This window comes from Anopheles marshallii, chromosome 2 (genome assembly GCF_943734725.1).
Source record: "Anopheles marshallii chromosome 2, idAnoMarsDA_429_01, whole genome shotgun sequence".
Lineage (NCBI taxonomy): Eukaryota > Metazoa > Arthropoda > Insecta > Diptera > Culicidae > Anopheles > Anopheles marshallii.
This window is the reverse complement of record NC_071326.1, coordinates 19,625,358-19,769,063: the sequence shown is the minus strand read 5'-3', so window position 1 is coordinate 19,769,063 and position 143,706 is coordinate 19,625,358. Positions and strand designations below refer to the sequence as shown.

The window sequence follows — 143,706 nt, the reverse complement described above, 5'->3', positions numbered from 1 at the left end:
CAGAAAGGGAGTTGTGAAAATCGGTTAGGCGGGGTGGGGTGTGGTGGGGAGGAAGGGGATGGTGAAAGAAAGTGAGAAAAATTGTTGGTCTTCTCGCCGATGCGGGATGGGGAATCACAATTTTGCCGGTGGGGTATTAAACTCCCTCATCTTCTTGCCTACATTGCGTTTCAAATCCATCTTCTGACACCTGTCACTTAGCGTTCTATTACATTTTGCCGGATGAATTTACGAGAAGCCATTGGTATCTTCTGCATTTGAGGTGTTCGTCGATACGGGTTTGTCTCCTTTTTCCCTTCCCAATGTTTGAGTTTCAGCAAAAAAAAAAAAAAAATAGGTATTACAAGCATGGCACAAAATCCTGAATGATTAGCTCCACCCGTTCATCACTTTCTCACAATGTTGAACTCTGAAGGGGTATAAAATTAAAAAAATATCTTAATTCTCAACCAAATAACTAAAACGTATTATTCATCATTTAACTGATCTATGGAACATTCTAAGTTTCATAGGAAAAGGTCTAGTTTGCAGTTTCTGTGAAGCATTTGATCGGAAAACTTTGCTACCACTTGAGAGCAATAAGTTTTTTCGCACGATCGAAAAAAAACTACGCTGAGTCATCGGAATCAATCAATGTGGTTGTCGGTTTTTTTGCCGATCAATCGAAATCAGCAGCTATCAACGATACCAACAGCATTACCTGAGGTGTAGGAAAAGTTTTAAGTACGCAAAGGAATGGGTAATGGTTTTTGTGAGTTTTATGAGCGGGATGAGGATTGGGCTGGGTTAATAAGTAAAACCAATCTGGACCTAACCAGTTGTCTATCATTTGAAAAGATGTTTCAAAGACTTATTGCATAATATAGCTAGCTTTTAGGTCAAATGAAGTTATACAATTATTTTTTCTTGCTTTAATATTTTTAAAACGAGATCTTCGCCCACTTTAAGTCAGTTCTTCAATTTCTGCTGATCGTTAAATATCAGATTTATCGTTCAACATTGAATGAAAGATGTGTATATTCCTATCATACAGCACGCTTGGTTGTTTGCATTTGGTGTTAAAATTGTTATCGCTGAATGTGATGATCTGATGCACACTCAAAATATGATTGCTCAACTCCAAGTGTCCTCGTAAATTCTTTCCTCTACGTGAAGCTATAAACTCTTCATATCCACCCATGAATCCGAAGAAATCAAGTTGTCTGCACTGCATGTGCAAGATGATCAATATTATTGAACGATGATGTTCCCGACGTTGATAGACACCTTCGGAAGCTTTCTTCCAATCTCCACCAAGTGCTGAGTTAAGGAGTGAGAGCGATAAAAAACAACAACATTTTCTGGCTCTTAGAATGGCTTGCCATGGAATAAAGGTATTTATTTTGGTGCTCTCAAAGGCTTGTAAATTTCGAAATAATCGTATAAAGTGCTTTTCCGGTCAATGTGAGATGGTTTTAGAAGAAAGCAAAAAAATGAAAAGATAACACTTGCCCAAACCCCCCATATCCATTGAACGAAACACATGGCTTTCAGCGGCAATGCATCTTCCCATACAGCACAAAAAATACACCCCCCCTCGGAGGGTGAACTCTCTATCAAACCGTCATTCTCCACGGGACGAAACAGTAGTAGTGGTGCATGCCGCTTTGTGCTCGGGAACCGATCCATCCTCTATTCTGCCTGAAATCCGCTCTAATCCTTATGCGAAAACATCAACATCACAGATTTGCCTTTCCGGCCGATTCGAGTACCCCAACCCCTCACGAAATGGACACACCCAAGTGATCACTTTTTGATGACAAATTGACGATTGACCGAGAGTGTTGATGGTAGAGAGGGGAGGCCGAACGGGGAGGAGGGGAGAATACCGAAAGCGAATCAGTCCCACCAGGACGAAACATTCATTGGCCCCGACATGCGACATTGACAGGGCCCCGGTTCGCTAAGTGTGCCGGAAGCCGTGTCGGAGGTGACGGTAGCGCATACTAAGCTACAGGGCAACATTATTACCCATCGACGTAGCGACATCCTCTCATCAGTGTGCGCGCTGCAGCAGCAACAAGAAGGAAGACCCTCCATTGGGCACGAGCAACAGCACATCCCCCCCCCCCACGCTCCCCCTCCCCCACACACATACACGCGTCCATCAATCCTGCCCAACAGCCCAGCCTGGTGGAGGTTGCCATGGGTTGCCGTGATTTTTCCTCCCCGTCTGTTCCCTCTAGCTTTTTTTTGTGCTTCGCCCCCACACTTCCCCGGTTCCCATCTTCAGTGACACCATCATGCAAAACCGGATGCGAACCGTAGACAGCAGCAAGCAGCAGCCATTTTCTCTAGCTAGGAACTGCGAACCATGCTTTTCCGCGGGAGGGTTGGGTGGACGTGCCACCAAAGCATCAGAGAAGGCGGCCATAGAAGGAGAACCTTTTGCTATGTTTATGATGGATTTCGCTATCAATCGCTTTGCGTCGTGCCTGGGCTGGGTGTGTGCGTGTGTGCGTCATGAACAACATTTAAATGTCGATGGCTGTGTGTGTGTGTGTTTGTGTGGGCTTGTGTGAATGCGATAGTATTTATTTATTGCCATTTCACAACATTGTCGTCGTCGGCAACAGGAATAACAACAATAAAAATAACCTACCCTATACCAGCCTCTCTTTCTCTCTCTGACAAAGGCACACGCATATAGAAATCTCATTTTACCATTCTCTCTCTCTCTTCCTCTCTCTTTCATCCTCCCGCTCTATCTCTTTCTCACGCACACCTTTCTGTGGAGAGGTTTCTCGCCTTATCAATAGCAGTTTATTTGCTGTCGTGTTTCTTCTTCCCTGTCCTTATCTGTCATGCTTTCGTGGACGGGATGATGCGTGTGTGTGTTTGTATGGATTTTTTTTTATTCATTGCTTCTAGTAGTACTGCTATGCTCACTCCCACGGTGTGTCTGTGTGTATGTATTTGCAACCATCCCCACTCGCATCGGGAGGATGGATGGAAAATTGATTTTTAATTACTCCACCCTACACGATCGGTGAGGTTTTTCTGGAGTTGCTCCCCCTCCACCTCCCATCCCCCCGAACAGGGTTGGAAAATGAGAAGGCATGGGCGATGGATTGCAGCTGTTCCACTTGCGCATGGTTGTAGAACACGGCAATGAAAGCGACCATCAACGCGTCGCCTGTGCACACTCAATCACATTTCCACGGATTATCAAAAGGACATTTTCCGTGATTTCAATCCCCCCCCCCCTCCCCCTCCTATCTCGGACTCATACGATGGGGAGCTTGCAGTTTAGATCGATAAACAATAGTTTTGAAAACTGTTACGCTCCTTCTTATTGGGTTATTATCATTTGATTGCAATTTAAATTAGAAACAACAAAAAACCCCTTTAAGCAACAAATGTAACAAAATGGTAAAAAATAAACATAAATATGTAAGCAGTTGTGGGACCAAGAGCTGTTATAAAACCGTCACCATGGTAAACTGCTCTACTCTGCTAACTCCATGGTATATGTGTGTGTTTATGGGGCAGGTAAAAGAACCCGCGAGATGAGTCTCCACACACATCAGACTCCTTCTCCTTCCGTGTTTTCTTCCAGCATGAACTAGAGCAGGAGAATAGCTCAATTTTCTCGACACGCACTGGCGTTGCGATGCCTTGCCCGTTACGGTAAAATATGAAGGATGGCAATGGTTACTGTAACCGTTACATATTTAAGCACGCTACTGCTTTTTCACTGTGTGTTAGTCACCTTCACCCCTGGTCACATACAAACACACACACGCGCACACACCTTCCCTGTCACATGAAGATAGTCAGTGTCATCCGTCAGATGGAATTGGAAGGGATTTGCGCGCTCACGGATGATAGGGAAATGGCTTTTCCGCTATCTCCCTCTTCCTCTCAATGTGTCCTTCTCGCGGGTTGTGTGTGTATGTGTGTGTGCTGTGCCCTCGTTTTGTCTCTGTTACAACCTTACCGCACGCAGTTCTGTGTTGGTAAAGGAAGAACAACGGGGCACAACAAGCAAACACACAGCCACATAAACAACCTGCTGTTTACTCCCCGTACTCTCGCTCTCTCTCTCTCTCTCTCACACTCTCTCGTTTGTTCCTTTATTCTCTTTTTCATATCATACCGCCACGCACAAAACAATACGAATACGAAACGGCGCTGCTATGGAGAAAGGTAGTGGAGAACGAAAAAAAAAAACCATACCACACGCACACAACCGGAGAGTGTTCCGGAGAAAGTAGTCAACAGCGCGCGAGAGAGTGAGTGAGAGAGGGTGCGCTCGAGCGGGAGAAAAAAGCTCGGGTTGTGTAGGGCGTTTTGTGAATGCTGCGTGAACGTTGCAGCATCCACGGCATGTGCAATGGTGGCGTACGGTTGTGCTTCATGTAGTCGTGACGGCACGATTGACCGACCGTTGTTGTTGTTGGTTGTTGATAACGCTTTGTGTTGGTGTTGGTGTTTGCGGCGACACACCGCTGTACCGTTGCTACGCGCTTCGGAAAGCTCTTCTTCAGCGCCTTTTGGCTACGCACTCTTTCTCTCATTCTGCAACACCGCTTTTGTAGGGCGCACACACACACACACACAGGGATGCCTTGGTGATGATTGCGCGTCCCATCGCCCGTGGTGATTCGCTTTGCATACTGCTTACTGTCCTTATTTCTTACGTCAAACCAAATGAAAGAAACAAAAAAAAAACACACAAGGGGAAGCTTCAAGCTGTGGGGAGCGAGAAAATGAGAAGGATTTCCATCGTGTTTTTTTCCCTTTTTGTCATTCATTTTTATGTTTGTTTGTTTTTGCTTCAAGGTTCTTATCGCTTTCAGTCCGGCGTTTTTTGCTGTGCAACTTTGCAACCCCTTTTTACAGCAACGGCCGGGCCCTGTGTAAGCTTCGCCCATCGCTTAGCCGAAAGGGCTTAGTCTCCGATGGGGATGAAATGTTTAAAGTTTTATATTTTAACACCTTTCCGGTAGGCAATGGTTCCCGATACGGGGGCAGGGGGCGGGACCGTTTCTACCGAGTGGTGTACGGGTAACACGGTGGAGATAGGTCGTGGTCGACAGAACACGGTAAAACGGTGCAAAAATTCTTCAGATAAAACCCCCTGTATACATGAAATTCAAAAGTCTACCCCTTTTTCGCATCCCCATGCAGAGCATGTGTGTGTTTCCATTGTTCGTGGCGAGGGGGAAAGATGGAAAAGGGGGGGTAGGGGGATGGGAAAACAGAGTCAGAGTCGGTGGCTATCAACACAATCCCATTTGCTGAATGTATGGAACGTTGTTGACTGACACACCAAAACACCAGTGTGTGCTGTCGGAGTAGAAACGGCCCTAGCAACATCATTAAATAACGCACCCGCCCCTCCCCCCGCTCACACACATACACTCACCAAGCAGTGTGTGTGTGTGTGTGTGTGTGAGAGGCAATTGTTTTGTGACTTCGCTTTTCATTCCGGAACCACTCGAGCATCGCTGAACCATGGTGAAAAGCCCTTTCCCTGCTGGATTGCGGTCACTGCCTGGGAATGCTTTCTACACCCCATACGTACGCCATGGAGACGCCTGGTCTTTCAGGCCATTTTTTGTTTGTTTGCAATTGCTGCTTTCTCCTCAACCATGGAGACGCAAAGGTGAAGATTGATCTAGCCTTACCTGGAAGATGTAATTTTTTTGGTTGCGTTTAGAGGTTTTCCGTTTTGCACCCGTTTGCAACCGGTTCGTTCTTCGTCCTGCGGTATCGCTCGCTCGTTCGCCCCGAAACCTTCGTTCGCCCGTCGAACCACCCGCAACGGCGCTGTGGTTTACGGTTTGTGTATCGATAAATTTCAACGTATTCGGTGTGTTGGAAGATTCGGTTTCTGCTTCCTGTCTGCCCGCCCGTCCGGGATCCGGGCCCGACTTTAAGGCTCGCCGTCAAGCACTACCCACACTCACACACATACGCACGGGCACATATTCCGTCACAATTAGCGGCGGGGCAATGTTATTGCTTACGGTGAAAACTCGCGTCACTAAACGGTGGGCTACGATTTCACTTCACACCCAGCACCTGGTACGCAAACTATTCACGTCATTTATCGGGCGGTAAACGAATAATCACTCGGCTGGTCGTGTTTGGTGCTGCTTGCCGGATCGTTTGCGAACATTTCCTGCGCGTCGGAACTGGGGGATTTTTTTTTGCGATACAAAAGCTAGCGAGAAAAGGTGTGGGGAGGATTAGAAATGAAAGTGATACTTGAAGCGTTGGGTTCTTGGACGAGCTAGCGGAGATCGAGACCCAAACTAGTTTGATCAGAACCGTTGGATATTTATTTGGTGGTTTTGAAGAGTTTCAACAAAACACTTACTTCAAACCTCCAAAAGACCATCCAGTTGAGATAGTAGAGGAAAATCTTTAACAACTGGTCGATATAATTTTAAAGTGGCGTACAATTAGAATATCATTCGAATTATACACACCACGTCTTACAACGTTGATTCGGAATAATGGAATACTTTATATTAAGTACTTTTTTAACAAAATTTACTGCCATTACTAGCAAAACTCCAAAAATGCCAAAAGAATTTTAATATCGAGTTTTGTTCATTGCCTTTAAGCACCGCACCGAAACGCACTACACTTTGCACACGCAATTTTCGCAAAAGAATCTCATCAATCGCCCGGAAAACGGGAAGACCGAATCTGCTGAAATTAATTTTCTATTTCTTTGCCGTGTTCCATATTCCTCTGTCCCTAGATCCACCACCATTCCGGTGTGTTTCGGATGACCAGCTGGGTCCACTGTGATGGATACGTGTTTTCGCCCTCGACAGCTCAACTCACAGTAGAAAATTGTTGTGTGTTTGCCTGTATTTCTTTGTTTTGTTTTGTTTTCCACCGTGACCGCTGATAATTCTCCCGCAATCCGCGCGTATGAATACGTACTGGACCGAACGTAGGAAAGCGTAGGAATGTAATGAAAATGACTGAACCGGAGCCAAACTTTACCGTCCGCCGGCGATGGGAAGCGGAAAAAGACCCCAAAGGTATCCACCACAAAACAACCACACACTCATGCACACACTCGCACGGAATGCCGAACCGAAGACGCATTTTGGGATGAGTTTAATCTGTTTTTTTTGTTTTGATTTTTTGTTGCTTTCGTTCCTTTACCATTGCTACACGCGGGGTGCCTTTCGACTTTCGGTTGCGAATGGTCGACTTCTTCCCGGGAAGCGCTGGCGATTACTTTGATCTTTGATCAGTCAAGTGAATGGGCTTTTAGAAAATCGCTAACCATCATTCGATGAAGGACCGTCAAACGCCTCCCCCCCCCCCTCCCTCCGCCGCTTTCCCACGCTAAGGTTGGTCTATCTATTGGCAGAAGAAACGGAAAATGGCACTCCTACGTGCACACGGGGTCGCGCTACTACACTCGCACAACGGTGGAAATCAACAAAAAAGGCACCCCTCCTGTGTGTACACAGCGCCTTGCAGCTCTCTGCCTCTCGCTCTCTCTCACTCGCTCGTCGTCGATTTTTGACGGATTTTACTTTGTCGTTCCGTTGCAGTACTTCAGCTCGCCCACTGCCATCCATAGGCGCAAAACCATAGCAAAAGCCATAGTCTTGTTTGGTTTTTCGTGTGACCCTTTTTTTGCTAGCGATAAGGTGAGCAGTTGAATGTTTTTTACTGGATTATTATTGCGAAGAACTCTGCTTTAACGGGCACTGGAGCAACTGGCCCCCACAACTCCTCATTCGGGGCGTTCAAACGCACCCAACCGATCCAGATCTTGTTTGCTCCAGTTCGGAAACGTTTCAGCACCGATACGCGCTGACGAGGTGGTTTCAGGGAGGCCCAAAACCAAGGCACACATACACACACGCACGTCGAAACACTCACAGAGAGCACACGGAACTACGAAAACTAAATCTGCTGACTCGAAGTATCGGGCAGGGTGGAGAACAAGCTCCCAAACACCGTATATCTAGGGCCTTCTTGAGCTCGGTTTTTTGTTGTATTCGTTGCCCAACTTGTTCGCACACTTTTTTGCACTTCACTTTGACTGAAGGAAATCCAGAGCAAAAAAAAAATTACCCCCCCCTCAGACTCACTGTGTGAAAACGCTGACCAGCTGTGGTGACAGAGCAATGGCAGAACACTTCCGACCAGTTCGCAACGCAGACTACACCTGACTGAAATCGATGGTGACCAATTTTTGCCCTGGATGCTGCTGCTGCTGCTGCTGGGTGCTTCGCCGTGAGTCCTGTGCGAATTTCAAACTCACCCGTGTGCTATGATTGGCGGGTTTGTCGTGAGAGCGAACGTGTTACCGCGTGGTTGAAGCAGTAGCTCTTGCACAGAACCGCCGAGAGAGTGAGAGATGAGATCAGGCTTGTAACAGGGGGTAGCATTGGTGTTGTGTGTGTGTGCATATTTGGTTTATTTGACTCTGATTTTACTCTTCATCCGGTCATTAAGGTATGATCTGCTCGCGTCGCCCAATTTGTTGACACTCTCACGCATTGCGTTCGGTAGCGAACGGTGCTCCCATCGCTCTCTTTCGCATCATTTGTGCATAAATTCGCTCCCGCGGGTTTTGTCGGGTGTTTGCTCCTGGGAAGGGTAGCGTTGGAGCAATTTGGGAGCGTCCAAACTCACAGCAGGAGCGAACACATGGAGGCTAGGGCTCGCAGCCGGCAGTGAAATAAGTGAAATTAACTTTGTTTTTGTAATTATGGTTAAGTTAGATTTATTTTTCTTTCCCAAAGCTTCACCAGTTATGACTTTTTTTGTCAACTCTTTTATTAGTAAGAGAATATTATTTGTTTTTATGTAATTGTATACACCATACCAGGTTTATCCTTTTGTGTGCAATTGTTACCATTTCTATTCTTATTTCAGAAAAATTGCGATCATAAATTTAAGAAAATAACATAATTTCAATTATGTGTTAATATTGATACAACATGGCTTTACTTCTATTAGCAACTTCAAAAAGCACCGTGTATGAATGAACGTAGCAATTGAAGCTTGGTCAAAGTTTTACAACAATTTATCCTTTATTTAAAAATTGTTTTTACTCATTTATGATGAATTCCTTCCAAAAACTTGAGCAAACTAATATTTGATACAACGTTATATTAATTATTGTATTTAAATGCAATATTTTTCATTATTTACTTCAAAAGCATGCTTTTGCATATTTTGTTGATGATTATAATAAATGTTAGATATAAAGTAAAAATTAAATTTTTCGCGAAACTTTGAATTGCAAAAGTAGAATGACGTAGAGCGTAAAAATGCGCTACGCCACGAGTTTTTAAATTGAAACTGTAACTTACAGTGGTTACGATTCAAAATACAAATCAGCACGTCTAGCTCAAGTAGCATAATAATAAACTTCTGCAAAAAAGGGGTTCTACCGGGATGTCTAGTTCATCCCCCCCTTGGCCACGGTTCGCTATTTTCGCGAAAGAAGTGACAGTATGACCTTCAGCTTATCTTGCAGGTGGTACTTCTAAAGCTGTTTATGCGTTTTAAAAACTCCCGCCCGCAGCCATTTTTAGCCTTCGCATCGTGTATTCATCGCTGTCGTTTCCCGCTAAATGTAGTGTAGTAATGCTGGCCTTTTTATTATTGCCAATCGACTTCGATTATCTTTCCAAACGGCCCGATATAGACCAAGCACAGGGGGCCTCCCCGTCCCTCACTTTTCAGCCAGGGCGGCAGAATGAACAAAAACGCAGATATGCTGATAAGGCAGATGCAAATTTTCAACCGCCATTTGAATGCCTAAACCATGCACACAAACACAAACACGTACACACACACACACACACACACACACACACACACACACATGACACGCGGTTCTTCACGAACCATTCCACGTGCTCTCGGGGCACCACTCGCGATAGTGCTGGGTGCACATTCTCACCGCTAAAATGTGAGTGACCCACACTCATACTGGGCACTCATCTTCTCAGTTGTAGCTCAGCTGTTTGTTTACTACACACACACACCACTGGAAGGGTGGTTGCGAAATGGTGAGAATGGTGAAACGGGCTCAGAAATCAGTGCAATCACTCCCCGAGGGATGGTCCTCGTTCGTGCCGGGGATACGTCTACATACATATGCACGGGATGCATTGCGTGACGTAATGGCGTGGGAATTGCTCGTTTCGCTCGTGCTCATCGTAGTGAGCAGGTGAGCCGGACGTGAGCTGCCCTTTTGTCGTGCTCTCTCGCTTACGCGTGAGATGAGCTGTGAGCTCGTTAGGCTCATGGAGACGCCTGGTAGTTTTCTCATGCCTAATTTTCGGTCCCGTAGAAAAGGGAAATGGGAGGCAGGAACTGCGGGCGGGAAGGTAATTTTGGACAGGAAACAGTGACACAGCAGATGAGGCGGCTGGTAAGCAACGGGGAAGGAAGTTATTGTTTCGCCGAAGGGGCAGGAAACGGCAGGACATCAATTCTGTTACGTTTATTACCATTTACTTCAGCAGCAAATCCCGTGCTTATGGCTTTATTTTTCCGCGCTTCCAAACGGCCGGAACGGAACGGTGGCACGGTTTTCCCGTGGACGACAAGGAGCGCACAAACGATGTGATGCCGCTGACAGCAACGATGATGGCGGCGGACGGCATCACATCGTTTGTGACCAATTTGTGCCGACAGCGCCTGGGGTGGGTGGGTTTTGGGGGGAACGAATGAGCCATTTGAACGAATTGATACGATTATGGGTAAGGATCTTCGTCTGGACTTCGTTTCGGGTAGTGTGTCGCTTCTTAAGCCACCTTTCCGGCGTCGGTACGGTAAGACTTCGCTAGCAATTGGGAAATTTAAATGCAGCAGCACTAGCGGTCAGGACAATCTGTTGTTTCGTTCGTTCATTTTTTTTGTTTGTTCTCCGCTTCTTTTGGTCCGTGCTCGTCCAAACGCGAGCACAGTGAGCAATGTGTACTACGGATGCGTATCTTCCACATTAGCATTCCTTTCTCATTGTGGCGATGGCGCCTTCCATCGACGTGCATGATGGTGTGTTTCCATAGGGGAAAATTATTGAAACCACCATCAGCGCATACCCGGGCAGATGGTGATGTTGAGTTATGGCTTAAATAAACGCACCACCATCTGCATTCGCCCGCCGGCTGGCCGAAAGAAAACATCCTTTGCGGGCGGCAAATTCACCCGGGGAAAACTTATCCCCAATAGGGGTGGATTTGGGGTGGGTAGGGACGTGTGTGTCGGGCGGTAGGTTAAAAGTTTTCGTTCCCTTCAACCGTCCAGCATGTGATAGTCGTACAGTTCGATCGTTTCTGCATCACGTTACCCCAAAACCAGTCATTGCCAGTGGAAAGCTGAATGAGCCCCGATGGAAAATGTCCATACCCACTACCTTATCGGTCTGGTTTTCCCAATGCTTTGCTGATAGTGACGTGATTGTCACTGTTTTAACATTCAACGGTGCGGTACCCTTCGAGAGTTGGGGTCCATCCTTTTGCGCCCATTTGCCATTGGTGTGATTTATCGTACAGCTGGCCAGTGTTCGCACCCAAATCTCCAAACGAAGCGGCTATGCGTGTGGCTGTGTTTAGTTTGCATAATTGTGTGCCGTCCAGCTACACACTCAGGTCCCTGTTGGGGAATTGGTTGTGCGTCGTTCGGTTAATGAAGCAATTCTTACACAATTCAACCGGCCGCTCCGATCATAATCGTATCAGCACGGAAACTGGGAGCCCCATTTCGGTGGAAGGGACCACCGGAGGGTATGCTGGTGCGTTCTTCCATCAACTGTCCGGTTCGGTCGCTACCGCAAGCAAACGGTTGCACAATCGTTTCTGCTGATCCTTGTCCTCCGGGGCAAACGGCGATGACAGTGATGAATGGAATGGAAATTTGAAGAGAGCAAACAGCGACGATTGAGCCTGGGTTGATACACCGCCCGGCAGGTTATGCGGTTGACTGACGCTTAAGGAATGGCGATCGACGTGTTGGGTAGCATTATTTCTTCTATAACGTATCATGCTTTCTGGCTTACTTTGTGCAGATGGTGCTACCATAAATAATAGGTTTTTTGCCATCAGTTCTACGTTCAGTAGCACAACATTCGATACCAAAGACAGTATTGTTATTAATCAACAATTATTGGTGTGGTCCTTGAGTTATTCGGTTTTATAACACCGGTGAATTTAAAAATTGACAGTTCAGTTAATTTGTAGCATAAATATGAAGTATAAAAATATAAAAAATAGTATGTAAAGTCTTAATATAATTAATGTTATTTTTGCTTTATGTTTTTTATGAAATAGTTCACTGAAATGATGCAAAAATAACGAATAGCGCTAGCGTTAACTCTGTGATATTCAAGTGTAAACGATATTACACCCAAGGATTCGGCAAATGCGGAAATTGAACACCTTTTTTCATACAAATCGCGACTTGAAGGCCGTATTAACGGATATTACAGATAATAGGATTATCTAGTATTGCCTTAAAACATGAGCGTATATACTTATAACAAGTTAAAACAGTGCTTTTCGATTAGCACCAATAATCAGCAATATCAAGAAAAGGATATTTGGATAATCGGGGTTGAGCTTTTGGACGGAAATATACAAGTTGGCAACTATGGTCGGAAACAAGAAGCAATATTTGGGCGTATATTTGCATTGACTGATTTATTTATTTACTTACTTCCATACTTACTTATGTACTTATCCGGCGCTACAATCAGTCTTGGCTGGTCTTGGCTTGCTACAAGAGTTCTCTATACCACTCACGGTTGCCATCAACGCCATCACTCCATCACAATTTGAGCCTAGCACGCCTCCTCTGTCCATGTGGACGATCTAAAAGGACTTTACGCGTTGGGTCGTCCGGTGTCATTCTCGTGACGTGACCAACCCATCGCAGTGAGTTCGTCGTACAACTCGCTGAGCTCGTCATTGTAGCGGCTCCTCCATTGTCCTTCATTACATATTTTTTATACATAGTTGACCTGTCATCTTCATCTTCAAATTACTGCTCGTACGAAGCTGAGCGGCTTTTTATTCGTAGCTATCGCTTCACCGGCACGTTTCTACTGTAATGAGCAGCCTCATAACTCTTAGTTGGTCATGAGACCGCCGAGTAAACTCAAATTTACTTAATTTATATTTTGTTTGACTGGACTATTGACCCCCAACCCCCGGAAACTACGACCTAAAAAAATTATGTAAGTCAAGATGCTAGAAATGGAGTTGTAAAGAAAGTTGTGAAAGGTAATCGAATCCTCATCACGGCGCTACGAAAAAATGGCTATGCTGTGTAATAATCTAAATAGCACCATATACTGATGATCGTTTTTCATCGTGCCATAAAAATTACACCCATACGATGAAGTGATTGTATCATTTCCGTATCCTTCCTACCTTGGTTTTGCTTTTTTTATCACGTAATCTCGACCTCTCAACAGCGCGCGTGCAAAGCTACTCACAAAACTATCATCCCGACGGACGGCGCAACAAAGTAATGCGGAAAACAAGTGGAAATCAAAAAAAAAAGTGAGAAAAAAAAACTACAAAATGAAGCAAGAAGCTAAACCATAAATATGGCGAAACAGACGTGGCGCGGGCGGAGACGCCAAACCGTGAGCTAACGCTGGAGCGTGAAATGTAACTAATTGTGCGATGCTGTCCGGACAAGAGTCGTCATTTGTCTTGCGGCCGAGTGCTGCGCCGGTGGTGCGAGTGTGCTGCGAATAATGATGGAAAGCATTAATCATTTTGAGTAATGAATATTGCGCGCACTGCAATCGCGGGTGGCGCCGGTTCCGGGCCACCCGGGTGGGGGGTTTACTGGACACGAAACGGAAAAAGGTTCGCATGTGACGAATGCGGGGAGGAGGGGGAGGAATTGGGGTGTGGTGAAACACGTCCCAGGCACCGAGTTGCATAGAAGGGCCCGAATTGTGTAAGCTTTCCTGTAAATACCGTGCAAAACAAGCGTGTTTCGTAGGAAGTGGTGTTCCAGTTATGTTTGAATCGAACCTGATTTGAATCCCGCCCGGCAAGGGTGTGGCCGTGCCCGTGTGTATCCCGTGCGTATATGTGTGTTGAAGGGACAAGTGGTACAGATTCCGAAAACAATCGTTTCTTACCCCCGGCGGGAGCTTTCCACGGTGTGGCAGCTTTTCCGGCTCGGTGCAACTGTTCGGTGCGCACCGGTCGGTTAGTGGATGACGCTTTTGCTTGCCTTGTGCATTGCAAGCTACTCTCGGCGGAAAAGGTTCATTTTCTTCCTCCTGCACAAGCAATCACATGAACGGCCACATGCTGAGCACCGAGCCGATCCGAACAAACGATGTAACGATGCAGCGAGACGTTGCATGCGTTTTTTTTTTCGCCTTTTCTTCGCCATTCTTGTTGATTGGTCTGCGCAAACAAGCTCCTTGAGAATGGCGGCATAATATGGTGGGAGTAGGGGGCAAAAAATTCGCAAACAGTAACAACAAAAAAAGAAGCGAAAACCAGCAAGCAAACGGGATCTCGCTTTGATTGCACCGCAGCAGCAAAGAGCGTGCACATGGGGTGAAAGCAACACGGGAGGAAAAACAATAACAGAAGACTAGCCTGAGTGAGCCACGGGTAATTCGATGCAAAAATGAAGCCAACAGCAAAACCTCACCGCCTCCCGCCCCGCCCCCTCCTCCGGCACATCTTATCGAGGATGGATTTCCCATCGTTTCGCCCTACGATCCTAAACGCAGGGGCGGCTAGTCTAGTGATGAATACGGGCTAAATGAAGCCCCAGCCATACTCTGCGGACGACAGTCAGACGACCAGCGTGCGCTTCGGTTCATAATGGAATAAGCAGCATAAAAAATAATTGAGATTGATTATGTGTTTTCCGCTTCTTGCTGGCCGGACAGTTTATGCTGGGATGTTCCGCAATGGCGGAAGAAGAAAGTGACCGGGTGGACAAGGAGACCCATTGCTAAGGACAGACGGTACACACGGGATATGGCGTCGAGTTTTTCGGTACGCAATCTAGCTGCACTGTCAACGATGACGAATTTCAACGAGTATGAAAGTACAAGAACTCACATAATGACGTCATGCTGCTTAGGCTCGTGGACGTACAATTCCAGTGGTTGACAACCTGTGTCGACAAGTGTTGGTGTGAGTTTCCACAGTATTGCTCCATGAACTTTAATTGATTGATCTCTTCAATTGCTCGCTGTTCATGTTTGCTTCCTTAAGTTCTTGTTTTACACATTCGAGAATTAAATGTGATTTAAAAAATATGTGACGGTGATAAAGTTACTTCTTAAACTAAACTAACGTTAAGATCAATGATCACATTACTCATATGTTACCTTGTAATACTAAACTGGATTAGAAGTCTAACATAGAAGCTCCAGTTTCTTTTTGGATTACTCCATTCTTATGCCCTGTTTAAGGTGGTCACCCGGCCGACGGACATAAAAATTTCGTCTTACGACCAGGAATATCATGACTATATTTTTCTTCACACTCAGAATTCTCAGTATCCCCATCCATAGAAGTACTTCTGAATTCTCGATCAGAATTGTTGCTCGAAGAATAGTTAAATTAAATTAAACGCATCCGGTTATGGATGGTTTAAATTCTTCACCATTCTTCATCTTCAGCTGGTGTTCATAAACTTCTCAACTCTCAATAAATTTTGATGGTAATGTAGGACGTTTGCTGATCTTTGCTAGATAATCAAGGTCTAAGTTTTAAGGGTCGATATATCGGAAATGTTGTTGTGAAGATTCTCGCCCAAATAATGTGATTTGCCACAATCTTGTTGCTGGAAGATTCTTTAAATAATACGTAACGAGTTTGATAAATTTGGGTACTAATCCAGATTACCAACCTTCTATATCGTACAGCTCATTACAGAACAGATACTGACTCCCTATATCATACATTTATTACTTTCAAAACTTTGCCGACCACTGATTTCATCGCTAATCAAGGAGGATGGACATTTTCATCTCACGCTCTCCATCTACCGGAGAATGTATACACTGAAACTTCATTTTACCGGTTCGAAGTAAACCCCCCCCCCCCTCCCTTTTTCACGTGGCAATGGGGCTGTTGAGTTGGATAAAGAATGTCCATATCCTGCACTTTGCGCTTCCTCACTTCCTCATCCCCGCCACATCTTCTTTTCCTCCACCGCCCAACTGCCGGTCAGCTTGAGTGGATTGCAGCAGGCAATGCATGCAGTGAGTTGAAAAATAAAAACAAAGAAACAGAACACACTCAACCAAATGCCCAAAGAGAGAGAGAGAAAGGGCGGCGAGGGGAAACGGAATGAAAAGCGTACGGGGAAAACCCTCAAGAGGAAAAGATACATCTTCACGTCGCGAAAGTTTCATCGCTGATATGTTTATCTTACTACACTACGTTAGTACCGTCCGCACCCTCGTACGATCGTTCCGTGCCGAAACGGCCGCCTCCACCGAAGCCTAGGTTAATGTGAAGAAAACTAGTAACGGAAGCTGGGCCGCCAGTGTGCTTGGGTTTGTTATTGTGTGCATAGTTTGCTTCATGTTGTTCTTCAGCTACCACCGTACCCGGTTGGTGCACCTTTTTTTAAATATTTCTCTGCAGCTGCAATGCACGGCCCGCAACAGTGCCTGGGAAGATAACGAAACGAAGAAACAAACCCGACATAGATCTTGCGCTCCTGTGGGAGCTTTCGAGCTTGAAGAAATAAACTTTCCTTTCAGGCCCCTTTCCATTGGGCGGGTATAGTTAGCGGAGGGAACGTGGGGCGGAATTGGAAAGGGAATTCCGGTAGGAGTGGAAAAATGTTTTCATAATAGAAATAAAACTGAACCTACCGTTTCTGCCACACCGTACGGGTTCGTACGGACTCCGCTAACGAGCCATTTTGAGCCACCAGTAGATGCGAGAGCTCACTGCCAGCAGGGTTTGAACATCGTACATTTCCGAAACGAGCAGCTTTACTAGCGGTACCGGCGAACGGATTGGCCGGGGATATGAAGGCAGGCAGGACCAATATTGGGGTTTGCCGTTTCTTTTTATTATTATATCACGAACGGGGGCGGGTTTTGTTTTGCTCGGTTGCAGTGGTGCATGGGGTAAACGCAGAAGAGGCCAGGTGGTTCTTTCATAAAATTCTTATCAGTATATTGGTATCGATCTCAAATGAGACGGAGCTGTGATTCCTTTGGCTGGGGATGTGAAGCACCGGTTGCAGTTTCCATCTTCCATTATGTAATGAAAAGGGTTTTAGCAACAGCTTACAGTGTAATAATGATCGGCCTGAAGGCAATGTTCAATTGTTCTCGTAAATTCATCTTATTACGGGGTTTTGTTTCATGCGCTTGATTTGTAAGCTCAAAGCTCTAGTAAGCGCATTATTTTAAAACAAACGGCAAACTTTTCATGAGCGATAAACCGGGTATCACCCGGGACTATTATTGTCAGGCGCATTGTGAGATTGTATTCGTTTTGTACTACAGTTCTAGGAAACGATTTGAAACTCGCTGACCTTCATTAATCGACGATTTAGGAATTTCAACGCATACTACGCTCATACCTACATCATAAAGGATGATCAGTAATCGCAATACAGCACATATAGCATACCTTCAGGCGTATAGGCACAACGTCCCGTAACAACACACACATGAAACAGCTTCCATTACACCGTTTGCCCCAATACATTATCAAGCAAAATCGATTATTTTAATATCATACCCTTTTATCAGGGGACGAGCGTTAACACAATATCGTATCGCTTTGCGGCGGGAGTTGGCTTTGAAGGCAACGCACGGGAAAAAGCTTCCCCGTGTTACACACAGCAGGGTACACCGTCCAGACACGGTATGATGAAATGTGATGCAAAGCAAAATACGCATCGCAATGGCAAGCACTGCACTGCTCTTTGGCGATCGATCGTGTGCGGGTCAATCGATGTCAGGCATTGGGGGAGGGTTCGATGACATCGATGACAGTTCGTGTGGACCAATACATCTATCCGTTGCCGCAGCTCGGCGCTCCTCCAGGGGGTGATAAATTACATCCTCCGGTGGTGAATCGCTACCGTGCACTGGAAAACAAAAGCTCAAACGATAAGATTCTTAGCTGCCGCCATCACCATCATCCAGTGCCAGCTGGTATGCTCTGGTTCGTATGAAAATGTGCTTAGCTTGCAGGTGGTGCAAATGGTACCGCACCCGACTATCAGCTTAAGAACTTTACGCAAAGAGTTGGCATTTAACATTGCTTTCACCGTACCACTCGGGACCGAAGTTTTGATCCGTCGTCTGGATCGCTAGGCTTACCTGTACGGAGCCCAACCGTGCGCCCAACCACATCCCGGCAATAGGTCAAAGGTGACGCCCAGTGTGTGGCAACCCGCAAGCTCTAACGCACTCCTCTCCTCCCTCCCCCCTCTCGACCCTCCACGCGCTGCACACAGGCTACAGCTACACTAATGAAAGCTTTATCGTTCACCGTGTGCGCCGAAGGGTCGATTTATCGGTTTCCACCCTTCTGTCGTTTGGCCGTTTGTTGGTGTGTGTGTGTGTGTGTTGGTTCCGGGGTTGGTTAAGAGGGGTGGGGAAACATTTAGCCGGATTACACTTGTCCGATGCCTCCATCTTGACATTACATGCTCCGCTCGCTGTGAAGCTGTTTTGCTAGGTTGCTTGACGAGAAAGGATGAATGTTGAATGTCTGGCAAAAGGGGAAAGGTTACGTTACGGTTTCTGGCCGCACAGATAGTTTGTTGCACAGAACGACATAGGGGGATGAAACACTTTCATACAGACTTTGGCTAGGAATATGTTTATCTATTCTTAGACAATTTAGAACATGTTTCGTCTGCATGTGTAACAATGTTAGTAATGGAATGCTTGGTATTTCATGCTGTGGGAACCTCTATTTTACATAAAACACGAACTTTTCCATGAAATTTATAAAAAAATACGCTTAAAACAACATCTTTTCGAAGAACGATTAACCGATTATTGCAAAGCATATGGGCAAAGCATATTTGCATATAAGCAAAGGATGCTGGGTAGTTTCTACATCAATTCATTATCCTTTGAGTCTTAACAACTTCTTTGTAGCGATTTTGATAAAATTGGAAGACAAAGAGAGCTAGAAAGCCAAGAGGCGAATATCCTGTTTGCGGTTAGGAACGTCAGTCCTTGGTGTGGTGAAACAATCCAGATGGGATTGCATTGCAATTGCATTTTAAGTTACAAATACATAAGAACTCAACACTAATAGTTAATTTTTCTAACTAACTTGTACTTAAATATCGCCATCAACAATATCATCTAACTTTAAGTCGCTTAAGCAAACTGTTTTGTCGAACAAATCAGTTGCAAAGTTGACGTCCCTAGACTAAATCCAAAATTGTAGTACTTTTGTACGTGATTAAAACATGAAAAATGTACAAAATAGTCACAGGTTGATGATCAAGGTAAAGATACTCGAGGAAGCATTAAGACCTCGAGCCCGTTGAGGCTAAATTTCCTTACCACTAAATTTCGATCAGACATAAGAATTCTACGAGACGATCCAATTCGATAACTGCTACATTGTTTAAATAAATGCTCCTGGTATTAGATGGGCACTTTGCAAATTTTAACTGAAATCATTCTAACAACTCTCTTCTTGGAATTGTTTGAACATTCTTTAATGCAATCGTGGGAGGAAGATAAATTTCTGGAACACAGAGCATGCCACACACTTTGTTATTGTTTGAACAACCTCCTGTGTAAACGTGATAGAGGCACCGGAACGGGACGTTCTCTATGTTTGTGAATAAGAAATAATTAAAACAACTTTCCTAGTATTGTAAATATAGCGCTGACGTCATCCAAAGATGTATGTATAGGAGAAGAAAGAAAAGCAACAACTTCCTGTACCTTCAGTTACGCTTAGAAATGTAGCAAGACAACGACGCACGGAAAGGACGGGGACGACTCGAAAAATCATTAAACATTTAGCTGCAGATGATGCACCATTTTATTTTGTATCGAATAACCCGAAAAAGTTTCATCCTCAATCACATCCTCTGCTACTGTCCCGTCGGTTAGCACCGTCCGTGGCCGTTACCGTTACAAATACTTGGTCCATTTGCGGAATTATTAACGCTTCTTTTGTGAGCAGAAATCCTGGAACTCAGTACCCGCGGTAAAGCTTTTTTTTTAAAAAGCCATCCAACACACACACACACACAGTGCTAAAATGGGACGTAATAATAATTTTGGGAAATCATCTAGAACGGCTACCAATCTAAAGCAGGGTACGCATCACCACCACGATTCCTGTTTTATTCCATTATCCGGTCTGCTCACCTTCACTTACAAATGCGCACAACGTTCTTCATCCTAACGAGAGCAATATCGATGTAACAATGTTTCTAAACAGGTTTTTTTTGTGTGTTTTGTTTCGTGTTGTTGGTAGTACAAACGGTGTGCTTAAGCTCTCTGGTGTGTTTTTGTTTTAATTCTCCGTGTTTGCCTAAGTTGTTCGATTTGCTTCGATTAGCCCTTCTGCTGCTGCGCCCTCGGAAGCTTTTGCTAGAGCTCCGAATGATTAAGTATCTACAATTTCGCTACACACTGCACACGCTAAAAATAAAAGGGACACGGGTTTGTTGATCACTTTCTTTCTTTTTTACAGTACAAACTGGTGTTATAAATCGCTTAAATTAATAGAGACGAATTTTAAGTGACCAAATATTGAAGGCGCTTCTGTTTTGCTTTGTGTTTTGCATTATTCCTTTCCCTACCTATCTCAATCTGGTTTTTGCAGTTTTCTTAACGCCTTTTTTCTTAAGCGGTGTACTATTGATGGAACACTTACTACTTGTTTTAAGGTTGTACGCTGTGATGTAAACTATTTCCTCATTCCCATGCGCATCCTCACACATCACCGAACGGTTGCGTAAAGTGATTAAAAGCGATAAAATAGCATAAAAAACCAAAACCCCAAACGATCTTCCCATCACCCTTATTTTATACAATCGGTAAGCGCTAAAGTGTCCCTTAATAATGAGTGGCGTCACCGTGTTCTTTTTTTTTTGTTTTTGTTCAACGCTCTTTGCTCCTTTCCTCAATGGGAACCGCTTTGCGGGATGAAACGATGACCCACCCTCCCATTAGTTGTGTTATGTGAATAAAACTATAAACACTAAAAGAAAAAGTATACTAAAAAAGGAGTGCAACCATGGATTTAAATTCAATCGGTCGCGATAAAAAAGCTTTTCCCGCCCAGTGTGAGGTGAATATAAACAATAACAGCAAATCCCACCCCACCCCAGCTGGCAGTGGAGCGTAACGAATAGCAGGCGTCGCTTTATGACGGTACAACACACGCGCACGCATGCAAACACATACGCAGTGGTTGTAAAAAGTAATTTACACCTTGACCCACGACAAAATCATTGGCCTGCCGGTTGCTACGGGATGGGTGGCTGGATAGAACAACCACCGCCAGCACCACCGGGATCGTTCTTCACCTCCCCAGCTGCGGCACCCATCGTGTTACACCGGCAAGGATATGTTTGCACGATGTGTCACGTTCATCACTGTGGGGGGGAGTTTTTTTTTTCTTCTTTATTTCGATCGGTCCATAAACTTCGATGACCAGCCAGAATCGTTACGGACGTCGTTCGGTTAAATCAGATCCTGCCCAGCCCCAGGGCTTTGCATCGGTTTCGTTTTATTGGAGTGTTTCTATACGTTTTTTTTTGTTTAGGGCCGATGTTCTAGTCCAATACCGTACAAGATTGAAGCATTCTCTAGCTTCGCCAGGGTTTTTGGATGCTTCTTTTTTTTCTTGCTGTGGGCCCGGTGGGCCGACGCCCGAAACCAATAAAACGGTAATGGGTGCAACATAACCTGGCGTAGCCAGGAGCGGACCCGAGTGTGTTTGAAGAAATGGTGCGAACACACCAACACACACGGCGAAGCAAACCACCCACAAGGGTGAACACATACACACACGTACCGTTATTGCCGGAATAGGAAACGGTTGGACTAAAACGGATTCGAATGAAAGGAGCTTTATGACTCTCTCGGAAGCATTTACGCCCTCTTTGCCTTGTCCTTCGGGGAAGGAAAAAAAACCCCGAAAAATCCCGTAACCTCCAATGGTTTATAAGCTTTTGCGTTCTAGCGATACAAGCGGACAAAAAAAAATACACGAAACAGATTCAGCGTCCTGTCCTTTCTGGTCGCGCATATGTAAACCAAAATGCTGAACAAAACTCAAAACTGCCAAATGGTGGCAACTAGAAATAGTGAAGAAAAAATGTGTATGTTCCCAAGGACGATGATGACGCGACCCCCACCACCGGTCTTCCTAATACTACGTGTAACGAGCGCCCACAGCTCGATGAACGGCAAATGCCCGTCGTTGCGGTTGCCATGGGAGCCAATCAGATGACGCGAATTGCGGGGAGAGGGGTCGCTGTTTACTGTGATGGTTGCTGCTGTTGCTGTTGCTGCTGCTGCTGGGACTGCCGTCGGCAGGCGTTGTTCTTCGACAGGTCCGATTCGGAATTTTTCAACTCCATCGCCAACTTGTAGCCGAGCTCCGGGCGACGGTCCCGGCCCTCCACCATGGCTTTGACCTGTGGAACAAAACCGGGGAAAAGAAATCGAAAACACAGGCTCATCAAAAGAAAGGCAACAGCCGGGAACGGTTTGCGATAAATCTTCGCCCAAGGATCGGACAGCGATCGGCAAGTGACCGTACAGTAAATACACGCGTCGAGTGTGCACGAGACACGGGGCGCTTGGGAACGGGGGTGTGTGGTGGAGGAGTTTTTGTACGAAATGGGCTATTCTGGTGGTCTTTTCACCCATTCTTGACTAGTCCTTCCATTCCGGAACACTCCCGCGGGGATAAATCCGAAAGCTCCGTATTCAATTTTAGGCAAGCTGGTAATTTTGCTGAGTGCTCTTGTGTGTCTTTTTTTAATTTTTTTGTTGCAACTCTCTCACCACCATCCCCGTTTTTGATAGTAATTAATTTCCCTTTCGTCCGTTCGATCCAACCAGGGGAGCATTGCGGAGTTCCACCCGGTTACCTACCTCGCGGGATGACACGATGACGCCATTGCTGGAAATCACCGTCTGCTTGGTGCTCTCGATATCATTCAGATCGACTCCCCGGCAACAGTCGTCGATCAGTATTGTCCGGTAGCCGGCCGACAGTGCATCGATGGCCGTTGCACCTGCGGGAAGTGAATGAAAGCGTAGAATTCGGATGAATATCTCGACATTCGCACATCGGACCCGCCCCGGAAGGGGATGCGACGACCCCAGCATCGACAAGCTGCAGGATGGTACGGCTCCACGGCCAGCCTATTAGTAGATTAATTTGGTAGATTTTCATTTATTTAATGAAGCACTCTACCACAACCCCGGTTCCACTCGGTTCGATCCCTTGGCATGGTGATCCAGTTTGATTCATCTACATGCAGTAGGTTGTTTTCTCTCGTTCGGGTTCCTTTCTTTGCATAGTGGTGGACTATTTTTATGCACCACCACACGCCTGAGGGTCTGTTCCGTACTTCCTTTTTACTTCCCGTTTGCTGTTTAAAGCTACCAGCGAAAGCACATACACCCACACACACACACACACGAATGTTGCGCCGGAAATGACCTCGATCCCGAGGCTGTGAAAGAGCTCGCTACCTGTTTTGGTCGGTTTTTTTTTTAGCACCAGGGGGTATGAAGTTCGATTTAATTTCCTTACACTTACAAGGAAATTGAATCATTTCCCAGGGTCCGTTTTCGTTCGCAATTCGCCCATGCATTGCATACAACAGGTAATGAGATTTTACTGAAACTATGTCAATGCGAAGGGAGAATGCACAATGTGGCATGGTTCGTAAGTAATTACTTCCAGGGGGTTTTTTTTTTCAAATTTTGTTCGCTCTCGCTCCCTTTCATGCTTCAATAGAGATGTTAATGTTTAAATCGTATCGTTAGAAAGTGTGTTAAGTGTTCACATAGTGTTCACACTCATTCAACAATTCCCGCTACAACAATTCTTCCCCGCTTCGCAAAGCGTCGCAAATTGTCTGTGCAAACTTACTGCCGATTAGGATAGCACAACTAAACGCCGATAATGGAACGAAGCATTGAAACGTTCCCACATACCGGTGGTAAAAAAAAACAGACATTTAAGAAAATCGATAGCTATTTGAGCGCTTAAACCTAGGGGGCGCCAACCGTGCTGCATACGAACGATCTGTCAAGATTGAAACAAACTTAATTACTGAGTACGTGGTCGAAATTGCAAATGGGAAAGCTGCCGCTGGTAGTGGCCACACTTTCTGAGCATCGCTACAACCGCATCTCGCGAACCAATGCACAACGGTCCCTGGTTTGGAATGGGGGATTCCAAAATTGTAGCTGTTAGTTTGTTGTTTACTTAGATTAATTTACAGGAATTTTTAATATACTTAACTAATCTGACTTAACTAGCGTTTTTTTCATCTCAGTTAACAGTCTGTATCACACAATTGCTTTCATAAATACATTAAAACTTCATGAAGTACCATGCGCCTCCATCAAGGTGTTGCAACAGTTGCAAACATTTGGAACAATACATTTGTATGTATAAATTCGTTTGCTCAGTTTTCCGCGAAATTGATAATATCGAGTCGGACGAACATAATTTATTTGCAAGCTCTTCAACTAATATATCTTAATTTGAAATAATTACAACTGATCATGATTATTGATTGGAAAATGTAAAAATCAGACCAGCCCTGGAAGGCTGGAAATTCAAAGTATTCATTTCTGGTTCAAATTGCGCTTCGCACCGCATATTTTTAATATGCGGTAAGTTTTTTTTTTTGTTCTGTTCTGCATCTGCTAACGAAGGCAATTGCAGCCCGATTGAGCATGAAAAGCTCGTAATAAGTGACATCTCTTTCATCCCACCAGAACTGAAATACTATCTGTCGTAACGATTACATCATAATTAATTTAATTTAATTTACCAGCTGAATAATTTCACGGTGGGATTCAGCTGCCATGTGTGAAACTACTTTAAATATAATGGTTATTTAGCACTCAAGGTTTTTACAGTACAATGTGACGATTGTTTGGATTGATCACTTAGAATCATAAGGCATTAACTGTTTGCTCTAATGGACAATGTCGGACAAAAACATTACTGTGACATATTGTCGAATAATTATTCTATCCCGTAGCATACGGCATTGTGCCCACTGTGAGCAGATACACCAACCGCAGCATATCGATTCTTCAATTCCGCCCGGCTGATTTCGAGTTTATGCAATTCGATTTCGAACTCACGAGCAGATGATAATGAGCGTGGAGCGAGATACATTTTTTGCTGCTTTGCTTTATGCGCTCCCTTGCGTAACTATTTATCGAAACCCCGCCGTAACATTATTGGCTACCAGTGTTGTTCGCAGGCTCCCGTCCGCGAATCGGCATGTAACTTACCGACACACACGTCGTACGCTAGTCCACACACGTAGATATCGGTCGAGCCTTTTAGCCGCAGCTGAGCGCACAGCGTCGTGTCGGAGAGCTTCTTGTTATCCCAGAACACCGAGTACGAGTCCACCTCCGGGTTGGTGCCTTTGTACACCTTCACGCCGTGCTCGACCACCTACGAACGAGTCGATGTTGAAGCGAATTTAATAGGCAAATGCCGGCCCGCCCGAATGTACTCGTGGCGCACACTCCATCCACCGTCCGAAACTCACCTTCAAATCCTTGTGCAGCTCAGAACCCCAGGAATCCTGTACGCAGTGACGTGGCCAGAGCCGTTGCTTCATCGGTGGTGGTCCGGCAAAGATGACCGTATCGTAAACCTGCGCGTTATCCGCATTCAGCTGTTGTGGAAGATTCGACCCATGCGGGGTGGTTAGTAACAGTTCGCAAGTTAACAGCAGGGTATGATAACCAGAGGAAGGCAAGAATAAAACGCACGGACCCGCGCTACTTACCGGGCTGGTCGGATGAATCGGACGCTGTTTGATGTTGTCGATGAAGGAAACGTGATCGCTCGGGTGCCAATCCAGCGAGTAGAACACCGCATCGAAGTCAACCGTATCCAGCAGCTTATTGATCGGCTCGATAACCTAACCCACAGCCACAAACCGCCGAAGAAACGAAGCAAAACAAAAAAAAAACGGTAAGAGCAGAAATTGAAATGTTGATACACTGCCAAAACCGATACAGTGCCAGGCACGCTGGTTTCAATTTCAACGCCGCCACGATCCGTCTGACAGCTGTCGTAATTTAATTCACCGTTCACGGCGGCGGGGTAATACGTGCGAGAGAATACAAAAATCTGACGCGGCCTTTCAATGTCCGGGCTGCTGTCAGCGATGTCACGCAAGTCACGCAAACGTGCCCAGACAGGACACAACAGCACCGGTTCGGTACGCAATGGAGTCTTAATGAACGGCGGTGCTGCTGCTGCTGATGGCCGGTGCGCTTAATAACTCTTCACTCGGCGGGTGCCATCACAGCCGGGTCAACAGGTTATGTGGGTGTGGTTTACTTTATTTATGTGGCAAAAGATAAGACATTCTTCTTCTTGGTGGTGGATCATGGGGCATGGCTTAAAACGTCATAATGGAGATCAAGCTTGATGAGCCTCACTAGAGACGAAATTTAGAACCTTTCGCTCATTGATACGAACGCGTGACACTTTCATTAATCACGCACACCACCCAACCGTTGTGTTGTCCAGGCCAAACACTCACCCTGATGCTTGACACCCGGACCTACGCTAGATGATGCTGGGCATGGAGATTGTTTGCGCTTTTAAAAAGTGCGTCACCGCCTGCGGACAACATCAATCTTACCCTCGCCGCACAGACCACCGGCCGCACCGCTTCGGCATTAATTACACATCATAAATGTTGCGTTTTGCTCGCACCGGCCATGCTGACAGGCACGGGAACTCACCCACGGCCCGCCACACACTTCCTGCATGCCAGACCATGTTCAACAACGAAGGGACAAACTATCGAAAGTTTTGCATCGAACACAAAAGGGAAGTTAATTAACGGCGGTCGTCTCACCGGGACCACCGTGTGGCCACCGGCTCGTGAAGCTGCTGGGTGGACCATCTTAGCGTCTCCTTATCTGCGTTCGCACAGTGCACACCCGGAGCGGTTTCCACACACAGCCTCGGCCTCGGTTTGACAAACTGACCTTTCACATCGGGCACTCACCCCTCCCCCATACCTCTCCTTCCACCCCAACAACCGGGGTATATTAAATTTCCGAGCACGGATTGGCATCCGCTCTAGTGTGTGCTTGTGTGTCTGTGTGTGTGTGTGGATTTGTGCATCGTTGCGATAGACGTAATAGCGCAGTGGTCCTATGGGTGTGTTTTTATGCACACACTACCCGCACCCGAGTGAAGAAGGTGCTAAAAACCTCCAAACTCATCGCATCGTTTCACTCTTGGCCGGTGTGTGTTTGCTCGAAAGCAGGCAAACATCAGCCGACTCGGTGTATGGTTCGTACTCTACCAAAGATGAACCTTAAAAACAAGCGACCCACCCCACCCACCAACAACACAGGGAGCAAGGGGAGATCTTTCGACCTGTACCTTTTGTTTACCAATCTGCCGCTCGTTACCTTTTGCCTTTTCATTTCGCATCATCCATTCACTTGTCTGTATGTGTATGTGTGTGTGTGTGTTAATGTGTTGACTTGTTCCCGATGGAACCTAGCACAACCCGGGTCATCCTAACGGCATCTTAAAATGGCGCCTACACTTGCAAGTTGAAAATAGCCATCCTTTCATCGTGGGTCGTCCCATTCGTTTCCTTGCGGCGATGCATCTGCAAGGTTTCGTTTCGTGCAGCAACGACCGAACAGGGGTAAGGGAGTAGGAAATGTACCTACAAATTGAGGATATTGCATGGTGGCGCACAAACCATACCGGCGGGTGGTTCTGGGAAAGGTCACCAACAGGGGGCTGAGAGATGTCCTCTTTTAGCTTTAGTTTCCCAGCTTTCACAAAATAACGCTGGCAGTCCTGGCAGGCAGAAAGAATGCTCCAGGGTGGTACGCTTTATCGAACCCCTAGCAAGGACTCGATATTGTTTTTCAGCGACGTTGAAGCGTTGGACAATAGCACGACGCCGGACCCGTGCGGACAGGAGTAGTTTGCACGTACAGCATCGTATACACGCAAGTGTAGACAATGTGTTACTCGTCAACTGTTTTAAATCAGCTTCGAACACACAAAGCAGTGGTTCTTTACTGCTCAATTAATGTTTGTTTTGGGAGAAGATTACAGCCATTGAATCATTCAAACTTCTACTTTAGGAGTCGTTCTTTATCAATTCATACCTCCAATGAGTAACAACTACGGTAAAAATGAAAAATATGCAATAATTCCATCTAGATTTATTGTTGTGAACTTGTTGTGAGTACTCAAATACAATACTCCGTGTGCAAAACTGATTATTCCGTAGTGATGGGAAATCTGGAGTGGATTCATGAATCCGAAGAACTGAAGTCGAACTCAGTGATTCAACTCGGTGACAGTGATTCGACTCTAAATTTAGTGATGACTTCGGTGTCTATTCCTGTTGCGGCTTTAGAGTTTATATCGTAATCAACGCTAGAGACAACACCGGAACTTTTCAGCCATGTTCATCCAAACAATTCACAAATAATTTTTTCTTCTAGTTTTCCTGCAGTTTTACTCAGGTTGATCAAGTTTTCTCACAAGATTTTCGCATAAAAGGAGTGCTAGTTTCCCGGGTTCCAGTTTCGTTTTCTAGCAAAGGTTTCTCTACAGTTTATATAACATTTTCTTCCAAGAAAGTTCTTGGAAAATAGGGTTTGTACCAGCACTACGCTACTCAACATCGTGTATCTGGTGGCCGTGCGCCCACTTCATCCGTACAATCTTCGACAAATGTTCCAGTGTTGATCCGGATTGGAGTTCGAGATGTTCCCGGGTTGAGGTAATCGGGTTCCTGGGAAAAAATAATTTACCCATCACTATACCCCAGCTACAAATCAAGAAAAGAGCAAGAGATATTAGGCGAAAACTGCTACGGCAAAAAAGTAGCACAAACAAAAAATATTAAGATAAATTAATTAAGTCTGTCCATTCGTGGAATATCTATAGTATGTCGTGGAAAAGTTCTATAACTTTATCTAGCTCTATATATTATATATGAAACAAATGTTCAAATTCCTAACATGCATCATGCAATTTCCTAGAAACTAAAGTCTAGTTCATCCCACTGCTTCTATTTCTAACATTCGAACATAATTAAACATTTACAAATCAGGTTAATACTTCGACACAAGGAATAGGCACTTGAAATAAATCGTAAATATAATTAAATTATACAGTTGAACATGAAACATTTTCACTGTTGTCCAAAATTGAACCTCTGAAATAAATATCGATCCCCAATCTAGACGCATCGTGTTTACCCAAGAAGCTGAGAACCGCATGCCCCACGGGCGTTGACGTATTAATAGTTGGCAGTGTTGTAAACGGGTTTTTCCCGTCCGTCAAACTGCGGTTACCTTACCTCCAGTCCGTTCTGCTGCGCGCTGCAGTTGCTGATGTTGAGCGAACCGCTGATAAAGTCGTTCTGGACGTCGACGATGAGAAAGGCGCTAATGGGGCGCACGATCTGCAATGAGGAGAAGAAACCGGAAAGCCGGACGAACGTTAGAAGAAACAACGAAAAGACAAAAGCATGAAAATGGCACATCGCAAAATAAGAGAACACCCTTGTACCGAAGGGTGGCGCTCGTTTTTTTTTAAAGCAGCACAAGAGAAGAGAAAAAAAAACCCCGGATGAAAAGGGGAAAAAAAAAATGTCGACAAAAACAAATCCATCTTGCACCCAGCAACTGGGCAAAGCTGCAACTCATCACGAGAAAACCTCACCCCGTCCCGGTAGACAACGTTGCCGGTAGCGCATTTAAAACCGTGTGTTACCGTTACCATACGCGCGCGCGGTACGGCAGTCGACTCAACCCGGCAACCAATAAGCCATGTCCATTATATACGCTTTCAACAACATCAACGGCACACATACACACACACACACACACAAAACACCCGAGAATAAAACGGTCTCATGTTCTACAAAAGCCACCCCTCGGGCGGATCGGATCTTCTATCGTACTCATTATGCCGCTTTTGCATAATAGGACACCCGGACTTCCCGCCGATGAAGCGATAAAGCGACTGGGGAAGATGAAGGAAAAGAAGAAAGACATTCCCATGGCTCGGTACCACAGCGGCAAAACAACAACAAGCAAAAGAAAAAAAACGGCAAGCAAATACATGGTAGCGTAGCAGTCCAGGGTTCGCATAGACACAAAAAAGCCACTTCTCATGTGTCGAAAACCTTTCCGGAAGATAAAATCCTCTCACGTCACGTAATCGCCCCGGTCGGTCGGCGTGAGAGATCCTTCTCACAAAATTATCATCAATCAAACCGTTTATCCCCCCCTCGTGTGTGTGTGGCATAGATGGACGGTGCAACCGAAAGGACCATACACCCCCCCCCCCTCCCCACCTCCAACCCTCCCCAGCCTGTGTTCTACGTCACGCACAGTAACATTCGTCCCGGTCCACAGGTCTTCCGGGCGTGGAAGACATATATTTCACCCGAAGCGTACTTTGATTGTCCGTACCCGGGGCTCGTCTACTGCGTGACGAGTGTCGTCTTGCCGGATGTTACCGCAAACCATGAAGGAATGCACACAGTGCGCCTGGGCTGTTGGGCTGGGCTTTATCTTTTTTTTTAACACGATAGCAACCCCACCACGGCCACCAACATTCCCAAACCACCCGGGGTTCAGTTTTGGAAAAAAACAGAACGCTTTGCTGCTGGACCGCTTCGGCCACGATCACGAGCGCATCAGATATATGCAAGCGCACCGGTTGTGGTTGGGACGAGTTTTTGACTTCGTCCCGATTGTGGCTCATTTGGTACACACACACCGTGCACCGTACCAAAACAAGCGGGTGGGAGGGGGATACAAACGAAAAATGGGCCGCACTACCCAGAACAACCCCTTGACCAACATTATCCGGGTATGCCTCTTGGCCCACGTCATTATGCTGATGGGATTGTGCATTTTTTTTTTCGTTTGATTGTTGCGACCGCTCGAGGGTGTTGTTGGAAGCGAACACCACGAGCCGAGTTGAAGGAGGCGTGTTAAGTGTCCGTGAACACAGTGAACAACTGTGAAGAACGCAGTGCAGTACATGGCCTACTTCACTATCTCTCGGTTGAAAGAAAGAAAGAAAAAAACCCAAACTGAATAAAAAATCAGAACAAGCGCACTCAGGTTCGCACTTCATTTCACGCAGCGTTTTCCAGGCGTTCTGTGGTGGGTCGATGTTCGGCCAAAACGCACCCCCAGGTAATGAAGAACCTGGGAAAATGGGGTTGCAAATCGAACCGATTTTATTCAGTTCCATTCGCTCGTTGTGGTAGAACTTCTTGACGGGACTTTGCGAGCGTTCCTGTTCGGGAACACATACCTCTCCACCGGGAACATGATACCGGCGAAGCATTCGCACCGAACAAATGTGTCCCAAGCGTGTGACTGCGGTGCGGTAAAATCGAACCTCCCCGCCCCTTGCCTGTTCCGAGTAATGTGCGTATTATTGGGTGAAATAAAACTACACACGAACGAAGAACAAAAAAAAAAAAGACCAAACCCAATCATGAAACTTCTTCAAGGCTTTCACCATAAGTCGTTACGATCACAGATAGACCCAGTGAGGGGTGGGGTTTTTTTTTTTCTTTCGCCCCCTTTAGAGGGTGTATCCAAGCTGCTTTGCCAGAACGAATGCCACTAGGCAGGGAAGTGTACCTTGGTAAAAACGAATTCGCCCGGCAGGCAAGGAACGTTTTAGGCTTAGCAATGAGGATTGGCCGCTTAAACGGCTAGCTAATGGAGCAATAGATGACTTCATCAACTTTTTTTTTGCGGCACAGCTTTTCGAAGGTGATGTCTAATTTATTGACGAGTAGATTTTCCCCAAGTGTGTGTGTGTGTGTGTGTGTGTAGGTGGGTGGGAAGGTGGTTGCGTTTTTTTACAGTTCCTGGCTAATTCTATGCTGCTATTTTTCCCTATAGCCCCATGGAAGAAGCGTGCGCACATGTGTGGTGTAGGGAAAATGCTCTACTGGATGAGTGGATCGGAAGGGATTTGGAGTTTTCATTCGTGTGTAACGGATCCAAAAAACCTCCCCTCACCCCTCGCTCCGGGAAGCGCCATAAATCAGGGAAAGCGAATTAATTTCATCCGATCAATCTAACCCGCTACTAGCGCAAAGCGTCGTTATCGGTGTTGGGGTACGATTTAATTGAATGATTATAATTTTATTTTACGGTTAAATTACAATTCATCGCGTTATATTTATGCTTTTCGATTTGCCACACCCTTATCTGCTACTGTTCGTATGGAATGTTTCCTCAAAAATCCATTTACAACAGCAATTGCAACAACAAAAAAATCCAACGATTGTGAGAGTCGTTAGGAGCTATACCACCCCATGTTTTTTTTTCGCAATCCGAAATCAAATATCGACATTTTAATTGATTTACTGTGTCTCCATTTCCAATCAGATGAAACTTGTGCCGGCAGCTGTTTAATTAATGCGTACGTCAGTCGTAAATGTTAACAGCAGTGCTCAACGCCCGCTTCCCTATTAGCACCGCTGATTGATAAGCCGACAAGCCGTTGACGTTGATTGAAATGGATGAAATTGTGTGTGTGTGTGTGTGTTGTTTTTTGTTATTTTATAGATTGGATGTCTCATACTTGCAGCAGGCAACTGCATGATTTGCTAGAAATTTGAAACTTTTTTGGTGCTGGGCTTTCGTTCGTGCCATCCATCCATCCCTTCCCACCTCATATCGCACATAAGATGAAAGCAATGATAGGGCCCTTTTTTTGTCACGTTCTGCAAAATTGAAGCATGTAAAACCACTAGGAATGTTGCAAAACGTGTATGGTGGTGCAGTTTGGCAGGAGGACATTTATGTCATTTTTAATTAAAATTTGAACTCGAAGCGAATGCGATGTACTTTTTAATGACAGCACCACATTGCTATTGACGCGATTGAGAGTGGGAAAAGAGATGTTCAAATGGTTTATCATAAAAGAAATAAACAATTGTAACTCATTGGAATCGTTTGATTGATTATTAGTCTATTGTTTCCTAAAATTCAGATTTTCCATCAATCACATGGTGTTTAATCAGTTCGAATCAAGTAAACATCGTTAAGTAGGCATCGCTACTGGAACTGATATCTCTATTGTCATTGATGGCAGTTTTAACCTCACATATACACTGACGAATGTGCATGGTGTTGACATTCCCTCCGTTGTTGTTCTTTCGGAGGTTGCCAGCACAAAGAGGTTCCCACAAAATGATCCTCTGGTAAAGCGTTCCATCCACCTGCGGGAGAAGCGCGAGAAACTATTCGTGCTGCAGCAGCTGTTACACGATGTGTAAAATGACCGACTCCACGGGACGGGACCTCATTTCTGGATCAAACTGGACAAAACTGTGCAACCTGTAAACTCCCCGTATTTTGAATCTTCTCAACAGTTTTTGTTCAGTACTAAATTATTTCGTTTCTACCCTCTACCTTGTGTACCTTGTAAATTATTCAAAACTTTTTCAAAACCTTTTTATTAACCAATGCAGTAGCTTCACTGAATAGCATAACGAAAAGTTTTTGCCAAAGTGCTTTTGATTTGACGATCCCACATTTTATTCGTGAAGCGTTTCTGTTTTGACGGTGATTTTGCTATACAAACCTGAAAGCACCTAAAGGTATGCAACACTGACAGCGTTGTTGCGTTATTGGGGCAGATCATACTCTAAGAATTAAATTAGAAAGCTTAAGCTTTAAACCTGTATCTGCCAAATAATCCAGGTACCGGGCTGTATCATTCTGTACAGATTCGTAAAGGACATGGCATTTTGACATAAAGAATGACACAAGGGATCATTTGTGCGGTTTTACAATTTGAGAAAAATCGATTAAAGTTTAGAAATTTAATTTTATTTTTAATTCAATGAAATAATATACTATTATCTGATTATTAAAATAATCTTTTTTTAGTTGTTTTTGTTAAAAAAACTTGTTTACCTTTTTCGCACACGCGACACATGGCCAAACCTGGCTCAGAGCAAAATTCTTTGTTTTGACATTTGTCGAACTTGGGTTAGCTACGTTCATTGGGAAACCAATCTAATCCTTGTTTCCTAGGCCATTTGTATGGCGAGCTGTTAGCGGATAAGCCTGGAAACGTCAAAACGCATACAATAAAAGGATTTGAGTATGATTCCGGCCAATAATAGACTTTTTTTTGCTGCTGCTGTGGCATGTGTTGTTTTTCTTTGCACATAATTGAGAAATAAATCACCGGTGCACAATTTAAACGCGGTTAACCCGTTTGTTTGTTTGATGCTGCTGCCGTTAGCACAGGGCTAACGAAAAGCCAATACTGCAAGGTCAGTTGCCTGCGGAATTGCAGGGTCCCCTCCTATGAAAGCGGAGCGAAAGAGGGAGAGCGAGAGTGTTCCAGTCAAACCAGAACTGCCATTTCCGGAAGGAAATTGGGACTCCAGTTGGGTGGTGGGTGGGTGATTGGGTGTGGGGTACAGGTGGTGAACTGTGTGACTTCAAATGCTTCGACTCATCCCGCAAACGGAATGAAGACAGATTGCTCTCTCCCGCTTCCCTCCCCTGCAATAGGGTCTCCTTTCGCTGCCTAACCGTACCAACCAATCCAAGGACTCCTCAAACTCGGAATGATTGATTTTCTTCCAAGCAATACTCGAGGTACTTCTCCGGATTGGCTTTGGCTGTACGTTACGAGCCAGATTTTTTCTGCTTTTACTGTGTTTCCTCCCCCCTCTTTTCTTCCCCCTGCTTCTGCACCTTCCTTTCCCCGTTGGCCTTGAGCCGATGCTGGTGGCCTTTGAACTAATACCATCGCATGGCGTACTTTTCTAGCTGCTCAAGAACGAAACTCGTTCCATTTCCATTACGCGAGCACACACAAACGGGAACGGGGGTTTTTTTTTTTTTGGTGCGGGCTTTCTCCTGAAGGTTTACCACCCCGGAACAGAACGTTGATTGAAATCGATTGCCATTTTTGCACGTCCGCTCCGGACTGGCGTGGAACAAGGGTACGATTGCTTACGCGCGCACCGAGCGATTGAACTTGAACAACAAAACTGCAACCCACACAGGCGGCGCATTATTATTACGTCACTGTCGGTGTTTTTTTTTTGTGTTGAAAAAAAATTTAATTTCCCTACACATTCCTTCAGTGCTACGGGAGAAAATTTGATTTTCGCGCGAAGCAGGCAAACACTAATACAATCATAGGGGTTACGGGGACGGGGAAACAGGGCCTAACACAAGCCCTTTTGGCTTGACTTTTTCGCGCGTTCAACTCACCGTCTTGATCCACTGGTTCCAGCAAAACTGAAACTCCTCCCGATCGATGTAGCCGTCCTCGTTCTTGTCGAACACGGCGAACATCTGCTCCAGACGATCGGATGGTACCACGTAGATGTGACCTTTATCATTCCGGAACAGTGCCCTGCAGATCAGTGTAAATTCGTTCAGCGAAAGCCGATCATCTCTGTGAAGAAGAGCGAACAATGAGAAAGGACGATTAGTAAGGGAAGAACCACGTATACTTCTATCTACCGGGAAAGGGGGGGTGTACAGTGAATGGGACTACACTACATAATGTGTGTGTGTGTGTTTTTTTGTGTCGCCCTGACACTATGCTAAAGGTCAACGTGCAAGGTTTTATCGAAGTTGCTCTTCATGATCCCCCATTACATGCAGTTGAGCGAACTGCAAAAGTTTCACCGCACAAAACCCAACGCTCCACACCGTGTATGGCCGTGGCGCAAAACGGTTTCGAAACGGGAAAACTTTCCCCGAAGGGCGGTCGCGAGGGCCTTCCGAGCCGAAACCGTAGACGATGCAAATTAAATAAATCAATACGAAGCGTTTTTTTTTTTTTGCTATGAGTTAGAGAGTGAGTGAAGGTGAGGGATTTTGTATATTTTTTTGGTTTTATTTGAACTTTTTTTTTTAGATCACTTCCTCTCGGTCGGTTTTAGCTCGAAGGTGTTACCGAAGCCGTAAGGAAATGGCCGGCCATGCAGAACGTTCGTACCGCGAATGAAAAGCCTCGAAAACAACAAACCTAAAACATTTGATTGACGTACATCGATACTGGCTGCACTAGGGTGGGAAATAAATCCCGTCTGGGTGTTGATTTTCCATCCCACCGACCGAACCACCCACCCACCCGGTTGGTCAATCAACGGGACTGCCGTACCGCTGCCTACGGCTTGTTACAATCCAACCGACGATGGGGATTGAATTTTATTTCGCACCATGAATAACTCAACTTTATAACTTTATTAGTGTCAGTTCCATTTGCGGACGCGGTGTACGCGCGCCGTCCATCGACCATCAGCAAAGGGGGGGTTGAAAAGCTTTCATCCTGTCCATTTCCATTCACCCAGATTCCCTACCCCTCCCCCACCCCTCCCTCCTCCGCACAATTCCCGTTCTCCCAGCTGTTGACACACGGTGGCGGTTGAGGATTATTTCATTCGAAAGCTTGCACACCGCACACAGAAAATTGCAAGAAACCGCTTCAGCATCTTGGGAATTGCGACAGTTCGGTTGAAGATTTTCTGATTTGTGCGGCACACAAATACAGACCAAAGTTTGCAATCGTGACTTGGGGGCTTTCCCTGCCCTCACCGTCCCTTCCCTTTCCCTCCATACACTTGCACGGACTCCCACGGACAACTTTATTTTATAGCAGCGTGTGCCGTTCGCCTTCCATCCCATGGACAATTTATGGGTTTAATTTGCATATTTTTATGCTTCACCGCAATCGACACCGATTGCTTGCTGACTGGCACTGAAAGCAGCTCAGCTCAGCTGCCTCGCGGTGAAAGCGAAATAGAGATGGAGTGAAACCTAGCAGCAGCAGCAGCGGCGGCAAAAAAAAAACCCCGAAGATTCAAAACAAAACGAGATTCCTTCGCACTTTATCTCTCGGTCCCGATGGTTCGAGAGGCTGGTGATCGGGTGTGGGCACGGCAGCTGACACAATACTTGGCTGATGATCAACCCGGCGATATGATTTCCTCTCATGCACAACTACTTGACAAACACCGTTTTTACGGACGGAGGGCATTGAACAAATGCCAGAGCAGAAAGGGAGTGAAAAAAGGACTGAAAGGCTGGAAAATTATTTACTGCCGTCATGGTTTTTTTTTGTCCTTCACCGTAAAGAAACTGCTGGGCAAACCCAACCCCCAACCCAGCAGTTGGATGGAAAACTTTTAGCCCGGCTTTGGTCTGCCTCGTTAAACTGTGGCCGTTGTGCAAAAATTGTCAACCCAAACCGGGGTGCAGTACTAATAGGATTGTGATTATGCTCCGGCATCCGGGACTGGCGGGTTCCGTAGAAATCATAATCGCTGAACCCATCGCCCGTCGCCTCCGCCTTTTCTCTTCTGTCGAAAATTATGCCGCGACACGTAATCATCGTGACCGACAATGGCGTCGAGCTGCCGTTTTACAGGACACTGCAACAGTAAACGGTGCAGTTACCGCTGGTTTTATCTCGTTTTTCGGGGAAGGGATGCGGAGAGCGAATGTTTGAAGGGTGGCTTGCAGCATCCCGCATGGTTATGGACAAATATGACATTTTATCAAGTGAAAGCTTTCGTGCACATGAATCTGGGAACTCGGAGGGACGGGACGTGCGAGAGTAAGTAACAAATCAAACGGTTGCCGTTCGTGTGCTTTACACTGTTTGACGATGGTACAATTGTTTTCAATTAGGCATGTAAAAGCTGTTGGAACATGTAAATGAGTTTGGATGAGGATTTCGAGAAGTCGCTTCAGCTGTTTCCAGCATGTTGCTGCTCCAGTCAAGGAAAAGTTTTGATTTATGCTCTGGGTAATGGAATATTATGCAACCGAACCACCAAAAGCTCTGTGTTTGCTGCTGTACTTTCTGTTACGAAAAAAAGGAGTTATCGTTGCTTCATTGTTTCGCGTGTTGGACCAACCCAAGAAACATTTCCAATTGTATTTTTTTTTTGGGTCTTTAGCTTCATGACGGATGTAATAATTCAAATTGATGATTTACTGTGCTGACATGATCGCATCGTCAACGTCATCTGACCATTTTAGAACAAAAATACATAGTAAATTCAAATTATTCAAGTTCAAGTTCATCACTCTAATCTTTTCTTTTCCAAAATTTAGACTCTAAGGACGTCTCCGTCAACCCAAATGTTTTTTTTCCACTTCGCAGGGTTTACGATTTTAGTGTTGCGACGTCGGAGCTTTTTCCTGAATTTTCCGCGTATCATCAGCAGGCAAAGCTGGCATGAAACGCTTGCCATGACAAAGCATTACCAACTTTGCGGGAGTCAGCTTCTATTTGTGCGAATGATTCAGGGTCTATGTGAGCCTTTGCTCGTTTGTCGCCAAGTACAATCGTAAACCCTATAAATTCTAAGTGATCTGAAGGTGTGGGCTGAGAAGATCTTGATCTATCAATGTTCGACATTGTTTAGACATGAGATTCATTTAAGTGTAGAGAAGAGTTTATTTATTTCACTTGAAAAATTTTCAAGTAATGCTATTAACAACGTTCCGAGCTGATGGGCCAACTCAGTCCTAACGGAGCCGTGTTGTTGTTTGATGAAAGCTTTCAAAAATTTGACTCTTGAAATTAAAGCAATAGAGACAAGGAACAATTATAATCAACAAATGTTACGTTCTTTACAGATGTTAAAGGCAAATACGATACATAATTAATCTTTATGCTGCCAAACGTACCAAACACTAGCGGGGCAACATTTGGCATGTTGTGCCGCATGCCAACAATCAACGGGAAGCCCAATTCCGATCCGATCGCTAAGATTTATCAGCAGCACAACTTTTTACTTCATCCAATCCATCAAAACAACAACCATGCTTGCTGGTGGCCGTTGCAGTGTGGCAAAAAGAAAACTTCCAAATGAAACTCACTCCACCGCTAAGGTAGTTGCTTCTGTACCGTTCGAGCGTTTACGGTTGCCACCCTGTGTGCTGTCGCATGAGAAACGACAACTCCCCACCGTTTGGGGGGGGTTGTTGGTACAAGGCCGAGATTGTATAATTGTAACAAATTTCGCTTGCCTGAGTGGGTCCTTTACTGCGCTTTCAAGAAACGGTCGTGTGGTGGAGGGGTGGGGTGCGGGGGTTAAGGGAAGTGGCAACCATTTTCGTGCCCATAGCACGAGCGAATGATACGTATCACGAAGAAGAGTACGAAGGGAACCAAACACAAGAAACGAGCTAATTTCAGCACATTCCAGCGCCCTCTGCCAGTGTTTCTCAGGGACACACCGGTGTAGATTTGGCCTCCCGATTACTGCTCAATTATCCAAGTTCAAACTCGTATAAATCTTCACACTGCGATCTTCGTGCGGGTGAGGGAGCGATTTGCATGTTCAGCGGAAATTTAAAACTATTGGCATTTTCCGTCCATGACAAGGTGGGGAGGAGAAGAAACGAGAAAGGGGGGTCTTCCATCATGCACCACGTGTTTAAATGGCGCATTCGAACTTGGTCGGGAAAGGGAGGAGTGAGAAAGAAAAAAGGTTAGAATGTCGAAGAGCCATGTTGGATGTTCGAAAAGCGGCAAGCGGCTGAAAAACATCGGCCCAACGAAAGCTAACATCAGCAGTAGTGGCAGCGGATTCAATATCGTGTCGGAACGACGATTAGTTGTTTGCCAGAACCCGGAACCATTTTTCTTCTCCTCCCCTGCCTTCCCACCGCCCATTTGCGCCCTGGCTGTCAACCACCAATTTCGCTGACACTCCGCTTCCCGGTTCCACTTTTGTGCCCCGAACCGGGCTGAGCATTCCCATGACGTAGGCATTTGTTTTGTGCCGTTTGACAGCGGCTTAGGGGGGGAAAAAGTTTTCCCGGCAAAAACCAACCATTTTCCACCAACCGCGCCCCCCCCCCCCCCCATTCCGGTGCTCAATCAATATCCGCTTTACACTGCTGGTTTTGTTTGTTTGTTGTTGTTGCAATTTCTCATGGATAGAGGCAAATTTTATGATTTTCACATTTTCACGTTTATCATTCATCCTTGTCCGCCATCACAATGTGTTGGAGAGAGCAAGAGGGAGAGAGCAAGAGAGAGAATGTGTAGAATGAAACTTCGATCAAAAGTCGATGATTATTGTAAAATTGGTACAAATAAACCTTACTTACTCTGAGATTGCAGCCCCTTTTGGAGGACAGAAGAAACATCGTGAATTGGCATGGCCTTTATTTGTGGTGCAGTACGCTCGCCATATGCTCTGGCCATTTGTTCTGAAACATTTTCTAGCACCATGCGGAACCGTTAATGGAGACGCCTGGTGGCTGACAAATAACATCCCTCGCCAAAGGCCCACCCCGCTGGGAGGGGGGGACAGATGGTGCAGCCCACCGTGAAAACACACGGGTAATGGAATAGAATTTTAAAATACACAACAGAACGCGTTTGTAAGCAATTGCACCAAAACCAACCCACCCCCCCACTGGGGATTTCCGGTTGGCTCGCGTGAAACAATGCTCATAAAAGTTTCTGTGTGCGCGCAATGAAACAAGCTACCATTCGCACGGAATCACATGAATAATTGCACCAGCTGCAGCGCGTCGTCGTACTTGTTCGTCTTAAGACGTTTGGGAATCCACGGATGCCCGGATCCGCACAAGATGGCCAAAGGAAGCTTGCGTGGGGGGGGGGGGGGGGGAGAAGGGTGAAAAGTTTCAAGAAAAATGGCCTGTCCTTTAAGCAGCTGGAGAGGAAAAGTTTAATTGCCATGAACCATGTGTTCGGCTCGCTGGGCGGGCTGGAAAAACAAAAGCGACAAAAAAAAAAAACTGGACGGCGTTCAAAAGAAAATGAAATCGAAACGCCACTGCAAAACTTTTATCCCTTACCGCTTTTCCTGCCCCTCCCCGCCCCGCTTGTAGTGTGGCAGAGCCAGTGCGGGCCATCGTTCGCTCATTTCTTTGCTGCACTTTAGCAGCCTTATAAATGGTGCATTGAAATGAACTGTGTTTCTTCATTTCCGGCACTCACTTACCGGAATACTCCGTTACTGCTGCACGCGCACCCCGCACCGGTTGGCTTTCGTGGCAAGCAAAGCCCCCCAACCATGGTTCATCATTCCAAAACACGCACACACAAACACACTAAAATCTACTTAAACGGTTCATCTCGAGGGGAATTTGTAAAAGTGCTCGCGAACAACAATTGAAGGAGTGCTTTAGTGCACCGTTTGCACGCCGGCCGCAATTGCGCCAGCACAAGACGATAATTATACATGCAACACGGTGCAACAACAAGACCAGGAAGGAATCGGGTTGAGAGCTCGGGATTATATGCTCCATTCAGCTAGCTTTAATGAAATTCCGCTTCAGCTCGGGGGGGTCAGGATTTAATTTCATATCGGACGTCATCGTTAACGGCCCGGACCCGTTCCGTCCATGACGTCAATCCTTTCAATGCAATGTGTCGAATTCCGGGTGGAACATAATCCCGTCCCGGGGTTTGGCGAATCTATTCATTTCCATCAAAATATCATCATCATCATCGCCGTCGTCGTCATTATTGTCTTTCAGCAATAGCCTCGTCAAACTATCGCTAATTACTTTCGAATCATGGCCCGGGCGCACTCGCTTTGTCATTCCCGCCCGCCCCTTGTCTGGCGCATATGGAATTGATTGAATTTCATGTGTTCACACCCGTACCGGATTGGTGCGCCCCACACGCTACACCCCACCGCCCACCACCCTGGTGCGATGTATCGATCCTTCATGGCGTCTCACGGTTTGCCATGTCCCGTGTGGGGTAGTGTCGGGACGACGTGCTGTAGTCTACATTCCGTAGCTTGGAGAATGGGTGATTAATATGCGACTATTGTTTGGGCTTTGTGTGCGCCACGTATGCATAAACGTTGTGCTCTGCTAACGGAAACATGATATTACACGATTTTTGCGTGTGTTTTCAACGGTAGCGATTCAATTTCCACTAGACGCAATTATTCCAATCATAATTGATAATTTATGTTGAGCACCGAAGTTCTTTACTAAGTTTTAAAGTTCACAAAAAACAACTCTACAATTTATTTTGCGAATAAAAGTGAAAAAAAAACTTGTAAGGGGAACAAGTCTTTATAAAAACAGATATATTTGTCCAACAATAAGGCAAGGTTAATAAAGATATTTATTTTTGTTCTTCTCTATTTCAGGTAATTCAACTGATCGAGATTGATCGAGTACTGTAAGTACCTTAAACATTGTTTTCAAAATTACGTTCCAATTTTCAAGACAAATGTCACCGAAGCCCAACTGGCTTCAACGTAGGTAAATTCGCACAGTTTGAGATAATTTAAACGCCTAAAACTCTGCAATTCGCGTAACACAATCTTTTTAACAATGTTATTCACATGGTTTGCCAAAGAATGTTTGTCGTAAAAGCTTTCCCGAAGTATTTTAATGCATTCCGATGCGAAATTTGTCTTATTTTTTATAAAGTAATATGGCAATGTATATTTATGTGATTTTTCATCAACTTCAATTAATTCTTTTTTTTACACGTGCGAAACGTCTGAATGATGATGTATCGGTATAAAACGACCACAAATTTATTTATGCCTGTAAAAACATAAACATTTATCTAGCACGATAAATGCTGCGTAGCATTAATCATCATAAATAAAAATAACAACAACAAAAACATTAACGATCATCGCAGCGTCAATCGCGAAACATTGCTTTACGTGATATTAAACTGAATTATGAATCGCTGTAAAACATAACCTCTTCTTACCACAACAACACACATCAAATGTCACGTGATAACCCCACTCGCACAAAATGATGTCCTTTCACCTCGCAAAATCACGCATTAAAACACCTCCCGCCTCCGCGCACTAGCCAAGCGAATAAAAAAAAACAGGTGTACCACAAACTAATCACCCAAAACGCTTGTACTGCTCACACACAAAACACACACTTGTAACTGCAGTCGTACAACTGTTTAACATCAACTTACGAAACGGTGGCCGCGTTTTAAAACATGAGCGCCATAAATTTGCCTCATCCGCCACGACAACATTTCAACGGCACTTTGTCACTGCCAGTGCCAGCAACACGTCGAGCAGCGTCCAAAACTACAACAATTTACACGAGGCCGGCCCACCCGTGCTGTCATCCCTCCGCCCGGGCGTCCGGTATCAGCACCATATCTTAGTGCCGCCGCTTTATGAGTGATTTATTATATCGCGCGTTCGTTGGGTGTGTGTGTGTGTGTTGCATACCGGAAAACTATTTCCCCTTAACACTGTACTGTGCCCCGGAACAGATAAACGAGCGCGCGATTAGCACATACCCCGGCGTTGTGTGGGTTTTTCTTTCCACTTTACTAACCCACCACAACGGCTCCCCAGTCCGTGTGACAGACAGTGTGCTGGTGAATTTGATATTTAAATGTGTTCTCGCCCTTCCCCCCCGACTGATGGAGACGCTTGGTCATACAGGTTTTCTCATTTGTTTCACCTTAAGCTCGGTAACATCTTTCGGCAACAACAAGTGGACAAACAAACTAAAGGGAAGGGGGCGAAAAGTTATAAAAAAAAACCCTGCTAAACATTATATCGCTGTAAAACAAAGAAGGATTTACACCCATCATCATCATCAGCAAGGAAATGGGGGATCCCTCTTTAGGATAAACCCGTAATAAATTTCCATCTTTCCACAAAACCGGCACACACACACACGATTGTACGGTGCTGGGCAACTGATGATGATGAGGATCATGCATCAGTGAAATGTGCGCCAACCGGTCCCGTTTGCGGACAAAATAGAACATTACACCAACCGTCCGCTGCCGGCTAACCGGTAGCGACCTTTCTCGCTTGTCCGGCAGTGTACTCCCCCACCTTCTCCCCTAAACAAAAGGGCTAAAGAGATTTCGCAACCTGTGTGTAAGAAGTAAGAATGAAGAATGTAAAAATTTGATAATAAATACATAAATAGGTAACCGGAGATAGGGACCCAACGCCGAGTCCGGTAAGCTTACCAATACACCGGGCTTTCCCTTGGGGGGGAAGGAATGGAAGGGGTGAGAGCAGAAAATAAATGAAAACAATTGATGTTCATCGATGAAAACTAATGGCGGTATCATAACCGCAAATGAGAAAATATAACTCGATTTCGATTCATTTAATTTTGTTGCTCCTGGGATGCGATACAAAAAAACCCGGGCCACCCCCTCCCAGTCCGGCGGGGATATACCAAAGTGGACCAATTTTTCCAAGCCATGAATAAATTTGCTAACCTTTATTCGGTCTCATGCACACACACACACACGCTCTTACATAGGGGTTCCACACGTGTTCGGGTCGTGTGATATTGCGAATGGAAGGAAAAAAGAATCCCCCGTCATAGCTCTGTGGGTTTATTTATTTGATCTGATCACTGCCACGAGCTGACGAATGGTGTCCAATAACCCCTGGCTTCCTGGGGATGGTAGATAAATGCAGTTAGAAAAAACAAGCTCTCTCTCTCGCCTTGTGTGTCTCTTTCATACACCAACTCATACAGCCACTCGGTAACTCTTTCGAGCACTGGGAACGGGCCCGGAAAAAAGGCAGGAAACAAGAGGTTTCCATTTTTAGATCTCCACCTTTCGAAGCACCCGGGGAATCGTGCGGATTCGCCATACTTCCCAATAAACGGCAGACAAAATCCTCGCTTCCCCCTTCGTATGGAAGCGGATTTTTCCAAAATGGCAGCACGAAACGAACGCAAAACGCGCGCACTCGAGGGGTGGGTCCGGTGAGGGACAGAAGAGGCCACAACGCAAAAAAGTGAACCCATCCGAAAAGGTAGCACGCTATCGAAATTTATCAACCAACCCGTTCGCTGCTGCTGCTGCTGCTACTGTGAGCCTGTAGCTGACACACCGCCCCGTGTACTGTTGGTGCTTCCCTTTGGGTTTGCGGGCCACGGAAGGCACGAGGAAGGACACACACACACAAAAAATAAATTACTCCGGATATCCGGAAATGTTTTCCTTTCCCTCTTGCGTCGTTCCGGGCCGGATGTACGAGGGCACACTCCACAGATGGCGAGGTGGAGGGTTCAGTCTCCCGGTCGAACTTTGAAGGAACAGGGCGAGTGTCCGCACGCCCTCCGAACGTGCGCCTGGAACGGGTGATTGGGTGAGCACTTTTTGCACTTTATATGCACAATTTTTGATGGTGCTTGATGGTGTGCTACCGCTGCGTAGAATCCGTCGCACGGGGATCGAACGGTGACGCTTGCCTTACGCCCCCCGTTCTTCGTTCGCGTATGAAAGGCAATTGTGATTCATTTGTTCTGTGTGGTACTTTTGCGGGTAGGTTTGGATGACATTTGGAAGGACCTTTAATATTCGATGGCGAGGATAGAGCGCTTTGAGGGGGGGGCTAATGGAAAGCGGGAAGGATGATAAGATGAGATTTTCGAATGATGAAGAATGAGGCCAATGATCATTAAAAACTGTGTGACACAATCAGCTATTTGAGGTTTATTTTGAATGGTAATAGACGCGGCAGTAAAATAAGAATTGATAAAATTTTTTAAAAAATTGAAAATTTCGTCATTTTAGAAAATCATTAATCGAAATCGAATGACATTAGACATAATAAATAAAATAAAGTCTATTTTTATAACTCTTACAATAACAAAAGGCAATTCAATAGAGTAATAGAAGCACTAGATTGCAATAGAAGCACCGAAGATGCATGATTCATGTTCCTTAAAGGTGCGCGAACTCTTATAGATGTATCCTTCAAGATTTTTAATCCACAAAGGTTCATGAATCGTAATCGATACGTTAATTTACGAATTATTTTATGTGGGCTGAAATTATAACTAAATACTTCAAGTTATGATTTCTTATCGATGCATCCTTCAGTAAGCATGAATATTTGAGGTTTTATGAATCTTCGGGAATGAATCTTAAAGAATTCATTAAAATTTCGTGCGTAGACTCGATGATTTAAATGACTCTTCACTGAAGATTTATATAACTGACGCTTCTCAAAAGATTCATTTGCGATACAACACCAGTTGAAGCCAATGTAGAGGAGAGTGAAGGCATCCGATCGTCATTGGAAGATTTACTGATTGTTGGCCAATAAACAACAATCATCGGTTAAAATCAGATCGGAGCGATAATCCGCACTTGCCCTATAAAAAAATGATTGTTTTAAAATAATTGCATACTTTTAGGCGCGGTAATAGAGCAAATCTTAAACTAGCCGTACTGCTTTGGTGATGTTTCATTTAATTTCATACATGATTAAATGTGTGCCTCAAAGGTTTAACATTTTCTACAATAACTTATATCTAAACTTAAGGTAAAACCGATTACAATGAAGTAGTGAATCCTGTGAGAGGAATGAAGAAAACAGGGTGGGAATGAAAAAGAAAAATGAAAAGAAGGCATGTTCATCAAATAAAGGAATGCCATTTAAGGGAGTTTGTCGAACATAGTGTTAGCATAGTATAATTACATTACATTATATATTACTATTAATAACCAGTTCAGAATAGCTTAAACCATTGATTCGTGGGTAAATACATTCAAACCGCCATTTCAATATAATCTGTTATTAATCGTGGGCCATTAATGATAAGTTAAGTTTAAAAAAATATTTATGGGTGCTAGAGAAAGATTGCTGTTATTCATCGCCATACGATCATCATTTATCACCTAATAGTCATATCGTCGAAATTCCCATAAAATCCATTTGCTTTCCCAAACATGTGGGCTGAACATTTTTGCTCGCCCATGGCACAAACTATCACCGCCAATAACAACCTTTAACGCCCCACAATGGCAAAGCTCTCGAAAACACGAGACGGTCGTGTCTGGCGAAATTAGTTCGCGGGAAAATGGGTGAACTTAGCTGGGTGGCAAATAATATGCGCGCCCAAAGCGGCAGTTCCGCCCCGCCATCGCTTCAGCCATTAATGGTGACGTGTGCACGTTCGTGTGATTGGTACACTGGCGCACAACTACACACACACACATACCCGGGCGATGACAGGCTTCCAATTTGATGCCCGGGCTCGAAAACAATAGACGACGGTGGCACACAATCGGAGCTCAGCAGACACGAACTACACCGGACCGGGAGGCAGCTGTCAGGCGTCATGGACTTACTGGGCCTAGAAGTGGGCCCGGGTACGTCCCTATTCGGTCCGGTACGGGAAAAATGGAAAACGCCAAAACCGAACCGAGCCGAACCCGAACCGTGCAACTCTTTTACTGTTGCTATGCTTTTTTTTCACCTCCCTCCCCATAACAAAGCACGTGGCAATGGCGCCCCTGGCAGCCCGCCCAAACGCTCCTCTTCCGCATGGGCACCGACAGACTTTCTCTAATCATTGTCACTGGAATATTGTGACAGCAAATCGAGTGTCACTCGTTGTCGGTGCCATTGTCACCGGCTGGTCGTCACTGTCTCGGTTGCTTCGGTGCTCCGGCAGCCTACAACAGCACACCATTGTGCAGTTGTGCATCTGGCGGTACCCCGATAGCGAGACGACACCTTTCTAGCCCTCTGCTTGGTTGCTTTGTATCGAGCGAGGGAAATACAACCATCCCTGCTCGCATCGCCTATTCTGGTCGTGGTGACACCCGAACCCGCACACAATAGAATGGAGGCCAGATAGGAGGACGCAGGGAAAATATTGGGACAAAAATATACCCACGAGCGCGTGCAGGCACCACCTTTTCCGCATGCGAACGCTGGGTGAAGTAGGCAAACATGAGCACCAACGGCAACCGGCTGCCACGGATTGGACGGAAGCAGCACGAACACAAAGACGGTGGGTTTTTTTTTTTTAATTTTGTTGTTGCCAGTGCAACGCCAAAGAGACGAGCGTCTGGAGTTTGGCAAAAAAGGAAATGATTTGGTGGCCTTTTTATTCTCCCTTTTTTTGCACGGTGGCACACACACACACACTACCTGGCCGATAAAATTGTTGTGCAGTTTTATTTTATTACATACTATCACTTCCTGCTCTTTCGGCAGCAGAAGAAAAGATGCCGTATCAATGCAATCCAATTATATCCGAACAGCGAATTGATATTTGTCTGGTCGCTGCTTTTTTCATGGTACTGACAGACATGCAAATGAATAGCTCGTGCGCTTTTCGAGACCGAATGAATGCGATGAAAAAGGAACCTTTTTTATAGTAGCACAGCAATGTTTACTGTTGAAATCGTTCATTAGATACGATTCTATTCGAATGCTATGGAGCGAAACAATGCAACAAATACAGTTAGACTGAATGGTCTAATCAACTCCCCAACAAGTCTACACACAACAAGATAACGATAATACGTAACTACCGACAATTCTATTCGATTAAAATCTGAAACCATATCCCACGAAAATAAATACTTTGTACATACATGTACGAGTCGTTAAGTTTATTTTATTTGATGCTCAGTTCTTCTTAAATTACAAGCGTAATGAACAGTGGCAGTCCCTGTAATTGGAATAGAGCAGCGAGCATTTATGTTGCAGCGCCTAAAGGTATGCAATTTTGTTTTGCAACTACAGCAGCTCCCCGCCTTAAGCGCTTTTTTATGTTGCAGCGCCTAAAGGTATGCAATTTTTTTTTTTGCAACTACGGAGCTCCCCGCTTTACGCTAATGTTTGGCACCGAACGCTTTAGCGTATAAAGAATTCTCGTGTATATCGAATTTCCTTCGAAACATCGTTTATACTTCATGTTGAAGAGTTTAAAAATAGACACGTATAAGGGGTTACAGAAAATTGCGCAATAAAATTGCGTGGAACTAAGAAGAATTCGCATATTTAGTATATTTTTTACATAAAAAACTTGTAAACTTTCAATTTGTTCTATTTTTTCATCGCGTATCCAAGTTTTTAAAACTGCCGTTTGTAGAACTGACTTTGATTATCTTTAAGCTTTCTTTTTCCCAAAATATCGCGTATTGCGATACAGCGGGGATTTGCTTTGTTTTATTTCACAAACAAAACTTATCTCCCGACTGTCAAAACCCCCCGGAAGAGTCGAAACAAGCTCCCTTAGCACATACCAACTCCTTTAAAATAGGAAGTAAAAATAGTAGCAGTTATCATTTGTTCGAAAATGGCACAATACGAAAGCGCAGCGCCATTAAACTCTTAACTTCACAAATCAATCGAAAGCTTAACTTTCACCCATAAAACCAGTCCCCATCAATGTTAACAATAACGGTCGTAAATGCCCACCCATCACCCACCCGGCAGATCACACTCCCGCTCCCGGGGAGGAGAAAAATGCAGATCCTCGAAAACAACAGTTTTGTTGCCATAAATTCCCCGTACCACTTTGGGGCGGGTGGGTGTTGCAACCACCCGATCAGCATTGCATCCGTGCGCCACCAAGCAGACAAAAGGCAGATTAACATTTATCTACGGTACGTGTCGAAAGCCACCGTTACGTATAAGACACGGACGATGCTATCGGTATTTTCGGCGCGAACCGGTACAATCACTGTGTGTGGCGATGCGACCGATGCGCCGATTGCAATCGTGGCAACGCCGGCACTCGTAAAACTTTTACAGCCTCACACAATAGGAATAAAACACTAGCGATTCGAGTTGCCAAAATGGGATGTGCTTTGCGCCGCTGTTCTTGACTGTTCGCTCCACGTTGCTGTTGCTGCACTCGACGGACTGCAGCGGACGCGCCGAAAGGAGGAAGCCCTTTTTTATAGCCCGGAGCTTACCATTTCTTACGGTAAGGCTGGTGGGGATTCTTCGGTAGCAAGAAAAGTGCCCAACACTACCGTGCCATACATCCGATGCACTCGACCCCGGAATACCACACACCCGCTTGCCCACCCCGGAAAGAAGGTCACATCTCAACCGAGCGTGAGACATAAATTTTCCAACCAAGCTTTCTCTCTGTTGGTGCGTTGCACCGCCCGGTGTTTTCTGCGGGTATCCTCCCGTTTCCGGTCGTGGAAAACCGGGACGACGGAACTAACCGGAAGCCGCTTCTTTTTTTTGGCGGGCGGTGGAAGTTTTTGGCAAAGGAAACTTCGACAAGTTTCACGTTCACGTGGTTCGACATGCCAAGACCGGAAAATTCCCCCTACCGCCTCCCTCCCTTCCTCCCCTCTCCATCGGGGTTGTGCCAGTGAGTGTCGTGCAGTCGTTCAGGGCGTTTAAACAGTGAGAAAATTCGAAATTTATTGCCCGATCAAAAGGTAATACATTTTCCTTTCGCCATGGCAAGGCGCCTGCAGCAACACAACAAATACACATGCACGGAAAAAGGGAGGGGGGAAGGGCAAAAATATCCATCGTGGAACCGATTTGTTCAGATGTAAGGCAAGTATTGGTGACCGTGGTCGTCACCTTGTCTCCGGGGGGGGGGGTTTTGAACGGTCGAGATGTGTGTGTGTATGCCATAGCGCGTAAATTTCACAATCGAGGGAAGCAATTTCCCTAGCCTTCCTTTTCTTTTTTGCGTTCCGTCCCATGTTTCAGGCAACTTTTGGTTCCCATTTCGGAGCCGGAGTACACGCGGAAGCAATATGAGTTGAAATTTGTGCCACACATTTTGATGCCGGTACGAGTACGGTTGTTGCCCCGGCGGGAAGATAGAGGACGGATCCAGTTGTCAGTCAGTTGGATCTTTCTGCCGAGCCTTATCCGCCGGTACCATCAACCATAAATGGAGGACAATTTGCATAAAGTAAGAACATGCACACCGTGTAGTGTAGTGTAGTGTATGTGTGTGTGTGTGTGCCTTGTGGGAGAAATAGATGTGGGTGAGTTATAAATCAAAATCAATTCACCAAGCTTCTGGCAGTAGCCTGGTTTCTGGTGCCCGCTGTATGGTTGCGATTTGTACGATCACGTACGTGACCTGACAGCATGAAAAGGATACGGTACCATGTACCTACCTGGACGAGCTGTATTGAGGAGAATGTGATTCATGATGAGCGGGAATGAATATCTAGCAGAATCGATACACAGGTTCGATTGTCATCCGTCCCCCCGTTTTGGGGGACCCCAACACTCCCCCCTATTTTGGGGGTTTTGTTTCTCCACGCTCCATGTGGTGGCGCGTGTGTGGTAATAATTGATACGGTTACTGTTTAAAACAGTCCCTTTTGCTCCATTCATCCACACCAAACACTGTCCTCCACATGGAGGGTGGGGGGAGGGTGAGGTCGTTTAGCATATGCTAATCATCATGCCGCGTTTACGATTGATTTAAATGGTTTTGCCACTCGACTCGACGAAAAGTGCAACCGCGCGTGAAATACACCCCTCCAAGACCCCCAACCCCCCCGGAGATGCACCTCGCAGACCATGGTTGATGATGGTAATGCAATCGTAAAGCTTGATTTAACCATCCACAATCAAAACCGGATTAAACTGGCCCGGTGGGTTCTCGGCGGGAAGTGAATCATTGCAAATGTGACAAACGGAACACACGCAAGTGTCACTTTTTATAGCAACTCAACATATCGAAAAACGGTACGTGGCATAATAAAAGACACACAGACACACACACACTCCCAAGAGAGTGAATCGTTCGCTCATTTGTGGACATAAACTGGATGGCACTGGAATCAAACCAATCAAACCTTACCCAACCAGCACCGATTATTGCTGCAAATGCCCCCCCTCCCATGTACCACATTCCTCCAGGATGGGTACATCGTCGGCAGTGTACCGGTCGAGGACAGACGCTTGGTCCGTATCCTTACGGAGAACTCTCTGGTGAGGTGAAACAAAAGTGCCTCGCGGTGTAGCAGCGCGATAGTGCATTTTATTGAATTGCCATAAAACGGATTTATTTTTATCCCCACTGCGACATATTCTCCCGGTGCCGTTTTATGCTACCGGGGAGCACACAGAGCACAGACCGTTCGATGTGTGTGCTTCCATCAAAGGCAAACAAATGGCCAGACGCCACCCGTTACCGTGTGAAACGAGCGAGACCTTCAACCAAGACTCCCGGGGGTGGGTCCCATGAATCAAGTGGGACCAAATGTCACCGAAGAAAGTGTTTGGGGTGTTGGGACACGGTGTGCAAACCCAAGTACACGGCCGTTTATTTCAAGGTTATTGGTGTAGGATTTTTTTTTTTGCGATAGCTAGTTGAATAAGTTCCAATTATTACCGTTTAAAAATAAACATTTTATCGGTACATCATCAACAATGAAAAGGGCTTGGAAGAACGGTACATTAAAGGGTGAAATGCAAATGTTCTCATGGGACCTCACTCGTACGCATCTCACGCTCACCTTCAAACTCACTAGCAAATTTGACATTTGACGTATCAGAAAAGCGTTCAAGTAGCAAAAAAAAAAACACCAAAACAAATACCAAATCCATGCTGACAGGCCGAAACTACCCAAACGAATGTTTTATCCTTATTCTTTGGACAATTTGGGTCTGGAAACGACAGATCTGGAAGCACGAAAAGCAAAAAACATCCATCCTGGCGTACTTAACTACAACACCTCCACCAATCGTTCCCTCTACTACTTACCCATCCTTGTCGAAAGCGGTGAAACAAGCGTCCATGGCCAGCGAAGGATTCGTCATAAAGTCCTCGTCTGGGAGCTCCGTCGGCTGCTTCGGACCCGCACATTGAGGAAGGGTCGTTTGCAGCGGTTAATCATGGTTAAGCCGACCGGAAGGCGAATGCACGGCACGGGTTAGCAGTGGCAAAACACGGCAAAAAGAAAGACAAAAACAAAAGCATTTCATTAGTGATGCTGGGCCCAGCCAAGAGAACCGAACCAAACCCGTTCGTCGGTCTGAGTCCGGTGAAACAGGTTAGATGGAGACACACACACACACGCAATCACACAGAAACAGATAGAGGGATGTAATAAAAAGAAAACAAACGGTTTGCTAGAAAGCGCTGTCCACTGTCAGCCGAACATGCGAAACATAAGCGTGGTTGACGTTTGGAACATGTTTTTTGGGAGGTGGTGGAACGGGGCACACTGTGGGAAATAAGGTCGGGATGTTAGGTGTTACGACAAAATAACAACGGAAAACGGAACAACAGAACAACGACACAAACGCATCTCCAATAATTAGCCAACTGTCAAAGGTAAGCACCATAACAACACACACAAATCGTCGGTACGATTCGGAAGGAACGGTGGTGGGTACGTCACTTAGCCGTACGGTGGACGGGAGTTGGGGGGGGGGGTTTCTTTTTTTTTTCAGCACCACCACCAACACTAAACTACTAAGCCAATCGGGGGTGTTGTTGCCAGCTGCCGGCTCTAGCCAAGGCACGTTTGTTGCCGTTGTCTATGGTGCGATGGTTGTCAGTAGCACACACGCACACAATGGTGCTTCCAGCCGAGCATGGGCTGTTTTTTTTGTTTTTTGGTGAAAAAGTGAAAATTTTTGCACTAACTGGTGACTGGCAATCGAAAACACTGCAGTACAAGCCCATGTACTGCACACGCCCACACACGCACACACACACACGCAAGGACGCACGCTTGGCGCACAGAGCACTCAGTTCTCCGGGTCGGGATTTTCAAAAATGCCCGAACGTCTTGACTGAAATTGCCGTGGCACAGAACGACCAAGCGCCACCGGTCCGACCGCACTGGAGGAAAATGTGAAAATGGACCCGGTTCGGTCACCACGGGCCTGACTTTCCCGTGCACTGTACGTATCCGTCGAACCCGTGCCGCGTTGGCAACGTGCTTATTGAAGAAACCTACCGCACGGTAACCACAGCAACGGGGTAAATAGTTCGCTTACCGTGCACCGTACACCGATGACGTCCGTTGCTACGCATGGTTCTTCGCTCGCCGGTTTGGCGGTACGGTCCACGGGCGCATGGCGAAAGTTTACGGGCGCCCCGTGACATTTGACGTTGGTTTTCGAAAGGAATTTGAATTTTTAGGCCAGATTGACAGTTTGCTCGCAGGGTGTATAGGTGGGTGTGGGTGGTTGGAGTAGGTCAAAACACGTCACACTGGATGTGAAATCCTAACGGCACGAACGTTTGCAGCTAATGTAATGAATGGGGGTACGAGTTTACTGGCCAATGGCTGAAACTTTTGAAGCACCTAATTATTGGTAAATCCTTGAAGAATAGTCTGAAGTTGTTGCATTGTAGAGACAGAAGTTTAAAGCCTCTTTAATTTCGAGTTTTAAACAATTGTTTCAATTCGTCCTGTATTATGATTTATATTCTTCAATTTATTTGGTCTACGAAAAGAAGAAACAACTGAGTTGACGCAGGACGCAGGAACACCGACATTGTTACTGATCTGCATTGCTGTCGGATATTGAATAGGAGAGTAAAGGGAGCTGAGAAAACTAACAATAATATGATAATATGAGGACACTCTTGAAGGTATTTGGCAAATCGACAGAGATGCCTGACTCGGACCCGACCTTAATATCCTGAAAGACTCCTCCTTCAAGAGCCTACAGATGATGACGAATTGGGTCCAAAACTTTATCTCCTGAAGCACCTCCTGAAGGTGGATTGGATCTCTGACATGACCAATTCATCAGAACTATCCCTCAGAATTGGCTTGACGCGCTCGTCTACTTAATGTACTTCAGAGATTGCTTTGAGATGACCTAACCACACAATTCAGTCGTAACAGATAACGCCAAACAAAGAATGCTTTCAGCAGTTTTAGTAACTTTCTCAGTATTATAGTTCAGGATACTGATACTGATACTGATACAGTGAACATCCAACACCCAACATCGTGTCGACGCGGGAAGAGATCTAAGTAAGCCATTTAAACGCATTAGATTTTATTAACGTCAGTAGACAAGCGGTAAAACTCGGTTCGATTCCATAAGAATGGATCGGCCTTTTCCTTGGCCTACGTACGTCTAAGACAATTAAACTACGGAGATGCTGTTCGTGCCTTGCTTCCTCAAATGCAAACACTATTAACTGAACCACGCCACGCTGCTGTCCTGTAAACCCCTGGTGAAGTAGCAGTTTTCGAACGGACGATGGTAATCGTAATCGTAAACATACGACCAGAAAACTTTCCAGTAATGGATTTCGACCCCCGAAGGGAAGCGGGCGAACCCGGTGACATGCCACGGGGCATACAGTACCGTTCTTCAAGAGTGTTATTTCCACTGACACAATCCATTTAAAATCCTGCCTCATGTATCGAAATTATGGCCGTTCGCCGGTGGATCGCTTCTCGTCCTGGTTACGTTGCGAGCAATGGATAGAATGTTAACAGCAAATTAACGCCTAAGATGCTGCCCGAAATAGTTCAACTAAACCCAAACGACTTAAGTTGGCGTGCGTGTGTGTGTGCGAGTGTCGGTGTTGTTTTGTTTCATCGTCATTGTCATTCTCCACGGGGTACACCCTAACGGCACTACCGTTCGAACACACATGTGCGCACATGCAGTGCTCCATTTTCTCGCTCGCCCGCACGTGTGTGCTGGGGAAAGTTTAGCTCCAAATTGCAAGGTAAATTTCTTTTTGATTGCGTGTGAAAATCCACCGCTTCTCAGAACAGCTTCCGCCGCAAGAACGTATGCGAATGGAAAGCCACCGGGAAAAGTGTTAGGCTGCTACCGACAGGCCGACCCAACCCAGCGGAAACCGGTGGAACGCGAACGACCGTTTACGACACGGCGGCACACGGCTTTTTCAGGCGTAATCCTTTTAACATTAGCGCCACAGTGAATTATCCTTCACCCGGTGCACGACGGCACAAAACCAGGGGGGGGAAGCGTTTTCTTCTGTAACCCGGTACTGCCAGTTCGGCTCAAATCGGTGAAGTAAACTCGGCAAGGACCCGACCCCGGTACGCCCCTTTGCCTATTCTGGCACCACTTTCTTCCTTGTCGGCGCGCTCGGTGCGATGATACCCGGTTCGACCACACGAAACGACGACGATCCGGCCGGAAGATTCGTATCGGACCCCAAACAGCTACCTCGTGCCGGTCCGCAAAACCGGGCCCCGTTTCGGAGAAAATTAAATACTCCTTTAATGCGCTTCACTTCCTTCGCTTTCTACCCGTGGGAGGGGATTATTTTCTCGGCGCGCCCCAAAAACTGGTGCGAAGATTGTCTCGAAGCTTCAAAATAATGGAGCCTGTTTGAGCTCGTCTGTGTAGCAGTGCCCGACCATAACCTTCCCCGTTACGAGTAATGAGACCACCGTTTGCGCCACCACCTGCCAGCATGCATGCGTCTTCTGCCAAACGCTGCCCGAGTTTTGTCGTTTCGTTTCCTTCGCCGGTGGCAAGCTTACAGCCAGCAGCACACAGGCAGGATTAACCGGACCCGGTCGGTGGGTGGGAAAAACATGTCGAAAACAAAATGTACTCGTCCAGCAAAGGACGCCAGCGGATGGCAAAACCGATTATGCTGTCCGTTCGGGGTCTCGGGTATGATGATGCTTTTCCGAAAATATTTCCATCATTAACTCGTCTCGCCCCGGTCCGCAGCGCTCGGTGGGTGAGTGCATGCGGAAGAAACTGTGGCCCGTAATGTGGCCGGAGGAAATAAACTCCAAGCCCCCGGACAGTGTGTTGCGCGCAGTGAGTTTTTGGTTATGGGTGGAAATTGTTCAACGCGCTGCCGGGTATGAAGTTGACGGCCCTGCGGTTCGGTGAGATTGGAGCGAAGTTTAGCGGTTATTATTAACCCATTGCATGTTTCGCATAATGCCACCGAACACCGGTGCCGGATGGAGCATGGAAGCAATGGAGGGCTGGCTAAAGGCGTTGGTTGGCGTCGTAATGCGATAAAATCAATTTCAATAACAGGGTAGAGGTAGAGTGTTTCGTATTATAAATTCCCCTGTATCAACGGTTAGCTACTTGAGTAGTAAATAGTAAGAGACTTTATATTAAATTTAAGAAAATGTATGGCAACAGATGTTGCTAATCTTGTTGACTCGATCGCACTTTAAAACAGGAAGTGTTCAAATGTTGCATTAAAACTTAGATTCGACTGTCAATTTCGATTTTGACAGAAGCTCTCGACAATGCCTACTGATCTATTGAGCATGGAATGATGCCCGTTCAAGACACTGCGAAATTTCCGTAGCATTTCTAAGTAACATGTAAAATTATGTTCTCTGATGTACTGTGAGCAATCATGGTTTAGAATGCATCTTGATTCTGACAGATGTCAATCATGTCCGAAATCAGACACATCGGCACCAGGTGGCCGCGGAGATTGAAGACTGATTATTATTACAGACACGCTGCAAAATACGTCGTTTTGCGGCAGTCGGGTTTGACAATTCTCTGTTATTGACCACCTCGCGTTAATATCCGCTTGTAGCATCCCGGGGAAGTTAGGGAGACGTCATCGTGTGTCTTTTTTGAGTGTCCGTACTCCATCGCAACCCTGGGGCACATCAGCACCCAGACGCGTTCGGACAAAAGGTGCCGTTTAGCTTGTCAGTAGCAGACTTTCATGATCGTTTGTATCACTTCCACGAAACTCGTATCCAGTGTCTGATGTTTGAAGGAACATCACACACCAGGACCGATATCAGGTTCTCCGAGCACATCACTTTGACTAGTTCCGACTAGCCTACAGTCTCTACATAAATACACCAACAGTTATACTTTAGCTGGTTGTAATGAAATTGTACGCCAAGCCACAACGTGCCACAATTCCTAAGAATTTGACTGTGCTGAGGGAAATATGTTGCAATTAAATTCCATTGCCTTGCAGCTTTATACCGTGCTACGTTGTTGTACTTAAAGTACAGCAAAGAAAAAAGAGCATATTACACCGAACAGTTTAAATAATTTATTACATCACCGATCACCATCCCCTTTAGCAATCAGTTGGAGTTTGTAGGACAACAGTAAACACAAAAGCCCTCCTTCTCCCCCCTCGAAATATTCAATAATGCTAACCAATGGTATGCAATAATGTGATTTCTAACAGCCCCACAAAATGACGGTGTGGCGAAATCTCTCACCAAAAATATATTAAAACAATGAATGCCACTTATATGAAACACATTCCATCCATCCGTCTGGCTACCGGGTAAGTAAAACCTCGAACCGTTGCGTTCGCTCCCACCGTCCCAAAGCACAGATCCCCGTGGTGGATGGATCTTCTTCTGGAAAGCGGCAAGTCTATAAATACTTCTCGTGGCACGGAGAATTGTTCCGTTGCAATTAGCTGCGAAGGCAAAATGGAAATGGGGAAAACTTAAGCTGAAGGATTTCAATGCTATTCGGTTGGAAATTTCATCTCGAAACCCTCCCCTCCTTTCCCTCACTCCCCCCGCCCACGGATCCTAGAGAAAACGACACGAATGCGGTGTACGCAGCCGGTTCGCGTTACGGCATTTCTACGAAATCAGCTTCCCGGTTATGGTGCCGACTTCTGCAAGCACAAACACTTTCACACACACACGCGCGTGCAATTTTTCCTCGCCCACCTTTTGGCGCAACACGTGCCAGATACGGTGCATGGAGACGGGAGGAAGCGACCTTTCTGTTTCAAGCCGCTGCTCGCAAAACCTCTCTCGTCGTACGTTCGTAAGCTCGTCTATTTGTCTCCGTACCACGGCTGTGCCGGTGATACTTTGAAGATTTTCCATCAAAAACGGATGCCGAAATTCGGTTACATTTCGATCGTTTCCATACCGCCGCCCCTGGTACGAGCCGCGTCTGCCCCTGCGAACACACAGCCACAGAAAAACCGGCGGCCCAGCAGCCAACGATTCCAACCGTCGATGATTGTGTTCCATATTTCTTCTGTGATTTGTTTGCCGATTTTTATGCCTCTGTGTGTGTGTTTTCGTGTGCTCAGTGTATTTTTCACAGATTTTGGGCTATTGCTACTGGGTTCGGGAAGCGAGAGACGCAAAAAAAAAAATGACGCCCGGGCACACGCACTCGCCGGCCAAAAACCGAAAAGCTATTTGCACACCCGAAAGCCCGAAACCCTGCCACCGGTATGCATAATTTATGAGCTTTTGCAGCATCCAACTCCTCAGGTTAGGCGTTGGCCCGTCTTGGATGGAGCTACCCCAAACTCCCCTCGATCAAAACATTCCCCGGCTATTCGGTTGTTACGTATATCTTTCTTTTTTGTTTTGTTTCCTAATGCCCGCTTTGTGAGGCACTTCCATTCAAATGACTTTTGCGTATCTCGCACCAAAACGTCCCCAGTCGTCAGACAGCGCCCGAAAGAAAGCGCGGAGAATCGATGCCACAAAACCTGGCGAAAGTGGTCCACCAAACCCGGTGGCACCATCCCCCCCAAAGCGTACGATATGACAACAAACCACGGCAGCGTCTCTTAAACAGATCGGCAGTTTTCTTAAATGCGGTGGTCAAAGGACGAGAATTCCCTGGCCCGTATGAAGGCAGCAGCAGCCAGCCAACCAGCGCAGGGAGGGTCCCCGAGAAAAAAGCGCTCATTAAAATTCATTAAGATGTTTTTAGCGCTCCGTGCACCATGGGAACGGAGCAGCCGGCGGGCCCTGGGATCGCTTTTCTCTATGCAATCTTGCGAATCTGATTGTGGTTTGAAGGGGGAAGGCAGGGGGTTGTTGCGTGAGACGGCGAGGGCCCGGAAAGGTGGGAGTTCTTTTTCATTGCTTTCAAATGCGAGTTGAAGCTTTTCTTTCAAATTGAAAGAAAAGTGACTCCACTCTGACTGACAGTGACACGGCAGTGGATTTACGTCACTTGTAAAAGTTTAAGACAAATGGTTTTGAAATCGATGCACAGTGGGAAGCGGGACGAGTTCGAGCGAAATCCACTGTAATTGAGTATTATTTTATTGGTATATAAAAACGTAATATCTTCACAAAAGTCTGGGTATAGAAAATGTGGGATTAAGAATTAAAAAAAAAAAACAATTAATTATGTAAGTACAAATATATCGCTAATATAAATATTATACAACATGTTGCTGGCAACACTGCTGAATCGTCACAGACTTCGAGTTCAATGCAACAGTTGAGCAAGAGCTCTTTCCTTTCGTAAGCCTTCGTGTGATTCAGTTCAATTTAAAATTCATTGCTCATCGGCCATGGTATTAGTGGTTAGATTTAGGTTAGTTTAGATGTAGCACAATGTTTAAGTAAGATTTTGATAATAAATAATAATAAAAATAAAAAAGGGGTTTCATGTCGAACAACTCCAATTTCCAGGCAGTGTCAATTTCGAATGTGTCCAAACAACGTGAGACATTTGAGGGTGTGTCACGTCATGAGACTAACACGAAACAGGTTAAGAGTAAGGTGATTAAAATTTAGTAGTAACTCTGTTCTTTTCCAATGTCTGTGTTGAGCTAGAGCTCTTTCCTTTCGTAAGCCTTCATGTGATTCAGTTCAATTTAAAATTCATTGCTCATCGGCCATGGTATTAGTGGTTAGATTTAGGTTAGTTTAGATGTAGCACAATGTTTAAGTAAGATTTTGATAATAAATAATAATAAAAATAAAAAAGGGGTTTCATGTCGAACAACTCCAATTTCCAGGCAGTGTCAATTTCGAATGTGTCCAAACAACGTGAGACATTTGAGGGTGTGTCACGTCATGAGACTAACACGAAACAGGTTAAGAGTAAGGTGATTAAAATTTAGTAGTAACTCTGTTCTTTTCCAATGTCTGTCTTCGGATCAATAGTCATTAAAAGATTGAAATAATTTAAGACTTAATAATTTAAGAATAGTTACTTTAACAGCTCAAGTTGTTCAAAGACCAAAGGAACGCTCCATGAAGTGGCGGGCATTTTAGACAAACAAGACACTGTCCGATCGATTGTGTGCAACTGCTCATTCTAGGCGGATTGCCCAGGGTATACACAGTTTCAAGGCAGGAACTAGACGTGCCAGACATAATCTGACTCTGGCGATGGTGACGAAGATGATAATAATGTCACTAACCCGCCAATATTCAATGGAGCTGATCGAATTATCTGTCGAAATAAAAGTAGATGTTTCACCAAGTATTTGACCTAGAGATAAATCCTACAAACAGACTTCATTCTGACTCTTTACAACCGATAATAAATCTTAGGGCCATTAAATGCGCACTTGTCTCAATCACATTCTTTTTTTTCGCTAATGCACTTAAAACTAAAATTCCTCATCCTCCTACAGTTTACAACAGTCAAAAGGTTTAAAAAAATGTACAGATTCTTATAAACGCCGAGCACAATTATCTAAACTCCGAAGCAGAATTCATATCGACGACTTCTTGCTTCTAATGGTTCTCATTTTTTTGAGACGTCCATCCAGCATAGCATACATTTAGGCGCTAAATATGTCGTTTGTCGAATCGCGACATATGCGAAAAAATGGTCTGTTGTTTGGCCCATACAAAACATCCCTATCCCATAGTGACACTTATCAAACTCGGCATAAGTATAAGTATCATATTCAATCTCGCCCCAAAGTTGCTCTGAAGCAGATCATAAGAAGGTTTGACTTTTTTTGGTTGACAAAGAATTTGCACCTCTCGCCTCCATGTGCCTTCACAAGAAAGAACCGTCACAATGAGACGATTAAAAAAATACACATAAAATGTGCATGCTCCAACTTGTGTGGGTAATTAAATAATCTCAACTCATACAGCCGCACGGTGCCGCTGTGGTGAACACGAATGAAACACCAAAAGCGTAGCCTGTGGTGCTCCATTTTAATTAGCAAACGATGTGGAGGGACCGAAAACACGAACGCTGGCAAAAACTTCGTGGTTGGACAAAGTTTAGAAATTGACCACCAGCCACCCGACCCGGGAAGGGGGGGAGTGCTGGGGATTAATCAAAGCCAAGAGGCGAGAGCGTGGCAATGAATTTAAGCTGCACCTCGTGCTGGCTGCAGTGATTTAGCAACGCGCGCGTGTGTGTGTTGCACATTAAAGAGAAATTAAACCGGACACTCGAGGTTGCTTTTTCACTTGATCAGGATAGGGGAGGGAGGGGGGGGGGGGGTGGGATAGTCGCCATGCCGTCTGTCTCTAATGTTCCGCTGACACGCATTCAGAAACGAGCGGGAAAAACTCACACGCCCAGCCGCGCCCTTCCCGGTTGGCACATTGTAACCGGAAGGGTACCTCGTAAGTGAGCAAGCTTCCCGGCTTCGAAACCGGCCGAACGGCCGAACCGAACAACACACAACAAGGAAAGGGGAGTAGGAAAAAAAAAGACGACAAACACCGGACTTCCTGTCGCTATCAACACATGCTAAACGGGGGGCGGAGAATCTGCAGCGAGCAATGGGTGTCCGATGGGGCCACACTGGCCGAATGCGAAGTGGAGTGTGTTTCTATTGTTCCACTGGGAGATGTCGAGAGGCGATGGGTGCCTACATCGGGCGGAAGTGAAACGAAATTACAATCACGAACGCAAACTCCGAAAGTGCTGCAAACTGTCAGCAAATATGTGTGCAAATATTTATCATCCAACTGAAGTGTGGCCCAAGTGCCTTTCGGAATTAGTGGATGGAGGACAAGCCGAGCTCGGTGCCAGGACCAAACGGGACTACAACTTATCTGTGTCGTTTCCTCCGCCGGGACCACCCCGTCGCCCCTTCGCCTCCCCACTGCACGAATAGCTATTTGAGACTGTTTGAGGAACTTTGTTGCCGGTTCTCCGTAGGTTGGGTGGCAGTTGTTTGGTTGGGCTGGGATAGGGTGGGGGGAAAAAATCGGCATAAAACGCCACCTTCCCTTACTTTCACAGGGTGTTTGTGTCCCATTTTTGGGCTCATTTCGAGCACGATCTTGAATGGTTTCGAAACCGGACCGGTAGCAGCAGCAAGCAAAGCCAGTAGTGTGTCCGCTTGGCCCGTTACTCTCGGAAACTAGTGCCCCCAGCTACACACACACACACACGTCTGGTCTATGTGGGTCTGGTTTTTGTGTGTGGTGTCCTGCCGTCTGCAGAAGCTAAACAATGTGTCCTGGGCTGTACTGAGTCGGCCATGGCCGTCACTGCATGGTGGAAAATGTTTCCCCCCCTAAACGGAACGGTTGATTGCGAGCCAACCTTTCGAACATGGGCACAGTGAATGGGGTTTTACACGCACACCAGCCATTCGGGATTTCGCCAATGTGGTAGCCGGGCATCGCAGGACGCTTTTTTGGCAAATTTCCTTCCCCCGTTATGGGGTATAACATTCCTGGAAAGTTCGTACAAAACTGGAAGATGAACTGTCATGGCCAACAAACACAAAAATCCGTTAAGGACAACAAAACTCCATGAAGGGAGAGCCGTACAGAAACGACACGAATTGCTTTTTCGGGGCTTCTTTTCCCATCGAAAGCCATCCGGGGGCACATTTGTGACTTCACACATGGCTTTTACTCCACTTTATCTGACTGCTGAATGCATAAACATCGAATCATTCCAATGATCTCTGCCGTACCTTCGGGTTGGCCTTGATCGGTGGTGATATGCTGTAGGTGAGCGTTGAAGCAAAAGGCGTACGAGGAAATATGTTTGAGGAGGCGAAGGAAGTCCCTATCTCTCACGACAAGGGCCATGAATAGGATTTTCTGTTTGGCTTTGTTTAGTATCTTAAACGCACGCTGCCTTCTTTACAGTGTGGTACACATGTTGTACAACGAATAAAATGTCATGTTTTTTTTGGAGCTGATTTGATATACTACGATTGCCTTGTACACTTTGGTGTAAAGTATTAAACATTGACAAGCAGCATGAAACAAGCACATCGTTGGCAAATACTTATCGAATATGTCATTTTTTTATTTTAATATTGTTGGGAATGCTTTACAATATGAGTAACGCCTTTATTTGGTAAGATCATAACTTTGATATAAGAGTCAGCATATTGTCAGCAGGTATCAATTGTCTCTAAGGCACCAATGGTTGTCCCTCGAACAAGATGGGGTTTATAGAATCTTACGTCCATCAAGGACAATTAAATCGTGCCATTACAATTGATGGCAAAAAATGTTAAAATGTACAATCAATACAATCAATCAAGCTGAAGGGAACCGCATCTTAGAGAGACTTGCAGCTTTGGGAAACTAAAACAATTGGATGGTATACCATTTACGTATGGCAAAAAACTTCAACCATACTCTGTAAACGCAGCCATCACGAGCTGTCATTGGCAAACCCCAAAACATGGCTAACTTAGACAGACATTGGTGTACTAACATCGTGTGCAGTTTAGAGAAAGTTAGGGTAGCTTGCTATCTTTGAGAGATTCTACCTTCGAGGGACTTAACCTTATATACAAAAAAGTGCTTAAATCTTTTTTCATTTTATCTAATTCCTATCTAAAATCTAAAATGTATCTAATTCCTCGCCATTTTGACCCAAAACATGATATTTTAAATCGGAAATGCAAATTAGATTTCATTGCACAAAATTTGATTTGACACACAGACCAAAGTTGATACACACTGTCAGAAGGATCCTTCTAAGTAATAGAAGCTTGAAAACAGTCACCAAAGCGAGAAAGAGAAATATGCTTAGAAAAATATATATATTTGGTAAGAAACGCTAACTTTATAGGTAAATTTCATTCCTAAAAGTTGTATCAATGTGCCTGGCTCGCTCTGTACAACATTGCGCACCATGCCATTCGACCTAAAACATTTACCCTCCCTTTCACAGTCCCCATTCTCCATGCTGCTCACACCCCCTCACATCAACACGTGGGCCATTTTCTGCAGCCTATAGCCCCAACCCATGCCGCATGTGTTGGCGGCCGTTTGGTACCGGGCAATATGGGTGCCAAAGTACTTCTTGACGATTGTACGATTATTGCCTTTTAAGACCTGGCGCGTACGTGTGCCCGATAGGTGAACACGCCTGCCTGTGTGTGTGTGTGTGTGTGTGTGTGAGAGTGACTACACCCTAACCCTTTTACCTTTATCAAACCACCAAAAACCAATCGAACGGGTGAAAGTATTTTGAGCGTATAAACTAGCCCCCGGGAGAATAAGAAGACGAAAAAAAAGCGCAATTGCTTGCAGCTGCAAAATGAGGGAAAACCCGTCCCACTGGCCCAAGCAAACAGAACACGACCGAGTGGCGAAAGGAGCGAGAAAAAAAAATGCGCCATGCCTGCCATTTACCGGTTCATGGGAAATTTATTGAGATTCGCAAAAGCAACAGTTTGCTCAGCACTTAGCAGCAGCAGCAGCAGCAATAACAAGGAAGCAGAAGCCTTCTGCTATATGGGGTGAAGAAGGCGCGCGCGCTAATGTGTGAATAAATAATAAATTCTCCTGCCAAACACTTCGCAATTTCGGAGGGCACTGATGGAGTGGTCGATTTAATGGGCCTTCGCGTACTTTAAAAGCTTTCGGAGCTGGCCGGATGTAGTGCGGCGCGAGATGTAAACGTTAGAAGTGTGTGTTTTTTTTACTCCCATGTTTTACAATTCGACACGCTTGCTTTCGCTTGGCTGGTGTTGTGTTTGCTCGTGCGGTACACTTTAATCAACATAATTAACTTACTAGCTACGGTTTGGCACAACCTAATGGAACAGTTGCTTAATTAAACATTCATCTGAGCCGCCCGCCCACAGGGTGCAAGTATGCAACTTGCTCATGCTCATCCACATCCATTGCACATGGTGCACTTCGCCGAAAGGTCAAGACAGTGGAGCAACCGAGCGGAGAAAAAATGGTAAATAAAACAGTTCCTTGGTGACATTTGCAATGCAAATTCATTACTGGCAATGGGGGTTTCCGTCCGGCCGGTTTGTGCAGCATCTCTTCAGCCATTCCCACTGGATGGTCTTAATAAACGAGCCAAACAAGCTGTTGTATAATTACACAATGAAAATTATGTACTCAAAATGATCGTACACCGAAGTTGTCAAGCCATGCAATCCAACTTGAAAGAACGCCACGCCTAAATTTATGCAAATTGCATCAAATAATTGCTTTGCATTAAACTCGGTCTACTCTCGACACTGTCAACGGGATTAATAATTGGGTTTTCGTCTGCGATACATTTGCCGTTGAATTTAAACAAAAATAACAACTCTCTCGCACCAGCTAACGAACCAACACACAGAAATAAACATCCTTTGCCTTCGACACGCGGGCAGTACCTTTGTGTGGGCTGGAAAACCAGCATCACCTGTTGACCTTTCGGCCTTTCGGTGTATTTGCATGCATGGCAAGCAATGGCCATGCTCGAAATGTCATAAAACCTTCACCTTCGAACGCAGCACAAGCTGCCTGACGCCGATGCAGCTTCACCCGAAGGAACGGTGACAGTAAGCGTTGACAATGGTTTGTGCAACCACTCATCGACATGGAAACACAATTTTGTTTCACATAATGAACGATCGTCGTACAGCCGGTAGCAGTTTGCGATGGTTGGCCACAATTAAATAACCCATTCGGCCGTGTTTTATTTTCCCTCCCGGCTTCCATGTGATACTCAGGAGCCGCAAACGAACTAATTGACTGATTGATTGCAATGGGCATGCAGCGTTGGGCCTGTAAGCGACGGACACATTCGGTCGGCTGTGGTTGATCCGGGAGTGTAACAGTGCTAACGAGGCAAAGTTTAAGACGAGCTGGCACTGTCAGCCTTTCGGGAAAGGTTGGTACGAGTACGTGCGGTACAGGGGACGCTCACAGTTATTATGGCGACTTTATGGCCGTGAGCCGAGAGCAACGAGAACTTTTCCAATTACTAGTTGGCAAGCAAGTGGAACTCGCGAAACTTTTCGTCCATCTCGCCTGCCGCTGCAGACGATCGGTGCGGATAAATTGTTTGCATGAGGTATTATGCTGCGCAAAAGGTAGAATGCTAAAAAATATGTCGTACGATGCATAATTGTTTTTCGTGCGAGTTCTCGATACTACGAGGCAAAGTAGGTAAAGCTACTGTTGGTAGATGAACATATTAAAGCAATATGTTTAAAAGAAAAACAAACAATTTTATGAAAATATTTAAAGCAGCAATTCATTGTGTAAGGTAATTAACGCCTGAAAGTATGCAATGCATAGTTATAACACTATTTTTTCGAGACAATACAAAAGATGACAGTTTGTAAACAATTTTAACATACATCAAACAGTTGGACAAGCAGACAAACATTTATATCCAGGATATTCCAGCAGAGGTTAACTATAAGCAAATTGGTTATACTTGCAGAAATGCTTTGAATTATTTGTTTAAGTTATTTTTGGAGCAACGTTACTGCAAAACTACAAAATCCCATTGAGTGCAACAAGACAGTACTAATTTTGCTTTAATCACATCAGTAACTTAACGCTAGCATATTCCACATAATTGCGGACATAAGAACACTTGGCAAGAACATAAAGAACACGTTACTACCACTTGCTAGCAAACAATCGATACGAACCTCAACAAAAATGCTCTCTTCCAGCGACATGCTTGCAGATGTGTTAGTTAATTTTTCCGTTCTATCGTACAAACACTTCACAAAGCCACGTACTACACTGGTCACACACTTTTTAAGAGTACACAGCTCTCTTGAAACACTAGTCGGGGCGATCGTATGCGATGCGCTCACAACTGTCGACTGAACTGAGGTTCGTCTGTGTTGAAGCCACCCTTCAACGATCGGAGAACCTCCTATCTATCCTTCTCCTCCCATTTGAAAATCCCCGCTACGACCATTCTCTATACAAGGTTATGTAACGTCTAGCAATGTTACGTTATGTAGAACGACTGATGTTCATATTGCACTATAAATGTTAAATGCAATGTTATATTGTAATTTGTAATTTTTTTTTTTTGATTACCACACGCATTGATGCAGATCTGGTGGATCTGACTGTTGAACCATATCGCAATCAGTCAAATATGTTGCGTTTGATGATGATGATCGATTGTACATTTTCATTTTCCGATCCGTCCTCACCACTGACGTTGTGATTGCCATCAAAAATGTAAAATAATTTACCATTCTATTAACAAAACTGTACAGCACTAGCTGTATACCTCTGCCCATAGGGAAGAAGCAACACCATTATCTGTGCCCTGCAACGCATGCAATGGTTCACGGTGAAGGCCAGTTGTTTACAATAAACACACAACACCGCAAAAACCCCCCGAACCGTGGCAGACGCGATTGTCAAGACAAGCATATAAACACACAGCAGCACTGTGTGGTCAATCGTGCACGGCGGCACACATGCGATAGAATTACGCCACTGGAACCAATCAGCTCGAAATGCTCCCGCACACCGCACCCAACACCCCCTCGAAAACACACACACACCGCACCCAATAGTGGCACAGAATCAACCCTTTGCAGTGGGTTTTCGCTGCTAGGCGTTGCTGTTGCGCTGTGTGTAAAGTTGCGAGTCCATTTTTGGTGTGTGATCGGATTTCAATGGGGATTTTGGGGGCAAACTTAATCACGATCTAATCACTGCCTAATGTCACCGGCGCTATTCGATGCAATCCATCAACATGGTTATTTTCCAACCGTACCACGCATACCATTAGGACATTTTGTGGTGCGCATAATTAGCTCGTGTCCCCCCCAGAACCCCAGATTGTGGTTAAGTTATCAACGTTATAAGAGTTGTACGGCGAACAGTAAAGCACATATCATAGAACGATGGCATAATTGATCAGTATTGTTCGTAATTTAACAATCGAAAACCAACACTTTAAAATAATGTAACAAAATGAATATCAAAGAACTGGTTCTTTTGTTGCAGCACACCTGCTTGGTGAAATGCGCCTGAAGGTATGCATAAGAATGTATCAGATTAAAAAACATTGTGATTGCATACTTTGAGGCGTTGAGATATCAAAACAATGTTGAGTCAGTCCCCGAGAAGCTCTACGATAACGTACCGCCTAATCTCGGAAAGAACCGCATATGTCGAATCCTGACGCAAAATCGTTTATGCTTGAAAGTTACACACTTGACTTTATGCTCTGCACTTTATTTATTCTGCAAATAAGGCGGTTTTTCTGAAGAAAATTTTAGCAGAAATTAGGCAACAAATATTTTATATTACTAAGGAAGATATTATTGACCATTTTTGCATCTTTTTGCTCAGAATTTGTGCTGTAAATCAATTCAGCTGTCAAATTTCCAAAAACCACGTATCTCCGGATCCGCGTACAAAAGGAACCGCGTATTTCGGAGACTGCCGGTAATAGCCGAAAGAACTTTTAAGTCATGTATAATTCATGTGCAAAGCTTCTTTGCTAATGTCTGGCTCGTTAATTACCAATCCATAAATACAGTGCACATTGCTTTAATAGAATTTGTTTCAATTATCTTGAAACGAGTCGAAAATGTACAGATATTCCAATAATCATAGTGACAGGCAGTAGCAATTTACATTTAAAAATATTCTCGATGAATAGCAACAACATACAACCCCTCGTATAAATAACTCCCAATCCAATAGGATTGTCCGCTCAAGCATTGCATTAACGCTGTCAGCGTGCAATCATTCACGAAATCAACTCAACCCAAATGCATTGCAATGTCTCGGCGGGCACACACCAACCTAAATAGCCTCACGTGCGCAAACAAACAAAGTTCCGACCAGTTCTTGGCACATTTCCGGCTGCACCAACTCGTTAGGACACGCGAGCTTCGAAAAGCGATGAAAAAAAAAGAACAACCTAACGCAGCCATCCCAAACGGTCCCGGGGAAAGCGAGCAGCACCGAAATGGGACCGATTTATTTGATGAACGGTACACACTGGTAGCAAAAAAAAAAAAAAAAACACAGTGTCCAGCCCCAAAAACGGCGGTCTCCGGTTCCCGGTTTGGTGTTGCGCAATATTCGCATGCAATCGGTTACCCGTCAGCGCGGGATACACATCATTAGAAAAACAGCAAACGCGGAGAGAAAAAAAAACTTAACGAAAAGGTGCACCCAGCGTCTCCGCACAAACCAGGCAGCAGCATACCAGGCAATCGGCCGTTGTTCGTGGTAGGGTTTTATTGTGCCTCCAACAAGAACGGAAGACAGGTTGACCTCGATTGCGTTTATTGGTTCCCATACATAAGGTTGCATGTTGCATGTTGCGTGCATCGATAGCAGTGCATCGCCGATATGCATCGCCAGTTTGTGCACTCTGTGCGCGTTCCCGAACTGCCATCCGTTTTGTGCGATATTATTATTTATGTGCCCTGGCACGCGGGGGCTTCGGCTCCCTAAGCACCCAATTCCGCCCCACACCAGCGAAACTGTACGGTTCGTGGCCACGAAAAGCATGAATCACGCGTGCCATCAAACAAACGCGCCGCCCGAAACGAGCGTGCAAATAGGTAAGAGAAGAGAAAAACAAAGCACAACGACCTTCACTTTGCACACCATCGCTAGATATTTGGCAACCCCGATAGTGCCCGATAGTGCATTTGCAGTTGCACGCATCCCCTTCCGTGTGTATGACCGGTATGGGATGAGGGGGATCCGTTGTTAGCAATTTTGGGCCGATCCTAACCAAAGCACACCGGTCTCAAGTGTAATCCAGTAGGCGGTGATCGCCGGCAGAGAAAATTAATTATGCACGAGAGTGCATAAAATAACGTTTGCTTTTTTAATGTGCATCGCTTCACGCGGCACACAATACGGGGTGGACACTCACCCCTTGCGCCAAAATGTCGCCCGACGGCTAAAGGCGTGTGCGAAAAGACACTGGAACAGTACGCACTTTTTGGCTGTAAAATACATCGATGCCATTTAGGGGCGCGGTTTCATTTTGAGGAACGGAAATAAAAATCAAACCGGGCGAAGACATATGTACGCGCGCAGTACGCGGGCCTGCAGCGATAGTCCGTACACCGTACGGTAATTAAATTTGCATTGCTTCACAAAGCCACCGCTAGAGTGCACATAGGGCAGGGTTGCTTTGATGGCTGTGAATGTAGCCTTTTTTCCATTGCAATTTTTCCGTCCCACAATATGTGGCGCAAAGTAAAGGATTAGTGGTAATATCTAGCGACAGCACTGCTCTACAGTTGGTTGGGGAAAATTGTATTTTTCTCGTTTGTAACAGCATCGTTCGTAATGGATTTATGAAACCATTTTGTATATCTCCAGCTATCCAGCTCTAAACGGTGATTTCAGGGTGAGCTTGTGAGGCTTTGCATATAAATTAGATTTAGGATTTGTATTTCCGTGACATATCAGAAAGAACAATAACTTGCGCATACAAACATCATGGGAATAAGGTTTGGAAGTCATCGGTTTGAATGAACGTAAAATGTTATCTACAGTTTGACTGTGACTTAAATGCATTGGCAGTTCTTATTACTTATCCCTCAGAAGAAACATATTTATTGTAATAACTTTATTTATTTAAAAACTCATTTGAGCACTTAGAATTTTTCGTAAATATAGCGCTATTTACGGAGCGAGTAGATTTTATTGAGTTCAGAGAATCAACGACGGAGTTGATTTTTTAATAAATATTAAATATTCAATATTTTAAGTTACAGTTGATGGAATTGAGGTTTTTTAAAAAAGTATTTTGATAATTATTCAATACAATTATACGTTAGTAATGTATTTATTATATAAATATGGTGCTATTTTCAATCATTTTAATATTTTCGTAAGCATTACATTCCTAGCTTTTATGTTTTAACAGTACTATCTATTTGTTCAAAAATGTATAAAACTTGTACATAAGCTGAATGATCTGGGTTAAATTTTCGTGGTGTTATGCTTTTAACATTAGTTTACTGTATAACAAAAATATAAGTAAACATTTGACATGCGGTTTGCATAAATCAAGGGGGTTTGAACAATCAGAACGATGTTTCAAATTCCCCAGTATCACCTCGAAAGGGAAAATTTATACGTGGAAAAACTCTTGATGCGAAAGAAGTCTATATGTTTCTTATCAAGTTTACACGCATAAAGTACGGTTGGAGTAAAATTATGAGCTATTGTTAAATAAACTGCGCCATGCTACGGGTGATAAAACCTTTAAAAAGCTCCCGAACTCAGTCGTAAAGTTTGGCGGCCGGGTTTCATGAAGCGAAAAGCGAACTTTGTTGACGTGCTATACAGCAGTACGGAGAGAGTGCAAAAGGCACAACAAAGCCCACCGTTGCGATGGAACCAATAACGCTCCGGCACACACCAGGAGGAGGCCATCTTCTTTGCATTATTCAATAAACTTCCAGCGGATCTATTTCGCCCTTGCCATGGTGCGCCACTGCTGCATCAATTCATAGTGGGCCTGGGCACGCATATTCGTGCCTCTCTATAAAATATTTATACCCTTGCCCGTCCGCCATCCTGCTTCTGCATTATGCAGATTAATCCTCGGCACTCGCTATGCCCCGATCCGAACAACGCGTTGCCTGTCACCCGCGAACAATCCCTTACCCGGCTGCTAATCCTTCCCGGTCCAGCTCCAGCTTCAATACATTGTACGGCGCCATTTCTCCTGCATCCAATCGGTGCGCATTCATGGGAGCACTTAATTTTGCGCCACCGAATAGACACCTCGGTCCCATTGGGAGTCAGCACGGCCGCACCGTACCGTACGGGTCGAAACGGTGGTCCGTACGCCGCATTGCAACGGTACGCGCCGTATCGGTAGCACGGATCACGCGGCTTTCGATCATCCTTACACCGGGCCGACCGCACCCGGCGATGGGATGGCCGATCGGAAACAGGACGCGCCGCAACCGGCTTCCCGCTGTACTTGTTGTTGACGGTGGCCGTTATTGTTGCAACACCATGCACGATGACGATGGTTGATCAATATTCGCCTGAAGCGCAAAACCGTACCACAACCGCCCGCCATACGCAGCATGCTGACGGGGGTGCGGTACGAGCGTGTGCAGTACGTAAATCGTGTTATCGTCTTGCAGCTGGTACCCACCCCGAAGGGACAACTGCCAACTTCGGATGGATGGATTCGGTGTTCGAAAGTAGCTTCCTGACAGCCTGCTACACTGCGCCACCATGTTAACCGGGGGTTAGCCGTGGGTGGGAAGGGTTATTGGGAGTGGGTGGTAGCGGGACGACAAACTGGGACGGGATGAAATCGGTTTAATTGACCTACGAACTGGTGTGTTTACATTTGCGACCGTTTCCAAATGTCAGCGCAACAGATTTTGGGGCGTGTTTTGAGGCGGGGGTTTTAGTGGTTGACGTCCTAAGCCGAGGACACACAGGCAATTGGACGCGATTTGACATTCAGCCAACCGGACGCAGTGTGGCGTCGTAATGTGATTTGCTCAAGTGCATGCAACTAAACTGGGATGAAGGATGCAAACATTCTAATCTTACGGCGTGTTTGGGGGTTTGTTAACAACATGCCAACACCAGCAGCCAGGCGTTTTGCACTGGCGTAATGTACCCGTATCGTTGGAAAATCAAAACTTGAAGTAAACAAATAACATTCACATAAAACAATCGTTCCCAAGTAGTAAGCTTAATGAGCCTATAAATTATTGAAACTAGTTCTAAAAAGCAGATTATTGAAAATCATTAAGGAAAGCAACATAGATATCGTACTGTCGTAATATTATAAAGGGGTGACTTTAGCTTCAGTATCATTGGGGTAGATTATACCGTGAGTGAGAAAGCTTAAACCTTAATACGCTATCTGTCAAATAACCCCGCTTCCAGACTGCATTATTCCGAACATATTCGTGAAGGGCATAAAATTTTGACTGCACAATTGAAGGAAATTCAATCAAATGTTAGAAACTTTACCTTGAATTTAATTCATCCAGAACAATTATTAACAATATGAGTATTAAAATGATTTTAATATATAACATTTTAAATAAAGCCACATAAATGTGAAAAACATGTCTAAATAATCCTCATGAAAACGTTGATCCTATGCAGTATTTAAATAAATTTCAATATTCAGCTTGAGAATTCATTTCCATGTGTAACGCCGACGTCCATGTAAAAATCCAACTCGATGGTGAAAAAAGAATGATCATATCAATATAAATTGCATACATTTAGGCGTGCTTAGTTTTTAGCGCCCAAAACTATGCAATCATAACGATAACCTTGCTTTCAATCGCATATTGTTGCTGTTGAGACATTTCATGTGGGGGAAAAATGCCTGGAAATATCGTAAGTTTTACAAAATTCAAATAAAAAGTGAAAAAAAATGAAAAAAATCAAAGTTCAAATAAACCTCACCGCATCGTAACATACAAAACTAATATGTTGTAAAAAAAAGCAAACTTCATCCGTGGGAATAATAGCCAAAAACGATAGCATGTAAGTTCACCGTTGAAGGAGTGTTAAAATTTCCATCAACCAAACATTTCAATCCCACCAAACCTACGCTACACACGCATTCCCCCACAATACGTTGCGGGCCAAAACCATGCGACAAAAGAAACTCACGCACCAACACAATAGTTGTGAAAAGCCTCGGCGCAAACAGGGCAGCACCCCAGGGCTGGTTGGTGGTGATGGCTGAATAATCAATAGACAACCGCAACACACTTGCTGCGTGTCATTTTTGCATTATTCTGCGAACGACGACCGTTTCCGCAGCGCGCAATTCCGCCACATTTTGGGGCGGACGAAACCTCATGGGAACTCACGGGCACGGGCACAGAGACCCACCACTGACGCATAACATATCATTTCCGTCTCCGGGTAGCGTGCAGCCAGCAGGTTACAGTGCGAAGAAGGTTTGAAACCCTCCTTGTTTTCTCTCTCTCTCTATTTCTGTCTCTCTATCTCTCTCTATCTCACTATCAACCCTCACCGATACAGTGAAAATCCCTGATCGAAAGCAATGGAAAATAAGTGACCCCCCCCCCCTCCCCCCCCCCTACTTCCCACACAAAAAACTGGGTGGGATGGAGATAGGGAGAACACCCCAAAACAACTGTCATTTACTACAGCACCGATGATGGCAAAACAAATCGGCAGAAATAATTCGATCGACTGCAGGCAGCAGCAGCAGCAGCACTGCGTGGACGCTGCGGAAAGTAAATAAAATCCAACCATCCAACCGTGATCGGTCCGTTTCAACATATTCCATTTTGCACCGAAATCGAATTTTCGCCCCCAACCCACAGGGGCCAAACCACATCCACGACCGGAGGCACCTCCACCAACTGGTGGCTATTTTTCTCGATTCCATTTCGATTTGCTACTGTCTTGCACATATTTCGGATACAGTGCCGTATCTAGCCGCATTTTCCCACGGCCCCCTTCCCCCCTCCCTCCCGCGGTCCATCCCACGGCCCGGTTAGCCGAACTTCATCTTGTTCCATCAATTGCAATTTCATTTCCAGCGTGTGTGCTGTGCCACCATTTTGCCGGTTCAGGAGACTCATTTGGACGTGTTCGCTGCCCGTTTGGGTTGGTGGTTGGCGCGGGTACGACAATGGACCCGAACTCCAAATGGGTGCCATTTAATCGAATTGTATACGCAATTCAGCACGTATGGGAGAAATAAAATTAATGCCACTGGTGACGCAAATAAATCGTTGTCATTTGACACTACGGCCATCGTATGTGTGTGCGTCCCCCCCCCCCCCCCCCGCCACAGTTGGACTGACTGCTTGCGGCAAACCGATGATATAAAACAACCACAACGGGGGACGGTCGAATGTGAAAGCACTGCAACGACAACAACAGCAAAGATACGAAAAACCAGACACGAAAGGACGGTTTTTGGTCCGATAATGGCCCCGAAAGTGCCACGAGACTACAATGGAATGGTAAAGCGGTGACAAGCGGTGGCGGTAGCTGCGGATGGCCGAAATGGTCCTTTTACCACATGCCGAGAGGGTGTGTGTGTGTGTGTGCTTTTATCCTTCATTTGAGGAAGCCGTGCTCGACCTCACCAGACCCGACACCTTCACGCAGGAACGTGAGAACCCATAAAACAATCGACGCGACGAATGTGGACGCCTGCTGTCAAAAAAGGGCGAACTGTCAAGTAGCTTGTTTGACCGGGCCCCGGGTTGTTAGTGTGCTGCCTGCTGGGGGTTGCAATTAGTAGGAAGAAAGCTTCATCTCCCTGACTGACTGCCGACTGCCCTTTCCAAGGTCCGGTAAGAATCAGCAGCCTTTACGGTCACACAGAAGAGAGGGGGACCTGCTGCTATTGGAAGTCGCGCTCCCCAACACTCGCCAGCGCATAAATCTTACGCTCATCCATAGCCCTACTTCCCAATGCCCGTTGCGTGAGCCCGGTGAGTCGATTGTTGTAAAACAATAAATTCTCTCCAGGCGATACAGGCTAGAGGCGGAGGCGAAAGACGACCATCGTACCACGCGCGCTTAATGACCGCGCATTTGCAGATAAAAAGGAAGATTATTTCTTCATCTCCATCGCTCCGGTTCTCGTTACGCGGCGCAACGCAGCAACATGGTAACGTCATAAAAGATCCTGATCTGATTGAAGTATAAGTAAAATGCTTTATTTTATTGCCAGTTTGCATGAAGTAATCGGATTCCCCGAGGTTTGGAGAGGAATTATGGCGTGCTGCCATTGCTCGTATGATGCTCCTATGGGAGGTAAAGTGGGCTTTATGGCTAACAGTGAGGAAACAATATCCGAGCTGAGCGTTACACAATGCGTATTTGTTTTACAGTCTCAAAATTGATGCTGAGATCTTTATGCAACATAATTTATGCAAACATTCAACAGATAAGTATCATAAATATTCTTCTTTTTTTTACATAAAATTTCTACTAAAATTTTGGTAAAGCTTTATGCTAATTCAGAGCTGACGTATATTTCACGGTTCCGTTTAGTGATGTGCATAAGAATTCAGAATGAACAAATGATTTAAATCATTAGAATCATTTATAAGAAGAGCATTTATACGCCTTTGCGATAAAACTCTTTCACAAAGCATTGAACCATTAAACATAATTAACATATTAATTAATTAATCAACAAAATTTAACTCTTTACGGCGACCTTAACTCACGATTGAAATCGTGAGTTAACTCTTGTGTGAGTTAGTTCAGGATTCAATTCTTCACGGCGACCTTCAACGATTCAAATCATGAGATGAAGGCCCCAGAACCCCCTTCTGCTCGCTTACTTGAAATTATTGAAATCTTGTCAAGTGAGTTTAAGAGTTAAATCTTCATACAAACTCTTTAAATCGCATTTAAATCCTTGAAAGCAGTTTCATTCACGGTGGCCTTAATTTAACGTTTTATTTTAAGATTTAAGATTTTAATTTGTGTCATTTAAATACTCGTAAGTACGATACTTCCAAAACAGATCACTGATCTGCAGGATCAGTTCTTGGATCTAGGATCAGCAAGTTCTCCGGTTGTGCTGTTTTTAATGGGTTTTAACCGTAAAAGGTATTTAAGAATACACAAACTGATATCTCGGATGAATGCTGGTACATCTTGCAGCTTTCAAGCATTGCTAACTAACTCAAGCTATCTTCAAAACTATTCCATAATTCAACTTCAATAACTCTCCATGACCTATAAAAACCGTACCAAAAAATCATGATTGCATACTTTTAGGCGTATACAAAACTTACATGTGAAATCAGCGAAATAACAGTCACGATCCTTTGATATTTGACATTGGTCAGTGGAAATACCTATCTAATGAACATTTATATAGCTTTGTGTTATTTATGTTATAATGATTTAATTTAATTTATAGCACGATGTTTTTTTTGTTGGTTAGCATTTTATAAATTCTATTTATGGTTGGATATTCACACAATAAATCATACAAGTCCTTTCCAAAAATGCCACATTCAAAATTTCATCGTTCCAGACGATTACAATCTAACCACATGTAATTTATAACACCAAATCGATGTACAATTGTTCCTCTCCTTTCGAACGCTGTGTGTATTAAATGGCAACAGATTACCATAACAATGGATGTGAATTACTTATAGCAACAACAGCAACAACAACACACAACAAATGCTACAAGACCGTGGGACCCCATGCTTGCTGAAGTAATTTATTGACTCTATTGACCCGTACTTACGGGGTCCCGTTCATCATCACTAATGACCCACGCCCATCCATGCTGCTGACAATGTTGAACGTCAGCTAGTCAATATTCTTGTTCCGCTTTTACTGCATCCGCTCGCGCAAAAAAAAACCCGCACACACACACACACGCAATCGCAAACATTACACAGGCGAAGCATTTGGTTAATTTTTTGCTCGTTTTTTTCGGTTTTCGAGTGGCCCACTCCAAAATTAGCCCACGCGAATTGATGGAATAAATTATAAAGGTAAATTATACCCAGAGCGCCCTTTACCTGCACTGTCGTACCCATTCGGCGCCCCACAGGATCCACCACTGACCAGGATGGGTCCGAGTCGGTTGGTTTCCGTTTGCTGCCTGTTGTTTTGTAAATATATCCTTTTATCGGTGTTTCCGTTGCCTTGCTTTTTTCGTTGGCGTTGTTGTGGTTGCTGTTGCCCTCACTCTCGTTATGGCGCGATGGCGATCAGCGGACGAGTATATTCGTCCCATGGTACGCGGTCCCGAACGAAAAACATAAAAGATAACCCAGTTGTTGGTGTGTATATTTATTCAAACAAATGAATGAGAACCATCGACCAACCAGAGGGGGGGGGGGAGGAGAACGGCTTCGTTATGCTGATGATTATCACGAATTTTTCTCGAATTCCCACCATACGGACGGTTCGCCCCTGTGTGGCCCTTTTAACAGTTTGCACCATCGGTCAGGGCACGCGGTGTGGGGTGGGGTGGTTGGGCGCAAAACAAATAACAATCGAAATGATCAACGGCACACAGAGGCGGCTCTCGGCATGGCGCACCGCTAAAGCTCTGTAGGTTCTGATCCACAAGCAGAAACCATACTTGTGGCCATCCTTCCTTCTCAATCCCCATCGCCGCCGCCTCCACCCACCTCCGTACCACCCCTCCCAAGTGGGAGCTTTCCGGCCCGGCGTGGGGTCTTCTCTACCTTTTCGTGTGGTTTAATCGCTTGGTAACCGCTTTACTGTCCCCCCTCTGTGTTGTACCCCGCAAGAGAACAATTCCCCAGACCCAGCTAAAAATTTCGCTCACTCCCGTGGAGGCCAGCTTAAAGTGACAACCGGATAACCGTAAATTTGCTACCACCGCAAAAGCGAGAACGGTACTCGATTCGGCAAACGGTCGACAGAACAAAGCTCAGCCCATACACACACACACACACCCCGGTGGTAAACAAATTAGCAATCGTTTGATTAACTTTTTATAGCCACTGCACTGCTTAATTATTTCACCATGTGAGAGGGAGGGACGGTTTGAACCCGGGGGGAGTAAACGACTGAACTGTTACGATCGGTGGTGAAAACACACCAGGGAGAGATAGAATATGTTGTCAATCTTTTCCTTTTTGTTGACGATTTTCCCACCCCCACAACACTTCACCCAAAGTGAAAGCTCAATTCGACCGAGCTTTGTTGGGGTACTTGCTGGCGGTCTTGAGCGGTGGTACCGTAGGCACCACCCCGTACATCGTGTCTGGTTCACTTCTTCATTTGCCAAAGTTTGACGGCACGCGGCCCCCCACCCGTTGTCACCAACCGATGCAAGGCATCGGAGCTACTGATGAGATGAGCATGACCGACGACCGACGCCCCGGGAATGTTTCGCGTCAATGTGAAACAACTTGCATTATTTCCATCGAAAAATGTTCGTACCTTTTCCTCCCCTACCCCCCAAAAAAAAACAAACTCACCCCTAAACATACACACACACCCCGTGGACTTTCTTCCCTTGCGTTGGTCCGTTGCAAAACATTGTGGAGAAGCTGGAGAAGCTTTTACGATTGCTCATAAAAATACAAATTACTTTTACAATTCTGCTGCCCCACCCACCGGGGCTTTGGTGGGGTCTTATGGTTGCAAATTCACGATTACGATAACCTGATAGCACCGCGCCGAGTAAAATCCGTGCCCATGACGCACAGCACGGGACCGGGGCCGGCGGGAGGTTCACGATCCGACAATGTTTCTTTGGCAGTAAAAAGCCAACCACCCAAAACTCGCTCTCCCTTTCACCCGGAATGCTTTCAAATCGACGGCGTCCATTGGTGAACAGTATGACGGATACATTGTATCGCCCATTTGCCGTGTACATATATATATCGGTTCAATCAAATTGCCTGATGGATGGTGGAGTCGAAAACGGACACGGGGACAACTACTCCCGCACGGCTGGCAGGAGAGCGGTAAAACAAATCCCGTAAGAGTGTCTTCAAAATCCACTTAGCCCTCGCTACTGCTTGGATGCGCGGTCAGCCGGAAAGGCAGTCTCGGGGTGTTTAGCAGGGTGGAGCAGGGTTCGAACGAAAGTAAGCGTAAAGCTACTCCGTTTGGTGCCGCACAGGAACAGAAGGACGCAAGCAGCGTTACTGATATTGGATATTCGTATCCTTTTTGGGCACAGCACAGGCCCAAACTCTTGTGCTTCCGCTTGTCCTTTCTCTCTCGCTCTCTCTCTCTCGTGAAAGTGTCGTCCATGTCCCGCTGCTAATTGATTGATGTTATTCAATCAATCCGTTCCGTGTTCGCGGTAGGAAACAACGGCCAGCGGAAGGCGGAAGATGCCACCGGATTGCTGCTTCGTGTTGCGTCAATCCTCCCTCCCACCCAGTGATCCAGCATTCTCCGGCAGCAGAGTTCGGGTCTACGGGCTCAGACAACGAACAACTCATGGCAACAGCCAGTAGAAGTAGTAGCAAATGAATTGTAGCAATTTAGGGGCTTTATCGTGAGATGCTTTCGGTTTTTTTTTTTTTTTGGGGGAGGGGAGGGAAGTCTGTGACAGCAGCAAAGTCCCCTGTTGAGGCATTACTCCACGGCAACAGTGGGTAAAGGCAACCTTAAACCATAACAGAACATTAATAGCGAATACTGCTGGGATAGACAGTTTTGCGAGGCGAGTGTTCGTCTTACTGATTTCTTACTGTCCGTTTTTTTTGTTCTGTCCTTCCGTCCCAGGATGGTTGTGGCCCGTGTGGTTGCCAGATGTAGGACGGTTGTCTTCGGCAAACCATGCTCTACAGCAAGCAGCAAATTAAGTCGAACACAGACTGGCAAGAACCTGGCACATATAAACACGCGTGCGTTGCCGAACGGAGAAGTACTAATTTATCTTTAGTGCGTAGTGGGTCGTATCTGTTTATTAAATATGAATGACCGACCGAATGACTGACGGTGTGATTGCGGTAAGGCATGTACGTAAGATCGTCGTCCCGGGTGGGATTAGTTCGGGTGGCTGGTGGAGACAAAACTTTGCTCATTGGTAGAGCCACAACCGTACTTCAAACAGGCACCGATTCGTCCAACTCGTATCGGTACGAGTGGGATATTGCCATTTTTCTTAGCATTCACCACAAACTTGGTTCTTTTCTTTCTGGAAAGTAACGCCGTGCTAAGGTGGAACTGGAAATGAATAGCTGGAGAAAGTTATACTTCCCGGACTGTAGTTGAAAATGCGAGATAATTATTATTCTGATATCCTTTCTTTTCTACTAAACCATCGTGAGACACTTGCTTTGCCTAGAAGCTCAAAAGGCTCTCATCCATCCATTACTCATTCATCGTAGCACTCAGCTATCTCACCATTACGATATGAAAACAGAAAACTTTTCAATCCTAGATTATTATGGAAAGATATATAACTGAAACTTTCATAGCTGAAAATAATTACGTCGATGACAAAATGAACTCTTGTAGGTACATGATAGGTAGTTAGATAGCAGATAGAGCTAGCAGTCCCTCTTGGCAGTCCAACTGTTAAATCGTCTCGGCTGAAAATCACTCGGCTTCTGCTCGGTTCCTTTGATTGTTTTATTGTTTATTAAGACTATCGATGGACCCTTCGACGAGATAGGACGTACACTCGGGCAGTAACTCGGCTACATAAATCAGCAGCCGAAATCGCCGGCTCAAAAGCGGCACTGACGACGTCGTTGAAGGTGCGGTACATTTTCATGAAGGGGACGGAAGAGCCAAATGACGTTCTCGGTTCCTTAATGAACAACCATTTGCCCGAGCACGGAGTAGTCTAGATGGCACGTACTAATCGATTCTCGCTAGCAGAGTCGAAGAATCAATGCCTGCCATTTAGAAATCCGGTAGTGAAATCCAGCCGGGGCATTCGCTAATGGAGGCAGTCCGAGCAACAGCAGTCCTGGCTGCCACGTGGTCAAGCTGTGCCTTGAAAAAGAGCCTCGTGTCAAGAAGCACGCCGAGATGCTTAACACATTCTTTGTGCGAACTAGTTCAGTTCTATTTGATTTTTCTATGGCCTTAATCAACGCACGATTTTTTGAGTGAACTAGCTCAGTTCATTCCCATTGTATGAGGTAAAAGGTGACAGTGTACTACGTTCTATTGTTCCCCATGTTTAGATGCCAAAACCTAGCTCTTTTTTGGCACAGTTAAGATTTTAGCAAAAGAACTGTTCACTGTATTTTTACCGCCGCAGTTCGTTCGTTCTTTCCAAAGAAAGAACCCGGTGTCATCTATAAATAGCTCTAGCTGTGACGTCACAATTCAATATATGCGTGAGGTGAGCAAAATGCACGAGAAACGCTCACTCACTCAGCTCATCGTCGATAGTGAGTGAGTTCGTTTACTAAAAAAGCGAACTAACTTTTTATTGTAATCAATCTAAGAACCACTGCACTTTACATTGTTTTACTCGAGTTTTTTCCCAGATTTTTACTCTGAATCAGCGCTCAATCTCAAAATCTCAATCTCATCTTCGATAGTGAGTGAGCTCGTTCACTAAAACAGCGAACTAACGATTCATTATGAACAACCTAACAACCACTGCACGTTGTTTTACTACGGATTTTCCCATGGAAAAACGATGTCAAATTGGATAAATGCATCGTAATTAGGAACGGGTTGACCTACTTTTGATGTTTTACAGAAGTCTACTTACATTTTGTAAAGATATGTTCACAATTTTCTCGCTGTTTGCAGTGGAAATACTCAAATATATTGCACTTTCTTCTAAGAATTTCACAAAGAGTCATCATTGTCATCTGCAAACGTCCCGAAATTTAAGATCTTAAAAGTAATTGCCAGTCACTACCAGTTTCTTAGTGAGAAACCCAGATATTAAGCCAACTGCTGCTTTGGGTTTAACAGACTCTGTCTGTTTCACCAGCCGTTCCTTGGGGTTTCTTGCGCTAGGAAGGCTCCACATACGATGCAATTCAACCGAACCGAAAACCTGGAATGCCTGTCGACTGTAATGTGAAACTACACTGTGCTTACTTTAAGCCCCAGATTCATTCCGCTCCAGCGTCAACTTTTTCAACACACCAAACCGTAAGAATTTTAAAGCCACTTATGTAGTGTTAATACACTTCCACAGCCCATCACTCCCATTGCCCACCCCCGAAATGGCACACCCGTGTAAATAGTTGCCAGCTTCTACGGAAAATAATTACCACCGAGCGAGCGGGGCGGAGGAAACGGCACGTAAAACAATCTCACGGCAGCTTTGCCTTAGTAAACGCGGGGCTCAGCCTCGTAATTCGGCAATTTCCCTTTACCCGGCCAAAAGGATACGCGCTAAAGAACGTGCTGCTGTGGGCGCGTATTGTGTGGTGTGGAGTTTTCTGTGTGTGTGTGTGTGTCCTTCCCCACCGTTGATCATTTCCGATGTTACATGGAGTTATCTCGGAGTTTCTAAAGTTCTACGTGGCCCTCTAGTGCATCGCACGAAGCGGATGTGTTGGGCAGGTGGTTGCAGTTCTTTTGCGACTTGCCGAAGAACTCATCCATCTTCCTTCGTTCGTGAAATCCGTCTTCGCTGCCGATGGCTTCCCGGAGCCCGGAGCCGGTGATTAAGTCGAAAGTGCTCATTCAACCAAAACGCCAAACGGCTGCCTGCCAGGCGTCTAAACAATCGGAAGGAAGGAAGGTTTTCTCTCTTTTTTTTTGAAGGTGTTTGTTCACCGTTCCGTTTGCTTTTACCGACCCGGGGAGAAATATGATATCCTTTCGACACCTGGTACCCGCAAAACCGGGTTCCGACCGTGCGTACACGATTCGGGGGCGATTTTGTAACCATCAACCGGGCTAACGGCGGAACAACCGAGCTCGGCGTTTCTTTTGCAGCTTCGAAAGGATATAAGGCGGGTTGTGGAATTCGCAACGCGAGCTCCACGTGGTTCTCCAGTGGAATTTCACCGAAGACGAGGAGCCGCGTCACACACGGTATACGGTATATTATGTGCAGCTAGCCTCGGTGAAGGACCTCTTTTTTGGTGCGATCAAACATAATCTTTTCAACTACGTTTACACACGCATCATCGGCTGTCGTCACTGTCGGAAGCGAAGGTTGACACGCCGGCCTTCCGCTTATGGAGAGTTCTATTTATTTATTTTTTTTTTGCAGCAGCAGATTAGTCCTCAGTACCCTTCAAACCCGTGCGTGTGCGGGGAAGGGCAAGGAAAAATTGGTGGGGGGAGCTTTATAGTGGCGGAATATGGTGCTCCATGTTTCAATTCTCGCGATAAGCACCATCGCTCACGAACGCGCCGTATATGTGTGATGTATGCTAAGGGTGGTGGCGGTGGCCATGGAAAGCGATTTACTAAAAACCCCTCAAGTCTCTGCGGTTTTGCCATCCAGACACACGCAGTCACTCGCTTGCGCAATACCAAAAACCATTTGGCGTGCGGTGATGAAGCTAAACCCCACCACCCAGTAGCAACCGAGAACTAAATCTTCCCGGGATCTATCCACATTGTAGAAGGGGGTGGTTGGAGGTGGGGGGGGGGGGGGAGTGGATTTAGGAGCTTTTAGGGCGGAACTACGTCATCAATGGGTAACAAAGAACGTGCATGCAGAAAACATACATGCCCCCAAGCCCCAGAAACAGAGAGCCACAGTGTTTCTGAATGTTGCCTGTGCAGGGAATTCGCCAAGGAAAGACTTAAGCTTGTGGAGCTTGTCACAAAAACAAAATCCTTCACATCACTTTGAAGCACACGCGTAGGTGTACACAAGATGTAAAACAAAAAAACAATCCATAACCGGAAGTTAGTCGTTTTGTTTTTATTGCCCTGGAAGAAGCCCCACAACACAACAAGCGCTTGCGGAGTTATGCGTCCGTTGTTTAATGCCAAAAACAAAAGCAGCACAACACACGGAAAGAAGTAAGACAAACGAGCTCCATTCCGATCCGCATGTATATAGATCAGCATCGATGCATCATAAATTGACTTTGAGAAAAGATTTAATTGTGCTTGCCTTGCTTCGGTGCAGACATCACACAAAAGTTGCTTCAAAGGTCGAAACTTTCAAAGCTTCCCTCTGGATCGCCCATTTCCACACCGTGTGCTTTCCTGTACCGATGAGTTCCGGGCAAGGAATCTTTCCCGTGTCTTGTGCATTTTTGCCTCCAGTGCCTTTGGCCTTTAAGATCATCGGAAAGGCCGGGGGGGAGTGCAGCCACGGTACGGCGAACAAATCGGTAATGGAATTACCGTCCTAAAACAGAGGTATTACAAACTTTTATGTGATGATAAAACTGTAACAGCGCATCCATCACGCATACATGTGTGTGTGTGTGGCCCCAACGAGCGTCGCGTAAGTGAAACTTTGGCCATCGGCGTAGCAACTCCCAACCGTCTTATCATCATGCCGCTCTTTATCTGGCGGTATACCGGCAGAGTACAGAAGACGTGTTGTTTGCCGTTTTGGTTAATGATTGGCCATAAAGAAACGGGTCGCTGGTTGCTTTCAACGTGGGAAAGAGCATGCAGCACATTCGGGATGATTTACGTTTATCTATTCGAAAGGATGCGGCGCATTTGTTGCACCTATAAGGGGGGGGCCCGACAATTAGGCGCGATCTTAGAAAGGAGTTAAAATGTAAATTTAACCGTTCGTGTTGTTTTGACGTTGACGTTTGACGATCATAATTTCACACACAAATGATTATCAATTGTAGCGTGCACTTATCAGCTTTATGGCATTGAAGGTGATAAAGTGTAACGAAAACACATAAAAACAGCACCGGAAATGTGTTTCACATGCTGGGAGTGTTCTAACGGTGCTTTTAGCAATGAGGACTTATTTTAAATTGAATTATCTAGCATTGTTGAGACTCTATTAAAAGCAACCATTAACTTATATCTTATCATCCTGGTTTTTTTTTCTGTGTGATGCCCCATGATACCTGCATCGTTTGGAAGGCAAAACAAACTCACCTGTAGGGTGCCTGGCTCGGAATTCATTGTTGCCATTGCCGTTACACTCTCCCTAATCTTCTACACGTCCAACACACGCAACGCGTTTTGCCGTACACTTTGCAATTCAACGCACAATTTTAACCTATTTTCAACCCCAAACGTGCAGTGTTTACCGGCTGCGACAGCTTCACTGTTGTTGTTTATGTCATCTATCCGCCTGTTCCGTGACCTACCCTCTTTTGACAAGTCTGTCAAACGAAACAGATACGCTTGCGCGCAAGTCACGCAACGCGCATTGTACGGAAATCGAACCCAAACGAATGGTCGGTAACTCGTAAACTGTCCTCAGACACAACAACAAAATCACTGCCGTTCGTTTGCGTTCACTCAAATATGAGTTGTGAATTCTTTGCTTTGTTTATTCATGAAATGTTAACAGCTACTTGAGAATCCTTTGTACATGATACACGATTTAGTGTATAGTGTTACTGGTAATTAAATAAAACTAATTTCAAACTTATGCCGTAAGTCACGAATCATTGCCCTTCTTGCAATACGGGGTTGCAAAACTTTTCCAGAGTCCCGCACAGAGTTCCATTTCGCTGCTTAATGATACGTAGTAATACCGACTCATAGGTATAGAGTACAGGAGAGTCCTATTCATCTAGTAGTCCAGGTTTACTGATTTTAGTTTAAAAACGCGCCTTACTGGATGCATATGTTAATGTATTATGGCTGGATCGATGAAGGGCTGGCTTCAGATGCGTCCCGTTCCGAAGCCATTCATATACTGGTCCATTTCTTTGTCCAGTGACGACTTTGTGTTTGCCATGTACTGATCCAGCTCGCTGTCCAACTCTGCGCGGCTCTTGGGCTGCTGGTTTACGTGCCCGGTACGATTCTTTGATGCTGTAAGAGACAATTACGACAAGCAGTTATACTTTAACTGTCCCAAATGTCGGAAAGCAAATGCTTATTTTTACTCACCACTACGTCCACGAACGCGCGAATTTGCACGGCGTGATCGAGATCGTCCGCGTCTACCGGATGCTGCAGCACCTGCACCACCACCTCCATTCGCTCCACCACCATTTTTGGCTGCACCTTTCGCTGCTTTACCACCCGCTCCCTTGCGTTTGGGTGCTTCTCTGCAAAAGAAAATAGGTGTGTCCGTTGTACAATTTTCTACCATCCGGATGTATACACCCATGCGTTTGCTCGCTATTTGCTTTACGAAGACGGAAGAGTATGAAAGATCCAGTTCCAATGGTCCGACGCGGTAGACCAATCTGCTTGCATACACCATCATCTCTCGGCGGGATGATCGTTTGCACTACAGTTTGCAAGGTGCAACAAACATGAATGAGAATGTAGCATCTCGAAAGAAAACAAATACATTTAGCGATAGTGACAATTATTGCCCGGGCAAGTACCTTCAATCAGAAATTAGTTTAAACCACATGAGTTTCGTTAAGATTATCTCACCAGTACGGCAACAACATCCTAGTCCCAATAACCGCTCACCAAACAACGACACTAGTGGAGAAGATTACGATCATTTCGCGTTTCCTTTCACTGCTCCGATGCACATCTAGCTCTAGCCCGCCCAATTATACACAGCAACATGAAGCAAACTGGAAAATGTCCTTCTTATTCTCGTTACACGTTCGTGGTCGTAGCTGACCACACACGCCTGATGATGATGATGGTCTTACATTGTGCGCGCTAGTGCGATTACGCAGAGCATCAGAAGCACATACAAACGAAAGTTTATATTTGCCATCCATTCGCACCGAGGAGTCGCCTGTTGTTGTTGCTGTGGTAACACGGTAGTAGTTAGTCTGTCACTTTGTCCGAACAATGCGCTCTCTCACTCGCGTATTCAACTAGACCTCGTAATCTCAAATACGCAAATGGTTGCTATAGCAACCGTAGAGGACTCCAGCGCGGCAGGCGTTCTGTTAGCTCCTTTGCACCGCCAGAAATAGAAACTTCTACCAGCGTATCAACGCGGCGAGTTAGAGACCACGATACGTGCCCTAGGGCAGAGCACGACATGCAAGCGTGGTAAATACTCGATTATGCTCTGCCGTTTTGCTGTGGGTTCCTTTCGAATCGACCAAAGCAAAGGCAATCGAGGAGTGTGCCACTCTATTACCAACGTTGCTTCGTAGGTCAATCTCGAACCGGTGATAGCGGTGCTACCGCAAATATGACAATCAACAATCCAACACGATGAAGATAGCGATTTATATACTCCGCCCGATTCCGGAGCTAAAATGAGAAGATCGTTGGTAATGGGTACTGATGGTTTCCGACTGAATTCATCCGTTTTCCTTCGAGTTTCTTCATTCTGGAGGGAGGGAAGTTCAAGTAACCTTGTCTCGTACTGGTACGCATATTCTCCTTATGATTCGTGACGACCGTCCACATCAATGGGCTTAAATTAAGCTTTGAGAAGCTTTTAACGAACATACGCATTAAAACCCATTTACAGAAGTAACTGCAGTTTTTTTTGGAAAGGAGCATCTACGGGTTGCTTCTGTTCTGACCCCTGTGAAGGTTTTGTGGTGGAATAAATATCGCTCCCCAGCACCAGATATTGGTATCTCTCTTCTATTATTCTTTTGAAGAGTATAAAGACTGTTTCCGTCTTCACAATGGGGTGTTGTATAGCATGTGTCTCACGCCGGGATGGCCCAATGTATGGCTCTCACCACGCGTTTTCCGATTTCATCTTGTGGTATTACCTCTTCAACGGGCGTCCGGCGCGTGCACCGACGGATGATGCATTAGCCATTCCGCGGCGGATGCTTCGGCTTCGTTTAGTCACTCGGCCACCATTGGCCCGACCACCGGCATTGCCAGTTAGCTCGTTCGTACGATTCACACCGAGTCGGCTATTTACGCTTCCAGCTCGTGTTCGAGATCCGGCACGTTTACGGGATCGCGATCGGGCACGGCCATTGGGGGCACCACCTGTCTGCACAGTGGCAGCTGCTGCTGCTGCTCCACGAACCCGGCTTCGGCTGCGACTACGGCCACGTGCACCGACCACACCGTTAACCGTACCCAGCCGATTGGCAATCAGATTGTTACGGTTTATACGTCGGCGAGCATCATTTGGTGCGATGGTTTTGCGAGTTGTGTTCTGTCCGTTGCGACTTCCGGCACGAGCCAGGTTGGTACGGGATCCGGCACTAGCCAGGTTGGTACGGGATCCGGCACGGGTAAGGTTGGTGCGGGAACCGGCGCGAGTCAAATTGTTCCGTGATCCGGCGCGTTGTAGGTTCGTCTGTGAGTTCGAACGACTAAGCGAAGGCTGTCGTTCGCGGGATGTGCTGCGATTGCGTGAAGCGCTACGTCCACGTGACATGCTGCGACCACGGCTTACGTTACGGGCCGCACCCAGTCGCGAATTGATCGTCGGTGTACGGCCACGTACTCTCTGCAACAGTTCAACGCGATCAGCATTCATTCTGCAGATAAATAAATAAAACAAAAATTTACTGTTATTGTTGGACACGAAATAGTTTTTTACGTTTTTGAGAACATGCATTAAAGGATCGTGTTCATGTAAAGAAGCACTAGTCCCAGTAAACAAACATATGATCAGCTTCGTTCTGGCTTTTCCCGTGACCTTTTGTTTGATTTTTCCTTGTAGTACAGGTACAAATTTCCGAAACAAGTATTCGAAAATGATGTTAATCTGTACTCAAGGACAACTTGGGGGACCGATTAGTATGGGTGTTCCGTACCATTGCGTCAGAACCGAGCAACAAACGCCCATGAACTGATTCGTGGCACGGAGAATTTATTCTTCCTTGAATTATGACACCAAATTTGGGGAATAGATTCAAATTTGCTGTTAACCTATATTCAAGGACAACCATGATCAAGCGTTGCACCCATTGTCTTTTAATTTGCTGTACGATGCTGTTGCATCAGAACAGAGCAAATACGATCTGTTTTGATTCGTAGCATTGGATATGCTTTTCCTTGAATTATGACATCATATTCGATAAATCGGAACGAAGATGATGTTAACCTATATTCAAGGTACATGAACATTTCGATTTTACCTCCTTCTTGCACTCCGGTTAGCCCCCGGTATTGTTATATCCATCTTTTTTTCTTCTTTTCAAGAGTATTGCAAAACACTACTTACGTTGCTATATCGGTGAAGCTGTTGGATCGCTGCAGACGGCGGGTACCACCGGGCAGCCTAGTCATGGTACGCTTCATTTGCTGCGACAATGTATTACGCTGCAACCGTTGCCTGGCCGGGCGAATTTCATGGATGGTCTGAAAGTACACAATTGCAATATTAGAACCTTACCCTATATACCATTTATTTACGTTATAAACTTTGCGCTTACTTTTCTTGCCAAAGCGTGTAGGGCGTGCATACGATCCCAACTATCAATGAGCCGACGATTGCTGCTTTCCATCATGGGCATGGGATTCGGGCGGGACAGGGGTACATCCATCATCGTCGGAGCCACCCCAAAGCCTAGAAGCGGCTTGGCCATCGATGTGAAACGGTCATTCAACGATACACCAGTCGTGTTGACAAAATGTATTTTGCTCATGGCTGCATTCATCTTGCGATTCTGATTGTAGCAACGGCGTCTACCAACTTCTAAACACACACACAAGCGCAATCTCCGGCTCGTTCAAACACACACACACACACACAAGCGAGCGCTACCAGGAACAACACAAGTGTGTATTTTAGGTTGCCGTTTTCAAAATGGCGATTCTCTGTAGAAGGAAAAGTAAAGAATTATTCATTGAACACAAAACTGCCACTGAATGTGTTGCATCCTGCACCTGGTACGCATGAGATAAGCCGTACAGGGCTGTGATTCTATTTTTGGACATGTGAACGCCGCCATGATGACGAAATTCAACAGGGGCGGACTTGGATGCGCAAAAAAAAACATATAAAAACCACGGAAGATAATATCAAAGCAATCATAGCTCACCTAACGAAAACCAATCACTGAGCACGATATTTGATCAATTGCTACGATGGAGAGTGTTTCTGTGGGTTTTTGGCTATAATTTTCCTTCTGCACACACTTTTTCACTGCACTTTTGTCGACACGCTTTCGAACGACTACGACGCGATAAGTTTCGGGCTGTAATGACGAAAAATAAGAGACATAAGTGGACTTTATATACTTTCCTCTTGTAAAGGGCTATGAGAACTTATGATTTTAAGCTACATTTACCTGTTGGCATTAGCAGCTACCCTGGATTAAATGGATTTTATGAAAGCTTCTCTTGCTACCCACGTTTTAAATGTGTGCCTGCTAGCGAACGAGTGCGTTGACAACAGAGGAAAAGAACGGGCATAAGACGCTAGCCGAAGACGTTTGCTCTTACGGCAAACGTTTGGCACTGCACATGACAATCAGGGTACGCGGGAAGCTTCTCGACAATAAATATTTATGCTTCCAAACAGTTCGTAACATCAAAATTCTGCTAATGTATGCCTTCAATCATTAGCTATTCCGTGTTTCGCAATATTTTCTACAATAATGGAGAAAAAAAAAATAAAATTTTGTTTCTCAATTTTAAAACGCTTCGGAAACGGTTGATTTGCTGTCTCAAACCAGCGCTGCCAACCTAGCGGTGAGAAATGTCACAGAATGACTGAACAGAAATGGTACTGTCAAACCGCTTCATCAAAAACCCATCACCTAGGAACATTTCGTCTAATTGTTGCGTGAATTTCACGAAATACAATCGGTTTACAAGTGAAAAACGCTCTGTTTTCGGTGAGTAAAACGTTTGCTGCGATGGTAAACGTAAAGAACTAGCCGAAGGTGATGTGTTTTACGCTCGAAATTGAACAAAATCCAAACTTGTTGACATCTGCTTCGGCGTTGCGTTCTGATGACTTGTGCGATTTTGAACGTCATTGTCCTCGAACCAAGCACACACACACACACACGCACCCACGGCTTTCCGCATTCCTTCCTCGCCTTTGTCCCTGACAAAGCTGGTTGGCTGGAAATAAAGCGATATTAAATCCCGAATCAAACACTTTCAGTCACTCAACGTTTAAAACGCTGAATCACAGTGCTGCGTAGCGAGTGTCGTTTGCATCCACACAGTACAGAGGCAACCACAGCAACGATAGAACACACTAAGGCTCAGTACTACTAGACCACCCAGTTGCATCGAGATGGCTGGCGCAATGCTGATCGACCGTGCTCAATCGCACTCGCTGAATCGGCAGGATATGACCATCTTTGCGCGCGACCTCGAGGTGGACGAAAACGATGAGGAACAGATCCGACAGAAGGAACAGAAAATTCTCGAACTGGGCGAAACGTACAAGAAAGAAGGCAAGGCCAAGGAGCTAGCCGATCTGATAAAAGTGACCCGTCCGTTCCTGAGCTTCCTGAGCAAGGCGAAAGCAGCTAAACTGGTACGTTCGCTGGTGGATCTGTTCCTGGACCTGGAAGCCGAAACCGGCATTGAGGTGCAGCTGTGTAAGGAATGCATCGAGTGGGCGAAGCAGGAAAAGCGCACCTTCCTCCGGCAGTCGCTTGAGGCTCGACTGATTGCGCTTTATTTCGACACGGGTATGTACACGGAAGCGCTTAATCTTGGCAGCCAGCTGCTAAAGGAACTGAAGAAACTGGACGACAAAAATCTGCTCGTCGAGGTACAGCTGCTCGAGAGCAAAACGTATCACGCACTGAGCAATTTACCGAAGGTAAGAACGCATTTTGGAAGGCCGTGGAGGGAATATCAGATTGTCATACCGGTATACTGTCTTTTCTTTGTAGGCCCGTGCTGCACTCACGTCCGCACGTACCACAGCGAATGCAATCTACTGTGCGCCGAAGGTGCAGGCCACGCTCGATCTCCAATCGGGAATTCTACATGCGGCTGACGAGCGTGATTTCAAAACCGCCTTCTCGTACTTTTATGAAGCGTTCGAAGGATTCGATTCCGTGCAGAGCAGCAAGGCACTGACCGCCCTGAAGTACATGCTGCTGTGCAAGATCATGCTCGGCCAGTCGGATGATGTGAATCAAATTGTCAGTGGCAAATTGGTAAGTTCTGAAAAAAAACCCTGTTTAAAGTGTGCTCAGAACGTGAGTGTACGTGGAATATTGTTGCTATTGCAGGCCATCACATACTCTGGACGCGATATCGACGCCATGAAGGCGGTCGCGGAAGCATCGCACAAACGATCGCTGGCCGACTTTCAGGATGCGCTGAAGCAGTACAAGAAGGAACTGGAGGATGATGTGATCGTGAAGGCACATCTCGGCACACTGTACGATACGATGCTCGAGCAGAACCTGTGTCGTATTATCGAACCGTACTCGCAATGCGAGGTAAGCTTCATCGCGGAACAGATTGCCCTGCCCATCGCTCAGGTTGAGAAGAAGCTCTCACAGATGATACTGGACAAGAAGTTTAGCGGCATCCTGGATCAGGGTATCGGTGTGTTGATCGTGTTCGAGGAGACGCCGGTCGACAAAACTTACGAGACTGCACTGGAAACGATACAGCACATGGGCAAGGTGGTCGATACGCTCTACCAGAAGGCGAAGAAGCTGACGTAAAACGTGGTGGTGTTGTCCGTCTATTGTTCCCGGCAACGGTTAGCGCATAATGCAAATTAATTAATTTGTCTACCAGTCTTAACCTCTACTTCTCCGCATCGTGTTATTTTTTTCCGGTTTACAAAGAAACGAAATCACCCACTTGTGTAGAGAATCCACACCATGGACTATCTGTTACAGAACTCTGTCGCTCCTTTCATTCAACACAGAAATCCGACTGACGAATGTATAGTTTTTATTTCAATGTTCACTGTTCCATAATCTCTGGCTGAGAGTAAAAATAGCGAACCAAGTGAGTTGGCAAACGTTAATACATCCTTGCAATGAAATCTTCCGCCGAGTAGAAGAATAAATTGTCCGTACAAGAGCGAAACTCATTTGCACAGTAAACTAACCAACCCAACGCCTGGTAATGAATTAGTCTATTTCATATAATTGGAAAGGTGTCGAAACTTGGATCATAACTCTGCTCAAAAGACTCACAAACCTCCATTGTTGTTGTGGAACAGAAGTACGAATAAATTATTTCTTCTCGAAAATTGCGAAACTAAATAGAAAGTACATCATCCCCATTCATTCCAGAGAAGAGAGAAATTTGGCAGAAAACGAAAGCGCATTCTGGTCGCGGTTTAACGTTTGACGTTTCGAAGATGTGTTCGCTCGCCTACCGCACACACACAACACACGCGGGGATGTCGGCTCATCTCACTCACACACCGGTAACGATCAGCTGTCAAACGGGTGTAGGGCGTAAACAAAACAACACATTTTGCTGAAGGGTGCGTGCAAGGGGGTTGGTTTGTCGTTCCTTTTTTTTTTTATTTTGATGTGTCATTCACAATATTGACGCGATTGATTCGTAATTAGGAGAAAACGGAAACCTCCAAGGTTTTGGCCCCGCTGTGTATACAAACACCAGCAGTCTGTTAAACGATACGTGCGTCCCACAAAGCAAGAAACACAAAGGGTTTCCCGTGCCGCGCCAGTGCTTTATTTCTGCAGCATCTGAACGAAAAACACAATGCGCGGCGTGTGGATGCTGGTCCGTGTCGTCATCATCGCCATCCCTTGTGACCGCCGATAAGAAAGAAAAGTTCTGGAACGCCGAGAACCGACAAGGCTTTGTGCGACATTCCTAGCGACATTTGCTTCCTAAATGCACAACCGCCGCAGGCGCCGTTCGGTGCGATATTCCGTGACTGCCAACCCATTGCTTGACCTGCGTGAAAGTATTCTACGAGTGGTGTGCTTCTGTACGGCTAAAGTAGGTAAGTATGCTTCAACCACAACGTCGCAAAACGTCGTGGTCATTCAGTGGTCAGGTTAATTAGCATTGGCCTTTAAAACTCTACCGACTAATGTAGTACCGTTTCGTTTGCAGTTTGCAGTGAGCTCGGCCTGACTGACGCATCGAGAACGTGTACGTGCCGCTGCTATCGGGGATTCAGTACGTAAGACTAGCTTTGCTGCCGTAAGATGAGCTCGGCGGACGATTTGATACCACTGAGCAATGAGACTGTAGGCAATTCCACTTTTTTCGCGTATATTGGTAAGACTGACAATGCACGACTGTCGCCCACCAAGAAGCCAACCGTTTTAAACGTTTCCCATCCCTATCCCCCAGGACAATACATAGACTTGGACTATTCGATATGGTTGTATCGGTTGCTCACACCGGTGCTGGTTACATTCCTACTGCCTTGCGCATTTGTGCTGTTAATTTACTGTACCATATCATTTCTCTACATTTACAAGCTGCACAGGTAATGCGATACGGGGCCAAACATTGCTCGCGAGTATAAATAATGTTTCCGCTTTTACCTGCTCGGAACAGTCGGTTTATATTGCAGGTTTATAATGAGGGTGATTTTGACTTTTGGGATGTCGCCCGAACACTCGTCGCCGTTGTATGGGATGCCCACGGGTGGATATTTCATGGTATGAATTCCTAAATCTCCCATACAGTCCAACTATTACACGCTATTTTTGTTTGCCATTCTGCCAGGTTACGAAGTTCGCGGGTTGGAGCATCTCCCCGAAACAGGCCCCGCGCTCATCATCTACTATCACGGTGCGATCCCGATCGATATGTACTACTTCACTGCGCGCGTCTACCTGAAGAGACAACGGTTGATATACACCGTCGGTGATCGGTTCCTGAACAAAGTGCCCGGCTGGAAGCTGCTAGCACGCGTCATGAAGATCAGTCCCGGCACGGTACAATCGTGTGCGAGCGTACTGCGCGACGGTAACATGCTGTCGATTGCACCCGGCGGTGTGTACGAGGCACAGTTTGGCGATAGCAACTATGAACTGCTCTGGCGGCAACGGGTTGGCTTCGCTAAGGTGGCGATCGAGTCGAAAGCGGTAGGTAGCGTGTGGAAGTCTTTCGTTTGAATCGATCAATGAAGAATCATCTGTCCCTTTCCCAGCCCATCATTCCTATGTTTACCGAAAATCTTCGCGAAGGCTTCCGGTCTGTCGGTCTAGCGAAGCGACTGTTCATCCGACTGTACAACGCGGTACGGTTCCCGGTGCGACCCATCTACGGCGGTTTTCCGGTTAAGTTTCGCACGCATCTCGGCCCACCGATACCGTTCGATCCATCCCTAACGCCGGAAGATCTCCAGGAGAAGGTCGCATTTGCGATCGAGGAGCTGATCAACAAGCATCAGCGCATCCCGGGCAGCATATTTGATGCACTGCTGGATCGTTTCATCAGCAGAAAGAAGAAAGCAAAATGAAACCGTGTCGCGTTTGTAAACTTCCTCACGACTCACCGGTTGGTGGTTCCTTTCCATGTATGGTTAAATGTTTTACCCCCTTTCTAGTGGTAGGTGCTACTGTGTTGCTGTATGTTGCAAAAGCGCTAAAACACTTAAGCGAACAACCCGGATGTATTTAATATATCTGTACTTAATAGACGTGTAAATTACGGAAGAGATTTAACCCGCTCGGTTTTGCTTTGCCACTGTTTGCCATAGTTGCCTCCGAAAGTAGTGAACCATTAGGACAGCACCGATGGTTCATATTTCATCATCACCCGTCGCCCTGGCGTGGTGCCAATTGAATCTTCTACTAGACGTGTGACGTTAATTCATGAGCGTATTACGCACCCCGAATAAGGTTTTCGGCGTAGCAAACAAACGCTTATCGTTGCAAATTAGATTAACGTTCGGTCGGACGGACTACACTACAAGCTCCACGACACGAAGATGAAACATCGTTGAAAGACGGTAGGTCGGTTCGTTTATTTCCATACTACTACAGTCCACCCGGTATTGAAACGGAGACTGCTTACTTAAAACAGAACAGTTAATGTTTTGTTTTCGGCCTTATTTCACAGATAAAACATCGGCTCAACAGGTGCATATGCACTTCGACTGCCCGCATGCGATACATGCTGATATCGATTTTACTCCGTCTGCACCTTTTTGACGCATTGGACAGAGCGCAGTGGCAGATTAGGAAGAAAAAGGTAACCATAATCTATATCACTTGTTCTAAAACGCAGGGATAGACAAATGGTGTGCATCGAGCCAGTTTAAAACAAAACGTTACATGAGGCGTTCGTGGTCCTAAAACACGAGGAAGATACTTGCTTGTAGCCTTATTGGCAAAAAGCGAGGAGCAGATTAAGTTTATCGCTGTGTGCCAACATTTCCCCACAGGTTGGCGTACAAAATCACCTGCTCCAGCCGGTTGACGACCACTGAGCTACCACGCTTTAGCTTAAAGTAGAACACCACAGTTCAAAACGAAATCCGTTGATAAGACCAACCAACCCGCGCACAGTGCGAAAGGTCCATTAGATAACCGAGTTCGGTGTACGGTCTTGTCTGTTGCGAATTTTATATAACCTTTAACCTCCCTCCCTGCGATTTATGCATACTGCAGTTGCCACATGTTGGCGTAGGTCGTCACAACACGAAACCATCTTGCGCAGACACAACATAGGCGGGTATGGACAACGGAAACAGCTCTAGCTTCACCGCCGGACTCGGCAGCACATTGATTGGTAAGTAAGTCTGTCGGTAACAACCCGGGGGAGACTAATGACAATCTTTACAACTCGTTGATTTGCAGCTGCAGTTCCGGACTGGTTCGGTTGGATGCATAATTTATCGCTCCCCCTGTTGGTGCTGTTTGTACTGCCGTGGCTGTATGTGTTATTGATTTTATCGTCCATTCCGTATTTACATGTTTGCAATTTTCTCCGGTAAGAGCTGGTCGTTTTGGGAAGAGGTTTGAGTTGAGTGTAAGCAACATGTTCTGTTTCTAGGTTAAAGTTCTGGAGGAATAGCGATGAAGATGCGTTCTGGCGCGCGGCTCGTCGGTTAATGGCATTCGTTTGGAACCTTCAGAGCAGACTATTTCATGGTAGTGTTTTATTAGAAATTAAACCTTTACAAGCATTGCAGTTCTTCGTTCCTTTCCACCTTTAGGATATGAAGTGATCGGTCTGGAGAACCTACCCGAGACTGGGCCCGCACTGCTGATCTACTATCACGGTGCATTGCCCATCGATATGTACTATCTAACGGCCGAAACGATTCTGAAACGAAACCGTCTGATCCACACGGTTGGCGATCGGTTTCTGGACCACATTCCCGGCTGGCGGCTCGTTTCGCGCGTTATGAAGGTCACTTCTGGTTCGGTGCAGTCATGCGTGGCAACGTTGCGTGCCGGCGAGCTGCTGTCGATTGCACCGGGCGGTGTGTATGAGGCCCAGTTTGGTGATAACGTGTACGAGGTGCTGTGGAAAAACCGAACCGGATTCGCGAGAGTAGCGCTGGAAGCACGGGTGGTAAGATGAAGCGCCTGCGTAGCGTCCAAGCATTCCCATGCGAACGGTCATACGTACATTATCTTGTTTTCAGCCCATCGTACCCATGTTCACGATGAATATACGCGAATGCTTCCGTACCGTCTCGGTGGCCAGATGGTTGTTTGTGCGCATCTATAACGTGTTGAAAATTCCCGTCCTGCCCATTTATGGTGGGTTTCCTGTGAAGTTGCGCACAGTGCTTGGCAAACCGATACCGTACGATGGTTCGCTAAGCCCGGTCGCATTGCAGGAGAAGGTAGGCGCTGCTATTGCCGAGCTGGTTCAAGAACATCAGCGACTTCCCGGTGAAATATGGCATGCCATCGGTGATCGATTTTGAACCGGTACACGCGCAATGTAAGGATGTCCTGACTGTATCGCTGGAGGGAATAGGTTTATCTTTTTTTTATCTGTCGAATAAAAAGTGGGTTTAAATAACGTTGATTAAATTTGAATTAGGAGAAATTAGTCAGTAAAATATGAATTTGAAATTTATGGCACACAGAGCGGTACAGTGGTCGTCTTGCATGCGTTAGATTCTAATTGAATGTTTTGTTCTGTGTTTTTTTTATTATTTGTTATCACTTTAATATCTAACCAGTAACCAGTAGAATTTAATTCATGCACGCTAATTTATTATTCAATCAAATTTACGTGAATTCATTTCACAACATGTCATCCGAGCAGGCCAACTGAATCCCATTTGCGTCAAAACAAACCGCATGTGCTCCATCAAAACAAATCAAAATTTCAAGGGCAATTTGTAATCTTCCAACCGGTTTTAATTTTAACGCAACTTTACTTTCCTTTTGTTGTTTTTTTTTCTAAAATGGAAGCACTAGAAGAAATAGTTCCCTTTTTATCCAAAAGTGCGCGTCTCGATCTAAGGGTTGTATCGCTCTCACACGTGCTAGGTAAGTATGCATATCGAGGGAAGTTTATGTGCTGTGATGTGATAATGGACGCATTTTCCTTTCAGGTCTTACTGGCTCAGTGGAAGGTATAAAACTGCTAGTTAAAAATGAAACACTGCTGGATAATGTGCTTGACTTAACAACGGACGAATCCGTAGCGAAGGATGCTGTTTTGTGTTTCGTTAACATCACTGCAGAAGAGACCGGTGCTGCTGTGGTAGTTGATAAGGTATTCTGGATGTTCGCCGCATTAGAAAGCGTTCTTCCAAAACAAGGCTGAATTTATTTGAACGATATACTTTTAGCTCTGCGAACGATTGGTTCCAATAGCTTACGAAGCGGTACTGGATGAAAGCTGCAAACTAAGCGATGCCTGGTGCATGGTGCTGTGCAATATCACCCGTCCCGAGCATCTCGTCGAGCGGGTGTTGAACCGTTTGCTAGCGATAGAGTTTGCCTTGGAAAAGCTAACCACGTGCTTTACGCGCATTAACTACAACAAGCAAAAGTGCCATCTTAATTACCTCGGTCCACTGTTTAGCAACGTGTCGCAGAGTAAGGCGGGTCGAGAAGTGTTCTGTAATCAGGTGACGGGACTGTTGAGACGGTTGCTGCCCTTCGTACACCACGAGGGCAGCATTGTGCGTCGGGGTGGTGCTGTCGGTTTGCTTAAAAATGTCTGCTTCGATTCGTCCGTGCACGAATGGCTGTTGAGCGAGGAAATGAACGTGCTGCCGTTCATCCTGTTGCCACTCGCCGGACCGGAGGAGCTGGACGATGAGACGAACGATAAGCTGCCAGTAGATTTGCAATACCTTGGGCCGGATAAGAAGCGCGAGGAAGACCCAGATGTGCGCAAGATGCTGGTAGAATCATTAGCGCAGCTGTGTGCTACGCGTAAGGGTAGGTTGTATTTGCGGGAACACGGTACGTACGAGATTTTGCGCGAGTTGCACAAATTTGAATGCAGCCCGGAGGGAGACAAGGTTGTACTGAACGCGGTAGAGAACGTGGTGGACATATTGATAAGGTAAGTGTATATCGTTGCGTGATAAAACGCTGATTACTAATACGGTTCAATTTGCTTCGCAGAACGGAAGAAGAAATCGGGGAGGATAATCTGAAGCAGCTGGAAATTCCGGACGATGTGAAAGCTAAAATTGAAAGCATGAGTGAAGAAGCTGAAAAATAGAAATCAACACGTCCATTCCGCATTGGCAACCAGTGTGTTTATTGTCTCCGTTTCAGGCGCACCATATGTCCGTTGGTAATCTTCATCGTAAGAGCAATTTTGGTGGACAAATCTTCCAACTTGAGATCTGTTTCAATGCGGTAGCGTGTGAGTACCTTCAGCAGCATAGTCTTCATCGACAGCCAAGCATACCGCAAACCGATACAATTCCTCGACCCGGCACTGAAAGGCAGCAGTGCAAACCGATCATACTGGAGCGCTTCGAACCGTTCCGGTCGAAAGCGATCGGCATCATGGCCCCAGTAAGCAGGATTGCGATGAATATCGAATATGTCGATTATGATGTCGATACCGGCTGGTAGGCGATAACCACCCAGATCGAGTTCCTCCGACGTTCTTCGTCCAATTACGGCTGCAATTGGTAGCAATCGCAACGACTCCTTCAGTACCATCTCCATGTAGGTGAGGCGGTTCAAAGTTTCGTAGCCAATGTTTTCCACCTCGGGTCCACACTGAACTCGCAGCTCCTGGTAAAGTTTTTCCTGAACATTCGGGTGCGTTGCCAACAGCAGGATGGTGTTGGCCACGGTCATGGCACTTGTCTCATTGCCGGCGAAGATAATGGTGTTAAGCTCGTGCTCTACGGCTTCGTTATCGAGTGTTGAGCTTTGCAGCTGATCAACTAGACCGAACTGGTTGCCACTTGTGGTCACTGTTCGAGGCGTTCGTTTCTCGTACAGAATTGTTTTCGATGGACGGCAAAATTCTTCCAATGCTTTCACCTCTTTGCGATACACGGAGGTCCATCGGTAAAGCCACTGAGGATGAAGGAAAATGTTGACCGCACGAATGGTTACGATTTCGAATAACCTGGCAAAACAAAAGGAACACTTTAGACTTGAGATTGTAGGGAGAAGATGAGATGAATCACTTACTCCTCCAGTACATCCAAATAGGTACAAGCAGCAGTTTCCTGAATGTGCATATCAGTTCCCAGTGTGGTGGCTAAAAGAGAAAGAAAGAATATACAAGAAATTCGACATACCGATTCTTAACCGTTACTTACCAAAAATCATATCCAACGTGCAACGGGCGGTAAAGCGATAGATATCAAACAGTTCACCATTCTCCACCATTTCGGATAGCCCACACACCATCGCCTCAGCCTTTTGCTCAAACAGTGGTATAAAGTTGCGCAAAATGGACTGATTAAAGCTCGGTTGAATCATTTTCCGATGGGCGCGCCATTTATGTGCCGGAAGTGAAAAGATGCCCTGTAGCGGTGTAAAGCGATAGAAGCTCGCTTTCTCCAAGGTTGCTGGTGAGGTCAGTATTATTCGAGCATGGTCAGCCGTACTAACGATCACTACCGGTACAGGTCCGAGCCAGATGCAGCACGGGGATCCAAACGTGCCGGCCAAATCGATCAATGTTTTAAGATATCGAGATGTATCCCGACCGGGGATGACATACATCGAACCGATGAGAGGTAAATTCGATGGGCCAGGCACACGACCCAGCAACACCCGCGTTCGACGGTTCTGCCATAACCGGTAGCAGTAAACGATAACGAAAAACAGAACGCACTGCACGATTGTGTGAAACATTTTGAATGCTTCCGGTCGGCATCGGGAGAGCATTTTTATGTTTTTGTCTTGTAAGACGATTCTCTGATGGGAACACAGGGGGGTAATTAATCCACAGAGTGTATACAATGCGAGCGATGCGATTGTCGCATCATTGCTGCCCATTTGTTTAACGGATTATCATTTCATGTTAATTGCTGTCCGTTAGCTACGTGCATGACACGTGCCTTTTCTGCGTGCGTAAGCTTGGGCACTGGGGAAAAGTGTCCCCTTAATGTACCTAAACAAGCGTGGCGTTCGCTTTTCCTTTCGCTCCAAGCTGTTGTGTGCAGCACATGAATAAGTTCTGAAACGAAACAAACCGCACAGGTGAAGTTCTTTGGAAGAAATTTTATGATTCGCTCCATGTCTTCTACCCGGTGCAGTGTCGTCAGTTCATTTGTACGTATAAATTACGATAGATATAGATACGCACGTATCTGGCCCTTCCCACCATTAGTAGCAGTATTTAATCAGAAAGTCCATCTTTGATCATGTGCATGATACATCCATTTAACAAACTATACCGTTGATTTGTGTGTAATGTTATCTTTTCCTTCTATGGATATGTTTCATCTTCCATCAATGTAAAAAGTTTCCATGCATTATCATTAAATGTAAGCGGAATGTTTTATTTACGAGCTAATAAGCTAGCAATGTGCCTTATGAAAAGAATTCTTAGCTTTATATGGGTTATCTGATGTAAAAAAAATAGAAACGAACAAATCATTTGTCCGTTGTTTGTTTATCGCGCAATTCGCAGAGCTTTTTCACCGGGATACAAAATGACAACCAAATGACATTTCTCCGAACGATGTTCGAAAGTCGTTTCGATACAAGGCCAAAAATTTGATGCATTCGTCGTAAATATTCGAAGACTTCTACAAGAAATGTATAGTAAAACCTTTTTTAAGTAACCTTTGGGAGTTTATCTAAGCTTCTAAATCATAAAACAAGACAAATCATGGCGTAGGAAACAAAAAACATCCACCAAACAAAACGTTGTCGCCGTTTCCGAAAGGTTGTGTGGTGTTGAGAACTGTCACATTTGCGTGTCAATGTGTTGGTAGCCAATCGAGCCGCGAAGTTGACTCCGTTCTGTGCACTGCGGACGGACACAGTCAAACAAATTCCGCGAAACTCGAAGGAACCTCGAGGAACGGTTCTCCGCGCGCGGTCATCGTACGGGTTGTTCTTGAGCCAAAAATACCAAAAAGCTTTCGCAGTGCGTATCCCTTTCGGCAAAGGCGCGTGCCTTTTGTTCAGTGCTACGGTGCACTCGGTGTGTTTGTGTTTTCCCGTGCTAGAGAAATTGTCCGAAAACAGTAATCCGGCTGAGATAGTGTGTAAAATACGAGCAAAACAAAGCATCATTGCTGCGCTGTTGTTACCCAGCACAAGCGTACACACACTCGCACGTACGAGGAGACGGAGTGTGTGTTGTGTTGTCGGTGGTGAAACCAGAACTACGAGACGAAGATTCTCCTTCTGGGAACCGAAATCACATCCATCGGTGAAGGCCAAAAGTTTTTTTTTAGTCGCTCTCTCTAGCTGTGTGCCCCACACCGTTCGCACGATGTGTCCTACGCGGCCCTAGATGGCGATGCGAAGAAGGGTTCCGAATTTGGCGTTAAGTAACAATCAAAGATAGAGAAATGGAGATGGAAGCGAATGTACCGATAGATGTGTGTGGAGAAGCCTTTTTGGGGTGTTAATTTTCGATGGGTCCGAGCCCCTGCTTTCACGTACGATGCAATCGAGACGATGTTGTGTGGTGGTAAACATCGCACAGGGTAGTGTTATGCGGTCCTTGGGTTAGCGCGTTGGTGGGAGAACGTATGCGGGAGCATCGATCGTTTCATCACAAAAAAAAAAAGAAACATACACACACAAGTTTCACAGAAGTCAAAAGGTGCAGTGTTCCAGTTTCGTCCCTGTTTTGGGTGACTCACTCAGTGTGTTTGTTTCTCCGTGCCGTGTGTAGTTCGAAGGTCATTTCTTAGAAGAAGTAAAAAGCATAAAACAATCCCCCCAACAAGTCAATACGCACACATGCATTGCGGTGGATGGGAAATAGCTCAGCAGGCCGTGAAGAAAAACAGTGCGCTCTGACATAACGTGCCGCGTTTGTTTTGTTCCGCAACGATATGCCAACGGGTTGTGTGGCGTGGTAGCTTTCCGATCTGTCTGAAACACACCCCCTACCTGTAACCAGAGTTCATCGACTGGCTGGGTGTTTAGTGTTACGATCAGAAAGCGAGGGTGTCTGGTGTGGTTATTCCCATGCAATTGTTGTCGTTGCCGGCCTTCCAATCATATCATTATCACCTCGTTGTGTACGTTTCCCCCCGCATCCCCGTGCATTGGCTGGTACCGCGTGTGCATCCGTGTGATACGGTCGAAACATCACCCTCCGAACGCAAGCGAGAGGGAAAGTGAAGAATCAGCTGCGAAGCGTGCAGTGGCACACATGCAAACCGGAGTAGTGTCCGATAGCGCGAGAGAAGAAAACAAAAACACATAAACGGGAGCAACTATTAAAGACTCAACTCATATACACACCTCCACGCGTGTAGTACACAATTGACCGCGCAAATGAAGAAGGTAATGATCCCTTCGTTGGATATGAAAAAGAGCATTTCCGTGAAGGTAGATAGTGATCTGACATTGCTACTGTCCAGTGGAGTGTACGAAATCAAGAAGATGGAGCCCCGCTGGAGGTTCCGGCGACCGATCATCATCTTCTGTCTGTTTCTCACCATTGCCGGTATCATCGGCTTTGGTTACTACTGTCCGGATCAGGTAAGATGAAATGGTGGGAGTATTTATCATTCTTTTTTCTTATTTTTGTAGCAAAATGAATAACACGCATCGAATATTTCGCCTCGGAAGTCTTAGAACCTTTGTCCAAATTTATTTTAGAATGGCCAATAAGGGCCTGTATGTATCGCAGGCGTATTTGGGAAATGTTTTACCGGAGTTAAATGATCAAAAAATTGGTACAAGTAAGGTCGTGTTGGAGGTAGTGATGATGTTCTAGACTGACACTGGAATTCTGAATGTTCTAAATGTCCTGATCAGTGCGGGAAGACTTCAAACATTCCTTTATCCATCTGTTTATTCATCTGACTGTTGATGACATCGCTACGGATATGATTTCTGCTGTGGTTATCTGTAATCAAAAGATCTCTACCGCCTGCATGATCGTTTGATCCTCCTCTTTAAGAAACATTATGGAACTGCAGTCTAATGCTTAGCGGTAATTCCTTATGAAATTCCTCATGTTTTTAACACTGCCTCTGGTCTGGTCTGTGTCCAGTTCTCTTTACTTAAAATATCACCATAAAATAATTTTTGTAAAACATTGGTTTGAAACCTTACGAAATACTAGTTCTAATCATCAAGAAGAACACAGATATCTGTGTGACCTTAGCCCATTACAGGAAACTGAAAAGGTTTCCTCAATTTCGTACACAGTGCTCAATTTCTGTTGCGTACAACATTTAACAAAAAAGTTCCGGAAAGGAAATGTTCCGTCATGGGTCGTCTGGCCCAACCAATGATACTCACCCGAGAGTGGACGCTGTGGAAAATGTAACCCAACCGCTAATAAGTTTTTCGCTGCGGTTTTCATCGCGCACCCCCATCAGGGCTATCTTCAATTGCTGAGAGCATGGAATGAATTTCTTGATTAAAATTTCTACCACATCCGCCACCCGTTCCACCACGCCCCTTGCGCTTTTGCTGAATTATTCTTCAACCACCCAGAAGACAGTCATGGCAAAATTGGTGGCTTTCCTTCATCATCCCTATCGTTTACGGGTCGGTGTATAATTTTCTTCAAAATATCGCCCGTTTTTCGCCACCGCTGTTGTTTGATGAGTGTCTGCCTTGGCTTTAATTCTATAAATTATATTCCATGGTTCTCCTTCTGATTGAATGCGACCGGAACAGTTTTCCAAAAACCAGGAGCAGCACCACTCGAAAATGCTCGGCACAATTTTCCCGCCGACGGTCGGTTTCGTTTGTTTTATTTTTCGTTTCTTTTTCGCAAAACGCTGTGCGTACGGTTAAGAACGGAAGTTGCGGGTTCCGAGCATCCTTCAATTGCTGTGTGTTCAAGTGGTGTACTGGTCGGCTTTTGGGTTTTTCCAGGGCGCGTTTTTCTTTTTTACGGCCGACTTTTGTTTAATGAAACACTCGAAAATTCGAGGATGCTGTGAAGTGAGTTGGTTTGTGGGAGAGAGGGACCCGTAGACTATGGTCGTACGTTTCCCGTAGCATCAGGGGGGTTTTTTTTTCGCGATTGGAATCCTCACTTGAAGAAAACTAACTACAGAATGTTGGTGCCCTACAGTCCCGAACAAATGCTTGAAACGTCCGGGAATGCGTACTTTTTCGTGTGTACTGTGGATGTGCAGGAGTCAAGTCACAAACGTTTGCCGTTTCGTCCTTCTTAAAAAGGGGGTGATTGATTCTGTACCACTCCATCACAACGCTCCGGTGGTTGCTTTGGTCTGTGCGTGAGTTACGATGCCCGATGCCAGCGTCTATCGGACAATTTATTTCTTTCATTTTAGCATTCAATCACGAGCTCATGCTGCCATCAACAATTGCTGCCGCTTCCGACGCGAACGCGTATGCGATCTCATTAGTTCTGTCCGACCGTTACAATTTCGTGCCGTCCGTTTCCCGCGATTTGGAGCGAGGGAAGGCGGGCGACGAATGTCGGAATGTCTCATAAAACTATCAACCCAACCAGACGTGCCATAGCGAACAAGCGAACCAGAAACCGGTGTACCATCACCATTCGATGGCGAGACCCCCTAAACATATGTTGTGCGCTACTGGACACATTCGGCTAACTTGTGCGGTTTCGGTGATGTAGCGTTGATTTCATCATTCATCCGTCTCCATGCCACTGTCACTGGTTGGACCGGCCGGGTGGACATTAAACGTTCCCATATCAATCATAATTTTGCCATTTTTGGCAGCGCCACTCTGTGTACCATGGTCCGGACAGCGGGGAAGGACGTGCTTGCGAACTCAAGCGAGGAAATAGACGGATTGTAGAACATTGGCCGGAGGTGAGAGAACGAACAAAGGAGGAGGGCAGGATTGTTGAAGGGACTTTGTGGATATCGTTAGCCCTGTTTCCATCATATCCACGGGACACATCTGCCCCGAGATGTAGCACAAACGATAGGATCGTCGGCCATCGTTCTCAGCCGAAGAATTAGCAACGATGCCACTAATGCACGGTTCTAATCAACATTCCTTCGCCGCACGAACATCTCTCCGAACCTCCGAGTTGATTAGCATTCGGCTGCTGTTAGCTGGGAAGGAGTTGATATACTTTTAAGATGTTTTACCCGAGGCGGACGTGCCGTTCGAAGAACCTAAACGCCGCCACACTGGTGTGGTGACCTAACACTGGGCGGCACTAGTGCTGTGCAAGTGATCACTGCTCTAACACGCAAGTACAAAAAAAAAACCAATAAAATGCTCGAAACTTTTTTGCTCGTTCATGCTAACGATGTTTTGATAAAGTTCCAAACCAACCGCCCCCCCACACCCTCCCCACTCCCCCAAGTAGTTCGTGTGATATGCGAAGTTTGTAGTTTCGTGGACCAGAAACGACCGGAGCGGAATTCGATTCTCGACTCGGCTGCTCACAGACAATCGTCAAAATGTGTCAACAGATGGTGCTGGCCCTTGGTGTGGCCACTGTGTCACGATTTTACGTGTCAGTAAACTTTCCGCTCCGAAAACGACGATGAAGTTCCGTGCGCCACGATGATGTAATTTCGCCCGGCGCTTCTTCAGTTGAGCCAAAAGTTGTTTGCAAAGTTGGGATCTTTGCATCATAAATTATCGCACCCCAAGGACCATGTGTGTGTGTGTGTGTCTTTGTGACGTGAGTTCCTTTAAGTTTGTTGTTGTTATTTGTTAAGGCTTCCATTAACGTTGGCGCTACATCAAGGAGTTAAGAAAGAAAAAAATCGGAACGTCGTTTGACAAAAAAATGCTGTAACCAGTTCCATCCCCTATCGTTGGACATTCTTATTTTATTTTGTTTGTTTGTTACTCTTGTTGCCGTTCGAAGCAAAGTGCTGCGACCAGCACAAGTTTGAGATTGCTTCTCACTGTCCTTGGACGGATTGCAAAGGTCGTGCGAATTTGCTGGCAGTTCCGTGGAGCCGACCGAAGCGCTTCTTAAAAGTAAACCCCGTAACGAACCGGTGGATTTTGCTTTCACCGGGAATGTGCCGGGCCGACCTATCAGTCAATCGGTCTTTGTTAGCGATTAATCTTGGGCCAGCATCCGTGGCATTCGGAAGCTGTGCTCGAGCCATTTCAATTAGAGTGCAAATATAAACAGTAAGATTACGCGGTGCCGCGTGTGTGTGTGTTTTTTTTTTGTTTCTGTGTACGAGCGGTTGGGCGGCGCATCTTGTGCAGGTGGTGTGCTGTTTGATTTTCTGCTATCTCCTGTGTACTTAACCCATTCTACGGCCAATCCAAGAAAGCGCAAGTGTATTTTGTCTGCTCCAAGCGCAAACACGCGCTTCCCCTCACCCCTCTTCTCTGGTTTTCCCTTGGGAGGGTCGTAAATCGTGGCCCCACACACTCAGACTACTGCCTGCCCGATCCTAACAGCCGTTGCTAATGCTTTCGTTTTTGTTTTGTCTGATTTTTCGCTTACAGGTGTGCGCCCTTTCGCGCCGGGACGGTACCTCATCGGCGGCCGGGCTCGGTATGTCGGGCGGCAGTTCCGGCCTGGAGCTAACGGCCGGCTACGAGCACGACAATCTCGGCAAACCGGTCCAGCAGAATCTGCTGGCGAACCCGGGCCTCAGCTACGAGGAGGTGCTGAACGACGACTTCCAGTTCGACATGAACGCGCACGACGTGATGGTGTTTCTGCACATCCAGAAAACGGGCGGCACCTCCTTCGGCAAACATTTGGTGCGTGATCTGGACCTGAAGGTAAGCATTACCCCAGGAGAAGGGGTTGTTGGTGTGGGAGTATAGGTGAATAATGTGAAGGCGAACCATTGTCACGTTTGGTTTTTTGGTTGGGTAGCACTGCGATACGATTAAATGGGAGTGGGAGGGGGTTCTCCTCCCGGTTCTTTAACGGTTTTGTGAAACCTTTTCCTTAGTGCGATTTTACAAAGACAAGGAGAGAAAAAAAAAGGGAAATATTCCTGTGCCAAAAAAGGTAGCAACTTCGTTGGCCAAGTTCTTTGTTCCCTAGTTTTTTGTTTTGTTTTCGCCCTTTTCATCGGGAAGGAATTAAAGAAGATTGCACCTGAATGCGGAAAGTTAAAGTAGTCGCAAAGGAGTACTTTTGGAGGCACACACGAAACTTCGGGTCGAAACGTTACGGAACGAAACCTTCACACGGCTGGATTCCTGCCCTCGGAACGTTGCTTTTGTGTGCACCGATGAAGTATTCTTTACGTTTTGCGTTTGGTGAGTACACTGTTAGAATTCCCATTTTTGGTTTTTTTTTTCCATCTCGGCTATACTTTCATCTCTTCACTAGACGACGACGAGTTGGTTTGGTCCCGTGCCAGGGATGGTACAAGTATCCTGTTTCCGTAAATTCAGCAAAATTTCCGATTGGTCGTAAACGGTTTCGGGCCAATGGGTGGGGAAGAGGGGGGGGGGGGGGGGAAGCTTTGGTGGAAGTAGCTGAAGTGTGACACCTCTCTAATGATTTCGTCGTGAGACGGGTGTGTTTGTTTCCTTTCCCGCATGCTGGCATTGAATGATTTTCTTTCCAATGTTTTCCATCTTCCAGTGGTGTTGTGCGCTTTTTGTATGCTCGTACCAGATCGGAGAATGTTTTCCGCTAGTGAAGCTCCCCGGCTGAATGCAGCACTGGTTCAGGTGGATCGGACAAAACGCGGGAGTATGGAACTATAACCACCGTCCACCGAACGTTACTGACCACGGCATTGTTGTGTCCCTGTCAGCACTAATTCATATGTGCCCACCTGGGACCCCACCAAATGGACCTCGATTGCACCGGTGTTGCATCGGTATGGTGTGTGGAAGAATGGCCGAGCGAAGGGGAAAGAAGAAGAAAAAAAAGCGAAACCAAGCTGAATTGTCTTGCATGAGCAACCGTTCAAGTGACGTGATTTATGTTCCTCTCGCTACACTCGCAAAGAATCGCACGAACCACAACTCTGGAATGGAATTCCTTAAATTAGAAAATCCTTTTTTCTTTTCGCCCGGTTGCGAAACAACGGCACCAACGGGAAGGAGCGAAAAATGTTTTGCTGTGGTGGAAATATATTGTTGAAGTCTTCAGGCGGTAGTTAAATTGCTGGAATATCTTCCAATTAGCAAGTTGAAATGGTGCCACTTCTTTTGGGGGCCGTCTGAGTGTCTCATCGAATGTGTGAAAGGTTAAAGAGTCACAACATCTCGATCGATCTGTGCTTGGGTGTTGGAAGAGCAGCTCGTCCACGGTATACAGTTGAGAACATTCAGGATTGCTTTAAACCGATCCACCTCTGGCCGTAACGGGCAACGTGTGTTAGGGACATACGAGCGTGGAGTGGATTGAATGCTTTTTATTGAAAGAAAAAGGCAACCCGATCGAACGTCAAACCGTATGACGGACAGTCGAATGCTGCCAGTGACAGTAGCAATCATCTTCCTGTACGGGCGAAAGGTTTTGTAACTCAGCTAAACATAACGTACGTCTGCTGTTTGGGTCAGGATGCAATAGTCACTCCACTGTTTCGTCAGTGTGCGCTTTAGTGTTTAGTTTAAGTGCCCTCGCATTATGTAGCAATATTCGCCATTAAACGTAGGATTAAATGGCAGGAAGCATACAAAAAAAAAAATGCGCGTGTGCGCGAAGAGTAATGCGAAGAGCTACCATTTTATGTGCTTTGCTTCCTGTGCATTTTTTTTTTCGTTTGGGAAAGTGTGGGATGTTGGGCGGATGATGTATTGCTGGTTTTGTGCACTTACCGTAACCCACACCCAGGAAGATAATCCACCACTGTGTTGTGACATCTTGCACTTTGAATGCTGTTCAAGCACTGTGGAGAACCAATGGATTGGTCACTTACACAGTGTTTTCGTTTATTTGAAGTGGAACTTCAAAGCTGCAATATGTTTTTGGTTTGGTACAGCGGTTACAACGGATGCATCTTTATTAGACGAGTTCCACTTCCACGAGTTATTTCTTTGAGTCCCACTGTTTCCCCTTCTGAGTCATTTAAGTAAGATGTGTGTTTAGAGGATCTTTCTCTAGAATGGTTTTCGATTCTACATCTTTGAACTATTTGTTGTACATCTTCTAAGTTCCTATTAGACAAAGGAATTGGTTATGCTTAGGTGGTTAATAAAATTTTTCGAGCTCTTTACAGTTATTTTAATCCTTCTATTTTCCTAATTTATTATATGTCATAAATTAAATAAATCTGCGTTATTGTATAAAGCTGTTTAGTAATTTTTGATATTCGTTTTAGGTTTTTTTTTACCGTGGAACGAAACGGGCCACTAAAACAATGCATCCCGGTGCGGTTTTCGACGTTGATTCGACACCGGATATCGTCCCCGTGAATGTAAATGATGTTGCATTATGTTAAGCCGTAAATCCGACGAAGGCGCGCATGTTGTTTCGCAGCACAACACATTTTTTTTGTTGTTGTTAATGTTGATGGGATCTTTTTGGCCAAAATTTTGCCCTGCTTCTGGTTCGGTTGTACAAAATGCGACCCATTCATACAACGGCGGGACGAGATGATTAAGCGTGCAGGCAGAATGTCCCGCGTATAGGAACCACCGTACATTGTGTGTTCTTCTGGGTTCAGTTGGTTTCGCGGCAGAAGAGGGGTGTGAAGCGCGTGTATGTCTGCTGACCACCATCGTTTGGCAGGCGAGTTGTTTTGGTGCAGGCACGTCTGTGAAAATGAGCGTAAATTATGTTCTTTATGGTGTAATGCGCGGGTGATTTGTAAACCAAAAAAAAAAAAAAACAAACGTTTTGGGGTATGTCTACTGCCCGCCGCCCATTGCCTAATCCCGGGGTGTCACAGACACAAAGCGTTGATATGTGCTGAAATCGTTGGTGGTCTCCCGGGAATGACACATTCTTTCTCAAAGGGGATTGTTTTTTTTTCTTTCCTTCCCCCCACACACACACAAACGCACAAAAGCACAATCGCCCCGCAATGGAGCATGGTCTGGTTCTCCGTGTCTCTCGGTCACCGTAAATGGCAGCGGATTGACACATGCGCTTCTTCGTTCGATGTCCGTGCGTCGGCAGGTTTACCCGTAAAAGGACAGTGTCCAAATCATTCCCTGTCATTCTCCCATTTTTATTGGCCTCCGTCACGTTGGTCATGTTTGTGTTGGACACTCAAAATTGCTTACAGTTTATCTTGGCCGTGGAAGTAAGAATCCCACTTTGTTCGTTCCGTTACTGAGAGCAGTTAATGTGTGTCTTCCTTCGAAGTAGTAACGACAGTTTTATTGTCCACTTTATTAACTTTCGTTAATTTGGGGCCAATACAAACATGGAGTTGAATGGAATGGAATTCAAACTACCGGTTTGTAGAAATATTTGATTGGTTTTACTTACTTTACTTTAATAACTTATCATTCTTTATTTTATTTTTTTAGGTTATTGAAGTCAGAATTGGCCCAACTGCTATCGAACTGTAGACCATCCAGCTAGCGGAGTTACAATAATGCTCACAGGCTAGTAATCTCAGCGATGACCTAGAAGATTTGTTACGCCAAGAAGCTAATAGAGAGGTCCAACAGCACAAAGAGCAGGTGTATTTTCTTATCCGTTGCAAAGATACCTATGCGCCGAAGGTGAATGTCGCCATTTGTTGTGGCATAAAACCCACCGGAACGGGTATTACTTTTTTCCCGCACTTTATTACGCGGCTAAACGGAGGTGTCTTGCGAAAAAAGAAATTCCATTCCACAAAGTCCTACCAGACCTCCACGGATGCCAAAGGAAGTGAAGCGACCCTGTGCATGCGTCAGCCTTTTTTTTTGCCGTTTGTTGTGCGCCGTTGTTGTTCGATTTTCCTTTCCCATTATCGACGCTGTTGTCCGTTTGCATCAACGTCAGAATTAACCTGCCAATGGCTGTGCGGAACGTAAAACGGACCGAACGCGGTGCGTTCATTATTTTATTCACGTTGACATTTAAATCAGGAAATGGACGAAAATCTATTTTTATTGTGTCCCATAAACTCCCGAAACCTGTGGCTTATCCGCCACATCGGGTGTGGAGGGGAGGGTAAGGTAAAGCAGGTGGTTGGGTGCAAAGGCAAAGGTCTACGGTAGTCGTCTTTCAGTCCCAACATACACACACACACACACGACGGGTCTCCCTCTGTGTGCACATTAAGACGCACAGGGGCGCTTCGCCGCGATGCCGGGTTTTATCGACAGATTGATGCCTGACTACCGACCGATTGCTGCTGCAGCATTTACCCTCCGTGTGTGTTGTGTTGTTTTGCCCTTGTTGTTTAGGGGTTTTTCTTTTTGGTGTGTGTTTTTCGGTTGTGATTGAGATTTGGAGATGGGGTCTCTTTCTTCGGGAAACTCGCGTTGTGGCGTACAAGGGCGGGAGTCGATCGACCCGGTGTCTACCATCGTACCCTGGTGCGTTTGTGTACGTCTTCGATTTGGGCTGGTGCGTAACCGCCAGCATTATCGATCTGTTTCTGGCCTTCCTTTAGAAGAACCTATTTTTGGGTATTACGATGCTTTACGTTTCATTGGCTACCGAAGCGGCTTCCGGATATTCGGTACACGCGCAGCGGCTATGGCTGGGAAGGGAGGATGGCTGCTCCCCGAAGTAAACCTCCGACGCTCCCCGAGGGGTTTGTTGTGCCCTTTCGCCGCTAGCTGCTAATCGTACGCTGCCCTTTTTCCCGGTCGTGGGGTGGGGGTTTGGTTAATTCAGTACTCCCCTTTGGACTGCTGACTGCTGGCGCCAACCTGTTGGTTTTATTTGGTCGGAATTATTTCCGTTTCGTAATTTGATCACCACGGCACCAGCACCGGGCTCTATTGGGGGAGGGCAAAAAAGGAAGCGAACGCTTTACGCGAGGTGTCTCGATAGCAATTTTGGGCCCCTGTGTGAACGCCGGAGGGAGCGGAGGCACATTCCATGGCGATTAGTGAGCGAGAACCCTCTCTCGGCTTTCGTTGGTTTGTATGTTGTGTGTTTGTTGTGAAAAAAAAATCCGATTTCGCGGTGATTACGGAGAGAATAATACATCTGTTTCCCCACGAGACTGGCTCCGATTCTGACCCGGTCGGCCTCTGCATCCCGAGCAGAACCATCACGAGGTGGCGCTAAACGCGCCGATACGATAAACGGTGCCGAAATAAAAAAAGAATTACCTCATGTTAGCATTTTAATGACAACGTCCACAGTGTGTTGGACCCGGTCGAGGTTGGGGTTTTCTAGCGTTGGAAGCCACTATTAAACATTTCAAAACGAATAACAGTGAGCAGAAGAGCAAAGGAAATGGGAGACCAAAGCGTACATAAATATCGCGACGGGATAAATCATTCCGTTACGAGCGAAAGGAACAAAACTGACGAGGAAACAGTGAACGATCCTTCCATCGCAGTGAATTCGTTGTTGAAGGTGGCGAAACCTTTCCGCTAACTTTGTGTCTCCGGCACTTGGAGAGGGACACCGAAACGTCCCCATTTAGGATGATGAACAGTTATTGTTTGGGGTGTTTTGAACCCTGTGGAACCGTGGAAGCGAGGGTCTGTAACGGTCTAATCCCTAGCCAAACCGAAGAATTGGAAGGAATATTATGTATAAATTTGCACATGGTGAAATATTTTCCGTGCAAACACTACGCGGATGGAAAGCTGCGAGATAATGCGTTTTGGAGGAGGGCGGAAGAATCTTCAAAAATGGTGCAACGAAGAAAATTGTGTTTTTTCACCTTTTTGAACAGTGAAGAGGCGGGAATTCGATGGGATTGTGTTGTTTATTGTAGGACAGGCCGAGCCGGTTCGTAATTAATTGCTTAAGCTTTATGGTCAGATTCTTTTGTTTGTAAATTTAATCGTGACATTGGGTGAAACACCACCCAACCAGCCGATTGGCTGGTGTAGGAAAATTGCGAAGGATGGCAATGGATTGTTTGTGTGGCATAAATTTTGGATGAACTCTTGAATGGATTGTACAATTTTACCACTCAAGAATTGTGACTATTTAGACCACCGGTGGAATTGATCAAGATAATTTAAGAATGGCGAGAGGTTTGCAAAGAGTCATATAAGAAATGTAAATAATTTTCTTAACTTGTCCTTGGAAACAATATCTACTTACTTGCTTCCTTATCAGGTTTCGCGGTCGAGCGCTGTCGGCTGCCACTCCATTATTATTATTATTATTATTATTATTATTCGTTTTATTCATTTTCCTGTATAGGATGTACGAATTTAATTGTTAGTCTAAACGAAACAACTAGTCTTAATGCATAATGAAGAGGGAATTATTGGAAACGGACAGCAAAAAGGAGAAGTGTATAAGAAAATATAAGAAGGGACAACTAAACTCAAATAACTTGACTAAGAATCATGAACACGAAGACGATAACGGAAATCAGAAACATTGAATCATACATCAGAAATTGGCATAATAATTAAAAAAAAGTGCACACGAATTCTATGGGTCACAGCTGCCAAACTGTGTACGGCGTTTAGGTAGGGTTAAGGGTGTATGGGTTCAGAGTGAACGGAAATAAACATATGGGTTAACTGAATAAAGGAGGTTGGGGAGGATGATGAAAAGGGCTTGTGCGTGGGAGCGTCTTATTTAGAAACTTTCAAGCCCCAAACCTTGACAACGGATTGAATAGAGAGGGCGTTTGTTGACCTGGGCCTAAGATCTTTCGGAGTGCGAATCGCGTATCCCGCCTATTCTGGCGGTTGGGGTAATCTGTCCATGACAAACCTACAAAATACTTTACGGACTGGGTTGTCCGGTTGTCATTCTCATGACGTGACCAGCGCAACAGACCCTGTTGAGTCTAATCCGCTGTACGACAGTGAGTTCGTCGTAAAGTTCTCAAAGCTCGTCATTATAGCGACTCCTCCATTGTCCTTCCACACATAGGGGGCTCAAAATCCTTCTGAGCATCTTTCTCTCGAACGCGACTAAGACATGGACAAAATCCATGTCTGCGAGGCGTAAGTGCGTACTGGAACTATGTAAGTTCTGTATAGTCCCAGTAGACTCTATAGACTCTTGAGTCAGAGAAGTCTCCTCCGACTGCAGAAAGTCCTGTTGGCGTCTCAACCTCAATTGTCCAAGAATATTTATCGCAAGTTAACAAAAGACGAATAATTATCGTACGACACAAATAATAAGTTGCACAAATTGTGTTCACCCAGAGCTCTAGAAGATATGGACGATAAAGTAAATCAATAGGACACATCTCTGTATCTACTCCACCTCCCAACAACATGTTGTGTCTGTCTATAATCTAACGAAGTTATTGCCCAGCAATAGCTACAACGGGTATGGTTTTGTTTTTATTTACTCACCGAAAGTATTGCAATTGGCGATGTTTCATTTTCCTCCGGTGCTTCCTCTGCTTTATGATAAATGGAATATGTTCAGATTGTGCTTCAACCGTTACGACCGGTTGGAAATTCGTGTAAAATATATAATCGTTTATACGGGGTGGTGTATGAATTGTTCTTTTGCAGTTCGCCGGCACTCGTACCCGTACGCAAATCTGTTTCCCACATTATTTCAAACACACATTTTATTTATGGTGGCTATTAATCTGAAATGGTTGTAAAAGCGCATTGAACAATCAATAAACCTTTGAGGATTTTGTAATATTTTTTTTTTTTTTTGAAGTGGAAGAATTGCCTGGGCTGTGCTCTTTTCCGTCATTCGTCACTGAATAGTATTATGTCTTGCCGTCTTCCATCTCACTGGTTCAGAATTTCAAACATCTTATTGCTGGGAGGCGCGCCATACGGTGGTGCACTAAAGCACACCGTGACGCCGCCGACCAAACGCAAAATGTTTCAATCGGGTGTTGAAAAGAATAAAAGGAATAAGCTTCTTTTTTTTTTGTTGGTGTAGCGAACTTTCCCAGTAGATTGTTTTTTTTTTTTTTTGAGTGCGTTCTACTTGCCCACAGACCCAACCGTCCGTTCAATCGAATGGTTCACAGTTTTCGCCACGGTGCTGGAACATTTTCATTTCACCAGAGCTGGAACCACTTGGAGGTGTTTTTTTCCCGGCCCGGCTGCCTCACTACACAAGTACACCGTAAGAATGTGAAACATAAACATTTTTTGCCCTTGGGCGCGCGCAGTTTGACTATAAAACATTATTAAACTGTTAGCACCTCTTACTGGTTTGTGGTGGCGGCAATGGAATTACGGGGGGGTTTTTTTCCCCCTCTCCTCTGTTCTTTCATCGTGAAGCGCAACGGCCCGTGTTGACAGCTCGCAAATGATCTGCCCCATCGGTCGGTTTTGACGGAAAGCGGCTTTTTCCGTCGGACAGTTTTTCTCCTCTTCCAGGCCGCATGGAAAGTTGTTGGTGCAACCAGTTGCATATGTACTGCCGCTTGTGTCCCCCCTGTTTTAGGGGTTGGATGGGAATATTTGGTAACATTCTTCCAGCAATATACCGTGGTGTGGGTACAGAGCGTGCGAAATATATCAACTGTCACGAGCGGAAATGGAAGTACACTTCGAAACGGAACAGAAAACAGAAGCCAAAGTCCAAAGCCTTCGGTAAGCCCACGCTAGGGGATGGGAACAAATTGAAAACTATCAACATCGGTTCAGGAGCTGTGGATGGATGGGGGAGGGTGAGTAGAGTGTTCCGTCCGTTTCCATTCACATTCATTTTTTCTCGCTTTCTTTTTTTTTGTAGAATTCCGGGAATGAAAAATTGCCAAAATCACTTATACCCCTTCGTAGAAGGTGTGTGTGTGTGTGTGTGGAGGTGATGTTCGATTTTTGGGGTAAAGACCCGTGAAAGACGACTGAGACAGACATTAAGTGCCGCCGCGTAGCTGGCGGGGAAGGCGGCACTCTTCACACGGTACAGTGGCGTTACGGCTACCCTTGGCTTGGCTCATAAAACTGTTGACGGATAGAACTCGCGAAAAACGTTCGACTAACTGTTCTCCACGGGAGGGACAAAAAACGCATCACACAATACCCGCATACCACCGCATAGACGCGCGTTTCGCCCACACAGCTTTCGTCGGTTTTGCAATGCACCGGAGATTGTTTTTTTTTTTCCCCCCTCCAAGCGAGACACTCTACATTGCTCGTCGTTTGCACGGAACAGAAGAACCGGCACCGTCCGTCCGGGTCTAGTCGAGTCAGCGCATATGGCGCTACAACTGGCTGGTGCTTCCCACCCACCTGCCATGTCACGCCCCGTCGCCCCGGCAAATGCTATTTGAATTGCGTTCATGAATGGAAGTACGACAATGCACTGGCAATGCGTTTTTTTTTGTGTGCGTTTGCGGGGTTTTATGGCAAGTCTGCGGTGTACACATGCACACTGCGCTTGGTGAATCGATCATTTTTAGCGCAAGCCTAGCAATTACTATCGCGATCACGTTCCGATGCATTTCCTCTTGCTGTAGACTACGGACACCGTACGGCTGAGGCGCCCCGGTACGGTTGAGATTGTTATGGCGAGCTGGGGAATATTTATTCGCCCTCGTCTATTAATATACCCAAATTTTAGGCAATAGTTCATTTGAGCTGAATTTCCGCCCGTGCAATCCAATCGATAATATAGCGCGGAAGGATGGGAAATATCGCGAAGGGGAGCTTAACTGCAGCTTTAGTTTAGTTGGGAACCTGCATGCGAACGGATGCCAATGCATCATAATTCAACCATTGTACTATGCTAACCTATCTCGCCGCACCCCGGAACAGGCATGCCTTCCTGCTGACGACATGAAATCTCTTGTTCTACCCGATGTCGCCTTTATTCGCCAGTTTGTATTTGCATGTTGCGCGTTTGGGCGGTTTTATTTTTAATATCGTCCATCCATTGTACGCTCTTCACGTCGTGTGTGGTTGGAGTTCCGCGTGAAATGTGTTCGTCATATTCTACCATCCCGTGCCTGTGTGCTGACACTTTTCAGCTGCTATCGAACGACCATCCTTTATGTGGTGGAGTAAGCCGCTTTTGGCCGGTGTTATTTTAATACGATTATATAGTAAAATACCAAAAGCTTTGAAGGTGCATAATGGAAGGAAAAAAAAAATCTTTATCCATATTGAAAGTCATGACATTAGTTCACTACGCTGTGTATGGTAAACCCCCAAAAGAATCTCCCCGAATGCCTTTGGTCGCTGTAATAAAATATAAATGGCAAAATCTTGTAACGCTTCGTGCCAACCACACTGCCTACATATTGCCAAACATAATATCCGGGTTAGGTTGAAGTTCAGTTGCATTTTCCCCATCTGCTGCTCCCATCGGTAGTGATGGCCTAATTTGGACCTATTTTCATAACTTGTTAATTGATTTTATGTGGCACATGTGACACATGTGAGAAAATACTGGCATCCATGCGCAAGGGGGATTATTGTGGAGAATTACCCTGTGCAGTCTGGGGGAGGGGAGTGCAGTGGACCCAATGCTGCTTTGTGTCGTCCGGTATAATTTGATTTCGATCGGAGTTCAAACAGTAGTGTCGTTAGTGCATTTCGGCAGATTATTTTTTTTTTCGCGGAAATAATGAACTGTGTTATCGTTTTATGTGTACAAAATAGCTTCAAATAACTTAATTCCATTAATGGAAATTTTATTTCATTTTAGTGTACCGAATTACTTGAGAGGATTGAAACCGTGAAATTATCCAACGATGCTAATACTATGTACGCATGCTCCAGAAAGTTGAACTCCGCGTTGCCGAATACACACTCCCCTGTTTTGACCGGTCAAGTGACTTAGACAACGCACAGCAATTTGTTACAACGCCTAGAACTATGCGTGTGATGATGTTTCGTAAATCATCTATTCAGTTCTATTTTCGGTGCCCGTCACAGACAGGCACATCTTAACCGACACATGACGTCCACAGTACGGGCCACGCCAGTTCGATGCGGTTGAAATGTGAGCTGTACGCGCCACATTCTCAGCATATCACTCCCTACATCTAACTCATCATACAGCTGGCGCGCTATGTTCCTCAAGATGAAGTTTCCGTATGCAACGTGGCACAACAGATTAGTGCGGTTGGGGCCAAGAAAATTGGAAGTTTGTCGCCCTCGGTGGGGGTAATATACCGGGGAGTATCGTTCATAAGCCGAAACGGAGCCTTTGCCCCGACGGAACACGGAGCAATATGAATCCAAAGTTGCTGCGCTGTTTCGCACCATAGAAGGTAGAAAAGCGTTGGGTAGATGTCTCGGGTACGCTTGCATGTGGCACCTTTACCAACACACACAGTCCCAGCGGGTGGTGGTTGCTTACGATAATTCCGATAAAGCTTGTCAACCTGTTTCTTCCGGCTTTGGAAGGAGGGTATAGTAAGCGGACAACCGGGAGCGTCCGGGATCATTTATTCTTCGTTTCGTTTTCTCGGTTTGCAAAATGAAGAAAGTTCTTCCGCTGCATGCAGCAATCTTGACAACGGAGGTTGAAAAATCAAGTCAATCTAAATTAACTTTTGTGTTTGTTCCGCACAAAACAGTCATCTCTCGCCTGCTCCGTTCCGGCGGCTTCACTCTCGGGTCTCGGGGTTTTCGTGCGGCAAAGGCATCTCTCTAAATCAGCTCACTGGGAAGGAATTTTGTGGGTAGTTTTACCCAAATTTTAGATTCCCATCTAACCGCTAGGGAAGAGGGTTTGTATGGTTATGAAGTTTTTTATCAAAATAACTTCATCTCGAAAACTGCTCGTCAAGGCCGTCGTCAGCGGTGATGGTTTGTGCGTCATAATCTTGTTCTCAACGCGCACAGGCAGCGGGAAGGGAAGGAGCTAATTTCTGTCCCGCGTCGATAAACAAAACTGCTCGCATCACACACACACACACACACGGTGCCGGTTTAAAGATTTCACCTTTCGATAAGCTTAACCGTATGTACTCCACACTAAGCCCGAGGTTTTCTCCGCTCGGCAGCGGTAGTAGTTCTGTTTTGGATTGGTCCGCATATATCGGTACATCTTCCCTGATTGACGTGATGTGCGGTTGGGTTTGTGCTCGCACCGTAAAACGCGGGGCAACACATGCACTGGGTACCGAGCGTGATGAGCTTGAGCTTCCGTCTGCAACGCAGTTGTCAGCGTCGTTTATGTCATGACCGGTGAGTGCGTGGCCTGCCGGGCGACGCGAACCTCGCACGAACGGATGTTGTCATTTTTAATGTATGTTTCTTTTTTGGAATATTAATTCCATATCTCGGTGCGTTTCTGTCACAGCCGCGAAGATGAATGTGAAGGAAGGCCGTGGAACGGACGGAGGCAGCTTATCGCCGGATATATATATATATGTACGTTACGATCCATTGACCCGAACCGGTTGAGTTCGAATGCGCAATGGAGAGAAACATAAACGAGGCCCACCCAATCCGGATTGAAATCCGTTTGCCAAATGGTCCGTGCGTTTACTGGACGTGTGTGTGTGTGTCTGCAGTGCAGTGCTTGCATTTATGATTGCACCCATGAGGACTCGGCGATACGGCGATTTTCCAGTCGTTCCCCGAATCACTGACCATTATATCTGACCATGGGTCGTAGTACCGGAGCGTACTTTATTTGTGATAAATCTCTGACATGATGATTTAAATGTTGCTTCTTGGCATTTGAAAGGTTACCACCACAACCAATGCAGGGCGCGCCCGGGGCAGAGAATGAGAGCGCAGGGTAACCGTAGCATTGAATGGGAAAACCATAATTGTGCTACGTAAACAAAAGAGCCCCTAAAGTGTGCAGTCTTGCCTGTAAATGGGAAGCGGAAAGAGCGATCTTTCGTATGGATGTGAGGTGTCCGTTTGTTTTTGTTTTGTGTGCCTCCGTTCCGTAAAGAAGCGGATGCACTATGGAAGCGTTCTGGGGGAAAGTGCAATAAAGTGTAAATATTGTGCTACTACTTCAATGAAACTCAAAGGCCCCGATAGATATGGTCTTGTTGATGCTGTGTATGGTTTTTTTGTTTTCTCTGCTGTACGAAAACATATTCCATGAAATGTTTGGAATGTCTGGTTCCGTTCCATCTCCGGTGAGTTATCGTAATTGTCCGATCATACGCATGCATTCTTAGACCGGGGCCATAAATATTGTGTTCAATGTTTTCATTTTATCTGCGTGATGGTTGGTGGTACCACAGCAATACTTCTGCGCTGTTCTCAACAAAATACCGCTTCTATCGTACGTAACCATCTTTGACTATCTTTTCACCGAAACCCATTTCCAGCTGTCGTCGGTCGGGTTTGTGAATCAGCTACCGGGAAGACACACAGACCAGAGGGGAACGAGCGCGCGCAATAAAGCAATGAAATTATGCACTTATTGTTAATTCAAATTTGTTCGTCGCTCTCGCGGACCGGGCGTATCGGTGCGGCGCGCCGGAACCCAACGAACGACGGAGGAAAACTCCAAACGCGGAGATGAATGAATTTAAATAAAGTTAAGATCCCTAAAACGAAGCTCGATCGGGTGTAGTGGCGGTGTGTTGTCTTGATCTCGTTGCACCCGGGACAGGAAGAAGGCTCTCGGTGATGATGCAGCCGTACGCGGTGGTGTGGTCAGGGTGAAATGTAAATAAATGCCCAACATCCCGCAGCGCATCTTCCACGTCGCATGTCGTCACCCGTGCCGTTTGTAGCGTTGAGGTGTCTTACGTCTGACTGGTGGTGTGTGGTACGTTCACCAGTATTCGCAAACAACCTATGCCAACCCGTTGCCGTTCGGCATGTTCGGTTCATGAATCTTGTCCGTGGATGCAGCAAACCCCTTTCCGCAGGTTGCAGCAGTGTGTGATGCGGGCATCCAACCGCAGCGCGGTAGAAAAAGGTGCAGATAACAAATTCTATCGACAAACCGCAACCGGAGATCTGTGGGATGGATTGCTTTATGGGTTCGTTCGGGTGTTTTATTTTTGTTTTTTTGGGAAGTATGGCGATACCTTCACACGCTTTCGCTCCGTGACGTTTATATCGGGCATCTTTCCAATATGTAAACAAGTAAGGGAGATGAAGTTTCGTTTTGAAAGGGAATGAAAGGCGTAGTTCTCGTTTTCTACACATCATCTGCTATAATGAATAACCAATAACATAAATCTTCTATAGAAAACTGCTCTGCTGCTGAACGGTCTTTGACTCTGAAATGAATGATCTCCAGTTGTTCCCATCGAATGCCTAGATTTAGACTTATCTTCTTTTCTGAGAGGTTATTTATGTCGACCAATGTCAATTTTACCTGATCATTCTTATCGTCCGAATGGTCATGTGTCAATTGCAACAAAGCTTATTAACAATGTCTGTGTGAAACTGTCTTGCGTCGTGACTTCAATTTTTCCTTTTGACCGTACTAGGTAGTTGTGAAGACCAATGATTTAAAGACGAATAGTCAATCTAAACCCTCTACTACACGGTAATAATAGCATATAAAAGCACTCGATTAAATCATCTCCATTCTCTCTCCTTCCAGCGCCCGTGCACTTGTCAGCGTAAAAAGAAACGTTGCTACTGCTTCCGACCGCACCGGAACGAGAACTGGCTGTTCTCGCGTTACTCCACCGGCTGGAAGTGTGGCCTACACGCGGACTGGACCGAACTGACCGGGTGCGTCGATCAGGAGCTGGACAAGAACGAGGGCGAAACGGCCAAACGGCGCTACTTCTACATCACGCTACTGCGCGAACCGATCGCGCGCTACCTGTCCGAGTTCCGGCACGTGCAGCGCGGTGCCACGTGGAAAAATGCCCGCCATTGGTGTCTGGGGCGGCACGCAACGCCCGACGAGCTTCCGCCCTGTTACAATGGTGAGTGTGGAAATGTGCAACCCGAAATAATGCCGTGTACCGTCTTTTGTGGACGAGCTTTGCAGTGCATGTTTTAGCCGTGTCTGTCGTTAATGTTCTCCACTGTTTTAGGTTTTTAGATTTTTAAGCATCAACCTACTGTTTGTCGGATGTTATCGTTCGTATGTTTTGTTGTGTGTGTCTTCGCGTCCCCGAACGTGCCGTTACGATGAATGGAAAGCTTAAAGCTACATCGGACATTGATGCAAAATATGCGCTTCCATGCCGAACATATGCGCTCCTTCGTTCTGCATGTACGGATTTGTTCCCGGCGTGCATAGTAATGCATACGAGGACTTTTCGGCGGGTGGAGAACTCGCGCCATCCTTCCAACAATTTGTACATCCGACTCGTTGTGCAAGCAGACGAAACTCCCCATCGGGTCACCGCGAGCATATTCGCCACTGTTTGTGGATCGTAGTCGTGTCTTGCATTGTAATTAGAAGGACGTGGGGTGAATTTTTACCCAAACGCACGGACATCATAGAATGCTCTGTTCGAGATGTGCCCTCGTCGAACCATGGACTTGTCCCTGGCGACGATGTCGTTCCCTTCGGATGGTGCTCCGGAAACGGGGAAGGACGGAATGTGTTTAAATCTACAAGCACGGTTGACTGAGTTTTGGGGTAAAAAGATTTTGTGGCTGCGACGGAGCCTGTGACCCGGGAAGGGGGGAGCACGTTGATGGCCGGGACCGTCATTTGTTGCGCATCGACAACCAGCAACCTCGGGATGCGCAGCTGGACGTGCTTCGGGATACCAAATAGAAATGAAAAGCTTGAAAACCACCGTAATTGAAACGGAACGAAGGTCCTTGCGGTCATCCGGCGTTGATCCATTCGGGGGATCATCACATTCGGCACCAGTGGTACGATGGCGGGCAAAGGATTATAAAAATAGTTTAATCGAACATGTGCCGTTGTGTGCGATGTAGCTTCAGGCGAAGTCTCTTAGTGCGTGTGCGTTCAGATCCATTAACACACTTAGCAACCATCGGCAGATTTCCACCGTCAACAGAGCCGATGAACAACTTCTCGGGGCAAGATATTTGTGATGTGCCGCAAATGGGTGAACTGGAAAATAGTTTTTTAGTACGTGCTGTCTCTCTGACAGGGCTCTGCGGCTGTAAATATGTGCCAAAACTTTGTAACCTGCACTGTGGATCTTTTGGCGAGTTAGGATAGTTCGTCCACTAGGGTTCTAGCAATTAGTATTCACATGCTGCCGTAAAATGGACGACGATGAGATGGGTTCATTCGGGACGAAGAGAATGTAAGCAAACCGGGGCCATTGCTTGCATGTGTGTTGCATTTTGCATTCTGTGTTGGCTTTCGGTTCTGTTGGCCGTTGTTTTGTAAGGTCATCAAAATTCTAGTGAGTTTGTATAAATTACAATTTGCATTTTTTTTTCGTGGCCCAACAAAACACTCCCAAACGAAGCAGGAAACAAAGCGATTGTGCAGATACGCTGTCGGGCACGAATCGGTTTAAAAAAAATTGATGATCCACTAATACTCATCTGTTGCTGACAAACAAATGGTTCTATAAAGTGGCAGAGATTTTAAATGGATAATCACAAATGCGAACGTGTTTGCAATTGGAAGCAGGGAGGATTTTTGGAATTGAATTAAGAGGATTGTCGCTGGCATAAAGAATTACACGTGATTTAGCAGAACCGTTTGGTGGTCCGCATTAATCATACTCAATCCAAATTCGATCCAATGTTTATGTCCATATTTTTAGTTACTCTTTCCAATGCAATACAGCAGAAATGCGTAAGTTAAGCTCTTTAAATTTGAAAAATCTATAAAACAAACAGTATATCATGTGGATAATCACATCTTTCGCACGCAGTGCGCCTTCATGTAGCGTATGCGTGCAAACAGAATGTTTGCATTTAATCAAGCGAGTGTTTTAGTTTTACCGTTTGGTGTGAATGGTATAAATGAGAGGTACTCATCCAGGCCAGCTACGTATTTATAATGTTTGATGAACGGGGGAGCCGACCGAGCGGTTCCAACACTGAACCAATTTATTCGAACATCAAATGAATGTTGTCCGACACTGTGATACTGTGATGTGATGGTGGTATGTTTATCATAAACATACTCTTATGGTATGTGTTTCTGAGGCTCTAAAACAAGACGACACACGAACATTTTTTTTACAGTTTCTATTGAAATGTCAGTAAAATGAAATGTATCTTTCTTTGATGATTTTTGGTTTTTGCTAATAAGACCAAACGCACTTTCGTTTCTTCATCACTGTATACTGCTAGGAAGGAATGCAATTCACAGACAGTCCCCTTATATACGCAGATTAAAGTTTTTGTTTTGAAATTAGACAGCTGAGTAAGTTATAAACTAATAAACAATCTAAGCAAAAAGGTGAAAAATTGACTGAAAATATCTTGCTTCGTTATGTACAATAATTCTTTTCTATTTATTTCAACGTATTCTTTCAAAAACTCGCCGGATTTGCTGAATAAATTAAGTCCAAAGAAGGAAGTCAACTATGTAACACTAAAATAAAAATGATTTTACTCCCGGCTTCGGCTTTCCCGGGGCGGTTAGAGCTGTCCGCTGCAATAGCACATCTCGCAGTCTGCTTGTAATATTGAACTTGTTGTTCTCCCCGAGAGGTTCATGAAAGTCATGAGTCTTGACTCAAGACTCGCCCTTGAAATTGATTCATTGGTGGTATACCGCGAAACATGATTTTCAAATAGTGGTCTATTCCAACTCCCCCTAACCGTTTCTAGAGAAGTGCAAAACACGTTATTAATTAATTACTTATGTTTATTACGCCGATAAAATGGAACTAGTTGGAGTGTTAGATCTAAAGCGAGAGTGCACTTAAAACGGGAGATTAATTAAGATGCCATGCTCAGTATTACCCCCACGAGAGAGCTTTGTACGGGTGCATATGTTAACAGCTTCGAGCACAACTTCACACCATATTTTCACACCTTCGAAAGGTTAATTAAGTGCCTTCAGGACGGTAATTTTTCATCATTTTAATGACACAGAATGGCAGGGCAATTGGCATCGCGCAGAGGCAAACCCATACATCATACAGCACTATTTTCACCTTTCCAATCATTTACAGCATTGCTGCTTGGGAGACTGCAAAGTACATTTGCACCAGCGCCCGTGTTTGCATTTGCCGGTCGGCACGGGAAAGTGTGGCCCATTGCTGCTGTTATTCTATCACCGTTTTTATCCCGAAGTTTATCCCATTCGCTGGTAAAGGGAATTGGGGCACGAAATTGTGCTTCCCTCCATCATAATCAGTGTACGAGGAACGCCTGGAAATAGTTTCCGGTAGGGCTTAAAAATTCACCGTGATCCGGTGTCCAGAGGGAGATGGATAGGGAAAACTATTGGAACAGCGAGTTTTTTTTTGTGCTCCTTTCTGTCAGGATAATGAAGTTCAACCGTACGGCGTTCACCTTTCACTGCTGGGGGATCGTTAGCGTTTCGTCGCCAGTGAACATGGAGTAATAAAACACACAAACAAACAAAAACAGCGTACGAATTGTGTGTGTGTGTGTGTGGGGAAAACTAGTTTGTTTTTCCTTTGCTTTTTCCCAACAATTTTCATTGCTGTCCTAGTTTGTTGCAGCGAGCCGCGACCTTGGTCGAACAGGAAATAGGAAAATGGAGGCGAAAAGTTTCAACTGACTCGAGGCTCTCTGCTGTTGTTGCTGCTACGGTCGGAGAAAAGCGGCCGGATTTTGTTGTGGTGCTTTTTCCGTATTACCACTGTTTCCATCTGCAAGGATTTGGTAGAACGGACTTTTTATCGGTTAAAAATAGTCAACTAGCGTCGTCATCAATTTGCTGACTGGAATGGCGCCAGGTAGAGCCCTGGTTACGCTCCGATGAGCAACTGTAGCGATTGTTTTAGATTTTTATTTTCCAGTCCAACAGTGCCTACACAAAACAAAGGACGATTATTGCACCGAATGTCGCAGTTAACCTGGGGTACATTGTTGTACGAACTTGTCTGTTTGTTGTTTCCCCTTTTCCATTTTAGAACGAATCCTATCCCATAGCCAGCAGCTCCCGCCAGTGCAATTCAGTCGTTCAATGATGTGAAACGCTTCCAGCCGGAGGGATATTGATCAGTGTAATGTGGTACGTCAAAGGCTGTGAAACGTTGGCGATGCGAACCCTGCAGTAGTCCAAAGCGACTTGGGGGTTTTGGAGACGCGGCGAAGAATTCGATTTGCCTAAAAAAAGAAGAATTAATCATCGAAAAAGAAGGGGATGATAAGATAATTTGAATTTCCGTTTCTCGTACAGATCCTTTTTGCCGGACTTAGTGAGCAGCATTTGCATTTGCACAGGAAGCTTTTGCGTCGCTTATTTTTTTTGTTTTATTGTTGTTTGGATCTAACGTTGAAGGACGTGTGTTAACAAAAGAAAGTAGAAAAAAAAAACAACACGAGAAAATCTCAAATCGGTGTTTTGCGCAACTTTTCCTTCCTTTGCATCACTTTTCGGCATTGGCAAAAGGTTTGCGGTAGCGTTTATTTTTTGTCCTAACTCGTAAAAGCTTTTTTAACTTCTTTTTCGAACTAGAATGATCAAAAACGAAATCCGTTCCGTTTGTCGCCGGAAGCGATTTGTGGGATGGAATTGGGTTTTCGAGAGAGTCACCGAATGGTTTTGGGATTGGATCTAGATGGTGGGTTTTTCCTTTCGAACTCCATCGAAATTCACCTTCCCTTATCACCTCCCGGGTCAATCGGGCAAAGAGAGGAAAAGGATATATTCATCCACTGCTGTCAGTGTGTAACCTCGATCGTTCATTTCCTTTCGAACTTCCAACGGTTGGCGGCCCGTTTGTCGACCACGAGAGGTGCGTTGGGGGTGCGCGGGTCAAGTCGGTCGAAAAATCGGTAGATTTTGACTCCCGTCGGAGTTTGGTCATGTCCGGCATTGGGGGGAAATGCGACATTAAATACCAATGGCACCGGAAATGGCAATTCGTTTAATTTCATCAAATTGTGGCTCCCAACGGAATCGCGTTTCTCAACCGGCAGTGGCACGGCGAGATGGACGCTGGCGGGCAATGATGAGGTTTCTCTACAGCTCATTCAGTTCGGGGCCCATTTCATTCTGACCCGCTGGGTCGGAAACGGAAACGGGAAAAATTTCAATATAACAATTCTATGGTACAGCACGAAAAAGTACTACCGTAGAACGAAACACGAAACAATTACAGTTGGGTTTGGGTCAGTTTTGGGAAATCACTGCATGACGGCGTTGCTTTCTGTGCTGGCCATGTCGGTGGATTAGGTGTGTTGAGTATATTTCAATTCACGCATGAAGCGTTAGTTTCAAATTTTCCTTTCTAAGTGTGTAACTAATATTGCGTTTAATTCTTCATTTCCTAAGGTGACCTGTGAAACCAAACAAGACGCTGGGTTAATCCCTAGGCCTTCATACATCAAAGTCCTATGGGGCGTGCTGTTGTGTGAAGCCGTTTGTTCAGTTCTTTTTAATGAATTCCTTTTGGAAGGCATTAGCTAGTGTTGGCGTGATCGGGATATATTTTCCTTGCGTAGCAAATGCTAACCAGAATAAGTGATCATGCAGCACTAAGCTTTTTGGGTTGGAGATTAACGAGCCAAAAATTGGTGTCCATATACCATTAGATTGGTGTAGTATGACTAGGAAAAAGCAATCGAGATTGCGGATCGTACTGTTTGTGGAGTAATTTTATAAATATCTTGGTTTACTAGACATCCTCAGCTACATCTCTGGGAGATGGTACCGAGAATCCATTGGCCTAACAGAAGTCGTTCTAGAGGATCCTTTTAGTTGGACCTCAGAGGAGAGCACACTGATGGACACTCAGAGGACACTGATGTACCTCAGAGGGTCGGGGGCTACCGGTGGTTAATTGGGAACGGCGCCGGTCTTCACACGACAGGACCGATCCAAAATCACATCCTAGACTAGGTAGTAACATTAAGTATAGTAGACAGGCATGACCTCCTAGAAGGTCGTTGCGTCAAGAAGAGAGAGAGAGAGAGATAGACCTCAGTGACATTGGACTTTGTCCAAAGCTGATGAAAATGGCTTAATCCATAATAAAGATGGAGCATCTTTGTGTTTGGTCCCGTATGTGTGTGGAAGGATATTGAAGGGCGGGGGGCTTGGTCAGGATGGGATTTTGGACCGGTCCTGTCGTGTGAACACTGGCCCCGCTATCAATTACACTGCCCGGCTGGTCCATTATAGTATTCACTTAGCAGGAATGATGTTCTAGCTAAACTAGCCAAAGGTCAACTCATGTAAGGACGTTCACGTGTGGTTAAGTCATGTAATGAAAAGTCTGCAGGAACTAGACGATAAATTCTCACATCTTCTTATTTTGAAGAATTAAGTATTTTTTTTTTATTTTAAGTCGTTTAAGTCGTCTGTTTTTCACCCCAATAATAATGGGCGATGATGGTGAGATTTAGCTCTTCAAGCAGAGAATTCTACGATCATGGACTAGCCGCTGTGAATGCAGTCACCGACTGCACGATTCTTGTAAGCTAAACCTTTCGCCGCATTTTTGCTTTGTCCAAATCTCACTGTAAGTTGCGCTTTTAGACGAGAAAATTTCAGATACACGTTTGCTGTCTTTTTTTTTTGCCCCTGAAGAAGAATTATCCAGTTTTCGTTGCTTTACGTGTATTTCCCTTTCGGGGGTTTGTTCGGATTGCTCGAGGATTTGGGGCAAACATAAAGATATTCAGTTATGCCGTACGCCGAGTTTTGAAGATGGCATTTTTTCTACACATTTATGTATTTTTTTTTCTTCAATTTCCTGTGCATCATGTACATGTGCAAATGTAAGCGCACGGTTGAAAGATTTATATGGGCAGATCATGCAAAGTGGAACCCGCCATAGTTAGCAAATACAACAGCCAAATGAAGCAGCCAGTCAACAAAGCCACCGCCACAGCGCTGTTGCTATCCAAATCAAGCTGAGTTTGTTCTGCGAAGGACAACCGTGGCACTGCTAAAGCACACCCTAGGGGATTACCACCCCCTTCTCGATCTGCACACACACACACACACACACAGCGCCCCACTCAGATGAGTTTGATTTCGTTTATTCTGCTCTCGGAACTGAAATAGATGAATAGCGAAAATAGCACTGCCTTCCTTTTACCACCACCGTGCCGTTTCGATCAGTACTAGAATCGGTCGGTACGTCAGCTCCTTCCTCCCCGATTGAAGCTGGATTTATATATGTCGATTCGTTGTTCCGTTGTCCGTTCCGAAGTTCGGTTCTCTCGAGTGCACTCACCGATTTCCCGGTTGTTCTCGGAAGGCCATTTCTCCGGCGTTCTAGCGCCTAGCGTCTTTGGTCCTCACTCAAGCATCCTTTGCCAACTTCAATGCCTACTTATTACGTTTTTTTTTCTCTCTCCATTGTTTCCTTACTGGCACGTCTCGCTTTTTGATGTGATCGAATTGAGTTTGCATTGCAGTTGAGAAAAAAAGCGTTGAGCAATAATAAAGTACAGACATTGCGGTAGAAATTGTGAAAAACAACACATTAATCCTCTCCTTCGAGCAACAACTGTGTGTAAAAGTATCGTCGGTACATCAAGTATCTTATGCTTATCTTGTTACAGTTGAACCATTTAACGAATCCCTCATTCCTTCCTTGCGTTATCTATTTACCCTTTTGAATAAATTTTGCTACGAATGCTTCTACAGGATCGTACTTCTTTTCCATTTCCACTGCAGAACATACTAGACCCCAAAATAAATTGTCAAATACGGGATTCCCCGACAGCAAAGGTTAAGTTATACATGGAAAATCTTTTAGCGCTAGTGACATTCTTCCCGGTTTTCACCATTCAAGGATCAAACATGCAAGGTGCCAACGTGTGCCGTCCTTTGCGCAATATCCGGAAGGGATGGTGAAAAAAGGGAAAATTGCTTTGCCCTCCTATAGTCACGAAAAAACCCCAAACGATACGCCAATCTACCGAAAAAAAAGAAATCCCCCCGTAACACCAATTCTTTTTTTCCGTATCAGTTTTATGTTATCTTGCGCTCGCAGTACTATTTCTCTTTTGCTCGCGCCGGCTTTCTTTGCGGTCCGATCCGATTGAACGATGGAAATAAAAGCGAAATCATGACCGTGGTTTTATTTTAGAACCATCGTCCGATCCGCTCGAAACGATTGGCCGCTCCACGGGCCAGCAAAGGGTCGTTGGGGGTGGGTGGCGGGTGTTCCTGTGCGCACATCTGAAGGAACCAAATTTACACCGCTTTCCGGTGCATCATCGTCACGGTGCGCGAAGTATGCGAATGTTGGCCATGGCGTGACCATTGTTCGTCTTATTGGCGAGTGCACACAACGGAAGGGATATAAATTTGTTCGCCAACTGGACACCACCATTTCACGAGGGGCCAGCAATTTGCGTTATCTTGTTGTGAAGGGCTGTGTGCCAGCAGCACCGGAGCCACGGTGGGTTAGGCGTCTTGGTTCGGGACGTGATCATATAGCATATTTATGTAATGAAGAATTTTCTTGCGCTTGGCTTGGCTATCGATCTTATGCTGATTTTTCACTGCTGTATCGTGATTGAAGTTATAACTTTGATTGAATTTCTGTAAAAGTATTTAAAAAGCAATTTTAAATAAAATAAACAATGAACCTCTTTAACTTCGTAACAAATAAAAGACACCTACCGTGTCTGCCATCTCTAAATGGAACACTGTCCTGGGTGGTCCAACGATATTGCGCCTCGACGGTCGCTCTTCGATTACCAAATCTAATCAACACTGCTCATTCAGCTGATAAAAATATGTCTAGTATTCAACAGCATTTGACTACAAACTCATATTCGGTTAAGCCAAGAGTGAAGTAAATTAACTCACTTCAGACGTTGAGTTGGGTCACAAAACCTGCACAGTTCGAGCAGTTCTTTAAAGCGAACGAACGAACTTCGTTCGTCAAATTATGTTACTGCAGTTCCCGAACTGTCCCCAGAATGAACTTTCTTTATAGACATGTCGGGCGAATTATGCTTTCAATCGAAAGAACCTTAAACGAGCTGTGAAGTAAGTTGAACTGTCCTGTAAAGGTAGTTCAGAATGAACGACATATAACGCAGGTTGAACGGAATGTACCATAGATGAGGCGAACTAGAATGGCTGATTGAACGAACTACCGGTCGAATATAGAGAGGCGAGCGTCCTGTGCAAAGGCGCAGGTTGAGCGAACTTTCTGAACACGATGAACGATGGGAGACACAGAACGAAAATGATGAGAAACAAATGAATGAAAGATCAGTACCCCGATCGTACAATTCTTCACAAACGAACGAACCAGTTCGCTCTTTCTCTATCAACACTCATGCTTTCCGCAACTCTATTTCAGACCTTCAGAGAAACTGACTTGAAAACACCTTTTCTGTTTCTTTGTCGTGCCAAGAAGCATCAAAGAAAAACATTCACAAATTAGTTCTGATTTGCGATGATGATGCCAAAAGGAGGAATCCCGTGCAAACGACTTGGTCCAACCGTTATGGGATTAGAAGGATTATTCGCTCTCAAAACTGCCAACAGACTGACTGGGCAGTCACGGTTGAAAGTGGCGCTATCGTCTTGTGAATGGGCTTTAAATCTTATCGTTGACGGATTAAGCCGAAATTTCAACATTGCCCCGAAGCCCAAGACGCGAATTGATGAAGCGATTGTGTTTCAATCGGCACAAAGCAGCAAGATGATTGAGGCTGCTAGGATTTGGTCAGCTTCTAGATAACTCCAAAATTACTTTTGTTATCTGTGAATTTCCTTACATTTGGACTGTTCATCATCTGCTAGACTACGAAACATTTGTTCGCTATCCACGTTCGATGCTCCATAAACAATTAAAATCACACCTGTTCATGCCAGCAAAGGGAAAACAATTTTTCAAAAAAAACTCTTTTTTGTTCGTATAAACAAAGTGCAGGCTACACAGTGAAGATGATAACGAAAGCAGAACACACTCCTCCGCCTGTGTTTTTGTGTGAACGCGTCAACCGAGAAAAACGAGATCCTTCTTGGTGAATCGACACCGCTGCTCATTATTTTTAATTGGAGGAAAACTTCTTTCCATTCGGCAATATATACCGGGCCCGGGTTGGAGAGGGGAAAGGGAGGGTTGCGGGTGGGGGTGAGTGCATTATCGGAGTGTATGTTTGTGCAAATTTTCCCCGAACCATCTTTTTTGAGTTACAGATTGTGGTTTTACATTTGCAAAGTCGTCGTTTTTTTTTGTTGTTGCTACCCCTTCGTCTCGTCTTCTTCCGTTTCCGTGCGCGGAAAGCACTTTGTCTCCAGCACCGGTGTGTGCGTGCGTATCCTGTATTCCTATTGCTTCGATCGTGCAAAGTTCATGAGGATGGAAAATGAATATCGTTTTCATGTTGCTTATCGTGCACTGTGCAGCGAGCGGTGAAAATAAAGTGATGGGGAGAAATGGGGTTCCACCCAGTATATGATCAGCTCATAATGCCGGAAGACGGAAAGACCGATGAGCGCGCCCAGGTGGTGGTGATTCGAATTTGTTTCTTCCCCAGCTGCTTCCCTCGAAGTGGTGGAAAGCTTCGAATAACGTTCGGCGGTGGTACACTGCGAAAGCTCGTTTGCTGCTGCTGATGATGCCCGCCGCCAACTGACGATGGTTAGATTTGCCCACTAAAGGTAGAAGAAGCGGGTAGACGGTTGCTGTTACCGGGACAAATAGCGGGAGTCGATTTTGGTTTGCGTGTTGAAACCGTTTGTGGTCGATGGTTCTTCCTTTTTTCTTCCCACCGCAAATGTCCGCGGAGGGACGAAGAGTGAAAAATTCAGGCAGAAAAGAAGCATTAGGTAACGCAAAAAGTCCCTGTACGCTGTACGCGTCTCCAAAGGATGGGAAATGAATAATTCATGGCCAAGTTTTTAATCTTCCCTAACATGCATCTATTTGCATAAGAAAATAATCGTACTTCTACGGTTTCGATGCCCACACACACACACACACACACACACACACACACACACACACACACACACACACACTGAGTGGAAGTTCGTTGTCGTGTTTGTCCATGTGTGTGCCGTGTGTGTCGAACGGAACCGCAGCCGTTCGGTGTATCCGGACGCCGATTTTGTCCTTTTCTTCTCATTTGTTGGCTTCCGGAAAGAAAATAAGTAACATTTCTCGTCTCGCTGTTTGCCAGTTCCGAAAGGTGTTTTTTTTTCTTTTTGGTTGCCATCTACGGCCCTCCACAAATGATCTTCTCGGTTCCCACCCCTTTTACCTTTCCCTAGCAGGCGCGCGTTAGCAGTCGCCGCAGCAACAGAAATGGAAAATTGAGATTTTGATTTAAGCAACCCGTGGCCGCATACACGATGTATGAGTTGCTTCATGCGAAGCTAACGAACGTCACACCAAGTCGTCTCCTTCGCCTTCCTAAACCCCAGTGACCTGGAAAATGAAAGTGATGGGATGGGGGGAGGGTTTTCTTGACACTTTTCTTTATGTGAAGAGGGGGGGGGGGCGACATTTTTCTTTCCGAGACATTTTCCTCTGGCAAGGTGTGTTGTGTGCTTAAAATGTAACAATTTAATGAAAATTCGTTCTGATATAATTCGTTCGTTAACTATTGCCCATCGCCGGATGCCGGGTCGGTGAATAAGAAAAAAAAAGAAAACCCCTCTCTGGAAGTAAATTTCATTTCCACGATCGAACACACTTCCGCCGGAACGTACGGAATAGGAAAAAAAAGAAAACCCAGTGCAAGTTTTTGATTCAGCTGCTGGGAAATGTCGAACAATCTCTAGAGAGGGACTTTGTTTGAGTTATAATCGTCTGTTTGACAAAAGCTTTCCAGCATTACTTCCGGGAGGGAAGGCGGATGAAGATGAAGCTTGCACCAGGAATTGTTCGGCCATCATATTTCCGTTGCCCAAACTTTGATCACATCGCTTCTCTAAACTTGCTACCGTCCGGTTTTCTCAAAATGTTCCGTTCCTTCGTTGGTTGTAGTATTAATGAAAAAAAATCTTCAATTTTTGCTCCGTAATTCTCGTCCGAGAATCGTCCAAAATGTCTCTTTGTGACAACTTGTACGTCACGCTTGCTTTGGCTCCTTGAGGAAGTAAACGTACCAAAGGGTCCGGGAGTGTCCTTAGTGCACGATGGAATGACCACAACCCGGGGTTGGGAATTTATTTTTCTGCCCCAACGCACTCCCCCATTTATTTCCATTCTCCCTCCAATGCTAGTTTGGGTGGTAGTTTTTAATATTTTAGTCTGTTGGTACAAATTATATACAGTTCCTGTTTTTACGTTTTTTGATCATGCTCGATGCTACTGCCCACGAGAGGGTTTTTTTTTAACTGTTCCGATGTCCTTTTTTTCGGTTCGCTGTCCGTTTCCCCTCGAACTCCGGGAACCATTCGCCTTCGGTGTTTGGGGAATTATTTGGAAGGCGAAACGAAAAGTTTCCACGTAATTTCCATTTCCTTCTCGTATTGCCCATTCATTACTGCGTTTTGCGAAGAAAACCTGGTGACGAAGCCAGAACAAATGATGAACCTAGGCGGGAGCGGGGGAGATGGGAAGACGTCGTAGACGGATGAGTTTCCATTTGGATGTGTCCTTTATTTCGTTCGGCTCCCGAATGTATTTGCCAACCCAAGAGCTGTTCGCAAATATAATTGTTTTTCTACTCGGTTTGATGCTTCCCAGCGTGGTTTCGGTGTGCTGGGTGGCCGAAAAGTGCTCACCGTTACGATTTTTCGTTCTAGCGAAGCGAACATACACCACCCGACCGTAGGATCTTGGAGATCGCGCCCTCTAGACACAGTTTGATGTTAGGCTACATCGAATCATGCTTACACAGCGCGCTGTGGCGGCACCGTGATGCTTCTCTTGTCGCACACCAGAAGGCCAATCTTTTGGTTCACGTTGTGGCTTGGCTGTGTTTTGTCGGGAGGCTTGGGTTCCGGTTTTGTTGATGTCCGCCCTCCCGCTCTACGCTGCCACGTGGTGTGATGATGCAAAGTAATATCCGACGATTGTAAATTTGCATACCGACAACGATGCCCCGCGCGAGACTACTCCCCCTCCCCGGGTTCGTGTTGTGGTGGTACCTTTTGCAAAAAATCTATTCCCGATCCAAATAACTTCCACCCGCGCCCCGGGGACATGACATCATCCCGTGCCACCCTTAGCACCGTGCAAGTTAAAGTTCGGGTCGATGCACAAGAAATGGCTCCCCGAAGGGTTGGCATTTCGCTGGTGAAGCTTTCGGCAAAGCGGTGCGTCTTGCGCGGAGGTGTTTCGCGACACACAGGATCCAAAAAAAAAAGCAAAAGCGGACGGATAGACACCGGCGAATGTTCATATTGTTGCAATTTAATGCTTATGGAGTTTCATAAAAATGGTCCATTTGCACAGAGGGAGAGAGAGAGAGAGAGAGGGAGTGCTAAAACGTTGAAACGATGACGGCAAAAGATGACAATGACGACCTGAAAGACAGACGTCAGTATGAACAACACTTTATGTCTTCGTGGAGCGACGAAAGATTGGCGCTGGTTGTTTCTGCTCCACACTACCGGCACTGGTCACCGGCGTGCTGGCAAGTTGCACGCGAGAGATGTAAGCATGCAATAAGCAAGTACGGGGTTAACCTAGCGCAAGCAGCAGGATCAGATTGAACGATTATGATAATCTTTCTCTTCCTTCTCGCATGTACTCCTGTCAACTGTGGGGTTGTGGAAGGAAGTGAATCACACGGACCGGATGATTCCGATTTTGAAATTGATCTGTGAAATCAACCGTGTCGAATGGAAACAAACGGCCACACACACACACACCATTTCATCGCCGTCGTCAATCGGATGGGTCACGGACATTGCTTCGCCGGGACGACGGCACTAGTTGCCGCTCGTCGCAATCGAACTGCACACTATCAATATTTATACTTTGGAGCATGCCATACACCGTCAGCAGCGTAATCGAACCACGGGACGGTCCTGCTGACAAGATCGCGCACAATTACTCAAAGATTGATAGATTTTGCACTTCACCGAAGGCTTAAAATGTTGCACTTGCGCTGGCATGCCTGTAAACACATGGCTTTGTTGGTGATGAATTAGTTAGATGAGTTATCTGCAAGTAGAATCTCTAATGTAATTCAATTTATTGAGTGTCTCGCTTCTGGATGACTGTTCTGAAAGCATCTTGCCAGTGCGCTACCGTTGTGTGCGGAAACTTTCTTCTCATTAACCCACACGGAAACGGGCTCTGTTGATGGCACGTTGTGGTGCAAACAGTGGGTTGTGTTTTTTTGAACCACACGCCTAGCTCATTAATTATTGCACATTTCCCCCAAGGCGAGGCGTGAAAATTTCGCCAAACGCAGCGGAGAAGTGCTTGAAGGAAATTGTCAGAGACACGCCCCGGGGCAGCACCACCCGAGTGTTTTGAGATCCCTTAAGTTATGGTCTGTTGGTCTGGATGATTGCAGAGTGTTGTAGCTCTCGCAATCATTGCAGCGTACTAGCGTATCGAATCAACATTAATTTGTGCAAATTGAAAGACTCTTTTTTTTACACGCACGCATCATATTCAATTGTCTATCATAAAGAGATCCCACGGAGAACAGCGTGCGCTCCAACAGTAGCCTTTGATTTTATGTCAGCCATAAAGGCAGACACTCATATTTGATAATGAAATTTATATATTTTTGATTGTGTTTTTGATGCTCTCCGTGCGAGAATTCGAAACGCTTGATGGGTTCCCCTGAAATGCATGTTGATGGGAAGCCTGGGAAAGAGCAAACGATGCGACAATTTTCACTTGCCTTGATGTTTGACTCCGTAGCGGCTGTCTCAATACACACCGCACCGCGTGTAATCAAATATTGTAGTACTTAAGAGAGTTTGATTGTTTTGGTTGTACCGCATCGAGGGTTTTCAGGGTGAACAAAAACCTCGCTCACACAGCCTGCTTTGGCTGTGCACATCGAAAGATGTTTGGTTATGACCTCGCTGCTGCTCATGTTTGCTTTTGAACCCCGGCTGGTCTTTCGGTCGCAGAAAGGTATCAACGACTTGTTTACACAAAACACAACACACTCCCATAAGTCATGGGGATGGTGAACTATTGGGATGGCCTTTAGCACGCTGCCCGAAAGTATGCTGTGCAAATGAACAGTGTAATATAGCCGTGTGAGAAAACCTTGTCACATCTCCCCGGCGAGACACAATCGGGGACGTTTGGAAGTACTAGTTTTGAAGTGTTGTTAATGAATGTAGTTTTAAGTTACCCCAAATCTGACAATTATTAATGGATTTCCGTCTTTCTTTCCTTGCACAGGTGCCAACTGGAATGGTGTGGCGCTGGATGAGTTCGCCGGGTGCGAAAGCAATCTGGCCGCCAACCGGCAGACGCGCATGCTCGCCGACCTGGCACTGGTCGGGTGCTACAACAAAACGTACATGCCGGGTGCGGAACGGGACCGCATCATGTTGGCCAGCGCCAAGCGCAACCTAGCGGCCATGTCCTACTTCGGTCTGACCGAGTACCAGAAGATTTCGCAGTACATCTTCGAGGAAACGTTCAACCTGCGGTTCGCGATACCGTTCGAGCAGCACAACACCACCGTGTCGACGGTGACGATGAACAGCCTGACACCGAGCCAGCGGGCCCGCATCGACCAGCTGAACGCGCTCGACCTCGAGCTGTACGCGTTCGCAAAGAAGCTAATGTTCCAAAGGTACAATCTATAATCCTGCCCTTCGGTGTGCGATGATTGCGGGTAAAAAAGTGGATGCAAGCGGCGAGAGTGGCGCGTGTGGCCAAGTGGGCACTTCCGGCCTTCGGAGCGTTTATTACCGTAGCACGAAACAGCTAGTAGAGCGTGCAGCCAAACAGTGAACTGTGCTGAAGAACTTTCTCTCACACCATCCGACCCCCGGTGCCAATCCGGTCAGGTTGTAGATACACTTTCGTTTAGCAGTTTGTATTTTCTTCCGGTGACCAACCGTGTTCTCGTTCCCGTCGAAGCACAGGACGAAACAGGGTTCCCTCCTCGCGTGGGGGTTGTGGTGTATCTTTCGTTCTGGGCGGAACAGTTATTAATTGAAAGTGCTCCAAAGTGTACGGAGCGCTTGATTGCCTTGGACGTGATGGAGGTTCTGGAGGAGAAAGAAAAGCGAAAAATGGAAACGGTTCTATTTCTAATACCATCCTGACATGCAATCTGTTTGTACAATTGTAGTTTTCCTCGCTTGTTACTTCAGCTGCAGCACCTTTTTTGTGTACACGTGAGGCGCACTATCTAACAGTGCATGTTCTCTGCACTTATCATACGGTCGGTCCGTCCGGTATATGGAATGCATATTTCGATGGCTTGATTTTTGTTTCCTTCCCGGCACGGAACTATTCCACCGGGAGGGGGGGTGGGTTTGTATGGCATGCTAAAGACTCATCGTCGCTGCAGCATGTTAAAACTATTCCTGTTGAGACATACTCCCGCCCCGAAAAACATATAAAAAAACACATAATCTTCACTGCACTCGTTCAAGTGTGATAAATGACTAGCGATAAGAGTCGCCGTGTGCGCTACTTGCTCGTCAGCTGCATCCTACCATAAATCGAGGCCAAGAAGTTAACGGACAGCCGAAGACAGTTACACGATAGTGTGTGTGAGTGTGTTTGTGTTGACACAAACATAAATTCTTACTAGCATACGGGGCCCCCCCAATGTCCCCGCAACGGTAGGATCTCTTTTGGCAGCATAGTTTTCATGTTGTTTGCCATCCTTACCATAATCCTGGCCGAAAAAAAGGTGCTAAACTGTGGCCGGCAGGTAATTTTGAGTGCGTTTATCGCTTTGCAGTGTTTACGCTTTTGTGTTGGCCCGCCACTGACTGCTTCAATATTTGGCACGACCGCAACTCGACTATTAACTCTAAACACGACTTGGCATACAAAACGATTGGCACAATAAAAAGCAAGCGAATTATTATGAGACAACCGCACGCCACACGTTGGCTTCGGTTGCATTTGTTTTGCACACGCTCGGGGAGCACGCTCTCGTCGGAACAGTCTGTAAATCTGTAGCTTTTAAGCATTGTTCATGGGGGAGGAAAAACGCAAAAAAAGGTGTGTGTGTGTGTGTGTGGGGAACTTTCGTTCGACACCTTTACGAAATGGGGGCGCTTACAACAAAGCGTTGTACTGCTGCAGTGCAGACCCGTAAGAAATGTGCTGTAACTCGCCATTGCATTTGCGGCTTATCCCGGGGGTCTTTTCGAGCGGATTAAGCTACTGAAGCGCATTAACTGACCATCGCGATAAAAGGGGAAGTTATTGTGGTAGTTGGACTGGTTGTGTTACTTTATGGCTTTTTTAGCGCAGCGTAATAAAGGAGGGCATTTTATTAAACTGTAAACGTAGTTGGTTGGTGGGTATTTGGTATTTGATTAGCGCATGAAATGTTTGAAGTGAGAAGTTTGCTGAGAAAAAGCGTGAGATAAAATCAGACATAAAGAGCAGAATTAAAGCTTCCTTTCGATAAAAGAGAGCGAAGCACAGTTTTAAATGTGTTGAAAGATTACCTACACATTCATTTACCATAGTAGCCTATGGTACATTTGTAGCACACTCCGCGTGTATCCTTAGAAACCGAAAGTGATGGCAATAGAAAGAGCGAGAGACAGAGAGAGAGAGGTTGTGGTACCATTAGCTTATCGATTAACTCTGCATAATCGTATTCAGTGGTAGCTAGACATAAATTACGAAATCACGGAAAGCATCCCCGTTTGGGGATATCGCGCCCCGTCAGGAAGTCACGAAGCCATTAACCTGTTGGTGTTACCCAACACGGCTTCAAATCTTCCTGGCCCCCAAAAGTTGACAATCCATTACCAGTCATTCGTTTGCCACGATTTGCTTGCTTTACCATACACTAAAATATTCTTCTGTTTGTTTTGCTTTTTCCCATTTTTTCCTCCCACCCCGGTGTGTTTTCGGCGCCCGATGGATGTTGATGCGGTTTGTCGTCCCGCCGCACAGATTCGAAAGACTCAAAGCCAAAGATAACGACTTCGAGGTCCGGTTCGCGCATCTGGGCAATCTGGGCGTGCGGAGCGGCGTGACGGAGTTCAACTGGGACAGCAACATTGACGACATGCCTAGCAACGAGCATCACTGATATCGGCCCCCGCGGGCCCGTTCGGCACCGGCGATGATGACACCGCAGGACGACCGCGACCGTACCAGCAGCACCGGTGGCGGAGGACGGCGGCGCTGGCGGTCGAGCGGTGGACCGTTGCCGGCCATCGGACCATCACCGTTTCGTGCGGTGGCGTCTAGCGGAAGCGGTAACCACAGTGCAGCGGCTACCGCCGCCGCTCATCAAAACTCAATCAATCATCAGCGCGCCGGAAGTGGTGGCGGTGGTGGATACGCTGGACCGTCGCACGGTGACGTTGACAACCCCATTAGTGCTAAGCTCAATCTGACGACTAGTCCTAGCAGTGAACGTAGGCGTAAGAAGACTAATAAGCAACACCCCGAGCAACGCATCCGCATGCACGAGAATACGAATACGCATCCGACGGTCGATGCAACTAAGCTGTTGCAGCGATAGAATCGACGTGCAGAGAAGAAGAGTGGATGAAATTATCGATGTGCACAATGTTTTGTGCATCGTAGCGAATGCGTGCTGCTGGATTAGAACCATGGAATGGAGGATCGAAAAGATTGTAGGAAAATGGATCGCCCAAATCTCCCAGCCCCCACCCAGAAGTAGTGTGCAGAGGTGAGAGACAGGTGAAGCTTTTAAAGAACTCCATTCAACCGTGTTTGCCCGGGTGTTGCACATAAAACGCTTCATAACCATCGATACGTCATGCATGCTGGAATGGAGCAGCAACGCGCTGGACGTGCTGAGCCATCCTTGTACATCGTTGCGTATTTTCCCAGCTCTTAGTTCGGGTAGCTCCTTCGATAAACCCATCCCATCGCAGCGTCCAAAATCGGATGAACGTTAAACAGCGGTGTGGTGTACTGTGTAAGGCTTTAGTTTAGCTTTAAGAAATTTATCATAAATCCCACGGTATGGAGTGTGTTTTGTCGAAACCGCTCTAGCAACAAGTAGCAACAGGA

General features: G+C 45.6%; 8 protein-coding genes across 8 annotated transcripts; 5 read left to right on the top strand and 3 right to left on the bottom strand.

Annotated features, from left to right (window-relative positions):
• Positions 1–22,485: 22,485 nt before the first annotated feature.
• Positions 22,486–72,754, bottom strand: LOC128716447 (uncharacterized). Its single transcript, XM_053811340.1, has 9 exons — positions 72,665–72,754; positions 52,751–52,836; positions 35,513–35,699; positions 29,587–29,691; positions 26,011–26,145; positions 25,768–25,896; positions 25,502–25,670; positions 23,108–23,250; positions 22,486–22,644 (listed from the first exon to the last, which is right to left on the bottom strand). Exons 1-9 carry the CDS (start codon positions 72,752–72,754, stop codon positions 22,486–22,488), a joined length of 1,203 nt encoding a protein of 400 aa, XP_053667315.1.
• A 14,315-nt stretch (positions 72,755–87,069) lies between these two features.
• Positions 87,070–90,916, bottom strand: LOC128708801 (serine/arginine-rich splicing factor 4-like). The gene is made up of 5 exons (XM_053803782.1): positions 90,692–90,916; positions 90,481–90,617; positions 89,063–89,791; positions 87,300–87,460; positions 87,070–87,221 (listed from the first exon to the last, which is right to left on the bottom strand). The coding sequence occupies exons 1-5, from the start codon at positions 90,914–90,916 to the stop codon at positions 87,070–87,072; spliced, it is 1,404 nt and encodes a 467-aa protein (XP_053659757.1).
• A 1,592-nt stretch (positions 90,917–92,508) lies between these two features.
• On the top strand, positions 92,509–93,915 carry LOC128719246 (26S proteasome non-ATPase regulatory subunit 11). The gene is made up of 3 exons (XM_053812869.1): positions 92,509–93,045; positions 93,119–93,388; positions 93,464–93,915. Exons 1-3 carry the CDS (start codon positions 92,509–92,511, stop codon positions 93,905–93,907), a joined length of 1,251 nt encoding a protein of 416 aa, XP_053668844.1. The 3' UTR covers positions 93,908–93,915.
• A 1,468-nt stretch (positions 93,916–95,383) lies between these two features.
• LOC128706817 (transmembrane protein 68-like) lies at positions 95,384–96,651 on the top strand. The gene is made up of 5 exons (XM_053801758.1): positions 95,384–95,456; positions 95,532–95,670; positions 95,742–95,845; positions 95,913–96,274; positions 96,340–96,651. The coding sequence occupies exons 1-5, from the start codon at positions 95,384–95,386 to the stop codon at positions 96,649–96,651; spliced, it is 990 nt and encodes a 329-aa protein (XP_053657733.1).
• Positions 96,652–97,870: 1,219 nt separating this feature from the next.
• On the top strand, positions 97,871–99,075 carry LOC128706934 (transmembrane protein 68-like). Its single transcript, XM_053801877.1, has 5 exons — positions 97,871–97,925; positions 97,994–98,126; positions 98,190–98,287; positions 98,353–98,714; positions 98,788–99,075. The coding sequence occupies exons 1-5, from the start codon at positions 97,871–97,873 to the stop codon at positions 99,073–99,075; spliced, it is 936 nt and encodes a 311-aa protein (XP_053657852.1).
• A 489-nt stretch (positions 99,076–99,564) lies between these two features.
• Positions 99,565–100,841, top strand: LOC128708083 (protein HGH1 homolog). Its single transcript, XM_053803041.1, has 4 exons — positions 99,565–99,649; positions 99,715–99,878; positions 99,955–100,679; positions 100,742–100,841. Exons 1-4 carry the CDS (start codon positions 99,565–99,567, stop codon positions 100,839–100,841), a joined length of 1,074 nt encoding a protein of 357 aa, XP_053659016.1.
• Positions 100,842–100,879: 38 nt separating this feature from the next.
• On the bottom strand, positions 100,880–102,448 carry LOC128709978 (cytochrome P450 4C1-like). Its single transcript, XM_053805016.1, has 3 exons — positions 101,908–102,448; positions 101,777–101,846; positions 100,880–101,711 (listed from the first exon to the last, which is right to left on the bottom strand). Exons 1-3 carry the CDS (start codon positions 102,446–102,448, stop codon positions 100,880–100,882), a joined length of 1,443 nt encoding a protein of 480 aa, XP_053660991.1.
• Positions 102,449–105,061: 2,613 nt separating this feature from the next.
• Positions 105,062–142,750, top strand: LOC128706881 (heparan-sulfate 6-O-sulfotransferase 1). The gene is made up of 5 exons (XM_053801824.1): positions 105,062–105,268; positions 109,175–109,456; positions 124,152–124,485; positions 139,909–140,308; positions 142,612–142,750. Exons 1-5 carry the CDS (start codon positions 105,062–105,064, stop codon positions 142,748–142,750), a joined length of 1,362 nt encoding a protein of 453 aa, XP_053657799.1.
• The last annotated feature ends 956 nt before the right edge of the window (positions 142,751–143,706 follow it).

Coding starts and splice junctions, on each gene's coding strand:
- LOC128706817 (XM_053801758.1), top strand. CDS start 95,384: ATGAGCTCGGCGGACGATTTGATACCACTGAGCAATGAGACTGTAGGC. Junction 95,671..95,741: donor TACATTTACAAGCTGCACAG/GTAATGCGATAC, acceptor TGCTCGGAACAG/TCGGTTTATATTGCAGGTTT. Junction 95,846..95,912: donor CCACGGGTGGATATTTCATG/GTATGAATTCCT, acceptor CCATTCTGCCAG/GTTACGAAGTTCGCGGGTTG.
- LOC128709978 (XM_053805016.1), bottom strand. CDS start 102,448: ATGTTTCACACAATCGTGCAGTGCGTTCTGTTTTTCGTTATCGTTTAC. Junction 101,847..101,907: donor CACGTTGGATATGATTTTTG/GTAAGTAACGGT, acceptor TTTCTCTTTTAG/CCACCACACTGGGAACTGAT. Junction 101,712..101,776: donor TATTTGGATGTACTGGAGGA/GTAAGTGATTCA, acceptor TTGTTTTGCCAG/GTTATTCGAAATCGTAACCA.
- LOC128708801 (XM_053803782.1), bottom strand. CDS start 90,916: ATGAATGCAGCCATGAGCAAAATACATTTTGTCAACACGACTGGTGTA. Junction 89,792..90,480: donor AGCTTCACCGATATAGCAAC/GTAAGTAGTGTT, acceptor ATTTATCTGCAG/AATGAATGCTGATCGCGTTG. Junction 87,222..87,299: donor GCGCGTTCGTGGACGTAGTG/GTGAGTAAAAAT, acceptor TGTCTCTTACAG/CATCAAAGAATCGTACCGGG.
- LOC128706934 (XM_053801877.1), top strand. CDS start 97,871: ATGGACAACGGAAACAGCTCTAGCTTCACCGCCGGACTCGGCAGCACA. Junction 98,127..98,189: donor CATGTTTGCAATTTTCTCCG/GTAAGAGCTGGT, acceptor TTCTGTTTCTAG/GTTAAAGTTCTGGAGGAATA. Junction 98,715..98,787: donor TAGCGCTGGAAGCACGGGTG/GTAAGATGAAGC, acceptor TCTTGTTTTCAG/CCCATCGTACCCATGTTCAC.
- LOC128716447 (XM_053811340.1), bottom strand. CDS start 72,754: ATGATCGAAAGCCGCGTGATCCGTGCTACCGATACGGCGCGTACCGTT. Junction 52,837..72,664: donor GTTTCGACCCGTACGGTACG/GTGCGGCCGTGC, acceptor GCGGGTCCGAAG/CAGCCGACGGAGCTCCCAGA. Junction 35,700..52,750: donor ACCGCTTTCGACAAGGATGG/GTAAGTAGTAGA, acceptor TCTTCTTCACAG/AGATGATCGGCTTTCGCTGA.
- LOC128706881 (XM_053801824.1), top strand. CDS start 105,062: ATGAAGAAGGTAATGATCCCTTCGTTGGATATGAAAAAGAGCATTTCC. Junction 124,486..139,908: donor GCTTCCGCCCTGTTACAATG/GTGAGTGTGGAA, acceptor TTCCTTGCACAG/GTGCCAACTGGAATGGTGTG. Junction 140,309..142,611: donor AAGAAGCTAATGTTCCAAAG/GTACAATCTATA, acceptor CCCGCCGCACAG/ATTCGAAAGACTCAAAGCCA.
- LOC128719246 (XM_053812869.1), top strand. CDS start 92,509: ATGGCTGGCGCAATGCTGATCGACCGTGCTCAATCGCACTCGCTGAAT. Junction 93,046..93,118: donor CACTGAGCAATTTACCGAAG/GTAAGAACGCAT, acceptor TTTTCTTTGTAG/GCCCGTGCTGCACTCACGTC. Junction 93,389..93,463: donor AAATTGTCAGTGGCAAATTG/GTAAGTTCTGAA, acceptor TTGCTATTGCAG/GCCATCACATACTCTGGACG.
- LOC128708083 (XM_053803041.1), top strand. CDS start 99,565: ATGGAAGCACTAGAAGAAATAGTTCCCTTTTTATCCAAAAGTGCGCGT. Junction 99,879..99,954: donor CTGCTGTGGTAGTTGATAAG/GTATTCTGGATG, acceptor ATATACTTTTAG/CTCTGCGAACGATTGGTTCC. Junction 100,680..100,741: donor GTGGTGGACATATTGATAAG/GTAAGTGTATAT, acceptor TTTGCTTCGCAG/AACGGAAGAAGAAATCGGGG.